Source organism: Oryzias latipes, chromosome 24 (assembly GCF_002234675.1).
Source record: "Oryzias latipes chromosome 24, ASM223467v1".
Lineage (NCBI taxonomy): Eukaryota > Metazoa > Chordata > Actinopteri > Beloniformes > Adrianichthyidae > Oryzias > Oryzias latipes.
Genome location: NC_019882.2, coordinates 1,049,987 through 1,188,573, shown reverse-complemented (window position 1 = coordinate 1,188,573; position 138,587 = coordinate 1,049,987). Strand labels below are relative to the sequence as shown.

General features: G+C 46.3%; 9 protein-coding genes and 1 long non-coding RNA gene across 15 annotated transcripts; 9 read left to right on the top strand and 1 right to left on the bottom strand.

Annotated features, from left to right (window-relative positions):
- The first annotated feature begins 6,446 nt into the window (after positions 1-6,446).
- On the top strand, positions 6,447-17,977 carry znf512 (zinc finger protein 512). 2 transcript variants are annotated; one of them, XM_023953181.1, is made up of 15 exons: positions 6,447-7,115; positions 8,282-8,416; positions 12,146-12,201; positions 12,286-12,344; positions 12,514-13,028; positions 13,983-14,081; positions 14,157-14,281; positions 14,494-14,580; positions 15,119-15,217; positions 15,286-15,453; positions 15,541-15,738; positions 15,818-15,919; positions 16,197-16,259; positions 16,399-16,497; positions 16,665-17,977. In XM_023953181.1, exons 2-15 carry the CDS (start codon positions 8,290-8,292, stop codon positions 17,214-17,216), a joined length of 2,349 nt encoding a protein of 782 aa, XP_023808949.1. In that variant the 5' UTR covers positions 6,447-7,115; positions 8,282-8,289; the 3' UTR covers positions 17,217-17,977. The 2 variants fall into 2 exon arrangements, with proteins under 2 accessions (XP_023808949.1, XP_023808950.1); XM_023953182.1 differs by lacking the exons at positions 6,447-7,115; positions 8,282-8,416 and adding an exon at positions 11,779-11,920.
- Positions 17,978-35,287: 17,310 nt separating this feature from the next.
- LOC111947080 (syncytin-B-like) lies at positions 35,288-41,058 on the top strand. Its single transcript, XM_023953067.1, has 2 exons — positions 35,288-39,922; positions 39,962-41,058. Exons 1-2 carry the CDS (start codon positions 39,179-39,181, stop codon positions 40,538-40,540), a joined length of 1,323 nt encoding a protein of 440 aa, XP_023808835.1. The 5' UTR covers positions 35,288-39,178; the 3' UTR covers positions 40,541-41,058.
- A 7,717-nt stretch (positions 41,059-48,775) lies between these two features.
- gtf3c2 (general transcription factor IIIC subunit 2) lies at positions 48,776-64,921 on the top strand. Its single transcript, XM_023953056.1, has 20 exons — positions 48,776-49,016; positions 49,484-49,568; positions 50,105-50,657; positions 51,907-52,040; positions 52,325-52,506; positions 52,704-52,789; positions 53,766-53,843; positions 54,258-54,359; positions 54,509-54,736; positions 54,901-55,012; positions 55,089-55,206; positions 58,706-58,731; positions 58,810-58,936; positions 59,014-59,158; positions 59,659-59,820; positions 59,906-59,984; positions 60,456-60,584; positions 60,715-60,918; positions 61,354-61,461; positions 63,540-64,921. Exons 2-20 carry the CDS (start codon positions 49,541-49,543, stop codon positions 63,759-63,761), a joined length of 2,823 nt encoding a protein of 940 aa, XP_023808824.1. The 5' UTR covers positions 48,776-49,016; positions 49,484-49,540; the 3' UTR covers positions 63,762-64,921.
- An 896-nt stretch (positions 64,922-65,817) lies between these two features.
- On the top strand, positions 65,818-66,750 carry LOC110017695. The gene is made up of 2 exons (XR_002293182.2): positions 65,818-65,991; positions 66,408-66,750. It is a non-coding gene; the product is annotated as an uncharacterized LOC110017695 (long non-coding RNA).
- A 128-nt stretch (positions 66,751-66,878) lies between these two features.
- slc30a3 (solute carrier family 30 member 3) lies at positions 66,879-77,686 on the bottom strand. The gene is made up of 8 exons (XM_004083361.4): positions 77,392-77,686; positions 72,682-72,893; positions 72,066-72,212; positions 70,932-71,085; positions 70,571-70,790; positions 70,244-70,349; positions 68,708-68,842; positions 66,879-68,622 (listed from the first exon to the last, which is right to left on the bottom strand). The coding sequence occupies exons 1-8, from the start codon at positions 77,472-77,474 to the stop codon at positions 68,477-68,479; spliced, it is 1,203 nt and encodes a 400-aa protein (XP_004083409.2). The 5' UTR covers positions 77,475-77,686; the 3' UTR covers positions 66,879-68,476.
- Positions 77,687-78,702: 1,016 nt separating this feature from the next.
- Positions 78,703-88,115, top strand: LOC101167009 (uridine-cytidine kinase-like 1). Of its 4 annotated transcripts, none has more exons than XM_020714583.2 (15): positions 78,703-78,832; positions 80,432-80,634; positions 81,902-82,008; positions 82,404-82,574; positions 83,600-83,671; positions 83,803-83,992; positions 84,067-84,128; positions 86,017-86,036; positions 86,588-86,686; positions 86,754-86,847; positions 86,925-86,987; positions 87,097-87,219; positions 87,293-87,400; positions 87,465-87,621; positions 88,003-88,115. In XM_020714583.2, exons 1-15 carry the CDS (start codon positions 78,750-78,752, stop codon positions 88,077-88,079), a joined length of 1,629 nt encoding a protein of 542 aa, XP_020570242.1. In that variant the 5' UTR covers positions 78,703-78,749; the 3' UTR covers positions 88,080-88,115. The 4 variants fall into 4 exon arrangements, with proteins under 4 accessions (XP_020570242.1, XP_020570243.1, XP_020570241.1 ...); XM_020714582.2 differs by having other exon boundaries at positions 78,705-78,853; XM_004083360.4 differs by lacking the exon at positions 86,017-86,036 and adding an exon at positions 84,927-84,943 and having other exon boundaries at positions 78,705-78,853.
- Positions 88,116-89,345: 1,230 nt separating this feature from the next.
- On the top strand, positions 89,346-96,660 carry mpv17 (MPV17, mitochondrial inner membrane protein). Of its 2 annotated transcripts, XM_011491369.3 has the most exons (8): positions 89,346-89,534; positions 89,800-89,880; positions 91,531-91,646; positions 91,910-92,002; positions 94,227-94,322; positions 95,376-95,408; positions 95,482-95,534; positions 96,046-96,660. In XM_011491369.3, the coding sequence occupies exons 2-8, from the start codon at positions 89,808-89,810 to the stop codon at positions 96,113-96,115; spliced, it is 534 nt and encodes a 177-aa protein (XP_011489671.1). In that variant the 5' UTR covers positions 89,346-89,534; positions 89,800-89,807; the 3' UTR covers positions 96,116-96,660. The 2 variants fall into 2 exon arrangements, with proteins under 2 accessions (XP_011489671.1, XP_023808823.1); XM_023953055.1 differs by having other exon boundaries at positions 89,500-89,880; positions 96,046-96,531.
- Positions 96,661-98,942: 2,282 nt separating this feature from the next.
- ucn (urocortin) lies at positions 98,943-100,408 on the top strand. Its single transcript, NM_001308982.1, is given in 2 exon segments — positions 98,943-98,984; positions 99,110-100,408. A coding segment is annotated over 1 exon segment (399 nt). The 5' UTR covers positions 98,943-98,984; positions 99,110-99,112; the 3' UTR covers positions 99,512-100,408.
- Positions 100,409-104,439: 4,031 nt separating this feature from the next.
- Positions 104,440-119,182, top strand: cad (carbamoyl-phosphate synthetase 2, aspartate transcarbamylase, and dihydroorotase). Its single transcript, XM_011491368.3, has 44 exons — positions 104,440-104,820; positions 105,204-105,343; positions 105,443-105,572; positions 105,655-105,797; positions 106,048-106,189; positions 106,379-106,550; positions 107,699-107,884; positions 107,966-108,075; positions 108,367-108,509; positions 108,593-108,724; positions 108,811-109,044; positions 109,111-109,332; positions 109,404-109,592; positions 110,041-110,165; positions 110,244-110,377; positions 110,457-110,569; positions 110,774-110,938; positions 111,399-111,484; positions 111,570-111,816; positions 112,100-112,198; positions 112,335-112,559; positions 112,659-112,841; positions 112,922-113,140; positions 113,250-113,417; positions 113,483-113,665; positions 113,788-113,892; positions 114,001-114,249; positions 114,327-114,408; positions 114,757-114,923; positions 115,017-115,181; positions 115,635-115,766; positions 115,857-116,058; positions 116,138-116,328; positions 116,400-116,540; positions 116,633-116,731; positions 116,814-116,955; positions 117,049-117,236; positions 117,305-117,379; positions 117,452-117,664; positions 117,793-117,918; positions 117,992-118,147; positions 118,232-118,333; positions 118,418-118,512; positions 118,592-119,182. The coding sequence occupies exons 1-44, from the start codon at positions 104,730-104,732 to the stop codon at positions 118,689-118,691; spliced, it is 6,711 nt and encodes a 2,236-aa protein (XP_011489670.1). The 5' UTR covers positions 104,440-104,729; the 3' UTR covers positions 118,692-119,182.
- Positions 119,183-120,457: 1,275 nt separating this feature from the next.
- On the top strand, positions 120,458-136,839 carry dnajc5g (DnaJ heat shock protein family (Hsp40) member C5 gamma). The gene is made up of 7 exons (XM_023952998.1): positions 120,458-120,648; positions 131,631-131,758; positions 132,232-132,445; positions 132,979-133,135; positions 134,836-134,990; positions 135,285-135,331; positions 135,437-136,839. The coding sequence occupies exons 2-5, from the start codon at positions 131,640-131,642 to the stop codon at positions 134,985-134,987; spliced, it is 642 nt and encodes a 213-aa protein (XP_023808766.1). The 5' UTR covers positions 120,458-120,648; positions 131,631-131,639; the 3' UTR covers positions 134,988-134,990; positions 135,285-135,331; positions 135,437-136,839.
- Positions 136,840-138,587: the final 1,748 nt, after the last annotated feature.

Genomic DNA, 138,587 nt, shown 5'->3' with positions numbered 1-138,587 from the left:
CTTAGAATTATAATAACACCATTATTTACTATTGAAATTCAATTGTTGAAGATGGATAAAGTGATCTCTAATTATATCACTTAATTATATCACAAAAAACACCACATTTATAAAAAAGAAATGGGAAAGGATATCAAAATATCAGACAAAGACTGGCTCCAAATTTGGCAAACACAGAAAACGTCCACATCATCACATGCAGACTGCATTGTTGGAGAAACACAATTAGATACTTTACAACACCAAAAATCACAGACGTCACACTTCAGTGCCACAGCCACTGTGGAGACACAGACGTAGATCAGTCCCACAACAACATACCAGAGATCTGGGCAATAGATCTGAAAATGTCCTCAAAAATGACAGATATTTATTAAAAAAACAATCACAACACAACGGTACAAGACAGACTGGCAAACACAGCAGAATGGAAAAACGGTGGAGGAAATACATGTGATAGAAATGTTGATAAGAACTCAAGAAGATGTTTGTCAAGAAAGATGGGAGAAATGGACATTATAAGGACTTATACAAGGATGAAAAACCGAGCAGAGTTTTTCTTTGTAAACCTATTTTTACTCTTCCTTCTGCTTTTCTCTGTGTTTCTACTGTGTGTTGAAAAGGCAAGCAAAAGAATCAAGAAAAAGGAAGAAAGTCTTATGGGGCTCAAAACAATTGCTTCCATATCCACTAAGAAACCAAAACGTACCCGTCAGGGATATCCAAAAGAAGCTTTGAAAATATTATGGGATGTCACAGGAGCCACAGCTTGATGGCCATTTTTTGTCAAAGTGTGAAATTTGGTGATTTTAACGTTTTTTCACAACATGAGAGAAGAAACCTTGGGTTCGAGAGACGTTCATGAAATTCTAACACAGACGCCAGCTGAAGTCTGCAACCACAAGCAGTTTTGTCGACCTTTGACCTCAGGAAGAGGCCGCCATCTTGAATTGAAAAATTGAACAGCGTTAGCTTTGCGAGCTCACAAAAGTGGCGTTCCTTTGTTGCTCGCATATTTTTAAAACATCATACACTCAAGCTGAACAAAATAATTTAACATATATTATGGATATGTCAGGAATGTGGGCGTGGCTAACAAAAGGCAGATGTTGCCAAGGAAATCCAAAAATTCACTTATGTCATTTTTTCAAAAAACTTAGAAACGTCCGTCACCCCCAGGCGACCAAAGCCAAAAATGGTTGCTATGGAGATGAAAGCAACAGAGAAGCTGTCATACGTGCAGCTTGACCAGAGTGGGAGGGGCAGATGGGGAGAGTGAGGGGGCGGGTATCAGCAGCCCAGTCAGTGAGGGCAGGTCAGGGGGGCGGTGGCGAGGGCGGGAACCATGCACCACCGCTGGCGTTCTGCATTTTTTGCCTTAAAGTTTGTTTCAACAGTTTTTTAAGGCCGCATTGCTTTTCCCTGTTGGGACTCTAGGTGGCGCTGTTTCCACGGATGCTGCTGCTCATAGAGGGAGTTTTTCACCTCCAGCTCATCTCCCTGCGCCTCTGCGGCATAATTCTTCCTGATTAGAATCAATAGTGGGGAGGTGTTAAAGTGAGTGATGGCGGGCGCCGGTGGTCTAAAGCGGCCTCGTTAAACTGCCAGCGCCGTGTGTCTGACATCACAGGCTTTGTGCTGATCTGCAGGGGCGTGAAGCTTTCATGTCACTCAGGAGAAATCACTTCCACTCTGACCCAAACTCTGCCCCCCCCTTTGGGCTCCCTTCCTCCTCTGCTTTAACGGATGTTTCATTGAACTATTCCTGTTTTCCAAGAAACGTTCCATGTCTGTAGAAGTTTGTTGAATCTTTCTCGGTTCTGGTCGGCTCCAAAGCAGATGAGATGCTGGTGCCACCGTGTGGCTGAAAGATCTTTTCGCTTCACCGAGGAGGTTGAGGAGCCTCCTGGTGCAGAAAATGGTTCAAGGATTTGTTGTGGGATATTAAATAAATGAACTGAAAGATCCCTTCTTTGGTTTCAGTTCCACAAATGAAGACAAACTTTAGAAATTCCAGATTAAGTTCAAACGTCTACATTTAATGAGAACATTTTGTAGGATAATATGGGACATTTTCTGGAGTTTTTCTCCGAACCTCTTGTACGAAAACGGTGCTTTCACAATAAAACACAAAGACCTTCAATTCGTTGAAGTCGTTTCTGCAACAACCTTTTGTGATAGATTATTTTTATTCTCATAAATGTCTTTGTCGGTGTAAAAAACATTGAAGGTCTGTCTGCGTTTTTTTCACAGATTGCAACAGAACCGCCAGAACCTTTGAGTTTTGTCCAAAAAGGGTTGAGTTCTCACACAGAGACAAGTTTTCTTTGGTTTATTTTCAGTCTGTTCCGCTCAGACCCCAGTGGCGCCCGACTCCTGGATGCAGAGTCCCATCCTGGATGAAGGTCGGCAGCTTCTGAGGTCACGTGGGAAGAAGCAGCTTCCAGTTGGTTGGAGTCCAGGAGTCTTTGTTTTTTTATCATTCGTCTTTTCCAACGTGCAAAGGTCCAGGAAAACAAATCTCCACAGATGCAGAAACCCTAAGTTCTTCCACAGGTGAGGACCACGGTTCTGAAAGGAGGTCTCGCTGTGAGTCCTGGTTCTCATGGTGGGCACAGAGAAGAGAGCAGAACCGGAGGACCGGAGAGTCCTGCAGGGTTTTTGGAAAAGTCCTGATCCATGAAGACATTTCAAAACTAGAAGGAGAATCTTCCGATTCATCCTGAAGCTGCCAGGCAGCCATGCAGTGCAGAGACTTTAGGACAGGGGTGATGTGGGATTCTATTCCCTTTGCTGGATTCTGGATCAGCTGGAATCTGCTGATGGACTGCCATGGAGGACCAGATAAAAGAGCGTTCAAGAGTCGAGTCTCGGCGTGATACAAAGCTCAGATTAAAGTCTAATTCTGGAAAGAAAAGGTCTGACTCTGGCGAGACATTTTAAACTAAAACAATCAGTTTTAGTCGTATTTGAGACGCGTTTTTTGATGACCTGCACCGTAGAAATCAGAGATGTTTTACATTGTTCTAACGTTTTGTTTCCCCAGCTCTTGTTCTGATCGCGGCCATTCAGGCGTTTCCTGGGTGGTCTTCATCCAGATAGATCCCATCAAAGTGTTTAGAGGTCAAAGGGGCGGAGCTACATCTGAGGTTGAAATGTCTTCTAAAAGACTCCAGTTATTGATATTGCTTCTCATCAACTTCAGTCATTTGGGTTTCAGCTTCTGCTTCACATCTTTTTCATTTAACATAAAGGTTTTTGTCAGAGCTGATTTTCTTCACAGTTTTTGACTTTTTACCCAAGGAGGAGGTGGTTTGGGGCTCCTGCATGTCTGGAGGAGCAGCTCTGTCCTCCACCCTCTGTCATTGTGGGAAATCTAAGTCAGCTTCCTGACCTCGTCTCTCAGACATCAGGTCAGCTGTTCTTCTTCTCTCAGCTCTCCTGAATGTTCATCTCCTCTGTGAGCTTTGGTTATTTACCAAAGAGGATTTTTTTCTTACGTTCCACCTAAAACTCCATGCAGACTGATGCTCTGCTGGCTCTCCTCCACTCCGTCTCCAACCTCAGCCTTTCTGGGATCTGTCCTCAGATCAGACTTATATGTTCAGCCAGATGAAAAGCTTACAGCCCATGAAGTGCAAAGGCTGCATAAACCGGCCCAACTTCATCCAAATTTTAGCTGCAGAAATATGAATGAAAGTGACTGAGGAGGGGTTTTCAGCTCCTCTTCTGATGATGTAAATGACTGCAAGGGAAATGACATGAATGCGTTTGGAGAAAGCCGTGGTTAAGGAGGCGCCGTTAATCAATTTTTGGCCCAATTTCACTGCAATTGAAATAATGATTCTTTTCTGCTTGTGCATTAAAGCAGATGAAAGGCTGGTCTGTCACCAACGCATAAAGGCAGTGAGTGGATGTTCTCAGATACTGAAGTGTGCAGCTCAGAAGTGCTGAAGTCACAGTTTTTCTTCCAAACCTCCACTTAACAATCCGCCGGAATAATCTGTGGGTCTGACTTGTGGATTAGGATTTTCTTCCTTATGAAACACAGCAAATTATAATCTGTTTCTTCACCACAATGAAACTCTACACGACACTAACCTCATTTTTCTTATTTCCTTTTCTAATATTTGGCTTATTCTTAGACCAGAAATACAAATGTATTTCTAAACCTGAATATCTCTGTTCAGGACATTTTAGCTACAGATTCTTTAATGTTTCGTTGCCATGTGTGCAACAACATTTAAAGTGCTTTTAGGTCAGTGCATCACTTATTTAAATCTGAAATGAATGTGCCGCTCTTTAATTTGCAACAAAAAACAAATTTACTAAAAAAAAAGATCTGGTAGTCAAGAGGTTGAGCTGTTTTTTTATTTCTTCGTATTTTTGTTTTTTTTTCTTTTCTTTTCTCCATTCATCACTTTCTTTCACTCATCTTTCCATCTTTTTCTTTTCTCTTCATTTATCTGCCATTTTTCTTCCTAATTCGGCTCCTCGCCAGTCTTGTCTCAGGACATGCGTCCGTTCCTCCGCAGCACTTTCCACTAATGAGGAGGTGTCGTCTCCACGGGAACGTTGATGGATGGAAGGAACAGAACCTCCAGAAGGAATTCTGGCCCGGCTGTGTTGATAGGAGGAGGAGGGGGGGGGCTGACTGAGGAGCGTCTCTGCCAGAAAAAGGTCCAGAGGGACGGGATTGATGCCACAGAACTTCCAGGCAAAGCTCGGTCCGGACAATCAGACACCGTCAACAACAAGCGGATTAGATCCGGGTCAGAGGTCATGAGTGACCCCCCCATGAAAAGTTACAGATAATAAGTGTGAGTGGATGTTTGCTTAATTAAATGTGATCGTTTTTGGTGCCAATTTGACTCACTAATGAAATGAAACATGCAGATAAAAACCTAAAATGATCAGAAGTTATGGTCATAGAACAGAAACTAAACCAGCTTTATTGACGGAAACGAACACAAGACAAAGCAAAAAGAAAAGGGGAAGTTAAACAGGTTCCCGGGTTCACTGCCACATTCATCGTCCCGTGTAACGAGGAGACAAGCCTATTGACCGGCCGTCCAAAAGGACATGCAGGGGCACAAATCAAAGCCCCCCAGTTCCCATCAACCAGACTGTCTGCTGGAAGCGGGATTTAGGAGGCAGGTGACAGATGTGGGCGGAGCCCAGATTCAACCAGATACACCTGAATGACTTCCTCCAGGATCGTTCATTACAGTTCAATATCTTCATTTATAGAACTCAGGTCTCACCCCCTCACATGTGTCTCATCCGTTCCCATGACAACAAGAACCAGCTCCTGGGTTCTGGGGGTGGTTTTTGTGATTTCCTTCTGAAATGAATGATGGGACGCCCGCAGCTTCCTCTGCAGTAAAACACGAAGGAAGATGCTGTTCACGGTTCCCACGGCGACTGCAGCTGTGATGAACGTCTGCTCTGCAGCTCGGCGAGGAACCTTCAGCAGAAATCGATCCGTTGGAATCAGAAGCAGGTGCTGCCACGGGTCCACCTTTTCTGGGCCGAGCTTGTTCTTCTAGCGGACCCGTCACAGCAGAAGGTCGGAGGAAGTTTAGATCTGAGTATTGACTAAACTTGAATACATCAATAGAACCACAGTTATGGACATTCAAATGAGATAAACAAATCATTAGTCACCCTTCCTATTAGTTTCCCTGGGTTGACATTAATCTGCTTTTCCTTATTTGACTCCTGAGGTCTTTAGAATTAATGACGTGGATTTTTTTTTTCTGACTTTTCCCGCTGAGTTTGAAGGAAAAACAGTTTGAAGGATGGATTGATTGGACTTTTCGCCCAGTTTCCAAAGTCATAAAGTGAGCTGACGCTGCCCCCTAGTGGCCAAAGGTGTTCAACTGAAGGATGCTGACGGGGGCTTTGTGTGGGGGCTCGATGCCATATTTTGAGGGGCTCCTGGTTTATCAAACTGGAGGGGGGGGGTCCTTTTTATAAATGACAAAGATGAAACACTTCACCAGGAAAAAACAGCCAGATAACAGATTAGGTTTGTTAAACCGTTTCATTGTTAAGAAAAACACTTTATTCCTGTTTTAGTGCCTATTTGCTTATATAATGTAGCTTTTGAATATTTACAATGACTGACTTACAATGTTGTGATGTTTTTAAACATACAACAATTTTAACTTTTTATTTTTGACCGCAGCATATTTTAGTTCTTTTCAAAATAAAATACATCCTCCTGCTGCAGCAGATTTGAAGGTTTCAAGATTATTTTTATTGTCAAATGTGCAATAGATACAAAAAATAGGAATAAGAAAATGTGAAATATAGTAAATAGAATTACATTGTACACTATAAGAACAATATAAAGCTATAAAGTCAAAAATGTAATTTTGAAGACTTTTAAAGATGACGACTTTGATGTAGACTCCATTTTTTTAAAGGAATCTATATGAAGGTAAATCTAATAATTCCATGTTTGAAGAAGTTTGAGTCTGAACAGAAGTTTGTGCAGAATTCAACTCTTACCATGTTTTTGTTTTTCTTTTAGCTCATTTATCTTAAATGTTAGAAAACGAAGTGACTAAACTTGATGAACTAAAACTACAAATCCGTCATTCCTTCAGCGTTTCAACAGCCGCAATAGGGGAATGAAGGAGCCTCTTGGTTTAGTGGTCTGCCCTCTTTCCTATAGCCTGGTTCGAATCCCTGCCGTGTGGACCTTCACGTTCTCGTCGTGGGTCCTCTCCAAAGAAATATTTTTTTCTCAAATATGCGTGACGAGACAGGACAGTAGAATTTCCGACCGCCCTTGAAGGCAGCAGCAGCTGCGGTCTCCGGAAGGAGGGCGTTCCGCTGGAGAGCCGCACTCTGCGGGTCTGTCCGCCGTCATGCGTGTCCGCTGATATCCGCGTGGACGCGGCTCGCCTGCTTTCCCAGAACTCCTCCAGTCACCGAGCCTTCTCCTCACGGCTGCCCGGCCCGGAGGCCCCGCTGCCGGCCGAGAGGAGGCCGGGCTACCGACATGGAGGCTGGCCGTCCTCACGGAGGGAGTGAGCGGGACGACGGGAGGCGATCCCGCACCTCCTCCTCCTGAACGCAACACGGACTCCTGTTTACGTCTGCAGGTAAACAACAACATCTCCAGCATCCATCAAAGGCGCCGCGGCGGAAGTCTGTCTTTGATCTTTGTGTCATTGTCTATGGTTTCTGTCATTCATGAAAACAACGGAGATGCCTTCAGGTCCCACTTTGTTCGTCGGAAACGGGAGATTTAACAACAGAAAACAGATAATCAATGGAAATAATTGAAACAAAACACTGTAAAAATGTTCAAAGATAATTTTCAAAATCTCTCATTATTCATTATGTTATTTTACTGCCTCCTATTCCCTCTCAAGCTGTTATATTATTAGATACAATGCTGTGTGTAATATCTAATATCTGATTAGTAGCAGGTATGTCCAAATATTTTCTCTTTATTTTATACTTCAATCATGAAATAATCGTCTAAATACTTTCAATATTTCTATGCATTTGTCTTTTTTTCTTCGTTTGTTTTGCTGACGTGAGCTTGAAATAAACTAAGATTCAGGAGGAAGATTTTGGTGCATTTTAATGCAATAAATGATTTTTTTTTAATTCAGTGTTTGTGGAAAAGTCTGGATCCAGAATAAAACATGTGAGTTTTATCATCACACATGTAAAACTGATGTTCTCAGACAGTAAATGTGGTTCCATTCAACAGGCTGGGGGGCAGAAAACATCATTAATGGGGTCAAATAGGATTTCTAGATTGCTGCCATTAAATCTAGATCTAGCCAATTTAGATTTTAGACTTTTCTTTTCCTTTATGAAACTTTTAACAAGTTAAAATCCACATCCTACATGTGAAGTTCATGATCCAGAAAAAAACCCAAAACGATCCAGGAAGTCATATTCAATTACAATTTAGATTCTCATTTTGTACAATCATTTTTAATGTTGCATTTCTGTTCATTTCAACATTTAATAAATCTTTTGCTTTTCCTAACACTAAATAATTTTGATCAGAAGATTTAATTAAGTGAAAGTCTTCCGTTTAAAACAGTAAATGTAAAAAAGTTGAGGCTCCTTAATGATCGTTTTGTTTCTTTTTCTGTTGACATTTTTAAACCAAAGACATGTTTTATTTAGAACATGCTTAAACATTTTCTTACAATAATATTTAGATTAAATAACTTTTCTCAAGGATTCAATCATCACTTGATTTGGGAGAATTCTGAGTTTGAAGCTCATGTTTTTTTAACCACAGGGGCAGAAATGCATTGTGGTCCGGCGGCTGCAGCTGCAGGACCGATGGGCCCTCCTATGGACTTCAGTGGGGGGGGCATGTCACCTCTGGACGCGCCGCGAAAGAGGAAGTCTCAACGGAAAGATGCAGCGCCGGGTAATGTGGTGAAATGTGCTCCTGATCTGGCTCAGACCGGGATTTGATCCTGAAAAAGGACTAAAATCCGCTTAAATCAGCAGAGCGGGACGGATGGGATCGTGGTCCGTCCCCCACTGATGAGGGAGCAGCTTCCCTCCCAGAATCAGACGTCCCGTCGTCGTGGTAACATTGTCGGCATCAAACCGCCAAAACCACCTGTCAGAAGAAAAGGGGTAAAAACGTGAGGGGGGGGGGGGGGGTCTCGTCACCTGTCCAAAGGGCTGCTGGTCTTTTTTCTGGATCATCCTGCTCTACCTGCTGCTGTGGATCACTCAGATCAGGGCTGGCAAACAAACAGAGGGTTAACTCAGGCTCACTCATGAGTAAAAATAAGAATGTTTAGAGAGAAAAAAACATTTCTAGTCCATACCTGTGGAGAGTTATGATTTCTTAAAGAAATAACCAAAATGCGCAACTCAGCCACTAGGGGGAGCAAAGGAAAAGCAAAACAGGTGTATGGAATTACAAATCTGCCAATAAGTGAAAGGGCGTAAAGACAACTAAGCGGGCGTATTTAGAAACTGAGTGAGTGAACCTTAAAACTGTGATGGCGCAATTCTAACCAAGCGACCCCGTATTTTACAACTGAACGGCTGAAATCCTAACTGAGCAGGGATCCTGCTCGGTCAGTTCTCTTTTGGGCCCTCACCTGGATTTACGCTCAGTGTTAAGGGGGCGTTTTTGTCACTTGGGGGCAGGAACATTTCTGGTTGATCTGATTGGCTGAAATGTACATCTCAAGCAGCGGGGCGGGACTTTCATTTTGGGGCTTTAATAAAAAAAAGGAACGGCGGCTGTAACGTGGATTAAAAGCATTAAAACGGTAACAAATGCAGTGATTTTCACATGAGAAAAACATAGAGCACAGAAAAACCCGCTGCACTTTCTTACCTTAGTTTTGGGTCGTTGGTTAATGTTTTAATCCACTTTACATCCGCGTTTGCACATGTGGGGGCAAACAAGTTTGACACAAAGAGCCGACATGTCTAACTGTGAAAGTCAAAGAGCCACACCACACACTGACCTTCCACACAGACACACAATTAAAGCCATATTATTTCTCATAACCCCCTCCTCTCCTTACAACAGCACTGGATTAAACGGCGCCGTTTCAGTTCTGAGTGTTTTTTCTGTATTTAACGTAAACACACATACCGGTGAAACGTGCACGCTGGTGTGTGCTTAAAAAAGGCAGCGAGCGCAAAACTGAGTTGGTTGTGATTTATTTTTTCAGTCATCAATCAGCATTTATAATCCATCAAAGTCCTCATCTTCTGCATCTGGAAACAGCTGGGCTACATCTCTATCAGACATGCCAGCTTCCCTTTCCTCATCAGACTCCGTCTCTTTGCTATGCGGCTCCTAAGAACAGTGAAAGCAGACACCTCAGGCCAAGTTTAAGTCCTGCAGTCCCAGAGTGTGGCGTAACTCGCCGGTTCTGAGTCCTGGTAAGGGGGGAGGATGATCAGCTGTTCACTGTCATCTGCTGGAAGTTGCAGCGCTCAGCCTCGAGTCGATCTTCCAACACAGGCCTTTCCTTTTCCGCGGAAACTCAGCTGCTGCTGCGTCTTCTTGTCTTGTCGGAGTTGGTTTTCCAGCGTCCTCACTTGCGAACCATGGATTCATTATTTTAAATTCTCTGGCAGCTGTTCGATAAGATCTCCACAGATTCAGACTTCCTGCTTCAAAAACTTCTGATCAACGTTCAAATGTGTCAGCAAGTATCTCAATACTTTTCTATTAACACAGAGAGTGAACCACAAATACATTTCTGAAGAAAAAAGATCGTTTTATCAGAATTGTTCGCTTCAACCGGTGAATGCAGACATGCAGTAGCCGGCTGTCAAGGGAGCGTCAACAAAGTGCAACCTCTGCGAACTGTGAAACACCACTGTGTAAAAATCAATAACCTCACAAAAAATGCATAAAATTATTATAAAGCATATTCTTGTTACAATACATATTTTTTAGGAAAGTCCATCTTTATTTTATCTTGTTGCATATACTTTTTCAAATTTTAATAGATATGAATCATGACTAAAGTTATCAGTAACTTGACATGACCTTATTGTCATACTAAAATAAAGAATGTCAATAGTTGTTTGTACATTGTTTATTTTTAGGAATTTTTCATATTTACAAATGGATCAGATTTGGTCAAAAATCCTCAATAGCTCTGAAAATGCTAGAATTTATTTTACATAATCTTTATTGTAGTAGGAAATAAGGTCATGATTAGTCAGTACAGGAAGTTTTGTGTCAGTAACTACAGCATCTTCAAAGCTATTGAGCATTTATGTTATGTTTCATATCTCTATTAAATTTTAAAACTATAAGCAAGAAAATAGAGGTTGACTTTCTAAACAAAATTTAGTATAATAATAATGTAGCATGACTATGCTGACGAGTCTTCATTACCAGTTCATATAAATATAGACATATATTCACTTTTTAAAAGTTCACTGATTTTTACAGAATGCTGTTTCACAGAGGTTGCACTTTTCTGACGGTCCCTTGACAGCCGGCTCGCTGCTCTGTTTGCATTTACAGCTTAAAACAAACAATTCTGATTAAAAGACAATAAAATGAACTTTTTTCTTTTGAAATGCGTTTGTAGTTCACTCTCTGTGTTAATACAAAATGAGTGAGATACTTGCTGACACATTTGAAAGTTTATCAGAAGAGTTATTGAAGCAGGAAGTCCAAAGCTGTGAAGATCTAATTTAACCGAACCACAGCTGCTCTATTCCCGTGTTCCTCCGCGTAGCTGATAGCTGCAGTTTAAACTATGCCTCATAATCGTGTCTCTTTGCATTTCCAGGGTTTCCAAACGACGTTGTTCTGCATTATTCATATATCTGCACCTTTGTACTATGGAGGGGGGGGGGGGGTCCTCTCCCCTCTCCATATCGTCATCATGCTGTTCTCTCCTAGATCCTCTTTACTGAAGTCACGCAATAACACATTAGGGCCTCTCTGTACATTTTGGAGAAAATGTAAGACTTTCACCTTACGGTTGTGAAAGTACTGACTATAGAAAATATGATAAAAGCCAGAGAGCGACATGCAGCTCAAGAGCCGCCTGCCCCCCCCCCCCGCCCCCACTGAATAATGAAAGTCCCGCCCCTCTGCCTCGTTGATAACAGATGCAAATTTCAGCCAATCAGATCAACCAGAAAGGTTCCTGCCCCAAAAGTGACAAAAACGCCCCCTTAACACTGAGCGTAAATCCACATGAGCGCGCAAAAAGGAATTGACCGCGCAAGATCACTTCTCAGTTAGGATTGCGCTTGCGCGGTTTTAAGGTTCACTCACTCAGTTCCTAAATACGCCCGCTTAGTTGTCTTTACGCCCTTTCAGTTTATGGCAGAAACGTAATTCCATACAGGTGAAGCATCTCTGCACGTGCCAAAAAACAAAGCTTACAGCTCTGCATCTGGGTAAGATGCAGTTTGGTTCCCGGTGAGCATCATCACTGTTGTGTTGCTATAAGAATCTGTGGTCACCCCCTGACCTGGTTTGGACGCGGGGCATCAGCGTCCAGCCTGAACTCCATCCAGCAGCTAACCATTTCTCATGATTTTAGGACTTTATCACCAAAAGTCTTTGACTTTTATGGATTTATTCTCATAAAATGTTGAGTTTTATTGTCATGGGATGAGCAAAACCTCGTTTTTCCTCCTTTAGCTGTTCAGAAAATACCTGAGAGTTCCAGCGAGCTAAACCCAGGGGAGTGTCCAGAGGTGAGAATGAACGTGTTCTTCACAAAGAACCACAAAAACACCCGTTTGTCATCAGCATAGATCTCCCACTCCTGCCTGTTTCAGCATGAAGACTCAGAGGATCAAGACGCTGTAAAGATGAAACAAGGGTGTGGGGGGAAGAGGTGAGGGGCCACTTGTTTTAAATATAAAGTCAGACCCCCCCCCCTCCCTTAAAGAGCATTGATCTAGGACCATGTGGTGACCCCCCCCCCCCCCCCATCCAAACCTCAACAGTCTGATTTAGTATCAGTGATGTTTTAAAAGCTGAATTCTGTTTTTCTTTGTCATCAGGTATGAGGATCTCCAGAATGTTTCCATAGCAACCGTGGATTATCCATCTACCAGCTGCTCATTAGCATCCTCCGAAGGTTTGGCCAACAGGTCCCTCACTCAACCAAGCTCTGGGGGCAAAGGTCTTTGGCATCAAGGTGGAGGAGGCAGGGAGCATCCTGACCTCCAGGACCAGAGCTGGAGCTCCAGCAGACATTCAGAACCAGAACCTTGGAGCCCGATTACAGACCAGCCGCAGGACCACGTCTGGAGCTCTGGCACAGACGGGGCCCGACATCTCAGTCAAGAGCGGCCATGGCTGTCAGGAGGAGACGGCAGCCATCTCGGACCGGGACAGGCCTGGATGACGGGCCGGGACCAGGCGCCTGAGCAAGGCTGGGCAGGAGAGCCGGAGCAGAGTCCGGTCTGGAACGGAGGACGAGATCCAGAGGGAGAGGGGGGACCGGTGCAGATGTGGGGTGAGGAGCAGGGCTGGGGCGAGGCGAGCAGAGGACGCGGAAACATCCGGAAGCCTGGTAAGAAGCAACGATCATGCATGTATTCAGAACGTGCACGTCAATATGGGTTTTATTTCATTACGAGCAAAAATGGAACAAAACCCTCCTGCCAATAACTTCATGCTGCCACCAGGGGGCAGAAACATCTGGATGTGACCATTCTGTCTTAGATTCGTAACATCATAAAATCAACAATTTGATAGATTAAAGTCGTAAATCTGTGCTTCAAAAAGTCTATTTTACAAGTTAAAAGTTGTGTTTTTCAAAATAAAATGTCTCATCTAACTTTTAAAAGGTTTTAACAAAGAAACACGGCATGTTTGATTTATGTGTCAGACAATTCAAATCCATCTGCTGAACAATGGCACCGAATCTGTACTTTTATTCTTCATTAAAAATGTATTTATTTTAGGGAAAAATGTTTTTCCCTTAAATAAAAGGGGGGGGGGGGGAATCACAGACTACCATATTATTTTCCTCAATTTTTAAACTTTATTCAAATATTTTAACCATTTTATCTCAAAGGTTTTTCAATTATTTTATCTTAAACTCTTACACTTGACTCTCTTGAACACAACTTGTTAAAAATTATTAAATGCATTTTAAATTTTTACTTCAGGAAAGCTAAGCCTTTTTTTATACTCATTTTACGACTATTCCCATATAAATTTGACTTTAAAATAATTGTAAGACTATTCTCCAAAGATTTTATTCAAGTAAAACTGACTTTAAAAACAATTGTTCATTATCATAAATCTTTGTCTTTTGTCATAGTTTTCCAACTTATTCTCTGAACGTTACTTTTAAAACATTAGCAACATTAGATTTCTCTCATCTTTGAGACTTTACTCATTTGGTTTGTTTTTTTCTTGTGGCCCAAATCCTCCATCATATGACGACACCTGCATAAAAGTCACGGTTTATATTCCTCTCAAAGCTAGTTTTACTCCTCAAATCAGAATAATCTTCCAGGTTCTGATGCGACCCGGGCTGGAAAAACCTCGGTTCAGTGTGAAGATCAGAAACCTCCGGTTCTCCCGCTGAAGAAGGAGCCTCCTCTGTATCCTCCAGGTGAGCTCAGGCAGAGATCAGGCGAGCAAAAACCTCAAATATCCCCAACAATTCCTTTCTATCGGCATCAAACAGGAAGTCAAGAGGAGCGCTGGCAGATCCAGATCGTGGCCAAGGGGAGAGTGACCTGCCCAAAATGCAGAAGTGTGAGCAGGAAGACTGTGGAGGGGCTAAAGAAACACATGGAGAACTGCAGACTGGTGAGCACTCAACAGAAATGTCTCATCACTTTAAGGTACAAAAATACTCTAAATTAGACAGGATGGCCTGAAAGTTCTGGCTTTTCAAAATAAAAGCAAGTAAAACCTCTTTCATAAGTATTTATTTGATTGAGCCTTTAGCCATGCACAGAAGGGCTTCCAGTCTGCAGTTTGGTGGGAGAACGGGTCAGACGTGGGGTCATGTGTTGCAGGAACCCTTCACCTGCCAGCACTGTGGGAAGCAGCTCAAGTCTTCCACAGGCATGAAGTACCACATCATGGCCGACCACAGCCACCTGGTGAGACCTTCGGCTCTGCCGTCGGGTTTTTAGATGGATCAGACCTCCTGATCAACATTTGGTGACCTTTCTCTGAAATTGTCTTATAATTAAAACCCTTTTTATTGACATCAAATCAGGGGCTCTTATTTTGAAAAGAGTAAATATTTGATGCTAAATGTGACATTTGACGTAAGGATTGGAAAACGTTCAGGTTATCGTCACTTGTCACCAAGTCTGCTCCGATCATCTTTGGATCCATTTTTAAGGAGTTTCCAGACGTCTGTCATTTTTAGCCAAAACAAATGAGAAAAAGAAAACTATTTCTAGGACATGACAAAAGTCAGAAATACTCCAAATCTTCCAACAGCACATGAATGCAGAGTAACTTTCTGCACCTAAACAAAGGTCATTTTATCTGCAGTGCATGTCTATGGGGACCAACCAGAAAAGAAAATGTTAACGAGTATTATCAAAGGATTCCAGATTAAAAAGTTACAAACTGAGATGAAAGGACGTTTGGAGGATTTCTTTTAGCCACTTTTCCTTTCATCTTCAGCCAACGGTGAATGACACTGAGGAGCTGGATGATCATGCCGTGAAGGACAAACTCCGGAAAATTCTGAAGCGACTGGGAAAACTAAAATGCTCCAAAGAGGTGAGTCTGCTTGAAGCTGCTCCAGTCCTCTGGCAGAGATGATTCAGTGACACGCCTTCCTTCCCCAGGGCTGCACCGCTGCCTTCACCAGCATCATGGGTTACGTGTACCACATGAAGAAGTGCGGGAAGGAGCCGTCGGAGCTGGAGAAGATGCTGCTGAACTGCTCGCACTGCGGGAAAGCCTACAAGTCCAAGGCTGGTCTGGAGTATCACCTGAGATCTGAGCACGCTCCTGTGAGGCCTCCGTCCGTCACGTCTTTAAACGCACTCATCCCCCTCGGATGGAACGTTTTAAGTCCTGTCCTGCATCTTCATACTCAGACCCCCCAGGAAACTGAGGAAGACGAGGGGCAGAAGGCCCAGAAGGACGCCAACCCCGAGAGGACGGCCAGCGGCAGAGTGCAGCGGGCCTCGGCTCAGGTGGCCAACTTCCACCTGGCTGAGATCGCCAACAACGAGCTTCCCAAAGACTGGCCCAAGAGGAAGTTCCAGTCAGACCTGGTTCCAGACGACCAAAAGGCAGGAGGAGATCCACTTTTCCACACGCTCAGATTCTTTAGAAACCATGGAAAGTTAGGGATTAACGTGTCCTCCTCAGCTGAAGTACGCTCGGCCCGGTCTGCCCGCCTTCAGCCAGGACGTCCTGAGGAAGTGGAAGAACGAGGTGAAGCTGCAGAGAAAAGTCCAGTGTCCCAACCAGGTAGAAGCAGCTCCTGATGGGAGTTTGAGTTTCTCTGAACAGTTGCTGCATCCTGATGAGCCAAACCATCAAATCCCTAAATGTGGAGTTCCAACCAGCATGAATGGAAGCAGATTTCCTCTTATGTAATGAGAAAAAGCAAAACGTCAGTCAGGAAGGGAACCTGCAGGTCATCATCCACGTCTCCCCTGCAGACGGATGTTGAGATTTGGAGGATTGACTCATCAGGAACCTCCTTCAGATGCAGACACTTGTGATGTCATCCTCTCTGTTTCAGGGCTGCAGCTGCGTCTACAGCAGCGTTTCAGGGCTGAAGGCTCACCTGGGCCTGTGCACAAAGGTGAGTCATCTTCTGTCCGGTTGATAACTGGATACTGTACTTTTGAATACTTGAGTAGTTTTTAAGCTAATTTGAATAATAACAAACCCGAGAACAGTGAGGTTTTAATGGCTGAACTTTGTTTACGCCCCGTTTTTAGGGCGAATTTGAGGCGGGAAAATACCGATGCCTCATCTGCAACAAGGAGTTCAACTCTGAGAGTGGAGTCAAGTATCACATCAACTCTGTGCATTCACAGGTATCACTCTCTGGGTTGTTTGGGGCTCCTGAACAAGCCGAGGGGTCAAATTTACCCCCCTGGTATTTTGTTTCTCTTCAGTCCAAAATGAATAAACAATGAAATTTCAAATGAGCTTTAATTCCCAGAAGAAAAGTCTTCAGTGTTAAACGTCTGTGTCTGAACAGGACTGGTTTGTGACAAACAAAAAAGCCTTCAAGAAGTTTGAGAGCTTCCTGAAGAACCGGCCGAAGGAGATGCGTCCGTCTGCGCAGAAGCTGGTTCAGTACCCCCAACACCCCCCTCAGCACCTCCTGCAGCAGCAGCAGCCGCCGCCGCATCACCTCCAGCACTTCCACTACGCAGAGAACCAGACCCTCCAACCGCTGGCCGACCCCCTCCTGCAGCAGCTCCACTACACCCCCCTGGAGCCGGCCTCCGGGCTGACCTGGGTGGACATGGACCGGGGGGAGACGGTGCCGTCACCCGGGCACATCAGCATGTCCGTGGCTGCAGTGAGTAAGGTGGAGGAGGACAGCGGCGGCCAGATGATGGATTTTACAATGAGGGTGAAGGAGGAGGCAGACGGGGAGTCGGGGGATGGGACGGCTTTTGCTTTCAGCGGAGGAGCCGCTGAAGGAAACGCCAGCAACACCAGCAGCTCCTCCACGGAGCCGAAGGACGGGCAGAGGCTGAGCCAGCTGTGGAATCTGAAACCAGCGGCCATGATGGAGCCCTGACAGCCAGGGGGAGGAGCCTGAACGGCACCTGGGGCAGCATTCCAGACGACTCGCGTGGAGAAGGACTAACGAACGGAAACGTTCACGTCATCCAGAGGGCGGAGCAGCTGAGGACAGAGCAGTTTGGAAGATGGACTCTGAAGGACCCTCAGGCTGTGGACCTGACATCACTGCCCTCAAACATCCCTGTGTGGACTTTCTGTTAAAACCTTTATCAAGTCAAGAATCTGTTGAGCCTGTGGATGTAAATATGCATCAAACATCTTCTGCTCCAAATCTACCTTCATTTATCACCTGAAAGCAGAAACAAATGAAATTCAGGCATCATGGGGTTAAATAACCCAACATGAAGATTGTTTTACTCATTAGCTTAGCTGCTAGATTCATTTTGTCAGACATGTCTACCTCTGAGCTACTTTTAATTATTTAAGGAAATGGGATTTTTTTTTCTGTTTCCACGCCGTCACATGACATCATCCATGATTAAATAGGGTTTTTATTCTGTGTGAGAAGACTGTTGTATTCATAGTACGGACTCCAATGTGTGTGTGACATGATTGCATCTATGTTGTCCAGTTACACAATACATTTTGTAGACAAACAAAGAAAGTCTAACATTAAAACCTGTAAAAAGGCCTTTTAGGGCCGTTTTTCCTCTTCCTGTGAACAGACACTCATGAGGAGCTAGAACTGTTCTGTAACCTCAGTTTCATCTACAAAAAGCCTGATTGTTTATTAAAATGTCATTTTTCCAAACCAAATTGAGTTATTTGTGTTTGTTCTGCCAGTTCAGCAGAATGTCACCAAATTAAAATATGCCATTGCTTAAAGAAAAGCAGTTCAACAAAAATAAAACCCTCAGGTCCAGCTGTGGCTTTCATTACCATCAAAATGATTTGATGCTAAAAACTAAAGTATTAAAAAGCAGACTGAATATTCAAACAGATATAAAAACAAAGAGGGTGAATGTAGAACTCTTTCAGATGATTTAATTATTTTAGAGTTGATGGCCTCGTGTTCCAGTAGAAGGTTAGGACTCAGCGGCGGTTCTGCAGGAACGCCACAGTGGTTTACCGTTTCTGATGGTACCTTTGGTTCGGTTCTGGTTTTACGTCAGATATTCACCCGACAACCCTCTGCATTTACCCGGACTTGGGACCGGCACATGAAAGCACTGGTGCTCCGTGTGGTTGCATTACCCTAACCAAACCTTAATTTTAGGAATACTGGCACACTTGAATATGTTTACGTCGCCCAGTAAAATTAAATATTTCTCCCATGTATTTTAAAACGTATCACACTTCAGTTTTTAATACATTTGCGCTGAAAACACTGTTTAGTGAAAGATAAATCAGGATTTTTTTCTTTTTTTATATTAGTCATCAAGTTTAAATAAACTTGAATTTTTTTTTCTTTTTGAGAAATAAACTCCCAAATTTATTCTGCAATACAACTCGTCTTTAAAAACATTTTGCTTTGACAGTCAGAAATTAACTAGAATTGTAAATAATTTGGGGAAAAAAAAATATTTATATGGAATTTAAACAGTATAGCACCTTTTGAAACAACTCAGATTAAAGTTGTTTTACAAATAATTGTAAAGTTAAAAAAATGCTAAACTGAAAATGTTAAAAATAATCAGGATTATCCACAAGTTTTATCGTTTTCAAAAACAAAGATTATGAAAATGAGAAACTATCTAGAAAAGAAATTAGGGAAGAGGACCAGAGAAAAAATGATTTAAATTATACCTGAGATGCATAGAATAAGCAGAAAAGGAAACAACACAACAACTACACAACTGTCAAACTGAAAGTGCTGTGGGATTCTTCAGGGTAGTTGACTGAAATGCCCCCAATAATAAAAAATAAAATACAAATAAAAGCCCCAAGGCAATGAGAATGCCCCACATAGGAATATGCCCCAACGAGATGAAATGCCCCAAACCAATGCAATCAAAATGCCCCAAAATAAGGGGAAATGCCCCAAACAAAATTATCGTGAAATTAAAATCTTTAAGGCATCATTTAATGATTTCATTTAATGAAATGCCCCAATGCAATGAAAATGCCCCACACAAGGAAAATGCCCCTACATAAGGAAAATGCCCCAACGAGGTGAAATGCCGACCCAATGAAATGTTCCACACAAGTAAATGTTCAGGGCATCGTAATGCCCCAAATAGTCTAAGTGTGGCATATAAGTTTTCAAGCAAGGAAAATGCCCCGACCCAATGCAATCAAAATACACCAAAGCAATGAAAATGCCCCAACACAAGGGAATTGCCCCAACATGAGGGAAATGCCCCAACGCAATGCAATCAAAATGCCCCAACGCAATTAAAATGCCCCAACCCAATGCAATCAAAATGCCCCAACATAAGGGAATTGCCCCAACATGAGGAAAATGCCCCGACCCAATGCAATCAAAATACACCAAAGCAATGAAAATGCCCCAACATAAGGGAATTGCCCCAACATGAGGGAATTGCCCCAACCCAATGCAATCAAAATGCCCCAACGCAATGAAAATGCCCCAACATAAGGGAATTGCCCCAACATGAGGGAAATGCCCCAACCCAATGCAATCAAAATGCCCCAGCGCAATTAAAATGCCCCAACCCAATGCAATCAAAATGCCCCAACGCAATTAAAATGCCTCAACGAGATGAAATGCCCCAAACAAAATCGTGGCAATACAATTTTCAAGGCAATGAGTATGCCCCACACAAGGAAAAGTTCCAGGCAACAAAATGCCCCACACAAAATTATCGTGGCAATGAAAATGCTCCAACACAATCAAAATACCCCAACGCATGGGAAATGCCCTACACAAGGAAATGTTTAAGGCATTAAAATGCCCCAAACAATAAAGTTATCGTGGCAATAAAATCTTTAAGGCACTGAATGTGCCCCAAATGCAAGGAAATGTTTCTAGACAATGAAATGCCCCAATGCAATGAAAATGCCCCACACAGGGAAATGTTGAAGGCAATGAAATGCCCCCTAATAGTGAAATTATTGTGGCAAATAAGTTTTCAAGCAAGGAAAATGCCCCAACCCAATGCAATCAAAATACAAAGCAATGAAAATGCCCCAACACAAGGGAAATGCCCCAACGCAATTAAAATGCCTCAACGAGATGAAATGCCCGAAACAATAAAATCGTGGCAATACAATTTTCAAGGCAATTAGAATGCCCCACAAAAGTAGTGTTCCAGGCAATAAAATGCCCCTCACAAAATTATCGTTTCAATGAAATGCCCCAACGCAATGAAAATGGCCTACATAAGGAAATGTTCCAGGCATTATAATGCCAATGCAATGAAATGTTCCAGGCAATAAAATTATTGTGGCAATAAAAGGCAAGACGCCCCAACCCAATCCAAATGCCCCAACGCAAGAGAAATGCCTCAGTGAGATGAAATGCCCCTAACAATAAAATTATCGTGACAATACAATTTTCAAAGCAATGAGAATGCCCCACACAAGTGTTCTAGGCAATAAAATGCCACCAACGAAAAGAAACTGCCCACACAATGAAATGTTCAAGGAATTAAAATTCCCCAAATAGTGAAATTATTGTGGCAATAAAGTTTTCAAGCAAGGAAAATGCCCGATGCAATGACAATGTTCCAGGCAATGAAATGCCCCCATGCAATAGAAAAATGCCCCAACACAATCAAAATGCCCCTACATAAAGAAAATGCCCCAACGAGATTAAATGCCCCAAACAATAAAATTATCGTGGCAATATAATTTAAGGCAATGAGAATGCCCCACACAAAATTATCGTGGCAATGAAAATGCCCCAACGCAATGGAGTGTTCCAGACAAAATTATTGTAGCAAAAATTTTTTAAAGGCAATAAAAATGCCCCAACACAAAGAAACAGCCCACACAAGGAAATGTTTAAGGCATTAAAATGCCCCAAACAATAAAATTATCGTGGCAATAAAATCTTTAAGGCAATGAATATTGCCCAATGCACAGAAACGTTTCTAGGCAATGAAATGCCCCAACGTAATAAAAATGCCCCTACATAAGGGAAATGCCCCAACGAGATGAAATGCCCCGACAATCAAATTTTAAAAGGCAATTAAAATGCCCCAATGCAATAAATATGCCCCCACATAGGAAAATGTCTCAGGCAATGAAATGCCCCAACGCGACGAAATGTTCGATACAATAAAATGCCCCAGAAAATCAAAATTTCAATAAAAGAAAAATGCCAACGCTATTAAACGTGGGGGCATTTACAATGTTAGTTATTCCCACAACATTGTGTTTTGAATGAAATGTTCAAGATGGCAGAAAACCTCAAATGAGCAAAGGCATCAATCAACGTCTGAAGACTAAAATCTAAAGATTGTTGGCATGAATCCTGAAGTGAGACACTTTCTATTCCTGAACTGATTCTACTTAATTCAACAGTCGAGCTGTTTTTATTGAAGAACTCCATGAAAGGAGGTCAGAGAGGAAGACCACCTGCTGCATCCATCCTCCCTGTGACCAACACACTAGGCAGAGCGTTCCACTAAACACTAGATCAATCAAGACGCCTTCAAGGAAGCTCAGAAAAAAGAACGTTCGGCACGGCGGCCAGAGAAATGAGGGACTCACCGGTTGGAGATCTTCCTGAGAAGAAAAAGAAATTAAAGTTCTTTAGCTGTTGATTCTAAAGAGGGTTGTTGGAAGAACAGCCTCACTTGAGGCCTTTGGGGGCAAAAACTTGTCCTAAAAACCCCAAAACTCATTTGTCAGTGACAGAGATGAACCTCCAAAGCCTCCATCTTAACCGAACAGTGTTTTCATAGTTACCCCTTTGTTTCTTTGCTTTGTGGGCTTCAGGACCACTTCTCCTTTTCCTGGACAGCCACCATGTTTCCAGCAAGGAATTCTGGGAAAAAGCAAGAAGGAACCTCTAAAGTTCTCCCAACAGGAGAAAACTCCATAAAATGTCACATTTGGTTGAAAAGCAGAATCTTCAAACAAACCTGTAGAATGAGCAACAACTGACCTGAAGCTCCGCCTCCGCCACATCCTGAAGACCTCAACCAATCAAGAACACCTGGCTCCGATTGCCCTTTAACGCCCTCAGCCGCAGGTGTGGAGAGCATGTGACCAGCACGTCCAATCCCTGTGAAGAGCAGATGGTGACGCTTTAATGCAGCAGATTTGATCCAATAAAAAGGAAGGTCCTATATTTTTGAATTGGATTCTGCAAATGTTCAGTAAAAAACAGAAAAGAATGGAAGGTCAGGTTTTGTGAACTGTTTACTGTTTCAACAGTAATAATAATAATAATAATAATAATAACATGTGCATCAAGTCTGAGCTGCTCTGATGTTGAGCTGGAAAGAAATTAGATTTTATACCGAAAATATGGATGTTTGGAGTTTTAATTAATTATTCATTATTCATATTAATATTTTTCAGGTAATCCATGTGGCTGAAATGGAAGGAAAAGTCTTTGAAATTTCTGTTTAAAAAAATCATGAATTTAAATTTTTTAGGCAACAAAATCCCAGAAGTCATTTTCAAGTAAAACAAGAAAGTGTTTTTCAACCAGTGTGCCGTGGGAAATTGCCTTCATTAACTGATCTAAAATCATTTTCCATCTCCAGGATATCAGCTCTGTGTTCATCCAAACAGGCCCTGATAAAACACTGAGTAGTTAGGAATATAAAAGATCATAAAAGACTTTTTTCTTTGTGTTTATTTGATTCTATTAAAGATATTTTGATCAGAATGACGGTACCGCGATTTAGCCACAGCTTCAGCTCCGTTTTTGGAAAAGTCCCGCCCCTTTAACTGTCTCCACCAATCATTCTCGGAGCTTAATCACACGTCATCAGTCTGACCAATCAGAAGTGGTTAAAGTCTTCACTTCCTTGTTCTGATTCTGCTCATAAAGTCGCTCAGTTCCAACAGAAATACCAGCTAAAGCTCGTCTTTAGCTGGTATTAGCTGTAGCTTTCCACAGAATCTGGTGTCAGACCGTGGAACAAGTGAACAAAACAATGAGTCTGTCTGCCATCACTACATCTCCCATGATGCATTGGGTTAAAGTGACAGCGTCTCAGCGCACAATGAGTCTTCCTTGTTAAACGTCTTGAAACCACAGCTAACACACATCAAACAGTTTTGAAATCTTCTAACTTAACTTTTATTACATCTTTTAGAAAAAACAGCTGCAGCTTCCAGCTTTTTCTGCCACAATTATCCCAAAAATGCATGTGAGATTGTGGATCAATACAGACTATGAGTTTCTCCTTTTTTTTTGTTGAATTTTTGGATGCTGGTGTGCTGCGGGATTTCTGTCAGGGTTAAAGTGTGCCGTGGCTCAATAAAGGTTTAAAAGCTGATTTAGAGTCTCCAAACTTCCACAACTACTATCTTGCTTATGGACTACATTATATATTAAATTGGTATAGTAATTACTAAGCAGCCCACACATGGATGGTTGTAGAGCACTGATTATGTGAAGAGATTAAACTATCAGATATTCCATCTATTAGCAGCTCCATTAAATGGTATTTTTTCTTAAAATGTCTTTATAATTAAAGCTACATTAACAACCTGGTGGAGACTCCTCAAAACGAGTAATTCTTCCTTTACACCAAGTAAACTGACTCCCATTTGGAACAATCCTGACATCCTGATAAATAAGAAAATAGTTAACTTCTCAACCTGGCAGGCAGTGTTGGGTAAATTACTTCTAAAAAGTAAATACTTTACTTAGTTACTGGATCAAAGTTGTTAGTAAATTACCTTACTCATTAACTATTTGAAAAAGTAGTTAATGAGTAACCCAGTAACCCAGCCCGCCACCCAGGCCAAGGCCAGCAGGACTGCTGCGAGGCCCCCAGAGCCAGAGAGCAGGGAGGCGCGGAGGGAAAGGGAGCGCCGCCCCAACCCAACCAGGAGAGCAGCCCCCCCCCGCCGCGCCGGGAGAGCCCAACGCAGGGCCCCACCCGAGAAGGGCGCCCACAGCCCCAGACGAGCAGCCCATCACCCCCCAGGAGTTCCGGGCATCCCCCCGCCCCAACCCCAGGTACGAGCCAGGACCCCCCAAGGGAGACCCGCTCCGCACTCCAGGCAGCCACCCACCCGGCCCACGGTTGGTCCAGGGAGGAGCAAGGCAGGGGCCAGCCGCCCCCGCCCAGGAGGGGAATGCCCCGGGGAGAAAGGGGGCCCACCAGGGGTGTTGTAAACTTGGCCCGACCAGGCTCGGCCACAGTTGGAGATTTGGCGGGGCCCAGCACCCAGGGGCAAGGACCAGAACCCACCCCCCAGGGACACGGACACCCCCGGCTCAGGTGTTATGTGAACCCCCCCCGTGCGGAGAGAGCACCGCCGCGCCCAGGAAACCGGCACCCAGGGGACACGGCCGCCGTTGCCAAGGGCCCCGTACCCCCCACCAGGGAAGGGGTAGGGGACAGATGGTCCTAGGTCCCACCTTCCTTGCAAAACGTGTGTGCATGTATGTGTGTTTGAGAGGGTCTGTGTGTGCATGTGTGTGTATGTTGGAATGTATATTTTGAGGGAGGAGGGGTGTGTGTACTAAGGGGGTGCAGTTAAAATTGGCGGGTAGGGCACTGAGGGGACATTTCCTGATTACTCACAGTGATGTCCCCTCACCCTCCCCACCAAGGGGCCCTAAATGTCTAAGGTGCGGATCAGTGAGAATTTTGATACGCTGACGGTTTCCTAAGAAATATATTTTTTATTTTTTTAGTTCTTTATCTTTGCTAGCCCACCCTCATGTCCTTGAAGATCGACCGGTCGATCGCGATCGACGTAATGAGCTGTACTAACTGACTCTGCCTAGTGGTCGGTGTCAAGGAAGCACTTTACATAACTGCGCCATCTTTTCTCCCATGCTACGGAAGTTTTTGCTATTAGCAGTCGAAAGGAAACAAAACACAACGTTAGCAGAAACAAAACACAACGTTGACCAAGACAGCCTGGGATCGACAAAAGGAAACCAAGATATAGAAAGTGAGTGACGCCATGAAAAGTATGTAAACCACAGTATTGAATCGGCGGGAAAACACATTCTCTAGTTCCGGCAAACTCAGAACGGAGAAAGTAGCACAGTTCTGTTAAAAACAAATTTATCTGCATGCGACCAACAGCCAGATAATCATTTCTTCCTTGCTATCGCTATAACTTTAGTTCCTCCGTCACCCCCAACCTCCTTGGTTTTTATTTTTTTTATTGAATGGATGGTCTGACCGTCTGTTCACACAAATTCACGATTGTTTGTTCAGTTTCACCGGACTGTGGGCAGCAGCATTCATAGTTAAAGGAGATCCTTTGTGCATAATTTTATACTGTTGTTGTTAATAAATAATAAAAGCAACAAAATAACCCCAAGCTTTTTTAGTGAGTAGTTTCCCCTATTGTCACATTTTCTTTTACAGCCCAGTTTATTTATTTGTAAAACAAAAGACACACACACAACGGCTTTAATTTGTTTATTGATTTGCAAACTTTCCTTACCTGTCCTGGTGGCCAATGACCTTCTGGAAAACTGCCTTCTATGTAAAATAGGCAGCTCTGGTCACGCAAGATTGTGACAGCGAGCTAAGATAACAGAGCCCATTCTCTAAGAAAAGCCAGAATTCCCATCATTAGGATTTACTTCACAGAATTAATAATTACACACTGATCACATTTTGTAGAAATGTCTCATGTACACATTTTGTCACATTGGTAATGTATAAATTATATAGGAAAAAGCCTTCCTGAACGGTAGAATATCTGCAATTGTCTACAGATTTTGTATTTAAAAAGATTATCTGTCACACACCTAGGTGAGTGAAATTTGTTCTCTGCATTTGACCCCTCCCCTGGGGGAGTGGTGAGCTGCAGACACAGCCGCGCTCAGGAACCATTTGGTGGTTTAACCCCCCCAATCCAACCCCTTAATGCTGAGTGTCAAGCAGGGAGGCGTTGGGTTTTGGAGTTTTTGGGATGACACTCTCCCACAAGGCCACTGACTTATTTAAAAAGATTGAAATAACATTTATGATGTCTAAAAATGAACTTTTTAAATCAGAATGTAAGATGGTGTAGTATCATGTTAACAAGCAAATACCTTTATTTTAGTTATCATTGTAGTTTTTATGTAAGACTTTTTACAAACCAGTAAGTACCAGTAAATGATGTCAGTCAACCTAAATTTTCCTCTTTCATCAGCCCTGACCCAGTTAACAGAATGATGGAACTCCTCGTCATTGAGTTTTTCTGAAACTGTTTAAAGTTCTTCTCTTTTAACTGTAGTTTCCAATGTTGTAAAATCATCATTTAATTAATTGGAGTTTCATCCTCACTGTATTTTTATTTTTACAGATGTCTGACTTCAAACCCCAACTTGTTGGCTGTCAGTCCTTGGGGACAGGATCCAGCAGAGGCCAGAAGGTGAACATGACCACAGCTGTCTGTAAAAGATCAGATTATTTAGACAACATCCACAGAAGGTTCTGATGTTCTGGACACGTCTGTTGCATTGATGAAAGATTCATATTGATGAGAGAGTCTCTTTCAGAGTCTGATTTGCAAACATGCAAACCAAATGAATTAACCAAATCCTGGTTGTGTTTTGTCTCTCCAATATGAACTTCTTTTCATAAAAATGGTTCAGATTGAGCGGTGGAAGAATGTAAAATGTATAGCGATTCAAAAAAAACAAAAAGGTAGATGCTACAGTCAGACTCAAACATAGTTCAACCCAGATCTGACTCAACCCAGTTTGCTTGATTGCACCGTTGTGAGGCAGAGCTCAGTGCTGTTTCACCTCGGAGCCTGCACTGTAATAGAACAGGAAAAATGTAAAAAACAGAGATTTTGACTAAAAAATAATGATTGCAGTGATTAGAATTATACATCTGAAATGCATTTACAGAACAGATTGTTGGACACATATTTATATTATATTTTACTATATTATATTAATAGTACAGTATAGTACATACTATGATATAATATATTACCAATATACATCTTAATGTACATCTTTTGATGACACACAGTGTAAGGAATGAAGCTAAATGCTTCTCTGTCTCAATTTCTCTGTCTGTCAAAGGTTCCTCCTCCCGGTGTCTTCTTCTTTTTCTTCTTCATGGAGAACACAAAGACCATGAAGATTGAGGACCCTATAGAGAACGAAGTGCCAATGGAGCTCGACTGATGTGGGGGCCAGCACAAGATCACGTGTTCAATAAAACACCAATTACTGAAGCTCCAGTACAAGTCTTCTATAAGAAGAAAAAAAACAACTGTATGAGAGCTGAGGCTAAAGTTTTCACTTTCTTCACCTCAAATAAAAATCCTGGAGCACTTTCCTTTCACTGTGGTCTCAGTGTTTGTTTGGTGATGCTCCTTTGGTCCACTGCTTGTCTCTGTTCTCACTCTTGAAAAAAGATTTTTGTCTCATGTGTGTGTTACCTGGCACGATACTGCAGCTCCAGTCTGATCTGTCTTTGGTCTGCTCTGACTGCCTTTATCCAGAGTCCAACATCAGTTTCAGTCTTTGGAGAAGCTCTTCATCCATCCCACCTATGACCAGTCTATCATCTATCTTTTTCTTCTTCTTTTTCTCATCTGAGATGCACCACCTGCCAACACCAAGTCAAATTCCTCGTTCTGTAAAGTGCACTCCACTGAACCTGGCAATAAAGCTTTTTTTGATTCTGATCACAACAGTTTCCTTCTTTACCAGTGCCAAAGTCCCAATCATCTGCCCAAAATGCAGATTTCCGATGTACTCTTACCTTGTCTCAGCTTTGTGGGCGCCTAACTTGGAAGTTACTTTACCTGACAAATTTATCTGTAATTTACCTACAACAATTTGCCTTGGAAAGGTGTGCCTTTTCCTTACGTTAATGAGAGAGAGACACAGCCAAATGATCATTTCGTCCTTGTTAGCCCTATAACTTTCGTCACCCCCAACCTCCTCGGTTTTTTTTATTTTTTATTGAATGCATGGTCTGGCCGTCTGTTTACACAAATTCACGATTGTTTGTACAGTTTCACCGGACTGTGGGGAGCAGCATTCATAGAAAAAGGAGTTCCTTTGTGCATAATTTGATATTGTTGTTGTTAATAAATAATAAAAGCAACAAAATAACCCCAAGCTTTTTTAGTGAGTGTTACAAAGTAGTTTCCCCTATTGTCACCCTTTCTTTTACAGCTCAGGTTAGTTGTAAAACAAAAGACACACAACAGCTTTAATTTGTTTATTGATTTGCAAACTTTCCTTACCTCTCCAGGAAAACTGCCTTCTATGTGAAACAGGCAGCACTGGTATTTTAACATTGTGACTGTGAGCTAAGATAACAGCCCATTCTCTAAGACAAGCCAGAATTCCCATCATTAAGATTTACTTCACAAAATTAATTATTACACACTAATCACAGATTTTTTATAAATAGATTTCAATTTCATGTATGATGTCTAAATCAGAATGATCATGTAAGATGGTGTAGTACCAAGTTTACAAAAACTTAACTTAGTGGTTTGTTTCATTCTCTGATGAACTCCTTTTCCAAAAGCAAACACCTTGATTTTAGTTAGCATTGTTTTTTATGTAATGACTTTTTACAAACCAGTAAGTACCAGTAAATGATGTCAGTCAACCTGAATTTTCCGCCCTCATAAGCCCTGACCCAGTTAACAGAATGATGGAACTCCTCGTCATTGAGTTTTTCTGAAACTGTTGTTTAGGTTTAAAGTTCTTCTCTTTTATCCTAATCCTAAAATCCTAATTTACTGCGACAGACTGGCGACCTGCCCAGGGTGTCCCCCTGCCTTCGCCCATAAGTGGCCGGGATAGGTTCCGGCAGCCCCGTGACCCCGAAAGGGACAAACGGAATAGAATTTGAATGAATGAAAATCATAATTTACTGAATTAATTGGAGTTTCATCCTCAATGTATTTTCATTGTTACAGAGGTCTGACTTCAAACCCCAACTTGTTGGCTGTCAGTCCTTGGGCGCCAATGGAGCTCGACCGATGTGGGGGCCAGCACAAGATCATGTGTTCAATAAAACACCAATTACCGAAGCTTCAGTACAAGTCTTCTATAACCGAATGAGAGCTGAGGCTAAAGTTCTCACTTTCTTCACCTCAAATAAAAATCCTGGAGCACTTTCCTTTCACTGTGGTCTCAGTGTTTGTGTGGTGATGCTCCTTTGGTCCACTGCTCGTCTCTGTTCTCACTCTTGAAAAAATCTTTTTAACTCATGGAAAAAAGCTCTTCATCCGTCCCACCAATGACCAGTCTATCAGAAAAGTTTCCTTCTATACCAGTGCTAAAGTCCCAATCTTCTTTCTCTTTCGGCTTTTCCCATCAGGGGTCGCCACAGCGAATCATCCTTTTCCACCTCACTCTATCATGGACATCTTCTACCCTAACATTAGCCAACTTCATGTCCTCTCTTAAGACATCCATGTATCTCCTCTTTGGCCGTCCTCTTGCCCTCCGGCCAGGCAGCTCCATCTCCAACATCCTTCTACCAATATATCCACTATCCCTCCTCTGAACATGTCCAAACCATCTCAGTCTGGCTTCTCTGACTTTGTCGCTAACACAGGCAACATGAGCCGTCCCTCTGATGTACTCGTTCCTTATCCTGTCTAACCTGGTCACTCCTAAGGAGAACCTCAACATCTTCATCTCCGCTACCTCCATCTCAGCCTCTTGTCTCTGTCTCACTGCTACCGTCTCTAACCCATAGAGCAGAGCTGGTCTCACCACTGTCTTGTACACCTTTCCTTTGAGTCTTGCTGGCACTCTTCTGTCACACAACACTCCTGACACTTTCCTCCAACCGCTCCAACCTGCCTGCACTCGCCTCTTCACCTCTTTTCCACAATCCCCATCACACTGAACTGTTGACCCCAAGTACTTAAACTCCTGCACCTTCTTCACCTCAGTCCCCTGTAACCTAACGCTTCTACCTTGATCCCTCTCGTTCAGACACATGTATTCTGTCTTACTACGACTGACCTTCATACCTCTTCTTTCCAGAGCAAACCTCCACCTCTCTAGCTGTTCCTCCACCTGCTCTCTACTCTCACTGCAAATTACAATGTCATCCGCAAACATCATTGTCCAGGGAGATTCCTGTCTTACCTCGTCTGTCAGCCTGTCCATCAGCATAGCAAACAAAAAAGGACTCAAAGCTGATCCTTGGTGTAGTCCCACCTCCACCTTGAACTCCTCTGTCTGACCTACAGCACATCTCACCACCGTCATACTTCTCTCATACATGTCCTGAACTACTCTGACATACTTCTCTGCCACTCCAGACGACCTCATACAGTACCACAGCTCCTCCCTCGGCACCCTGTCATACGCCTTCTCTAAATCTACGAACACACAATGCAGCTCCTTCTGACCATCTCTGTACTTTTCCATCAACATTCTCAAAGCAAAAATGGCATCAGTGGTGCTCTTACGGGGCATGAAACCATACTGCTGCTCACAGATCCCCACCTTCTTCCTAAGCCTGGCTTCCACTACTCTTTCCCACAGCTTCATTGTGTGGCTCATCAACTTTATTCCTCTATAGTTGCTGCAGTTCTGCGTGTCACCTTTGTTCTTAAAGATCGGAACCAGAACGCTTCTCCTCCATTCCTCAGGCATCTTCTCACTCTCTAGAATCCTATTGAACAAACTCGTTAGAAATTCCACTGCTGTCTCTCCTAGGCACTTCCATACCTCCACAGGTACGTCATCAGGACCAACGGCCTTTCCGCTCTTCATCCTTTTCAGAGCCTTCCTAACCTCATCCTTTCCAATCTCTGCTACTTCCTGCTCCACAACAACCACATCTTCCTCCCTTCTTTCCCTGTCATTTTCCTCGTTCATCAGCTCCTCAAAATACTCCTTCCATCTTTTCTGTACACTCTCTTGGGTTGTTAGCACCTTTCCATCTCTGTCCTTAATCACCCTTATCTGTTGCACGTCCTTCCCATCTCTGTCTCTCTGTCTGGCTAGCCTGTACAAGTCCTTCTCTCCTTCCTTTGTGTCTAACCTGTCATATAGCTCATCGTAAGCTTTCTGTTTGGCCTTTGCCACCTCTCTCTTCACTCTACGCTGCGCTTCCTTGTACTCCTGTCTACCTTCCTCAGTCCTTTCTACATCCCACTTCCTTTTAGCCAACCTCTTCCTCTGGACGCATTCCTGTACTTCCTCATTCCACCACCAAGTCTCTTTACCGTCTTTCCTCTTTCCAGATGACACACCTAGCACCTTCCTACCTGTTTCCCTGATAATCTCTGCTGTAGTTTCCCAGTCCTCTGGAAGCTCATCCTGACCACCCAGGACCTGTCTCAACTTCTGCCTAAATTCCTCACAAGTTTCTTCATTCTGTAGCTTCCACCACTTGGTCTTCTTTTCTGTTTTCCCTCTCTTCTTCTTCCTGACCTCCAGAGTCATTTTACACACCACCATGCGGTGCTGTCTGGCTACACTCTCTCCTACCACCACTTTGCAGTCATTAACCTCTCTCAAATGACCTCGTCTACATAGGATGTAGTCCACCTGAGTACTCCTACCTCCACTTCTGTATGTCACTCTATGTTCCTCTCTCTTCTGGAAGTAAGTGTTGACTACAGCCATTTCCATCCTCTTCGCAAAGTCCACCACCATCTGTCCCTCCAGATTCCTTTCCTTCACACCAAACCTGCCCATCACCTCCTCATCACCTCTGTTGCCCTCACCAACATGCCCATTAAAGTCTGCTCCAATAACAACTCTCTCTCCTCTGGGGAAACTCTCTATGACCTCATCCAACTCACTCCAGAATCTCTCCTTCACTTCTAACTCACAGCCAACCTGTGGCGCATACCCACTGACTACATTCACCATCACCCCTTCAATTTCTAACTTTAGGCTCATCATCCTGTCTGAGACTCTTTTCACCTCTAGAACACTGTTTACAAACTCCCCCTTCAGAATCACTCCTACCCCATTTCTCTTCCTATCAACACCATGATAGAACAGTTTGTATCCTCCTCCAATACTACGTGCCTTGCTGCCCTTCCACCTTGTCTCCTGCACACACAGTACATCTACCTTCCTTCTCTCCATCATGTCTGCCAGCTCTCTGCCTTTCCCTGTCATTGTGCCAACGTTAAGAGTCCCTATTCTCAAACCTATGTTCCTGCCTTTTCCCTTCTCTCTCTGGCCACGGACCCCTCTGCCTCCCCTCTTTCTTCCACCAACAGTAGTCAAATTTCCACCGACACCCTGTAGGTTAACAGCATCGGTGGCGGTCGTTGTTAACCCGGGCCTCGACCGATCCGGTATGTCTAAAGTGTTGTGGATGATTCGCATGGTTACTTTGGCAATTTTTACGCCGGATGCCCTTCCTGACGCAACCCTCTCTATTTATCCGGGCTTGGGACCGGCACAGAAATTACTGGCTTGCAACCCCTGTGGCTAGATTCCCAATCATCTGCCCAAAATGCAGGTTTCAGATGTCCTCTTACCTTGTCTCTACATACTGTAGAAAATGTATGTTTTAATATCTTATTCTTCATTATGTTATAGCTTTATCTTTAGTGTGAAGTGAACTCATTTTGAACTCAACAGGACTTATTCTCCAGTGACCTTCACTTGTGCTTTGTAGTTGCAGCAGCAACTAGGACTTCTTTGTGCAAATCTAGGAGTTTCCAGAGACGCAATAAATATGTCATGGACTGCATTTCTACTATCTGGGTTGAACACCTTATCCTTGGGAAAGTGTTCAGGTTCGTGTTCTCATGTGGAGGATGAAGCTGACCTCTGATCTCGTGCCGGCGATGGAGTATTCGTTTGGCTGGTATGATTTACTTTGGACCAGAGGAGGACTCCTTTTGATCATGGATTGTGTGCGCCGGTGAATGGCCCCCACCCCTGGAAAGGCGGAGCGGATCTGGACTTTGCAACCTTCAGCTATTGGCCGGTGGAAGCAGGCGGGCTATCAGCTGACGAATCAGAGTGTTCCGGGGCGGAGGATCAGCGACCATGATCTTTCCGGAAGGCGGAGATTCAAACACATCTTAAAAAGACTGGTTTTAAAGTTTTCCATTGTTCTTAGGAAAATCTACGAGTAATTCGCATGTAACTTGTGCGTCAGTAGATCTTTACTTGAGAATCCAGATATATCTGCATTAATGTTTTAAACTGTGCTTTAGAACTATAGTCAGGGAAATAAACTCTGTGTATTTTTAAACCGGTTGAATCCTTGTTTGTTTTACCACTCTCGACTATCGAACACGCATGGATGGAAAGAACCCAAAAACGGACGATTCTCTTTCCTTCAATTTGGTGACCTCGAGACGTGAAGTCGGGGGTGAATAGGAAACGCGGACCAGACCGGTTGGACCACATCATAGTGGCTTATTACGAGATTTCTGAGACTTTCGACGTAAGGTCTGGGGATGCTTCCTGCCATGCGGTCGACTTCTTCAGAGGCCTCATTCATAATCATGGTGAGCAGAGCCTTTTGTAAAGTCTGCGTATTGATGATCTCAAATTAAAGGAGAAGTCGATTGTATGAGTGGCACAGTGTACCCTATACGAACGAACGGGCGAGCGCACCCCAGTAAATAAGTGTTGGGTTCACCCTCCCTAGAACAGCGAATTGAACGGTGGCAAAATATACACTTTGGGCGGCAGTAAAAGATTTTGAAAAATTGGACAATTATAATTATGCAGGTTTTTCGTCTGTTCGGCCTGTACAAAATTGAACGTTGGCAAATTGGGAGCTTGTGATATTTGGAAAGCAGCAAATTGACTAGGTTTGTGTCTGTTCAACCTGTTAAGAAATCCCTTACGAAAAACAGAGTTATTATAGGAACTAATTTTGCGCGTCTAGGATTTTCGGAAACACCAAGGAGGCTTCGGCCTCTACAAATTATTTTTTTATACGCGGAGAGAAACCAAAGAAGGATTCAAAATAAACATGAGCGCTGAATTTGACAGAAGATGAGGAAAATTGTGCATTTTGTCAGGACAAAAACGACAACATGACTTGACGACTGACTGATGACAATACAGACGTGATCGCTGATGAACGGACTGAATGTATGAGATTTTGGAGACGTGACTGCTTATGAATGAAATGTATGCATGAGATTTTGGAAAGTATGGGATGAAAAACTGTTTGAAAGTAGCGAATTTTGGCTTTATTTTCCATGTTTCTGTGTGAAATGTTTTCTCTATGGACGTGGCCATCTTGTTTCGAATTAGCCAATAACGGGACGTTTTAGTTTCTTTCGAATGCGTCGACAGCTCTGATTGGCTTTGTTTGTACCATGTGGTCGGCGTGACGGCGTCCATGGAGACCGAAATGTTCAACCTGCGCTAAACTTTCACGTAACAAAGCTTAAGAGTTTGCGAACTAATTTGTGGTAAAATAACAACTGACATTGTAGTTATTGAGCGTGGTCATGACCTCGGTTGTAAGACGTCGATAAAAACAAATTTCAGTGGTCTTAGTTCGACGAAAAAGATTTTTAAGTAGAAAGGAGTCTATGAGCAGCGCTTCCGATGGAAGTTTAAGCCACAACAGCAGCTTGACTGCAGCTGCAGCCTGCAGCAACGGTCTCTGTTCTGCCTCTGTCGAACGTAGCCTAACTTTCTCTGGAATTTGCCTAAAGTTGGGCAAATCTTTCTAAAACACAGTAAGGTAATATCGGTCCAATATATTTTGTGTAAAATGATTTTGCAATTATTTCGGTTTTCTTATTTTGAATAAATGTCTCTACTTTATTTTGTAATTCCTAATTACCATGATTTAGTTAAGTTTTGCTAAAAAGTAATGCTATTGACACTAATTGTAAGTATTTGTTGGTTTAGATCCGGACTCCCTTAAAAAGAATGTTTGCAATGTTTAATTTAGTTTATATGTTTATATGTTTTGATATTTCTCAGATTACTTAGTGTTGGTGTTAAAGGATTTATTGGTGTTTAAAGATAGTTTGCAGCAGATCCCATGTTTTGATGTAATTATAGTTTGAAGACAGTGTAAGTGGATGTTGTACAGAATGGGGAAAGGACAAAGCAGTGAATTAAAGTAGAAATGAACGGCATTGGAAGTGATAGAGGGTCTGTGGACACAGAAAGGTATGGTAAGGTAAGGAAAGGTGCTGGTTCTAGTAGAACAGAAGAAGGGAGAACATGAATGTTAATGCTAGTGATAAACGATTCATTTCAGTGAAATGGTTTATCTTGTTTATCTGTAAGGTGCCTAATTTGTTGTGTTATGTCTTTTGGTGTGGTTTTGAGAAAACGGTTAAAAGTTATTGTCTGCGTATTGATTGTCTGTGTTTTAACGAACCTGTTGTGGTTTAGAGTGTGAATTGTGTTTTTAGTTAAATAAGGAAAAGCTTAAATTGTGGAATTTTGTTGCTTTTAGCACTTCTCAGAATTCTTTTTGTAGGACAGCAAGTCCTTAATGGTAAGTCAAAACAAATTGTCTTTGTTTCTGGATTAAAAGTGAATGATTAGCTGCCAGTATGCATCTAAAACAATGTATTTTTCAAAGATTTTGCTCCACATCCGTCATATAGTTCAGAGAAAAGTTTAAGGTTTTTTTCCTTTGCTGATTTTCATCATTGATTAACCAACTTTAGCATCCATAGAGTTGGTGATGGTGAAAAGAAAGCATGACAGTAACAAATCTGCTTTAACAACATCTGCAGTAACAACATGTTTTTTCCAAGCAGCACATAGCTTTAATGTTGCAGGAAAGGCGCAGAGCCGTCCTGAGACCTCATAAATCTTTACACAGAAAACCCCCTCTGCTTCATTGGGTGAGTGACAAAAAGAGCATTTCTCAGTTCTTTGGCTTCACAGGAAGGAGCCGTGTTAGGGGGGTCTGACCCTCAGGTCAGCTCCGCTAATCAAATGAAGCCATGACTGCATGCATGGAGAATGCATCGGAGCGTCTGCGAGGTGATAAGAGTCGATTTAAAATACATCTGATTCATCACTGCAGAGCACATTTGAAGAAAAAGGACAAAGGGAGGAGTTGAACAACTGAAAAACAGTCATTTACACTGCAGGAACAATCCACTCTGGATAATGAAGGTGTTTAAAAAAAAAAAAGCACATAACATGATGAGTTTAAATACCCTCAGGACCTGTAGCAATGTTCAGGTATCGGAGGCCGGGACGGGAGGACGGGTATCCCCTCCTGGAAGGCGTGGGCCACCCAGGGACCCCCCAGCAGCAGCTGGAAATGGCATCTGTGGCGCTCAGGACATATGGCAACGACTGCCCACAACAAGGTACCCAACAGCAGAATGCACAGACCAGGAGCAGAGGACACGAACAGCACCCACGACCGCTCCAAGCTCCTCCACTGTGGCGAAGACCACAGGTGACAAGTCGGACAATACCACTTGGTGATGTAGGAGCCATGGTCCCTTTCAAGCTCAGAGGTAACTCCATGAATGGACACTGGTGCAATGTGTTCCTCTATAAACTGCCGGTTGCCTCCATCAGCTCTGACAAATGAACATATGACTCCTCAAACCCGGCAAAAGACCATCCAACTGACTTTTGACCAGATGGTGGAACATTCATTTGTGCATTCACCACACACGCCTGTGAATCTGTTGGGACGGAACGTTTTTGTCAAAACAGGAGCCAGCATTCTTTCAGACTGGATGCCATGCCACACCCCACAGCCAACCCCTGCTGCTGACACCTGCTGGATCCAGAGGGCCCTGAAACGCCAGGTGTGTCCATGTATTTCGGGTTTGGATGCCATGAGTCCTGTCCTAGAAGCAATATTTTTCCGCCTCCGATGACCTGAACTGCACATTCTATTATGACAGAGAGGATGATCAACTGTACCAAGAAGCATTTCATCAGGTAGACAGCCATACGTGGTATTTAAACTACACTGACATATATATTGGTCAAGAGGGTGTATAGTTTATTTTTTATTCACACACTCACATTTGCCATGATACCGGAAGTTAGTCACACCTGTATTGCACATAGAATTAGCACTCCCCTGGTCATGAAGTTCGGCAACTCAGACCCATGACTGAGAGGGATGTAAACAAACATCTGTCTAAACTGGGATTTTCAGGTGTTCACTTCTCTCCCTCAATAAATATGTACAGGATAACTTTGTCTTCAAGTACTACCTCCTCAGTTCTGGAGCATTTCTACATCGTCAGTCATCGCAGCAGATAGAAGACAGATCATGAAGATGCAGAGGTGATGTTAAAAACGCTCTCTGATGCTTCATGGTCAAGAGGTTCATTTGATGTTTGTTCATGCTCCACCGCTTCCCCGGTGGAGATTCAGGTAACTGTAGGAACAAATGTTTTTAGATCTCAGTGCAGCTGAGTGAAGGATGCAGATGAAGGAAACTCAGTTTGGTTTGTGGAACTCTGGTGTAATTGAGCATTCATATTTTTCACGGTTTACTCCTTTGAGACCGGTTTTACAAGCAGATAATAAAACTTATCGCATGGCACATGATTTAAGGGCTGTTAGTGAAGTCATCATTACTCCAGTCCTCCCTGTGCCTGATCCACATAGCATGCTGTCAACTTTAACCCCACAATGTGTGTGGTTTGTGCGTGGTTCACTGCTTATTGATTTAGCAAACGCCTTCTTTTGCATTCCATTACATGAGAACAGCAGACACCTCTTCGCATTACAGTATAAAGGTGTCCGCTTGCAGTACACACGCTTGCCACAAGGATTTAAAAATTCTCCTGGCATTTTCAATCACTTTTTGAAGTGTCTAACAGGAATTTGCAACGTTGCAGAAGGGAAGTCACATTTTTAGGTACAACTGTTTCCAGCGCAGGATCTTCGATGCCTATGGAGCATAGAAAGTCTGTTTTGCAGCATAAATGTCCAGAGACAGTAAGAGAAATTATGGTTTTCTTGAGTCTTTGTGGTTATGGAAGACATTTTCTTCTTTGTTTTGTGGAACCTACTGCTCCTTGAGGTCAATGCTAAACGACAAGGGTGACAGACCTCACGGCTGCAAGGCAACGACAATAAGTGGTTTCATTTCTTCACCTTGTGATCTTGCTTTTCACAGGACCATGGACAAGGATGCCTGTTAATCTGAACGGTGCACTGATCTGTCTGTTGTTCTCCTATTTTATGTTCAATTTCTATTTTTAATCAATTTATATTTTTCCTTTCAATTAATCTGGTTTTGTGTTTGTGCCTTATCTCTGTTTGACTCTGCAATGTTTCCACTCCAAGAGAGGGAGATGGACATTAGGGAGTCTTAAGGAAATTGTTTTATTATCATCGTCAAATTGTTTTATTATTATCATTTAAATGTATTTGTTTAGAAGGGATGTTTAAATGGTAACTCAGATTGACCTTTTTCACTTTTTCTACAGCTTTGTGTGTGTGTTCCTCTCGTTCACTCATCCTGGGCACGGATGAGGAAGTTTTACGACACTGTCCTGGGTTGATAAGGCAGTCATACGACTGTCTCTAATGAACTTTTCTTTTTGTCTTGAATTTGTTTCTTCCCCACTTGTGTTCATAATGACAGCACGAGGAGGAGCAGACCTTTCAGAAGAGAAACATTGATGGACTTTTTCAATCACATTTGCTGCTCTCCCCTGCGCAGGCGTAACATGATTCGTAGCTCATTGTGTCTTGTGTTTTGTTTTTCTGATATGGTTTTTGGTTATTGCTTTTTATTTTAGAGTTCCTGACCCTAACGCTAATCAATATTTAGATCCACAGCAGAATCATCTTGGAGGAAAGGTTCCTATGGGTGGACACCCCGAGCTCGTGAGTGGTCCAGAATAATTTCTAATTTTACTGTTTCAGATTCGTTTTTCACTTTCCGTGTTAACACCACTGGTCAGCCTTTCCCTGTTTCTACACAGGGTTACATCACTTTTTGCTCACGATTGCTCATTTGTGCATGGGCAAATGGAAAAGATCCGTGTTGGCAGATTATGTTTTGTCCAGACTTTAATGCTACCACCACCACTCTCTTACGGACAGGATTAGGCTTCAGTCCAGTCAAACAGGTAAAAATCATAGAAGGAACTCCTTCCACAGATAATTGGTTCCAGATTGTGACAGGTATCAGCGGGGAAGCCAACAACTGGTTGCTGATGGTCGAACAAGCAGCAAATGTAATAAAGGAAGACTGTGTTGTGTGTATGGGACCCCGTCCTTTGTTACGTGTGGTTCCCGCAGCAGTTCCAGCAGAATGTGTCGCTGACTTAATGACTAGCACAATTCCTTTTAGCCCGGACTGTCGGAAACTGGATCGCTTTTATCCTCTGGCCCCCAGTGATAAAAGTAAGCCTGTTTTTGACCGACGTGTGGCCCCTCAAAATTTCTCATGTTTCGTGTTACGTAATGGAAATGGTAGTCGATTTATAGGTAATGTTACTGACAATTGGTGTAATGACACACAAGTTCTGACTCATTTCCAGCCACTCTCACGAGCGGATATTTGGATATGGTGTGGCACAAATCAAATATTTGACAGATTACCCCTGAATGCCGCCGGACGGTGTGCATTGGTCACTTTGATCTTACCCGTTTTTATTCAACCCACAGCTTTGACAGGTGTCGCACCCCCGCTGACCCACCAGCCTACCTGGAGACGGTCCAAGCGTGACACGGGCTGGATGGGCCAGAATGATCCGACATACATTGACTCTCTTGGTGTCCCTAGAGGCGTTCCAGATGAGTATAAATTAGTGAATCAGGTGGCTTCTGGGTTTGAGAGTATTCTCTTATGGATTACCCCTAATAAAAACGTTGACAGAATTAACTACATCCATTATAATGTTCAGAAGTTAGGCAATTACACTGTTGCAGGTTTTGAAGCTGTGCATGAACAATTGAAGGCCACCTCCCTCATGGCATTCCAAAACAGAATTGCATTAGATATGTTATTGGCGGAGAAATCTGGTGTTTGTGGTATTTTTGGTGATCAGTGTTGTACTTTTATTCCCAATAATACGCAAGCTGGTGGTAAGTTGACAGTGGCTATTGACGGTATGCGCACATTAAATAAGAAAATGAAGGACCATTCAGGTGTTGACACATCCATGTGGGATGACTGGATGAAAGTGTTTGGTCCCTGGAAAAATTTGATCTCCTCTATTCTTGTTGCAGTTGCCGTCTTTACAGCTATTCTCACTCTGTGTGGTTGTTGCTGCATTCCCTGCATTAGGTCACTTCTGACACGCCTCATAGAGAAGGCGGTGGGCGACAAGGATCGTGAGCATGGGCAATATGCCATGTTGCCTGTCAGTGATCCTTTTCCCCCACCCCAGCTGTCAACTCAGTTTGTGTGATTTTGTTCTGCCTTAACATGTCTCGCTTTCCTCCCCCTTAATTCCAGGTGTTCTTTTGCTTCACAGGAACTGTTATCTTTTTTACTATTTGAATTTGAATTAGACTGAATTAGACTTTGAATTTGTTTTATTTACCTTATTTACTACTTTAGTTTTTGTACTGTGTAACTTTTATTAATGACATTGTGCCAAGGGGTTAGGTCGATCTTGTGAGCATGGGCATCCTTCGGGGTGGTTGTCGCAGGAGCACGGAACCGTCGCGAGACTTTTCCTGTCAGACTACACACTGAATGTTTAACTGATGCTCCAGACAGGTTTCGCTCGCACGTTCATGCATGGACGCCTAACTCCTTTGATATATTTTGTCACAGATTGTGCGGGCTTCAGACCACAGCTGTCAGGTTAGGTTAGGTTTGTAATGTTTTGTTGTTTTGAGTGTTGTAGTGTTAAATCTTTTAGGTGATCACACTTTGTGTGATCAAGAGAGGGAAATGTAGAAAATGTATGTTTTAATATCTTATTCTTCATTATGTTATAGCTTTATCTTTAGTGTGAAGTGAACTCATTTTGAACTCAACAGGACTTATTCTCCAGTGACCTTCACTTGTGCTTTGTAGTTGCAGCAGCAACTAGGACTTCTTTGTGCAAATCTAGGAGTTTCCAGAGACGCAATAAATATGTCATGGACTGCATTTCTACTATCTGGGTTGAACACCTTATCCTTGGGAAAGTGTTCAGGTTCGTGTTCTCATGTGGAGGATGAAGCTGACCTCTGATCTCGTGCCGGCGATGGAGTATTCGTTTGGCTGGTATGATTTACTTTGGACCAGAGGAGGACTCCTTTTGATCATGGATTGTGTGCGCCGGTGAATGGCCCCCACCCCTGGAAAGGCGGAGCGGATCTGGACTTTGCAACCTTCAGCTATTGGCCGGTGGAAGCAGGCGGGCTATCAGCTGACGAATCAGAGTGTTCCGGGGCGGAGGATCAGCGACCATGATCTTTCCGGAAGGCGGAGATTCAAACACATCTTAAAAAGACTGGTTTTAAAGTTTTCCATTGTTCTTAGGAAAATCTACGAGTAATTCGCATGTAACTTGTGCGTCAGTAGATCTTTACTTGAGAATCCAGATATATCTGCATTAATGTTTTAAACTGTGCTTTAGAACTATAGTCAGGGAAATAAACTCTGTGTATTTTTAAACCGGTTGAATCCTTGTTTGTTTTACCACTCTCGACTATCGAACACGCATGGATGGAAAGAACCCAAAAACGGACGATTCTCTTTCCTTCAATACGCTGATGAAACTTTGCTCTGTCATGGACCAAATTATCTTTCGTGATGATGAATTTATCTCGTCGGTTAAGCAGCAAATGACTCATGGTTTCCTGGTCCTCAGTGGGACAGAAATGCATTTTACTGATTCAGCTCAAACTAAATCCAGAAGTGAGATTTTCTGCTCTCTATTCTCCTTTTTATTTAGCTTTGTGGGCGCGTGTTGGGTACGAAAAGTTAATTTACCTGCATTACTCAGCATGCAAGGCTGGTGGTCACGTGTTAGGGGACTGCACGGAGCTAGCGAAGTTGATGGGTTTGCTTTTTTTTTGGGCCTCGACACTTCTTTATTTTTTCCCTTTTTCAGTCTTTTTTATTGGAAATCTCATTAAAAACAGATTTTTTTTTTAAATCTATGCAAACTGATTTTCTGCTGGTATATTGTTAAGCATATAAGGAGACAAACTGCAGTGAAAATATTGTAAAATCGGAGGAAAGTTAGCCATGCACCGTTATTACTATGAAAAAGACTGTTCACCAAAAAGTCTGATAGCACAGCTGTTGTGCCTCTTTTTGCATACTTGAAGATAAGCAATTTATACATATTCACTAAATAATATACAATAAAATAATATAGATTATAATATATATAATATCATATAATATAATATACACTAAAAGTCAAAGAAGATACATATTCATATATTTAGCTACGTACATACTGCATGTAAATGATGCCATTATAAGTACACTTAATCATAAACATATTTATACTATACAGTACAGTACTTACAGGGTATTTAAGTGGTATTTACATGTTACCTCTTAGGTACGTACTTACTTGGTACTTATATGGTATTTGTGTATTTATGTGGTACATTTTGGTTCATACCTATGTGATACCTACTAGATATTTATGCTGTGTACACTGGGCTTTTACCTGGTACCTACTGTGTATTTACGTGTTGTGTTAATTTGTCTTTTGTGGTACCACATGTATGAACAGGGTCAGTACATAAAAAGTACCTTGAATCTACAAGTTAACTCATTATATTTGGGATGGTATTATTTACCATGTGTAACAAGTTGGTAGTGTCAGGTAAGAGGGCTGGTGAGCATGAAGGACCCAAAATGCAGAGACGGGAGGCACACGCTTCCAGGGCAAGGGGTTTATTGACTAACACAAAGCGCTGCAGTGCAGGAAAACAAAACTCAACTTGAAACATGGCAGAAGACAGTCAGGGAAGAGACGGTGTGGACCAGCACAAGCGGAAGGCAGAGACAAGACTTATATAAAGACAGGACAGACAAGACACAGGTGAACATGATCAGGAGAGAATGGGACCAGGAAGTGAAAGTCAAAAGCACGACAAAATAGGAAACAGAACCCAAACATGACAGAAACACAAGGAAGCCGTGGTGCAGCGGAAGGGCGGTAGACCCATGATCGTAAGACTGTAGGTTCGATTCCCGCCCTTGCACGCCCATGAGTCGAAGTGTCCTTGGGCAAGACACTGGACCCCACCTTGCCTCTGGTGGTAGGCAGGCGCCTGTGTTTGGCAGTGGAGTGGCCACCACCAGTGTGTGAATGGGTGAATGGGTCGGTGACTGTAACAGCGCTTTGTCCTTGTAAGTAGAAAGGCGCATTTACCAAAACTGAGGCAAAGAAAGTGGCCGTTCTACACTAACTTACTCCCTGGGCGAGTAACCCCCCCCATACAAAATTTGATCACATCCTTCTGTGTTCCCTACCTTCTATTTAGCCATTTTACAAAAAAATGCAAGAATTTTATAAACTCGCATTGCAAGGGGGTCCAACTCAGTCACACAGGGGGCCGAGGTTTTGGGTTTTGGGCCGAAGAAGATAAACATTTACTGAACACACTAAAGCTAGACTTTAAAACCTTTAATACTGAACTTTTTGAACATAAATATGAATGAAAACCTTAAATAACGTAGAATATTTTGCTCCCCATAAAAATATATATTCTGTCAAAATTATACAAATATGAAGATGCTGCAGAACAAAACAAAGCCTGAAAATATTAATAATAAGAAATTACAAATCATGTCTTTCAGTTTTCTTTGCTCTTTTATCATTTTTTAGAGCTGGACTCCTGGATCTTTTTTAGCAATAATTTCTTGGTGTGTGACGTCCTGTGTGTGTCTTTGTGAAACATATCAGAGGGTTTGGATGGGGAGCCAGTTTAGCTTTAGTTTGGATCTGAAAAAAAACAAACAACTTAATGTGAATATCATTTTTAGGTCTCATAAAACATTGCAAACTAAATCATATAACTCATCAGTGGGATTTTTCCAAAAATATTTGACATTTCCCTAATTTTGGGCAACAGTAGAAATCCTCCAAAAAGCTTCAATCCATTCATAAAAAATGATCTATAGTTTATTTATGATGTCATAAAGTGCAGCTGTTTTCCTGCATTACCTGCTGTCTTTATGTCAAATACTGACACCAACTAAACCACAGAAAAGACACATAATAAAAATATCTACAATAGTTGGTAAATAATGACATCATTAACATGAACTGCTGAGTGATCCAACTGCATCTGATGATCCAGGTGTTGCCCCCCTCCCCCTCCCGTTCCTTCAGACTCGGCGCCGTCTCTATGGCGGGAGGCGCAGCTGCGGCCTAGAGTTTATTGTTAGAGTGAAAAAGATTCCCAATCACCTGTTAGTGTGATTCACCCAGCCACCGGTGAGTTGCGCCCCCCTGTCAATATTTTTAACTTGTTATGTTCCAAAGACTACCTCGAAGAGGTGTGGGCGCAAGTGTCTTGCAGCAGTGGGCGATGGTCACGTGCACGTTGTCTGCTGTGTCGGAGCGGGGAATTGTGGGAAATAATCCCCACTGCCCGCTCTGGTTGATTTTGGGTTGACTCGAACAATTAAGAAAATGAACAAAATGCTTCCGGTCCAGAGGGCTATAACTTACACATAAAAACAGTAGGAACTCTTTTTGGAGTTATCAAAAAAAAAGCTCAAACTACAAAACAACACATGTACTATAAAGTGTTTATCATACTTGAGAGAAGTTGATAACTTAACGGGGAAGTTGTTGTGGGCAAAGCGTTCCCCCTAAACAGCTGAAGTAAAATTAAATGACATAGCATTAACACTTCATGGATCACATGTCTGAACCACAGTGCACTGGAACCTAAGGAACTGCTGACATTTGGGGCCATAAATTTCCATCCAGCTATAAAGCCACTCATATATGTTAGCAATAAGAAAATGAATGACCTCAGACACTCACATTAGACTGTAACAGGCCAAAACAAACGTAGCATTATAACTTAAAATATTTCCTTCATGACGTTCTATAACTGTGAAATTTACTTTCTGTATCATTTACTGATCTAGGTCTGTGCCCACTTCTCCCACAGTCTGCCTGGTACTGGATTTTAAAGTTATGGCTCTCTTGGATTGTTGTTTTTGTTCTCATTACAGACTGCACACTGCAATACTGTCTCTTCATTGTATCGACATGTTTGGCCAATATAAAATGTTTTGACTCTTTCTTTGCTCTTGAGCATTGCCAAATATGATTCCTGAAATTTCCAAACATTTATTGTCTCAACTGTCATGGTACGATGAGCTTTGATCCCTCAAACATCATTCCAGATGTGTATCATCTCCTCCTTGTCTTTGTTAACTGAACTCTCTTTTGGATGTTGCAGCTCAAATGGTAAATGGCGTATACTTATATAGCGCTTTTCTACCTTCAAGGCTACAGTCACACACCCAGTCACACACACATTCACACACTGATGGCGGCTCCGCTGCCAAACACTGGCGCCAACCTCCCACCAGAGGCAAGGTGGGGTTCAGTGTCTTTCCTAAGGACACATCAACTCATGGGCGTGCAAGGCGGGAATCAAACCTGCAATATTACGATCATGGGTCGACCACCCTACCGCTGCACCACGGTCGCCCGAATTGAATCGGAACTCTGGGCCAAGTTGGTACTGGTAGTATATAAAAACACAGATTTCTGAGCTTGGTGGCCTGCGTGTATAAGAACGAATGAGCTAGTGCAGATGCTTTCTTATAGTTTTTCGTTTTTTTATTTTTTCCCAAGAAAACCTTACAACCTGCCTCTTAGATCCAATTCCCACTTCACTTTTTAAAGTATTTTATGGATACTTTGAGTCAGAGCTTTTAAATTTGTTAAACGTCTCTCTTCAGTTGGGTGTCTTCCCCTCTGTGTGTAAGACGGCGGTGGTGAGGCCCCATTATATGGACAATTACAGACCTGTATCCAATTTTTAGGAAAAGTTATTGAAAAACCTGCTTTTACACAATTACATGATTTCCTAAATGAACAAAATAATTTAGAAAAATATCAATCTGGTTTTAGGACGAATCACAGTACTGAGACGGCCCTTTTAAAATTTTTAAGTAATATCAGAGATAATTATGACTTTCTGTTCTGGTGCTGCTGAATTTTAGTGGATCTTTGATGCCGCAGATCACGAGATTTTCTTAGACAGGCTTAGGAGTCGGGTTGGCCTCTCAGGAACGGTTCTTAACTGGTTTCCCTCCTATCTCACAGACCAACACTTTTATGTAAGTATGGATACTCTGTCCTCAAGACTCCTCGAAATAAGTTGTGGGGTTCCCCAAGGGTCAATTCTGGGTCCAATACTTTTTAATTTGTATATGTTTCCTCTTGGGGATGTCATCAGGAGACACGGCGTTGACTTTCACGGCTACACTGATGAGACACAGCTTTCTTCGCCGTGTCTCCTATTGACCTTGAACCTATTAACACTCTTTCAACCAGGATAAAACTGAAGTTTCCATCATTGGTCCTGAAGACAAGAGAGAGATTTTACCCAAACTCTGGAATTTTAAACCTTCTCAGTGTGTGAGAACTTCCACTCTGACCAGAGTTTTATTCCTTACAGGATTTTACCATCTTAGAAACATTGCCAGAGTCTGCCTGTTCCTCTCTCTTGCCAGCATAGAGGTGCTGATGCATGCTTTTACTTTTAGTCTTTAGATTAATGTAATGCCCTGCTCCCTGGTTTACCCGAAAAGTCTCTTTCAAACTTCCCACTATTACAGAACTCAGCGGCACGAGTTCTGACGGCAACCAAAGGGCGCGAACACAGTAGACAGGTTTTAAAACTGCTGCATTGGTTCCCTGTGCGTTTCAGACTTTCTTTAAGCTGAAGTTTTTATGTTTTTTTTTCATTGTTATATTGGGGGAACTGGATGGGTGGAGGGAGGAATCTGGTGAGGGAGGGATGCCAGCTGTATGTGATTGTCCTGTGTTTTCTGTTTTAATTAATTTTCATATTTTATGACTATTTTATTTGTTTTTATGTTAAGCGCCTTGTGTTTTCAACTGGAATGAAAGGTGCTATAAAAAATAAATAAGTCTGAGTTTGAGTTAAGAATCACCCCAGACCAGCAGGTCATCTATAATTTTTAGATCATTTAGATCCTTAGTCATTTGTGCAACCGCTCTCTGGAACTCGTCAGTACCGATGGATGCTGTGAGGTTGCAGTAGAAACCTGTAACGTCCAATGGATGAAATGGTCAGAGCCTCAGGCTTTCCTCATCCAACTTGATCTACCAAAATTGCTGATTAGTATCTGACAGAGAGAAGTATTTGGCATTTGGCTCATGATACACAACCTCTTCAGATGAGAGCGATGGATGATGCCCTCGTTTTATTGCTGTGATCCAGTTGAATGGGTTTTTCTTGGGGGAAAATGTTCCTCCTCACAGCTCCAAACATTTCTGTCATGGAAGCTAAACTGTTGGAAAAAAACATTTTTTGTCTGACCCTAGATGACATCACACAGCCACCAGCTCTGTGACCCGTCTGTCTGAACACTGAGCATGAAGGGGGAGAGATCTGAATGTCTTCTGTCTGGAAATGGTTGCTTGTTGAGCTTCAGTTTCCTAAAAGCTTAGACCTAAAGGGTAAAAATGGACATGAACTTAATCAGTGTTCTTCTGCAGGAAAGCTTTTTATGCTTCAAGAAGTCATGTCTTGCAGAGCAGGAACCACCTTGTTGGAAGCTTCAGCTCCGATTTAGTGAGAACACGTCCAAACACTAGAGGAAAAGCCTCCATGGACATTTGTCTTCGAATATTTCAGAGCTTGGTTTTCCCGTCACTCTTTGAAGCTCCAGCCGCTCCATCGCCAGCCGCCATGTTGGAGGAGGAGTCTGCATCTTTGCGCTGGAAGTCCAGGAAAGTTGATGCTGTACCGTTTCCCTGTAGGCCGGGGGCCGTCGTCAAACAGGTGTCCGAGGTGCGCTCCACACTGAAACATACCAACAAGCACAGCAAAATTTTCATAAATGTCCTCCATCATAAGAAAATGCCACAAGAACATGTTGAAAACACCATCAGAGTCGGTCTTTAACGAAATAAAGGATCGCCCCGCCTCCCCCCTGGAAATGCTGACTGGAAATTAATTATGCAACACTTTTCGCACAGTGGATGTGAAAACTAAAATACAATCCCCTCTTTGCGTTTTCGCTTTAATTATGTCACAGAATGAATTGAAGTAGAAAATGAAAACGCATTGCGGAGGATTGAATTTTAATTTTATTTTTGAGTCAGTTGATGCAGTTACATTGTAAAAAATGAAAAAGCATTTCTGTTCATCCACTTTATTTGCCAAATTAGTTATTTCTAATTGAATTTTGCTACACATTTATTAATAAAGAACTTTTTGAAAATGAAATGTCAAAGATTTCCTTTAACATTTTAAATGAGCTGTGAAGAAGAAGAAGAAGAAGAAAAAGCTGTTTGGCGGATTGATTTTTCATTTTAATTTTGAGTCAACAATTGTAGTATAATTTTGAAAATGAAAAAGCATTTCTAGTATTGACTTTTATTTTTAATTAAGCAACAGAAATGCTTCCACAAGTTTGAGCCGTTTTAAAAATGCCTCTGCCTGCCGCTAGGGGGCAGTAAAAACATCCATTTCCTCACAGCTAACATGGCGGCTGGTAATAATGATTGTGTTGGTTCCGTGTTCCAGAATAATTATTAGAAATATACACTTATATTTGTAGTAGTCTTATAGCTCAGAACGAATAATATAAGAAGATTGTAATTTGTCGGGCCGGTCCATCAGTTCCCTGCCGTTCCCGGCGGTCCGCTGTGTTTGGGTCTCGATCCTGGTCGCCGCCTGGGTTCGGGTTCGTCTCCGGTAAGTGGGCGGTCGGTGTCCGCCACCGGGCAGGAAGTCAAACACAGCGGCTGTGAGGGCTTTTATTGCCGCCGGTAGCCGGTCAGAGCCTCGCTGGTTTGGAGAAAATGTTTTGCTGCACTTTCCTGTCTCTGGAGCTGCTTAGCTTAGCTTTGGCTGCTAGCTTAACAGCTAATAGGAGCAGATAATACTTCAAAGTTTATCTTCTTTTTAAACGATGTTCATAGTTCTTTCACTTTTTAGAAAATATGCCGAAATGATCAGCGACAATAAAAACTGAGAAGTGTTTGTTGTTTGTTTGCTTAGTTATTATTCATATGTGTAAACTGTAAACAGCTAGTAAACTGTCTTATTAATGAACAGAGTTCAGTCCAGAATGAAGCTGCAGGTTCATTCATGCTTTTATTGACAATATAAACACACCCAGCTGACAATTATATCTACATTTGACTCATTTTTATTCCTAGGTTTCATTTCTCCTGCTGTCTTGGGTGAAGATCACCTCATGAGAAAACTGTGACACCATGGAGGCAGCAGAGCCTGGAGATGATGGTTTGTTCAAACCTTCATTCATCTTCTAAACTCATTTGGGGTCACAGGGCTGCTGGAGCCTATCCTATAGGCAAAGGCAGGGGACAGAATTTAGAGTAACCAAAGCATGTTTTTGGACTGAAGCTGGAGAAAATCCGCACTACACGGTTAGAACACGCAAACTCCACACAGAAAGCTCCCCCAGCTGGGACTTGAACTGGGGGCCTTCTTGCTGTGAGGCGCGAGCGCTAACCACTGCACCACTGTGCATCCACTATAATTTATTTGTCAATTATATGATAATCATCAAGACTCATCATGTGGTCAATTTGAATTAACAATTTTCATGTCATGCAAAAAGTGAGGAATGACAAGAAAAATAGAATTTAAGATTCAAATCTTTAACAAAATCTATATTTCTTAAACTGGGATATGAAATCTTTTTTTTAATGTTGTATACTTTCTTCAAACAAAACACGGACGGTGGACGCTTTGGCTCTCAGTTGTTGTTGTTCGTGTCAAATCCGCACCAAATGACCAAAGTCCTGTGTCTGCAGGGCGGTCGGCGCCATCGGAGCTCTGCCTCGACTTACCTCCCAGCTCTAAGGGGCGGCGACGAACCAAGACCCCCAAATACCTGAGCGACTATGAAAGTGGTGACAAGAGCATTTGTAAAATGATCAGACAGGAAGCACAGAGAAAAAGCTGCAAGCTCAGCCAGTCCAACAGTCAGACAAATGATGATGATGATGATGATGATGATGATGATGATGATGATGATGATGATGATGAAGAGGAGGAGGAGGAGAGGAAAACAAACAAACCAACTCGGAAGTCTGGAGCAGAAAAGCCTAAACAAAGAGGAAGACCCAGGAAAACCCCTTTGAAAGAGGAAAACACTGCCGCCAACGGCATAGCGGCAGGAGGGGCGGGCGCAGCCGATGCCCCCGTGCAGCCAGAGAACGGGACGCCAAAGCCCAAGAGGAAGTACGTGAGGAAGCAGCAGAGAACCGCCGATCCGCCTCCTGATGAAGCTGCAGTGGAGCCTCCATCAGAAGCTGGGGAGGAGCCTGAACCAGGAGGCCGCCGCAGGAGGGGAGCGGCCAAAGCGTGAGTTTGAACCCGCCACCTTCTGCTAACATGTTAGAAGATAAAAACACTTTCAGGTTAGCTATGGGTCTTTGTTTGCATCTCAAGAATGTTTATTAACCATTAAAAGAGTTGATTGAAAAGTAAAAAAATTAGGAAGTAAAAACAAAATCTGCATATAAATAATACTGTTATAAATGCTCTGCATAGACAGATCTGCACCTGTTCTGTACGTGACACACTAAAATGATGATCTTCAAGTAGATTCATTGCTTGAAAAGCAGTGGGGGGAAACAATCCTATAGACCCCCCCACTGTGATTGACTTTTTTCCTCCTCCATATAGTTTCATCATCCGGTTTCAAACTTCTGGACTTTGCTGTTGAAGGTTAAACCTTAAGAATGTTCCCCTGAGGGGGGGGGGTCAAATGTGGAGAACGGTCACGCCTAGGTGTGTGTTACCTGTTAGATCGCCGGACGCCACGGTTACGGTTTTCCGTCAGTCAGATGATGTTTTCACGGACCGGTCTGTGCGAGGCTGATTTTTTATTTTAGCCTCCATTCTCCCTTAACTTTTGAGGGTGAACCTTCATCCACTACATTTTATGTAGGAATCATTAAAATGTGATCGACCTGTCAAAGTGGAAACTAAAGGTCCATGTGAGGAGGCGCGGCCCCCCCATTAGTGTTCTGGTTCAGGTCCCCCAGCCGGGACTTGAACCAGGGGTATTCCTGCAGTGAGGCAAGAGCGCTAACCGCTGCACCACCGTCAGAATCGGGTCAGAAAATGCAAAGAAATGTAGGTGGTGTTGTTTTTTCTGCAGCCGGTACCGGCCAACGGCCCGGCCCGGCCCGAGGGTTGGGACGGCTGTGTTAGCAGCAGACGGGACACTGGTCCACAGGAGCTGAAAGGTTAAAGTTTGAAACCATTTCTGTTGGAAATGATGAAGAGGAGCTGTTGTGAACCGTGGAGAGGGTTTTACAGGAGGGAAAAGTCGCTCCTCAGCAGACGTGCAGGTTCGGTTCTTGCTCTTTCTGCTCATGTGGTGGGACACTGCACCACAGTAGCACCTTACATCACTGCCATCGGTGCACACGTGTATGTGAAGTGATGCTGAGCTGTTTAGGTGCTAAAATAAGACGTAGGAACGCTCATCTACCATTAAACGATGACATATTCTGATGTTGAAGATGAAACATTTCTGTACCTTCCTGATGTTGCTGACTGACCGCTTTGGAGGCAAATTCTGACCAACATGGACATCTTGCAGGGCGTTGAAGTATCTGACTCTCCTGGCGAAAGAGGTGCTCTCCCACCCCAGCGACGATTCAGAATCCAAGTCCCATCCTGGGAAGGAAGACTCCAAATCAGAACGGCAAACTCCTAAAGCAGGAAAACGCAGAGGTACAGAGAAAAAACGTCTCCTTATTTCCTTTAGCTTCCTTTAAGTTACAAGCCCCGCCCCTTTATGCATGCTTGATCTCTGCACCAACCTGAGCATGAAAAGCACCTGCCTTTATGTGCTGCCACCTGCTGGCACATCTGAAAACTGCAGGGGCTCGCAGTTAAAAAGGCAAAACAAAACCCAGGAAGAAATGCTGGATATTTGTCCTCACATGACCCTTTATCATGCAGGTTAAGTGTTTTCTTTTTACTTTGTTTTGTCCTCTATTATTTACCATGTGAAGGTCGGAAGAAGAAGCGTGCAGACAGTGATTCTTCAGAAGATGAAGATTTTGTTCCAGATGTTGAAGAGGAGGTGGATCCGATGGAGGAGGAGGAGGAAGAAGAAGAAGACGATGAAGACTTTGAAACAGACTCTGACATGGGGGTTCATGAGAGGAGTCCAGCCGTTCAGCAGAGGAGCAGCGTTAGTCCCTCCCCTTTCCTCTCCCTCTGGGTTTATATTTAGCTGCAGAAGGATTTAGATCCAGTTTGTTTGGGGTTTTTTTGCATGAAGACGTCTGTCCCCACCCCACTGAAAGCATCATCATCATCATCATCATCATCATCCTCACTTAAAGACCAGAAAGCTTTCACCTCAAACGAGGATCTTCTGTCTTGCAGACGAGTGTGAGCGGGAAACAACACAACGGGCTGCCCTTCAGTATGATCAGAGGTATCTGGGACTCTGCTGGGGCCTACAGGAAGTTGTAAGTAGATTCACTTGTTGTTGTTCCAGGGAAGGCTGCAGTTAGAAGGTGCTGGTTCAAATCTGTGTGTAGTTCACATGTTCTGAATCAGTTTTCTGTAGATTCGGGGTCACGCTCGGGTGCAGACACACACACAGCTAACATTACACAGCCTGTTTCTGGACTGTGGAGGAGAAAATCCCCACAGGCAGAAATGAACCAGGACTTTCTCACTGTGAGGCAAGACGGCCGACCGCTACACCACCATGCAGCCCTCACCGGGGCTCCTGGAGTCAGGAAAAGTCCTGGAAAAGTGTTCTCAGAACTCTGTTCATTACTGAGTGTGTAGCTCCTGTAGTGTGTGTGTGTGCGTGTGTTGGTGTGTGTGTGTGTGTGTGTGTGCGTGTGTGTGTGTGTGTGTGCGTGTGTGCGTGTGTGTGTGCGTGTGTGTGTGCGTGTGTGTGTGCGTGCGTGTGTGTGTGCGTGTGTGTGTGCGTGTGTGTGTGTGTGCGTGTGTGTGCGTGTGTTGGTGTGTGTGTGTGTGTGTGTGTGTGTGCGTGTGTGCGTGTGTGCGTGTGTGCGTGTGTGTGCGTGTGTGTGTGTGTGTGTGTGTGCGTGTGTGTGTATGTGTGCGTGTGTGTGCGTGTGTGTGTGTGTGTGCGTGTGTGCGTGTGTGTGTGTGTGTGTGCGTGTGTGCGTGTGTGTGTGCGTGTGTGTGTGTGTGTGTTTGTGTGTGTGTGTGTGTGCGTGTGTGTGTGCGTGTGTGTGTGTGTGTGTGTGTGTGCGTGTGTGTGTGTGTGCGTGTGTTGGTGTGTGTGTGTGTGTGTGTGCGTGTGTGCGTGTGTGTGTGTGTGTGTGCGTGTGTGTGTGTGTGTTTGTGTGGCCCCTGCGAGTCCCAGATAGATAAAACCGTTTCTTTAGCTTTCGACCAAACGTCACATTTGACACTTCAGAGTTGGTTCCTTCTCTGACAGAACGCCGCTCCGTGTGCTTTCAGTCGGGAAGAGAACCACAGCAGCTGGGTGTTCCCTGAGTGGCTCCCCTCCACCCGGGACTGGAACGCCGTTCCACACAGGTAAGCCGTCAAAAGAGTTTGTGACGTCCTGCTGCTGCTGGAAGGAGGAACGAACGAAGCCTTTCTGCTCCAAAGACTCCACTTCTGTGGAAAATAGTTTCTTCATTTATTTAGCCAGAAAAGGTTTGATGTTTTCATTTCAGCTGGTCAGTTTGTCCAACAGATCTTTTTTTATTATTAATTTATTTTGTAAATAATTTATTTTGGTTTTTTTTATTTTTCATTTATTTTTTATTATTTAATTATTTTTATTTTTTATTTATTTTATTATCTGACCAAATTAAACCAGGAATAGTTTGGAGTTTGTCTCATTTACTGGATCTCCTGACCTTCAGGGTCCATTCAGAAACACAAAAGTTGTTTCCGTCTGCGATCTCTCTCTGGTCTCACGTTGCTCCTGCTGTTTTGGTGCAGCGATTCGGGTCGGTATGTTCCTCAGGAGCTGCAGTCAGCGGCCTTCAGCGTGTCCAGAGAAGGTCTCTCCAAGCAAGACTCCCCTCAGCTGAGGCTGGACAGGTGAGACGGGGAACGTCCTCTCCTCTGTCCGTCCCTCCAGGTTTAGGGGAAACGCTCCTCCTGGAATCAGAATTGTTGTAGAATCTCATTTCCTGAAGGTGTCCCTCTTCAGCTGCCATCCTGACCGTTTCCTGTTCTCGCTCCGTCAGGTTCTGCTCGCTGCCAGCTCACACGGAGTGCTGGGACATGGTTCTGTTCACTGGGGGCCCCGTCTGGGCCCTGGAGTGGTGCCCCACGCCCGACGGCGCCCCCTGCAGGCAGTACGTAGCTGTGGCGTCCCACGCGGGGATGGACGACCTGCACCCCGTGACCCGCACCTCCTCTGGACCTGGACTGGTTCAGCTGTGGGACTGTGGAGAGCTGGAGTACAACTGCAGGTGAGGAGGAGGAGGAGCAGGAGGAAGGATGGGGGGGGCTGGCGTCCTCCTTCTGTAGCTCAGGAACGATGGAAGTCTGGAAATAAAATCAGCATTTTTACAGACAAAGATCTCATTTCAGGATTATCCCAACGTTTTGTTTTAACGAATCGTTCCTTTTCCAGGCCGGACTCCCCTCCAGCTCTGGTTTATGGTCTGGCTCAGGATAAAGGCTTCATCTGGGGGTTAAAGTGGTGCCCTTCGGGGGCCTGGGAGCCCCCCTCCTCCAACAGAAAGGTATTGATCTCTCAGCGCCGGCGTCCAAACCTGACCTGCAAAAAACCCAAAGCGTTTGACGAGTCTCCCGCTTCAGGCTTCTGTTCTGCCCCGGCTGGGTCTGCTGGCGGTGGCGTCTTCCAGTGGAGTGGTCAGCATCTACAGCCTCCCCCACCCTGACGCTTTGCTCGCCAGCAACCGTCTGACCTCCAGCGGTGAGACGTTGCACTAACTCTGAGGTTCAAACCCCATCAGGAATGCTTGCAGGCTTATATTGAAGGCTTTTATTCTGGAAAACAACGACCACTGCGTCTGTCAGGAAGGAAATGAGGCGTGATGGTGAAGCGGCGCTGCAGAACCGCTTGTGTCCTACATGCAGTCTGCCACCAGGGGGCAGTGCTGGTTCTGACCTGCAGCAGGTCCAGGTTCTGGCTGCATTTGATTTGATTTTTTTATTGACAAAATTCAAAATTACACCACATTTATTCCATTTGGAACATTCAAATTAAAAAATATAAGGCAGTGTAGGATTTTACAAATAAAAACTAGAACAAAGTGTAAACAGCAGATGAAAACAAGATTATAAAATAGAGTAATAAGTAATCAATTAAACATACATATATAAAACCAAACTATAAGTAGCAATAAAAAACAATTATTAAAATGAAATAAAATAAAAAGAAATAAAGCCATTAATCCAGATAAACTGATAAACAGTTCAAGAGTTTTATAGTTCTCTTATTCAGTATTTTTTAAGGGATTTATAAAAAAAAACCACGACATTCATGAAAAAAATTAACCTAAAATAACAAAATTATTAAAGATAAACTAAATATTCGTTTCTTTGTGAGTACAGCCAAATTAAATGTTGAAGTAAAGAAATGTAGGAATTGACTCATTGCCCCCTCCAGTGGTCGAATGAGGAACTGCAGCATCTGGACCGGACGGTTGGAGTTTGAACACCAAAAAACAGAAAAATGAACTTTCATTCAGTGTAAAACATTAGATATGGGAACATTTTATTGCTTCCTTTCATATATAATATTTAAAAAAATCACATTTTTTAATTGAATTGTTCTGAATCATGGACTTGTGAATGTAAATCTCATAGATTTAAAGATTTTACTTTTAGTTTCTACTCTGAATGTGGGAAATATAATTTAACTTTAAGATTGACAAGCCTGCCAATAAAGGATCACAATCAATTTTTTTAAATGTATCAAAGAATTTTACAAATTATAGGCTTCTAACTCCTTAAATTACAGCCTGATTTTCAAATTTCAGTTTTTATTGCAAAAAACTTCTAAAATAAATGATATTTTATTTATATTTTTGTCTAAATGGTGTTAAATGCATAGTTCTAGTATCAAACCCTTGGAATAAATCATTCGTTTTATTCTTTTGCTTCAAGCTTAACCCGATAACTTGAAAACTGCGTTTAAAGTCAGTCGCATAAGAAGTAATTCCTCATTTTCAGGCATGGATTTCATGTCTGGAGCAGATTTAATGCCTGATCGGCTCAGGAGCTCCAGTCTGCAGATGAATGAATGGGTCCAGGAGCCTGAAGGTTCATGAAGGCATGAAGGCTCCATGTTCATGTGATGGATGATGGAGCCTGTGGTCCAACGTTTCCCATCAGCAGTCGGAGTTTCAGGGGAAACTAGGTTTTTCTTTTCTTTTAATTTTCTGGAGTGAGACCGTGTTCTGTTGCATGGAGGTTCTCCAGACAGGTTTAACCTTCGCATAATGAAGCTGAGCTCCTCCGGTGCTCAGAAGAGTCCTGCATCCCAACCCCGCCTGCACAAACACAGGCGGGGGCAGGCGGAGTCGGGATCTTCTCCTCTGCGGTTCTTTGGACGGTGGAAAACGGGACGTCAAAGGAAAATCTCTTCTCACTTTTTCCCACAAACATGATAAACGTGGCTCCTGGGCGTGTGTGGTTATTTCAGTGTCAGCTGGGGGGGGTTAAAGGTTAAATCGGTGAAATCAGATCCCGCGTCCGCCCTCGGCTGTTTGCCGCAGATAAATCTAAATGTCTTTTGTCCATCCAGTCATCAGAGGGGGCTGGGGGTGGGTGGGGGGATATGTAGAGAAAAAGAGACAATGGTAAGAATGCGAGGCCTGAGCTGTGAATTCCCATAATTCACAGCGGCGCTCTCCATCAGACGCCGAGCTGTAATTGAAATGACAAAGAAGATGAATCACCTGATGGGTGGGAAACGCGCTGGAAGCCATGAATTCCGCCCTCGCCGCCGACGCATCCGTCGCCCCCCCCCACCCCACCCCCACCCCCGGGCCGTGCCAGTCATGTCGGGGCGGGGGCAGCATGCGGAGATGAATGGGCTCCAAACACAAGCAGAGCTCATGGTTTCTCAGTCCTGACTCATCATTTCAGCGGCTGCAGCTGCAAAAGCAGATTTCTCCTTTGAGAAATTTACGAAGACTTGAGCCTAAAAACGGAAAGAAGCTGAAACAAAAACCATTTGTGGAGGGGACGGTGGGCTGCACCGCGGTGCAGCGGTCAGCACTGTCACCTCTCCGTGAGGAGGTTCCTGGTTCAAATCCGTGTGACGTTTGCGTGTTCTCCCGGCTTCCTCTCTACAGTCCAGAAACGTGCGTCATGGGTCGATGGATGACCCTGCGTGAGGAGGGGGGGCAGAAACATTCAGAGTTAAACACTGAAGCATCCATGTCTAGGAGTCCAACGCTGAAGACTCAAACCTTTATGAACGATAGAGGGAAAAACTCCACAGCTGCTGGCAGAGCGGGGCGCTGAGTGCAGCTGAACACGCATGAACACTGACGGAGGATGTTTGTTTCTGCATGTCCACCAAAGGAGCTACCGTACGGCGGGTTTGACGCCGCTCCAGCTGCGTTTTCATGATATTCGTTTGTTTGATGGCGTGCCATCGACCCACACCTCCCTCCTCCAGCAGGATCCACATATTGGGCCCCGCTGCCCCCCGCATCCTCCTTCTGGTACACAATTGTGTGACTGTGTGGCCCTGTGATGGAAGGTGAATCCCATCTTCACCCAACATTAGCGGGGATAGGCTCCAGCAACCCCGTAACCCAAAAAGCTGGATTCCAACTCCTTCATGGCGTCTGTCCCTTATTCACCAGATAGAATTTACCCAAAGACTGCTGAGGATTAGAAGACGGATGTCTTGACCTTTTCCTCCGTTCCCGCTCTTTATCGAAAGCCTTTGGGATTGATCCGTGTTTTTAACGTCTTATTGGGACATTTTTCTGACAATGTAAATTTAAGTTTTTTTCTTTATTCAAATGAGTCGAGAGCAGACGAACAAAAGACGTTCAAAAAGATCGTATTTGTGACGCCCAAACTAAAGTGGGCGGGGCCACAGGCTGGCTGCTCCGCCCCCTTCTGATGCAGACGTCTTTGGGAGGTTTTCAGGGAGGCGCTCCTCTGATCTGGACTTTTTCATGGATCTGTCCATTTCAGAAGGTTTTCTAATCGGGAACAAACGTTTCCTCCTCGTCTTCACCGCTTAGAGACTTGAAATGATTTCTTGATTTGCTCTCATGTGGAGGTGTTTGTCCCTGATGATGAACCTGAGCAGGTGTGGAGTCACTCCTGGAGGAAATGTTCTGACCTGCTGAACCACTTCTAGAAACATGTCAGGCTTTTTACATACGTGTTTGTGCGTTTGATCCCTGATGATTGACGCGTCTTCTGGTTGACTCTGTCCACAGAAAACAACAGGCCTCCAATATTCAAGGTGAGTCATGTCTCTGCTGCAATGACAGTCTTGATTGGCTCAGTACCTGCATGGTGACCCCTCCCTCCTTCGTCGCAGGCGGATGCAGTGGTCACCCTGAAGCTGGGCGCCATCAAAGCTCCTCGCCACGAGAGTGGATTGGTCCTGTCTTTGGATTGGCTGCCTCAGAAGCCGCATGACGTGATGGCTGTTGGCTTTTATGACGGTACATCAGCTGGAGGACGCAGACACAGAGTCATGGTTCCGTCTTTCTGGGTCTCCTAAACCGGTTCTGCCGTCCAGGTGTGGTGGGTCTGTGGGATCTGACCACGAAGGCCGCCTTGCTGCGGGTGCGGGAGGCGGACAGGTCTCTGAGTCTGCTGCCGCATCGCTGCTTCCTGGCTCACGATCACGCCGTCCGGGCTTTGGCCTTCTGCCCCGCCTCCAGGTGAGCCCACCTGCTGTAGGCGAGGACGGCGCCTTTTGGGGACAGACGTTCCTGCCCTCACTCATCGCTGCGCAGGTCTTCCTGCTCCGTTGATCACCTGATGCATGTGCCGCTGTAGAGCAGTGACGGGCCCCCCACCCCCACCACAAAAACGGAGATTTATCCAACCGGGCAAAATAAGAACCTCAGAAACTGCTGCTACACAGTCATAAGTCCCGTTTTCCTCAGATGAGATCCGTCTTTGAGGTCTCATGGAGCTGGCGGTGCGTTCAGGTGTTTCCTCCTGGCTCCTGCAGATCATCACTTGCTCTAGAGGAGCTTTTTCCCTCCTCCCTAACGTGCCTCAGCGTTTTTTAAACCGTTTGTGATCGTCCCTCGTCCTCCAGCCCTCATTTGACCCCCGGAGACGTGGATTGATGTCTCCAGAGTGAACAGGCGTAATGGGGGGGGGGGCTGCACTGATGTGTCCGCCTGTCCGGTAACCGCTCCGTCCTCTGCAGACACCTGCTGGCCACGGCGGGGGAGGATCGCCACCTGAAGATGTGGGACCTGAGGAGGCTCTGCGACCCCCTCATGGTGCAGAAACGCTTCCTGACCAATGAAATGTGTTGGCCGCTGACGTCTCCAGGCCTGCTGATCGCTCAAGATTGTGCTTTTGTGGCGTAAGGACCCCCTCCCACCCCCACCGTTTAATCATCCCCTCCCCTTTCCTCCTGTCGCCTCAGCGTTCCCGTATTTTCCTTTCAGGAAAGGCAACCAAGGACTTCATTTCCTCGGCCTGAGCACGCCGTCCTATTACGCTATTCCGAGGAATACGTCTGTGTGGGTGAGAGACATTCTGATGGGAGGGGCAGCTTCTCCGGGTGGGGAGAGTCTTTGGTAGAGCGTGGATCAGCATCTCCATCTCAGAACGCGACACAATTGGCATTAGCAATGTTTTTTAGATGATAAAAACAAGAACGAACAAGTGACCCGACTTGAGAGTCAAGGGATAAAACCGGGTCTGGAGTGACCCCGAGGTTCCTGACAGACGGCTTGATAGAGGAAGCAAGTGGACCGAACCACTTGACTATCTGGGGGAGGCAACTGTCAGGAGCACAGACTAGAACCTCAGTTTTAGCTTCATTTAGTTGGAGAAATTTAGTTTTTCAGCCTGTCCAAGAGGACGTACTGGTCATCAGGGTCAAAGGTCAGGTCCAGTAACCGTAGCACAGAGGTTTCTGGATTTCAAAGCTCAGACTGTATTAGAAACTTTCTTTTCTGTGAGATCATCTTCTCGTTCTTGGTGTCCCTGCAGTCCATGTCCTACTCCGAGTGGTTAAACTGCGTGGTGTCGGCAGACGTCGTGGGCGAGCTGATCCTCTCCATCCTCCCTCAGCTGGACCACTCTGGCCCCCTCGTCAAACGGAACATCTTAAGACGCTTCGTACGTTTCTGCCCATCTGTCCTCCTCCGGCGGGGGCTACAGCATCGTCTCTAGAGAATCTTTCATTTAGAAATGTTTACCAGTTTCCACCACAGACGCTTTACCTTCTCCCCGTCTTTGCTCCTCTCAGCCCATCTGCTTCACCTCCATGGTTCCTCGGGAAGAGAAGGAGGTGAAGGAGGAAGGAGGAGCAGGTGTTGAGCAGGAGAAGGAGCAGTCGAGGAAGCCGGATGAGGACGAGGAGGTTCAGAGGAAGAAAGGTCTTCATCTGCGGCTGGACACGTACAAGGAGGGAGTGCAGAGATCCAGCCTGCACTACGCAGACAGCAACGTGGTGGGTGGACGAGCTGCAGCCCAACGGTTCTGCCACAGCGCCACAAACAGACAAAACGTCCCCCGCCATGGCGGCATTGGACGTCCTTTAAAAACACTTCAGTTTCTGTCCCTTGGCTGAGGATTTAGTAAATGACTGCTGCAGTGATTTAAGCCTCAGACGCTGAAGAATCCCAGCGTTAGACCTGAAGAAAACTAACAGACTTCATGATGCAGTGAAAGTGAACATTTTCTGCTGTTGATGCTCACACATCAGTTCATATTCAGCGGTGAAACTCCTGCTTCTGGTTAAATCTCTGACCGTCTGGGAGGTTTTTCTGTCTCTTCTGTGGGAATCTGCTCTACGGTTGTTTATTTTGGACAGGAAGCTGCAGCTTTCTCTGTTTTATTATTTATCAGAGGTTAAACTCGCCGAAAAACGTGTCTGTGATTCCAGAAAAACCTGGGGAATTTAGAGAAACGATCGCCATGGAAACGCATGAAAAACACGGAGAGCACAGCCAAGGTCAACATGGACGAGAACACACTGGCCGCGCTGCACAAGGTACACACAGACACACATTTACACACACACCAAAACACACATTTAAACACACGCATTTATACACGCACACCAAAACACACATTTACACACAGACACACATTTACACACACACACACACACATTTACACACAAACAAAAACACCCATTTACACACATGCACATATTTATACACACACAAAAACACACATTCACACACGCACAAACACACGCCCACAGACACACATTTACACACACACAAACACATTTATACACACAGACACACATTTATTTACACACACACCTATTAAGGATACAAACATGCACACAGACGCACACAGGTGGATGCGCTCCTCCTCTTCCTCCCCTGCTTTGTGATGCGCAGCTGTAAAGTCAGGGTGGACTCAATGATGTGTAAAATGTTGGCCTCAGTGTGTGTGTGTGGGTGGGGGGGGGGGGGGGGGTATTGGATGAGTCTGATTTCCAGAGCTGAAGGAGTCTCTGTGGCCTCTGGGCTGAAATGATCTACGGGACAAAACGCCTCCAAAATTGTGCTGCAGCTTCTTGTCCAGGTGGAGTTATGGGATGAAGATGGAGGGGAAAGGAAACAAACATCCCTGAGATTTATAGTGATGACGAGCAGAATGGATCTTCCTCTCACCAAAAAAGATGGAGCCGTACCGATTTTTAGAGCGGAGCAGCTGAGACGTTCAAAGAGGACGACGCTGCTCGTCAATTCTCTGCTTCATACGGAGCAATAAAAGAAATCCTCCAGAGGACTTGAAACCGCAGAGGCCGACTGATTCATGTGGACTCCCTCGGGGATCAATACCAGAGTCACCAACAGTCTGACCAGACCCTGAACGCACCACCACGATGACACTGCACTTTACAAACTTCTAAAAGGAAAGATGATGACATTAGGCTGCTGGTAATGCTGATGTTTGAAGTTACCGTCACGACTCCCGCGGCCTGCGGGAGGAGTTTATGTAAGTAAAATCCTAAAATCAAAGACTGAGAAGCAAAGGATTTTCAGTTTTTGGGCTCAAATTCACAACAATCAAACCAAGAAAAGCTGAGATTATTGGACACGTTCTGATTGACTGAACCACTGGAGCCTCAGCTACACAACCATGAGAACAAGCGGTTTCACACATCTGAGGCAAGCAGATCAGAGCTGAAGGCCTCGTGTGTCTGACAGATTTTACTGTTTGCACTAGAGGTTTATGGACCTTCAGACAAACGGAGTATATTTGTATAAACCCCCTTTGTATTTGAAGCTAAACTTTATTTATGATGATTATATTTGTATGCACTCCTTGTTGGACCGGATAGAAGAAAAGGAGAGAGAGAGGGAGAGGGATGTTAGAGAGAGGGGATAAGAGGTTAGAAGGGGGGGGGGGGTAGTCGATTGTCCTCAGTAAATCACATGACTTAGTTTCCACATCAACAAATAGTCACAACTGCTGAAGTATATTCATACATTCATGATGGAAGTTTATCTCACAGACTTCTGCACACAGACAGATGCACACTAGGTTCATATAACCAATATTTTTGGAGAGGGGGGAACACCCGTCTAACCTGCCCGCCAGCCCTACCGAGGACCAAATGAGGGAGGCGGCAGAAACCGACTGCCCGTCTGGGAAGGCGGACAGCAGCGACCAGCAGAGGCCCCAGACAGGGCCAGGGGACGGCGAGCCTGAGGGCCGGGCTCTAGCTGCTGCGAGCAACGATGGAAACACCGGGGGCCCCACCCGCTTCCCGGGGGATACAATCCCCCCCCGCTCAGATGTTGTAGACTCCCGCTCTGCGGGGAAAAGAGACGCAAGGTCAGAGAAGCAGGAACCCCCACGAAGCCACCAACACCCCGGCAGCAGACGCCGGCCCATCCCATCCAGTCTGGGGAGACACCGTGACCCTCCGCCTCTGTGTGTGTGTGTGTGTTGAAAGAGCTGCTTTCTGGCTACACATGTTGTGTTTAAGGCGGCTGGACGTTCTGGTGGTTCGGATGAGTGGCACAGATTCAGCTGCTTGTTCCTCAAACAGCAGGACAGTGATGCTCAGGCAGAGCTTTGAAGCTGTTCCTCCGTCTCCCCCAGGTCCGCTTCAGCCCCAACATGAGCAGCCATGTGTGGCTGGTGTCCGGAGGACAGGCGGGTCTGCTGAGGCTGCACTGTTTGAGGTCCCTGATCAGCCCCAACGCCAGGAAGATGATTCAAGAAAGCCGCTCGCACTTCTCTGCTCTGCACTCAACGCAGCATCACACAGAGAGGCCGACACAGGAGCAGCAGCAGCAGGAGCGTCAGCAGAATCCCCGTTGAGACGAGGAAATGCTTTTCCCTCCACCAACATCCTCCTCACTACTTCCAGTTTGTTCATCTGAACAAACATGCAGACTCTTAAAGCGTTGAGCAAACAGGTGTTGCGTTTACTGTCCCCTTGTACCTCACAGTTTCTTCTAATCAGCTCCCAGACCAGACGAGCCGGCTCTGTGGAGCAGCAGATGAAGGAAACCAAAGTTTACCGTGTTTCTGCAGGAAAACCTTCACTTAGTTAAAGGTTAGTTAAGTTTAACCTGTGGGTCAGTTAACCAGCAGGAATGTTTACATGTTAACGCTGTCGCCCGCTGTCTTCCATGTTTTTTGGTTCGATTTTTAGTATTTAGATTAGTAGAAATTTTACTTTTGCCTCAAATGATTTTAACTAAAATCTTTTTGCAGAGAAACCCGTTTTTCTTGAATCTTTGGAGCCGCAAAACGAGTTTCAGTTTTCAAAAAGGGTCCTTTAAATTCCTGTTTTTAAAACCGTTCAGGCACCAACGGGTTGGCCTGAAGCTCAAATCTGCAGAAAAAAACCTGCATTTCCGTGGAAAAGTCCACTGAAACAAAGGGGGAGGAGTCAAGTGTGTGGGGTAGAATCCGTGAAATGCAGCAGAAAGGACGTTTCCTCTGTGAGGAACAGAGTTCTGTTTATCCTGCTGGCCTGTCAGGCAAACATCTTATTAAATTCTACAACTAGGAATTATTTTTAGGATTTAAAATGTAGAAAAAAATAGGACGATACTTTTTAAAAACCTTTTAAGAACATAAAGGTCTTTGCCTACATTTTAATTTGCTCCTTAATCTGATTTGATGCACCTGAACGCATCATAGAAGCTCTTAAACTGATCATAAATCCGAAGAAATCTTTGTTTTTCCATTCAGTCAACGTTTCTGTTCTGAACTCAGGCCAAACTTTGGGGAAAAACTTGAATTTTCTAATTATTTGCTTAAAATCTCAGCTTGTTTTTTTTATTTCTGACATAAAAACACAAATGTAAAAGGACTTTTTCTTGTTTTTATTTTTCTAAATGGAGTTTTTATTGTGTGCAGAAGCCTCAGAATGTCATTTAAATTAATATATTTTTAGATGGAAGCATTCAGACACAAAGAACATTATTTTTGAATATTTGCTTGTAATAAAGGTTTTTGTAACAAAAGCATTTTGGGTTTTTTTTGTAAAAAGCGCTCGGGAACCCGGCTCCAAACGTCTTTTATTTCACCGTACAAAAGCTTCGGCCACATAAAAATGAATTATATCAAACTTTGCACAAGTGGTTTTACGTCTTTCACCAACACTTTGACACGTTCATGAAGAACACTTTTACAAGGAAAATCAAAGTCTTTACACAGAAAAACATCAAGTTATTGACTGGAAAAGCCTTTTTTCTGGCGTATTTGCATCAGGCACACAGTGTAGAATTGTCACAAACAGGAACGGCACAGGAGAAGCATTCTCAGACGTGAAGAGACAAACACCAAACACATTCACTGGATTGAACTGTTCCTTTGGGGTTCTTTTTTAAAAAAAGCAAATGTATATAAATTAACACCATATGGTTTAAAAAATTGGTTCAAATATAGTATTTTAGGGAAGATTTTGAATCATCCTCTGCATGTTTTGACTCGTTCTGATTGGCAGTTGAACATGAAATTACAAGATTTTCTGACGGATGAACGACGAACAACCATGCAAGCGGCTGCATCTGCGAGGATGTGGCCACGCCCACGATGCGCAGCTGTCCTCCTGCGACACCGGCTCCTCAGCATCTCACTGTCGGCTTCTTAAGATGGCTTTCATTAGCTGGTCATCACCTGTGGTCCCGCTAAAATGTGCCTCGATACCTTTAAAAAGTCGGTGCAGTTTTCACTCTTGGTTTTAACTCTACTACCTAACTTCATCTACAAGAAAAAGGCCAACCTCCTCTTGATTCTTGGACTGTTTTTTATCCATTTGTGCTTGTTTCAGAGCAGATGTTGGGTTTCTGTTTGGGTTCAGACGTCCGGACTGCAGCTTCGTGACGGCTGGAGGGAGGTGGAGGGGTGGGAGGAGCTGGGAGGAGCGTCCTGAACGGCTGCAGACTTTCTGCAGAGAAAGTTGGAGCAAAATCTTCCTCTTTTGGGCATTTATGGAAGCTGCGTCTGATTTACCATAAGACGGAGCCGCTTCCGTCTTATGGGATCAAACATGACTCTGCAGAGCGGCAGAAGTGAAGGAGCAGTAAAAAGAAAGGTTTTTTATTTCAAAGAGTTACTTCAGTGTTTTTTTTTCTTGTTTTTGTCCGAATCTTTGATGTTCTGCTGGTTTATCAGGAATTTCTGCTGCAGATTTCCAGAATCAGGTGTTTCCAGCAGGACAGCTGCTAAATGCACCATATCTAAATGTTTTGATTATTTCTATGCTTTTTTTTTAACAATTTTAGACTCTTTGTTTATTGTAAATGCTTTCAAATGAATCAGTTATAATTGATTGTTTTAAATGACCAAATGATGGACTTTTTATTTAAGTATTGTACTTCAAAGTTAGCAGTGAGAAAGTATTTTTGACCCAAATCCACATTTCAAAGGTTTAAATTTGCTTTATTTTCAATGGAATTGGATCCTTTTAGTCCGGATTCTCTGATCCGGTGTCTGATTGGTTCATTGCAGTGTCTGAGAAAAGCTGAGGTGTTTTGGTGGAAGATTTAAAAAGCTGTGGGATGACGATGAGAAACGGAGGAGGCGAGTGAAACTGACTGTCCGGCTGCAGACGTCCATCCGTTCTGGCCCTGAGCGGCGGACGCCCTCCATCCTGTTTCTGTCCTCGCTGCTGCAAACTCACAGCCTGTCGTTCCACAACCATGTTCTCTCATTTTGCTGCTCTGTTCCCACAGTTTTGCATTTTCAGTTTCAGAAACATTTAGAAGCTGCTGTGGTTCCGTCCAAAATCCAGCATTTACTGTTTAGAAAGATTTATCTTTTATTTTCAATAAAACTACCATCAAAGATCCTATTTGTTGTTGTTTTTAATTTATGGTATTCATGGTGCCGCAGAAAAGGATGACTTTTAGGGCCAATTTACAAACCTTTTTTTTTTTAAATTACAAATTTTAAATCGTAAATTTACGAGAAAAAAGTCATAACTGTTAAATTACAAGAGTTTAAGACGTACATTTCTGAGAAACCATCTTGTAAATTTATGTGGGTTTTTTGTCGTACATTTACGTCTATAAATCTTGTAATTTTACTTTTTTGTGTGTTTTGGTGGCCCTAAAACTCAGTCATAGGAAAGTTTTTGCCCACATCCTGATTTTGTTGTCACGTCTGGAGAAGTTTTGTTTCTCTTCTTTGTTTTTAGGTTTCGTGTCGGTTTATGTCAGAAAACTGCATCTTAGTCAAGTTTAACTAAACACTTTTCAGTTTTTCTACGTTTTCTTTTTCATCCAGAACCAAAGTGCTCTTGAGGCTGAGCTTATAAACGGATGGAAGATCCATCAGGAGTTTCTGATAAGATTCAACAGAAGTTTTGTATTCAGGACGTACAGCAAGTCAACGAGTTCATCGGCCCCCATCATGACACTGCCGCCACCATGCGTCTCTTTTAGTGGATCATCCAGATGTTTCTCTGTGTTCCCAGCAGCAGCTTGAACTTTCCGATGAATGCAAACTTTTTACCCAGAATTCTGTTTTTGGCCGCTGGATCCTGACCTCTGACCTCTGACCTGCTTTCCAGCGTCTTCTGCCTGGTTGTGACCTCCTCAGCAGCTTTTTCTCTCATTCTGTGATCCAAAAAGGATTGACTCTGATTATCTTTGCAAACAAAAGTACATTCTCACACCGCTGCACGGCCCTCAGTCTAAATCTTCAGTGAGTTTTCATGGTTGTGGTTTTCTTTTATGAGAAACGTTTGAACTGGAGTGGAGAAGGTCAGCGAGGGTTCCTGCTCGCTCAGGATTTCTGACCTTCGGTGCAACTGAAGGTTTTCTGAAGATCAGGAATCCCGCGGGGAAGCTGAGATGAGCTAGAGAACACCAACATTACGCTTTACACTTTGCCATGGAAAACAGAGGAATTCCTTCATGTGGAAACGGACGGAGTCGGGTTTAGGCTAATGCACCTCCCTCAGGTAATGGAGGAGCTCGGAGTGTGTTCCTCTCCTGCAAACAGCCAAAGCATCAAATGAGGATGAACGCAGGATGAACGCAGCTCACCGCTGGTTCCGTTCTTTTGCTGGTCCTCTGCCAGCAGCTGCAGCTTTTCCGTTATTATCTGAAGGGCAGCATTTTTCTAAAATCTCCCCTTTGAGTCACAGTTTTCCGGTTTCTACACCTCCAATCCCCCCTTTGGTCCCGCTGCTCCTCTCTCCTGAAAGCTGAGCGCAGAAACTGAGTTGTGCTTCAGAGGAAGCCGGTCTTCCTGAAGACGAGTCTAAACCAGAGTAATCTACAGAGATGATTGTAATCTGGTTACTTGATTACATCTAAATGCACGTACTTCTGTCTAAGTAAACACAAAAACTGTTTGTGTGGGAAGAGAAAATGCTGCACCAACAGGTTCTGGAAAAGCTTCAGCCATTCCTCCAAACAGCACCATGAGCACATGGATGATTGGGATGACAGCTTCTCGCCACGGCGTGCAAACACAAGAACACGTGAAAAACCCTTTTCGGCTCCTTCAGAAAGCTGCAGTGAGGAAGGCCGTCAACGCTGGCGCCGAGAGGCCGGTCTGGTCAGGTGGTGTCAGTCGCTGGGGTCCTGGCAGTGGGAGCAGTGGCTCATGTCTTCGCTGTAGAGCTCCACCTGGATGGTGATGCTGTGGAAACCGAACTTGGCGATCAGCAGATCCGTGGCCTCCTGCAGGATGGCCTGAGGGTCCGCCTCTTCCTCTGAGACCAAACAAAGGAGAACATCTTAGCGCTTGAAGTTCAACTGAACGAATGATCCAGAAAACAGTGGGAGTGCAGGTGTTACCTATGGCCAGGTGTACGGAGACGAGCGATTGGCCCAGAGTCAGAGCCCAGAGGTGCAGACAGTGCATAGACTTCACAGCCTTCACAGACAGCAGCACCTCCTTCACCGAACTGAACTCGATGCCCTTTGGAGACCCTGAAGCGGGACAGCAACGGCACGAGGGTCAACGTGTTTGAATATTCCCTATTGCCACAACATAAACAGACAGCACTGCAGTTGGGAACGGTGCCCCCCCCCCCCCCCCTTTGGGGCATTGGCTGGATCACTAGAACCTGAACTACAGGACTCCAGTTGGAGAGCTGCTGGATCCGGGTCACAAATGTCATTTTGCATCTCTGTCTGTTGTAGAAGTTATGTCTGAACATTTATTTGAGTATGTGTTTGTGGATCAGTTTGGTACATTTTTGCCTCTTGCTTTTGGCAGGTGTCGTGTTTTTTGGGGAAGGTCTTGTTGTTCTTTTCACTCCTTGTCTTTGTCTTTTCTACCATATGTTCACTTAAACTATAAAATAAAATATTAAAAAACAAAACCCTGTTAGGATCGGCCCTTCTCTGCTGAAGACAAACATTTTCTCCCTGAACGGGTTTCAGACTAACGTGACCATCTGTGCTTCTGGCGCCACAGAAGTTCAACCAGACGCAGCAGAGGAGCCGTCCTTCAATCGTCCGTCGGCGCCCTCAGGATCTCTGAGAACAGCCCATAGTTTTAGAAAGGCGACTCTTTTCCCTGATGGGAATTATTTGTGAAACGTCTCGTTTTCTTCATAGCTTTCAGTTGAAACTTGACGAACATTTATTTTTGTGGCGCTTTTCCTGCTACAGAGGATCTCAAAGTGCTTCCATAATAAAACAGATATTAGCTAAATAAAAAAATAGTAGTTAAAATTATTTTTTAACTTAATCGCCCATTGAAACCTGCTGTTGTGTTTTTGGGGCTTTATAAATGAAATTGAATAAAATTTTAAACATAGTAAAAATAATAGTGATATTAATAATAATAAATAACTAAAACACATAAAAAACAACACACACACATCCCACAAGTACAATCAAAATAAATTGAATTGTTAATCAAATTTATCAAATCAAAGAAAGCATGTCGACAAGTAACAACTATGTAAAAGCTTCACTAAAAAGATGTTTTTCTTGAAAACCTCCACAGTGGATGAAGGCCTCACATCCTCAGATGAGGCCTCGCTGTGGGTTTTAGTTCTGACCTTCTGACCACCAGCAGACCTGGGGGCTCTGGGAGGGTCACACACTTAAAGTACATCTGATAACAATGAGGGGCCAGTTCCATTTGAACGTTTCTAAACTAATAAAAGAACCTTAAAATGGATCCTAAAGCTGACTGGGAGCCAGTGCAAAGATTTCTAAATCAGAGTCGTGTGCTCCGTCTTTCTGGTTCTGGTTTAAAGGCGTTCAGCCGAGTTTTGAACAAGCTGCATCCTTATGTGGAGCTCAAACGGCGCCTAACCTGCTCACCTAAGGGGAAACATCTCAGCACTCTCACAGGATGATGCAAAGGTTGGGTACCTTCCATGAGGATCCGGAAGACGTCCCTGAGGATGGTGACGGTGGTGCAGAGCACAAAGAGGGAGAACAGGAAGGTGCAGATGGGATCTGCCACTTTGTATTCTGGCTGAGGAGGAGAAAAGACGGGATTGGGTGAGAGTGAAGCAGCGTCAGATGCTGTTTTCTGCAGTCTGGAGATAAGAAACCGCTGACGGCTGTAAAACTGAAGCTGCCTCCCCCCACGCTGACAGGAGGAACAAACTCCAACCACCTTTGAAAGACTCACTGACTGATCTTGTTATCAGATTATGACTTTATTTCAGTTTGGATGCATGGACAGAGTCTGACCCGAACGTAGATGATGATGGCGGCCACCATGACGCCAATGCTCTGCAGAAGATCCCCGATCACGTGGATGAAAGCCGCCCGGACGCTGGTGTTGCTATGGCCACCAAGCAGCATGTGGGCGTGGCCGTGATTGACGGGGCTCCGGCCGTCTTCGTCGATCTGGTGGTAGCCGCTCCCGTGGGGGTGGAGTGTGGTGGAGTGATGGAGGATGTAGGCCATGCTGTGGGAGGGGGGGGGGCAGAGGGAGTTAGGTTCTGCCCACCTTTGACCACCAGAGGAGCTACTCACCCAACCAGACCACTACAATGCCAAAACCACGTCAGTCTTGTGGTTCTGATTCCAGAACATCAGCAGAACTCACATGATGTTCACGATGACGGCACAGCCGGAGGTGGCCAGCATCACGTGACCCTCGATCTCGTAGTCGTTCTGGACGATCCTCTCGATGGCTAAATACACCAGAGCCCCGGTGACCACCCAGATGGACATGACGGAGACGAAGGCTCCCAGGATCTCTGCAGAGACGGGCGAGGAGCAGGGTTCTCCTGAGTGCAGCCAACATGGACCCTAACCCGTCGTGGACCTTCATGGTTCCTAAAATAACTCTGCATTTTATGGGAAAAGCACCAAACCTGGCATGGATGTACTTTAGGATCTCCTCTTTCAGAAAAAGATCTTCGCCATGAGAAAATCAAAGATTTTGAAATATATATACATAATATGATATTATTCTGTAGGTACCCCTCAAGTTAACATAATGCCCTAATAGCCCCAATTGTTGCAAAACAGAAATCAAATGTTTAGGTAAAAACAGCAGATTATGTCGTCACCATTTAGGATTTCCTCGTGTCAAATGTGCTTTTCTGAACAAAGAGATGCTAAGGTACATATCTGTGACATATTTGGTGCTTTTACCATAAAATGCATGTTTTGTCTGAAATATCAGCCTAACCGGCTCCACAATCAGGCTTAGATTTCCTCAGATTAAACTGGGATTCATTTATGGAGCCACAGATGATCCGTTTTATAAAGAGATTCAACAAAAGGCAGATGTTTTATGATTTATCATTAGCAGGAAAAATGCTAAAGATGAAATAAATGCAATTTTATTTTAATTTTAGGCATTTAAGGAAAGTGATTTATTAAAGGAAAAAGGAAAGGAAAGTTAGGCTTAAAGCAAAGTGAGGTTGAGGGGGCCCCGTGTTTGTTTTTTGCCCCTGGGCCCCAAGAATCTGTAAATTCACTTCTGCATGAAGAAGAAAAGTCATGTTAGCATTTAGTTTTTTCTGGATTTGAATTTTTAAACCGATTCCAGCTGCAAATAAATGAGGAAATGTTTGGCATCTGTTTAGCAGAAGAAGCTGGACGGCAGCTGGGTCACATGATCCTCACGCTGTAAAACACACTTGGGTTCATGGACCCACCAACGCTACAGGTTGTCCCTACTGGACATCCTGCTGACGCATCCATGCACAGCGGAAGCTCGTGTCCTGACCTGATCTGTGCCAACCAAAGTTCATGGTTTTGGTGGGCGGTCTGGACGAGATCCACAGGGAGAAGAGGCTCACCATCATGCTGCCAAAGTCTGTCAGGAGGTGAGCGGCGTCGGTCATGATAGCCAAACTGTGAGCCAGGTATCCTCCTGCAGACAGCAGACAAAACTCTTCAAAAAGCATCATGGACCCATTCTGCTCACCTGTCAGGTTCCTCTGAGAACATCAGGGAAACGTTTCATTATTCAACAAAATCAACAACTAAAGCAAGAAACACCAACAAACTTTGACTAAGATAAGGTGAATAACTACAACTTTACAGTTTCATTTAAAAAAAACTGTAAACCACCTTTAAAAGGTTCATTGTTTTTATTTTTCAGATTTGATTCCAACCAATTTTAAACATTTTCTTTGTATTTTGATTTCTAAAGAACCAAATTTAGAACCAAAGGGCATCAAAGAAAATGAGTCTATTAGAGACAAAAATAGATCAGCAGTTCTGGATGAAAAAAACTGGAAAAGAAATGTATTTTTGAAGACAAATTAAGAAATCCTATTTATCTTCTCTCTGCAAACTCTCATATTTATAACTGTTCATCGTTATTCTTGAACTTTCACCTATGACCTCTCCGATCATAAAGATGAGGCAGACTCCTGAGGCGATGAAGAGCTTCCTCTTGGCCAGCACCTTGTCCCCGCTCTGCTCGCCGTGCGGGGGTTTGGATCTGTGGCAGTGGGCGCTGACGCGCTGCTTCAGCTCCATGGCGCCGGACATGCTCCCGTTTGGGAGCGGCAGGTCCGCGTACTGCTCTTTGGTTTCGGGGAATGAGCTGCAGAGAGAGAAAGGAGCTCCATCAAGGACACAGATGTTCACTGTTTAGTCAGGTTGATTTGGAAAATCTTTGGCTGTAGAACCTGAGATGTTCTGCAAATGTAGGACTTGAATAGATCCAGACCCCTCTGGGGTTCTGGTGTTAACTGGAATTTTCCAGATCCCGATTTCCCTTTAAGGATTCTAATTTTACAGCAGGGATTTTTTTAATGGACCAGTTGTAACATTGAAATGGAACAAATCAGTGATTTTATGAGTTGAATCTAGTCTGTGAGCTCTACGTGAGAGCACTGCATCCCATGTGAAGAAGCAGCTGATCTGCAGCATCTTTCAGTTTGCTGCACAGTGAACGGAGACACTTTCCTCTGCAAAGTCCAACCCAGTGTCCTAAAATCAATGTTCACCGAGTTGAAAACCTGATGGAATCGACGGATGCTGGCAGTGAGGAAGAGGAAACTGTTGCTTCCTCCAAACGAACCATCCCTTCCAAATGTTTATCCCTGTGATCAGGTCCACTGAGGCAGGGATTTAAAGGTTGGAACATTTAATTCTATAAAATGAATAATGCATCTGCAGAAGCAGTGAATGCTCATCGTTTGTGTACTTTAGGGTCAGAAATGACCCTGCCTTTTGCAGGCAAACGCCGCCGTTTCAGTTCTGGAGTCGCCCTGACCGATGCATGAACAAACGGAAAGCAGGTTAGTGACGCACATGCGAACGTTTACACGTCTGTCGCCACAGCAGCCGTGAGCCTCTTCAGCATCACAGAAAAACTGAACTGAATCCAACAGTTTCTGGGAGAGAAATATAACTATTTAAAAATGTAGAAAAACATTTTTAAAAACGTAACACTTTTTCCTAAATTGTCATTTCAATTAGTCATATTTTTCCCAAATATGTAGACGAGTCGTCAGCCGCTGCTCTTGCTTGTTTCGATGCTGGAAGAACAACCTGTGACCTCTGACCTCTGCATGATGTGACTAATGAGGCGGGAAAAACTCATTTGGTCTCAGTGGGAGCGACTGCACGCACACACCTTTGATCACACGGGAGATGCTTGCATTGCACGATTAGCTGTTATCTCACAGACACATGCACGCACGCACACACGTGCACGTGCGCACACAACCTGGTCTCAGGGGACTTCCTGTCTCCGGCCGAGCAGAAAATGACTTCTGTTCAATTAAAACCCAGAAAGAGAGCTGAGGCCGATCAGCTGAGAGATCAGCTGCTTCATCACCACCAACAAATGTTCACCTTCAGCGTCAACCATCGCTTTCTGACAGATCTAAAATGTTTTCTTTCCCTGCAGCTCCGTTTTTAAAGATCATGTGGGGCGGAGAGAGGAGAAGATGTGGAAACATGGGAGCATCATCAGCAGCAGCTTTACTGCACAATGGAAGAGACACACGTGATAAATGAGTGACAGCTGCCTGTTAAAGATGACGTCAGACCAAAAGGAGAACCCGGTGAAAGAAAAGCCTCATCCTGGGATCAGCTGAGTGACAGCTCCTCACTGATGAGAGGTGAGGGTTCAGCAGTGCAGCTCCTCCGTTTCTGCCTCACAAACTCACGAGGCAGGAGTTTATCAGCATCAGAGTTGTGGGGCTCCTGCCTGCTGCTCTGCAGAAATCACATCCTAGAAAACGACACCAAGTGTTTCGATTTCTGCGAAAAACGACATCATCCTAATGAAAGGACCACTGGAAACGCTTTGGAAGTAGATCAGAGGATGCTCAGAGGGGGACTTTCTGGAGAATTTGATGAAGATGAGGGGTCTGACGGTTCTGTCAGAACGTTTCTGTGTTTTTGTCTGCTGGTCCTGCATGGAGTCCGGTTAAAGAGGTTCCTCTGGGAGTTTGAGATCATGATTTTGTCCTGTGGAGGTTTTTCAGGTTTGGCTTTAATTCTTTGGTTTTCTGGTCACATGAAGGAAGTTTCTGTCCTCTGGTCTCCAGTCCTTCACCAACAGCATCTCATCCCCGGGGGGTCTGAGGATCGCTAGAACACATGGAGGTTTTCTGGTGTGCTTAAAGCTGTCGTTAGGACAGGCAGGTCTTCATTCAAATTAAACAGAACTTCAGAGATCATCATCATCGCTCTTCATCCTCAGCTCCAGCAGAAAGTCTAAGAATTCTGAGCAAAAACAGCAGCAAATGAGTTATGACCGTGAGCCCAACGTAAACTACCTGAGCTCAGGTGTGCAAGCAAAGAAGAGAACAAAGGGGCTCCAACAGATGTGACTGCATTTTATTTACAGCCTAAAAAACAACATAAAGCGCAGAAAAGGGTTTCAGAGGAGGGGATTTGGTAAAAGAGGAGCGTCTTCTGTGCAGCCATCGGGGTTTATGCGGAGTCTGTGAGGGTTTTCTCTCTGATGTTTCAGTGTTTGGATCACCTCTAAAGGGTTTGTGTTTTTGCAGGCGTCACCTTTTCAAATAATACTGCATTCAGGAAGTTCTTCTATCGAGTTTTCTGATTGGACAGAGCTGTAAGGGAAACATATTCTGGTTCTGTTCAGCTGTTTCCTGTTAGAGCAGAATATGATGTTCTGTAGCTCCCTGCCTGCATGGTTTCATTTTTTTATTTATTAATTTGCCTTTTTTTCTCCAGGTGACTTTAAAAAGAATGTGTTATTTGGAGCTGGTGAAGGTCCGCCTGCCTCTGTGCTCAGAGAAGTCTCCGTCACTCGAGCAAACCTCTGGAATGAATGCAAACATTTTGTTGTTGCTCCCAGTTTAAACTGTATTTCCTTGTACTGTTTGTCTCCAATAAATGGATTCTTCAAAGTAAATATTTTCCCGCTCTCGCATCATCTGTGATGATAAATCTTTGGATTTTGAACTGCAGGAAGCTGCAGCCGATCCGTTTTTCAGCACTTTCACAAACATGCGGCTTTTATAGATGACAAAAAGAAAATGATAAACGAACACGGATGTTCTGCATTCACAGACTTGAATTTACAAAGTTATTGATCTTTTTGGATAAATCCTGTTTAAGTGCTTCAGGGATGACAGGAATGTTTGGAGGTTTTGGTTTAAAAGGTTCTGGCTCCTCAACACCATCCAGAACAGAATTACTCGTCCATCAGGACATTTTGATAGATTATGGGTGAAATTTAGATTTTAAATGATATAAATGTAAAGCAGATCAGTTCACAGCCAAGCATCTGTCCTGAATTCCTGAATATAAAAAAATCACGTTTTACAGGCAAAGAATCAAAATAAAAATTATGTTTCATTCATAATTTTATTGATCATGTTTTAACGGTGATGTTTTTCTTCACAGTGTGAGGGGGGGGGAAGCAGTGTTTTTTTCTCCAAACAGGGACTCACGCACGCGCATGACATCGGCGCAAATGGTGCGTGAAATGGTGCAAATACGAGGCCATGCGCACACTGCGTGTCCGTGCGCGCATGCACTGAGCTCTGCTGAAGCAGTTTGGATCTCATGTTTGTGTCGACTGCGGGAAGATTTCGTTTTTGTAGATTTACTGCTTTAATTTTTCACCTTCGTTGATTTCATTTCTGCAATTAAAGTGTTTAAATCTGAAAAATTGACTGGATGTGAGAAATGATTCATTTTGAAGCGTAAAATTGACGTTTATTAAGAGAAATTGAAACACATTGATTAAAATGAATAAAATTTAAAGTGGTTAAGGCCATGAAAAATTTAAGATTGGATTTATTTGACAGATTTATCTGGATATAAATTATTCACTAAATGTTTGATACATTTTATTAATAATTTTGGTCAAAGATCAGGCCTAAAAAAGAAAACAAATAAGAAAATGTTGGAAAAGGTGCCCCCCCCCCTTTATGTCATCTGTTGGTGACATTTTTTTCATTCTGCGTTTATTTTACTTTCCAAAAAATGCAGGACATTTTAAAGAAATTTATATTTACAAGTCTATAAAATGGTGGCCTGTTTAAGCCGTTAAAATAGCATTTATAAATATATTTGGTATCAAGATAAAACCTTTTATGGAAAACACTTGGATTAAAAAAGTGAGAAAAGTCATTTTTACAGCAAATTTGTAATTAAATTACTCCATCCGTTCCCGCCCTGACGCGCGTGTTCCGGTGTCACCTGCACCTGTCCCGTGTTTGTCCCGGTTCATCCAAATGTCGGTCATGTCAGCCCCGCGTCTGTGCGTCGGAGCGCGCACGGGTGAGCCCTTTAATGACAGATGATGACTTTTTAGCGCTGCGCCGCGCGCGCGCGCCCCGGGGCCATTTGTCACAGGCTGTCCAGAAACAAGCCACGCGTGGAAATGAATTTGTTCATTCACATAAAACAGCCCGCGAGAGGCTGCTTAACGCGCGCCGCAGTGACAACTGCTCCCACTGCGCCGCGGCGGCGCGCGCAGCCCTGCTGCAACGGTCGGATCAACTTTTTCCCGCAAAGATCTCCAACATCCACACAAAGCCTTCCCACGCGCCACGCTTGTCATTCATTTGCACATGTTCGAAATCAAACTTGGCAGAATTTCCTACCTTTTCAGTTTCAAAGAATACATCTTTGAATTCTTCTCATGGATCAGATGAGATTTCTCCGAATTTCCTTCATTCTTTTCCATTTTTACGCGCAGCTGCTCCGAGTCTGGATAGAAAAAAATGCTGAAGTAATCCCCTTCTGAGAAGGATGCAGGTGAGAGGACAAGTCCGGGTTCTCTGAGAATGCGGGTCAAAGTGGGCCGACCCTCAGAACCAGCAGGTCCCGGGATGGAGGAGGACCTCTGTTTGTCTGCGGAGCTTTAGCGGCTGAATGGGCTCTGCGCGCTCCCACACACTGCAGCTGCTGCTGCCTCACTGTGCAGAAGCTGAGTGGTCATGCAGGACCCCCCCCCCCCCCCCCCCCCCGGACTTCATCAGGAGGACACCTCCAGGAAAATCAATCTTTACAACGAAACCAGCACGACGCCAAATGTTACTCAGTTTAACTTCAATTGTTTCAATTCTGACTGAAATAAAAGATGACTCAAGAAACGAGAGGGGGAAAAAACACATTGTATTCATGAGTTTGGTGTTTTAAATATAAATGTGGGTTTTATTTGTCTTAATTTGGTTTAATAAAGGAATTGATTTGCTGTTATGTTTTTATTTTATTAAATGACCACTAAATGTTTAAATAAGACCTAAAATAATCCATTTTTATTTGATTTGATCTATATTGCGTGTTTTGACAGCCAATGTAACCGATTAGTATCATTCAAAAATAATATTTTTCTGTAGTTTTCATCAATTATAAATGCATTATTTTACATATAAATATTTGTCAAAATGTAAACACTTCAGTTTTATATTGAAAAATTACAGAAATATATAAATAAATAAGCTGAATTATGAGTTTCGTCTGCAAGAACGGAGGATCACGCATGAAAGGAAAGCGCATAAAAGGCCAGACACGCTGCAGTTTAGCGTCATCAGCGCTGCATTCAATGAAAGTGGGAAAAAGCAAAGCTCTCCGATCTTTCAAGCTTCTGTCAAACGTTTGTCAGCAAAACAATCGCTGTTGGAATTTCACTTTTACTGGGCTGATACAAACAGACTGTCCGGTTAATTCACCAAATGATTGAGGGGTGACTGCAGCTCAACGCTCCTCAGTGGGGTTACCACGCAAGAAACCCAAGGAAAAAACAAGCTAAGTGACCCTCAACCCTCAGAAAAAATATTACCATAATGAAAAGTGTGTGTATAACTATATTCTCTCTTCTTTTTTTTTACTTGTTGGGTATGAATCTAGCTCGCTTTACAATAATTTCAGAAATCAGATTTTCTATGGGGACCTTGAACGCATCAAGCACACGTCCTGACGTCACGACGCTCTCGATGTTTGGTTTGAGCGCGGTGCCATGTCATGTCATGCCATGTTAGCGGAAAGCGGCGACGGAAAGCCGGAGGACGTGCCGGAGGACGGGCGGACGCACGCGGACAGGTCTGTGTCCAGCCCCAGCAGGTAAAACCCTGGAGGGAGGGGGGTATGAGGCGGGAAGGAAGAAAGGGGGCCGCCGCGAGGCTTCCAGCGAGCGTGCTAGCGCGGCTAGCGTTGCTAATGCGGGAACAAAAGCCGCGGAAACAAAGAAAAAAGTGAACGCTGGCGTTTTTGGAGGGATCACGTGACAATGCGACAAGACATGTTTGTTTATGATCACGCAGATTGATTGACGGAATCGCGTAGGGGGAGGGCTGATGTTCATTCACGCAGATGCTGCGGGGTCACCGCACACTTTCTCCTCATCATCATCATGGGATTAATAAATCCAGATGGCCTTAAATCACCAACAATCTGGTTTCTTCAAGCATCAGATTATTCCAGTGATCATCATCATATGATAATCTGTGTCAGACTAGGAGGCATCGTCGGATTATCGCATAGATTTCTGTCCATAATCTAATTATTCCTGCAGATATTCAGGTTCACTTCCTCCTCAGAACCTGTTAAAAATGTAGAAAATCATCACATAGATATAACAGTCATGGTGGAAAACAGAAGATCAGAGTCAGACATGTGAAGTCTCCCCATCATGAAGGTTACCTGAAGACGAGCAGATCAATCTGAGCAGATTACACCTAGATTAGCCTAAAGTCTGATTAGGATTTAGATCGTAAAGAATTCATTAAACACAGTTTCTGATTAGTGAAAATGTGAAAAAGGAGGATTTTATCGCTTTTTATGCTCTGAGTCCACGTTAGATCAGGTCCTGTTGAAAAACTGCTCACACCTGGATTCCTAATCTAATCCAGGTGGGAACAGCCCAGGTCCTGGTTTTCAACAGGACCCGGTCCTGCAGTGGACTGGTCCTTTAGTGCCCTCCCCAATCGGAAGCCGTGAACAGGAAACCGACTTCAGCGCCGTTTTTCTCGACCATCTTTACGGCGTGATCTGGGACTTCGTGGCTGCTCCAGCACGTCTCTAGCTAACCCGCCGTCACGGAACCTGGAAAACCGCAAGTCCGGTGTCTGTCAGCAGACGCGATGTCAGACTGGTGTGAAGCCGTAAACCGGCTTCTTTAGCTCCTCCTGCTCGTTTAAGGAGATGGACTGTCAGCGTGGCGATCAGGAACCGCCGCCGCGTGATGAAGGCCTTACTCATGTGAAGGGCTCCCCTGCTGCGCCCTGGACGACGGTGTGATTTCCTGGGGTGGTCGGCGAGTTCCCCTTCCTCCCCCTCAGCCACACCCACATCAGAGAGCTGCAGAGAAGGTGGTCCAGCGGAGGACCTCTGGAGTTAGATGTTCCTCTCTTCCTTCTCTGCAGAACAGCACCTGCAGTCAGAGGCCTCAGGGTTCTGAGAGCACGGCGTCGGTTCTGTCTGGGCTCCGTTTCTGGCCAAAAGCAGCGGAACCGTCGTCTGTTTTTGGTCAGGAAAGGTGGTCCGGGTGGAGCCTCTGCTGCAGGTGGAGATAAAAGGTCCAGGGGCGGCGGGGCGGCGTCTGTGAGCTAACGGGCATGTCTGACGGCGTTGGGTTCAGACGCGTCTCCAGCCTTCCTCTCCAGACGATCAGAGTGACGGAGCTGCTTCCTCTGTCTCCAGCCGGGACGACGCCCTGGACGCCCTTCTGAGCCACGTCCCCCGCTGCCCTCTGACGCCTTCGCTGTCTCCTCGAAAGCGAACCACGAGCCAGTCCAAGACGGAGCCCCCCCTGCTGAGGACCAACAAGAGGACCATCTACACGGCGGGCCGGCCCCCCTGGTACAACGTCACTGGGACCACCTTCAAAGAGGCCTTTGTGATCGGTGAGGGCAGACGCCGTCTTCCTCTGATGAAGGTGGAAACCCTCACCGTGTGTCTGCAGGCTGTGTGCATGTGGGCGGGGCCTCTTTGCAGGAGAGCGTCTGACTCCTAGCTCATCTGCAAACGGTTCGATTTTTCAGAAAATGTCAGACTTCTAAAGAAACGCTGTGAAGACCATGAAACCAGAACCGGTTCTGATGTTTAATGTCATTTATTGGAGAGATAAAAACGCAGCGGTGAACAGGTGATGCAGATTAAGACACATTATTGTCCTGCTAGCAAAGCCTTGTGGGTAATGAAGTTTTTAAACATTTGAGCAACTCCTACATCCCTTCCCTGTAACAGCTATGATTATTTTTACATTTCAAATAAAAAAAAACACAAATGATGTCAGAAAATGACAGAAACAAATGAATTTGATCAAAGTTCTGTTTCTAACAAAGGGAGCTGGATCGCCGCCATAGTGCTCGCCAACGTTAGCTTGGAAGTGTGAGGGACCGTAAGCTAGCAGGAGAGAGTGTAAACAGAGAGCTCTCAGTGGAGGTGGAGGGTTATTTCTGATGAACTCCTGCTGCTCTGCAGAAATATGTCAGAATTTTTAGATTTTGGCTAAAAAGGTCTAATCATAATTTTAAAAACCCACTGAGAACTCTTTGAAACCAGATCAGAGGATTATGGGAGTGGGCTTTAATGAAGCAGAATCAGCGGGTCAGGTTTGTGTCTTCGGGTCAGTCGTCTGCTTTGGCTGAAGGCGTCTCCGCAGACCAGAGCGCTCCTCCTCAGCAGCAGGCCGCAGTGAAGCGGAGCAAACGGAGTCTCCTTCCCAGGAACGGCTCCTCCGCCTGTGTGCAGGCAGACGGGGACGCTGTCTTTGCTCTGCAGTCTGCTGCTGCCCGCAGGAACCGCCAGCATTTCACACTCGGCCGCCTTTAAAAGACCCAGAGGGTGTGTTTGTGTGTGGAGGCAAAGCTGGGAAAACGGAAAGCTGAGATTTTCAGGGAAAGGTCAGCGATGAAGACCTGAACCAGCACAGAGTCCGGTCTGCTGGTTCAGGTCTTTGCTGTTGAAGTTACAGGTCCGAACAGGAGGTTCTGGACATGAGCAGTGAGTGATGTTCTTCCCCCGTCATCAGATTGGACTCGTTCTAATCAGAGAACGCTCAATGCTGTTCTGGCCCGGTTCCTCTGGTCTGTGGTACCAGGCGGGATCAAACCTCTCTGAAGTGCTGAAGCTGCAGTCTGAGCTTCTGACCGGAAACTTCTCTTCCAGGTTTGTGTGGCGGAAGCGCGTCTGGGAAAACCACCGTGGCCAATAAGATCATCGAGGCTTTGGACGTTCCCTGGGTGGTTCTGCTGTCCATGGACTCCTTCTACAGGGTGAGGAAAACGCAAAGCGGAGCTGTGGTTTGGAGGAACGTTGGACGTTGACGGGATAACGGATCCATCAGAGCTTCAGCTGCAGATGGAGCTCCTCATGGCCTCATCCAGCAGATTCCTGTGAGCTGAAACGTTCCAGCTTCTCTTCTGTCCTGGAGCTTCTGCTGATGCGAAGCTTCAAGGAAAGGAGGCCAAACTTCCTTCTGCTTCTGTGTCTTTGGTGGACCTGTGTTTGTAGTTCAAGCACAGAGTAGGTCTCCATGGTAACCAGATACATTTAGCCTGGAAAATCCTGGAAAATTGCATTGATTTTGTGCAGCAGCTTGATTTGGAGAAAAAAAGTCATCTTTCCTTAAGCTGAGGTCCTCCTGCCCCTCCTCCTCCTCCTCCTCCAGGTGCTGAACAAGGAGGAGCAGGAGCTGGCTGCCAAGAACGAGTACAACTTCGATCATCCCGACGCCTTCGACTTCGAGCTTCTCATCTCCGTTCTGCGGAAGCTGAAGAAAGGGAAGAGCGTCAAAGTGCCGGTGTACGACTTCACTTCCCACTGCAGACGCAAAGAATGGGTAAGAGCTCAGAAGCCCCGCCCCCTGCTTTGATGTTTGGATCCCAGCTGTGATCCAGAAGGAACCGTGTTCTGCATATCATCAAGTTGTCTTCCAACTGTTGAACTGGAAGAATGTTTCTGGGTTTTCAAAAACGGGTCTTTCTCTAGAGTTTCTGGTGCAGCAGAAACTGCAATGTTTTTATTTTCTGCCACAGAAATGTCACTGTTTTTGTGCTTTTAGTGTTGCAGAAACTGCCCTTTTTGATTCAGAGTATTTTGTGTACCAGAGATGATTTCTGTGCCTTCTCACATTTCAAACATCCTAACAGAGTAAAAGCTGCTCAGCACATCCTTCATCTCCAGCTGTGTGTGGGAACAACCAGTCTTTTAGTTGAGATCTCCTGACGGCTCCTCGCTGTTCTTTCACAATGTCATTTCACGGCTGAGAGGATCAGCAGCTCCTGGGAATCCAGGCTGTAAAATCATTTCATGGACCTTCATCCACTTTCATGAAGCCCCCAGTGTGGGACGTTTGCTCCTCCAGGAGGGGCTGTGCCGTTCTGGTCCCGTCTTTCACAATAAACCTTAATCGTATTCCTAAAAAGCTTCAGCCTGTGCCGGCAGTTTGATCCTCAGGAGATGCAGCTCCACATCTGACACAGCTGGACTGTCGCTGTCTGTGTCTCCATGGCAACAGATGATGGTTTATGGAGCTGCAAAGGTGACTTTTCAGGAGTAAAAATTGCTGCTTTGGCCTTTAGTTGTGAGTAGAAACTCCACATTTCTGAATCTACTCAAACTCTCAGTCAGGAATTGATTTATTTGTCCTTTTCTTTCAAATTTGCAGTCCAAGGTTGAAAAAGTTTCCAGGTATTTGAACCGAACAAAGCTGGAATTTCTGTTTAAAAAATACTCATGGAAACAGTTTGAGGGATGCAGAAAATCCCTGAAAGAATAGAAACCTCCTGATGTGAGCGGATGCTGTTTCTCTGGAGGACGTGCGTCTGCTGCTGGTGGAGTAACGTCTGCTGGATGTTTCCACAGAAAACCGTCTACGGCGCCAACGTGGTCATCTTTGAGGGCATCCTGGCCTTTGCCAACAAGGAGCTGTTGAAGGTACGACCACAGCAGGAGGCCGACGGAAAGCCGCCATTCGGACGTTTGCCTTTAGATTGAAGAGCAGCGTGATCCTGTCGTGTCATAAAAGTAAATGCTCAGATGATGAACGCCGTGACTCTGTCTTTCAGCTTCTGGACATGAAGGTGTTTGTGGACACGGACTCGGACATCCGCCTCATACGGAGGCTGAAGAGGGACATTTCCCAGCGTGGACGGGACGTCAGCGGCATCATCAAACAGTACAATAAATTCGTAAAGCCGGCGTTTGAGCAGTACATCGAGCCCACGGTGCAGGTGGCGGACATCGTGGTTCCCAGAGGTCAGTAGAGGTGGAAGCAGGAAGTGACCTGGACCGGACGTCGGTGACGCCTGTGCCGCTTTGTGGTTGTGCAGGTGGAGAGAACTTTGTGGCTCTGGACCTGATCGTCCAGCACGTCCACAGCCAGCTGGAGAAGGTGAGGGGTCGCTGCGTTTCTGCCGACGGAGACGGGGCTAACTTCCTGTCACGTGCAGCGAACGGCGGGCGGATGGCTTCCTGCAGACGGTTTCTGCACAGAGCGCTAGACGTTAGCGGAGCCGGGCTGCAGATCTGCCTGCAGGGGCTTCATGTTCTGCTTTCTACGTTTACCCAACATCCCACGTTTGAGCTTCACGTGGAGGAAAGGCTGATCTGGGGTTAAGCTTCCTGCATGAAGGTCTCTGTGTCCTCCATGTTTTACCGCCCCCCCCCATGACCCAAAAGCCACGTGGCTCGCCCACGCCTGCCGGTCTGCAGCAGAACGCCGTTTGTCCTGGAACTTCAGGTTTTTATCTGCGTTTGTAAATGAAACGGATTCGACCCAAACGGTCCGTCTGAAAGACGCAGAAGGTCCAGACGGGATCCTTGTCTGCTTCTGTTGACCTTTGGTCCTGACGGAGGAGGGGGGGTCACAAAACCGCATCCTGGTCTAACCGATCAGATCAATGCAGATGATTGGAAAGTAAGAGAGACGTTGAAATCCTGTGTGTTCAGTAAAAAACCTTTAGAACTTTTCACCTCTGGAGAACTTCCGTGTGGGGGGGGGGGGGGGGGGCAGACGGCGTTTATGGCGTTGACTGAAACAAATTCAGGAAACGAGGAACTCGTTCAGACTCAAACATTTGATTTTTGATCTTTTGTTTTTCTTGTGTGTGTGTGCGTCCGTGCACGTGTGCTCATCTCCTCGTGTGCACGACTCCTGCTTGCCGGGCTGAATGCTGTGTTCCCATTCCAGCGTGAGATCACAGTGAGGTACGACTGCCGGCCCTTTTTAACCTTCATTTGCTGCTTTTTCATTCTCTCCTAAACAAAGAAAATAACACGGATGTTTATTTATGTCATGCTTTTTCATTCCCACAACTTATTTCTTTCAAATAAATGTTTCCGTGAGTCAATGACGCTGAACCAAAGACAAATGTTCGGTTAGAAATGATTATCTTTCCCCTTCGGTGGGTTTATTCGTTTATTTATGAACGTCGGGGTTTAGATCATAATAAATCTGTGAAATGAATCAGTTTTCTTCATTTCTGGAATAAGAACATTTATTTTAAAGGTTTTCACACATGAAATGTAATTTTAGGTTCATAAAATCCAGAGATTGATCCACTTTTCACGTAAACTGTTGGCATTAACAGCTTCACTAAGGCTAATGTCAAAATACTAATTATGTGAATGAAATGTAATTAACTATAAAAAAAATAAGATATTTGATTAAATTAGACTGGAAGTTTTAAACCTGTTTTATTGAGAACAAATTTGTGTTGACGTCCTAGTGGTGACTTCTGGAACTGCATGCTTTTTTTCCTCCATGATATTCAGTCCGGAAGTTCACCCGTCTCCTTTTGTCGCCTCGCAGGAAATTTGATCCACGAATAATTCCTAAAACCGCGAGAAAAGGCAAGATTTCTCATGGTTTTGTCTTCATTTTAAGTGACCTTTAGTGTCTTGAGAGTAAAACTCTGAGCGGGCTCTGGGCTGGCGGTTAAAGGGTTAAAAGCTGAAGGTTAGCGTCTGAGGAGGACGTCCGGGTTTCTCTGGAACCAGAAACGTTCCTTTTCTGAATCCAATATTTAAATATTTGGATTTTTCTTTCTTTCTTTGAATCCAAAATAAAAAAATAAAGCTAAATGAAAGATGTTGACAAAAATGTTGGATTTTATCTGAAAACACAAAAACCAATGGATAGAACGGGAAGCTGTCCTCAGAGCGGCGTCTCCTCCAGCGTGTGGGCCTCCTCCTTCAGGAAGGAGGTGCTGATGTGGTCTTGTTCTGTGTGTGATTCTCCTTCTCCTGTTTCAAACTGCTCCCATGAACGTCTCCTTCAGAGGAAGCTGCGCTGGGACATGTGAGCCTCCGTTCATCTCTGTTCTAGTGCAGTCCGTTCTGGCATGGCATGTTCATTGAGGCAACACAACCCCCACCCACCCCGCTTTGCTCATGAGCACTCATTCAGTGACTCCTCCAGCTGTGCTCCTCCTCTGAGACGGAGACATTTCCTCTGCCTGCTTGCATTTCTTTGGAGGCTGCACAGCCGTAAAGCCCCAATGACTGCTCTCCCGCCTCCGTCCCGGACAGTTTCTGCTGATGCGGCGCTGTCTGAACGTGTTGTGGTGCAGTTTGGTGAACGACGACACGTTTAGTTTTGTAAATCTTGAGCTAAATGTGTCCCGGCGGTCTGTTGAGCAGACAATAAGTATTGAGTCACTGAACTGTGTTCAGTTTTTGCCTAAACACCCCCAGACCTTCTGAAACATCTGAATGGTGTCGTAACAATGTGGCCTCACTTTGAGTTAGTCTAACATCTGAATGCTTTTATTTTGAAAGTTCTAAATAAGGTGAGCTTCCCTACTAAGCGACATCGTCTGAACGTGTTTTTATTTATTTTTTTAACCGCAGATCAGCTCTGGCTTCAGCTCACCAGGGCCAGCCGTTACCCAGAACCCTCAGCGTGTTGGAGGCCAGCCCCCAGGTCCGCGGCATGCACACCATCATCAGGTCAGGACCATCATCATCAGACAGCTTTGTGAGGATGCTGGAGACGATGGGATCTTCTGCTCCGTAGGAACAAAGAGACCAACCGGGACGAGTTCATCTTCTACTCCAAGAGGTTAATGCGGCTCCTGATCGAACACGCACTCTCCTTCCTGCCTCTGGAGGTGAGCTTCTGCTCCAAACCGCTCACACTTCATGGAAAACAGGGAAGCTTCACCCATTCCTCTCCATCCTCCTCCAGCCCGTATCCGTGGAGACGCCTCAGGGCGGAGTCTATGAGGGGAAGAGGCTGAGCGGGAAGAGGGTACGTTTCAGCTTTTTCTGACCTTCGGCCGCTGCAGAGGTCAGAGCGACGCGGTCCAAAGGCCGATCTAGATTGTAGAAGTGTGACTCCAGAACGTTCTCCGGTTTAGATAACGGGCGTTTCCATCCTGAGGGCAGGGGAGACCATGGAGCAGGCCCTCATGGCCGTCTGCAAGGACATCCGCCTGGGGAAGATCCTCATCCAGACCAACCACGACACGGGAGAGCCGGAGGTGTGTGCGCTTCAAAGACCGTCCGTCCTCCAAGCGCTCCTCAGCTCAACGTCTCTTCCTCCTCTTCCTCCAGCTGCACTACCTGCGTCTGCCCAAAGACATCAGCGAGGACTACGTCATCCTTGTGGACAGCACCGTCTCCACCGGAGCGGCCGCTCTCATGGCCGTGAGAGTCCTGCTGGTGGGTTCACGGTCCGCGCGTTCCACTCGTGCCCGCTCGTCTGCAGCCATGCCTCTCCTTTCAGGACCACGACGTGCCGGAGGACAAAATCTTCCTGCTGTCGCTGCTGATGGCGGAGATGGGCGTTCACTCGGTGGCCTACGCCTTCCCGAAGGTCCGCATCATCACCACCGCCGTGGACAAGGAGGTCAACGACCAGTTTCACATCATCCCCGGCATCGGTGAGCAGCTCGGGGTCCGCCCAGAACCTCCTCACTCAAACAAAAGCCGGAGCTCTGAATTCCTACGGTCATGAACATCTCACTGGGACAGAAATCCCGAATTTAAGTCCAGAAGAGTTTCCGATGGATGTCAGGAAGGTCACGGTGTTGTGGTTTGGACCGAAAACGGGTCTTGGTGGTTAAAAAAGTCTGAGGCTGGACTGCAGGTAAGCTGATCACCTGGGGGGCTCCTCCCTCCTGTGGGTGAAGGTGTGTCAGGCGGGTTGGGGGGTCTGGGCAGCTTCAGCTTTCAGTAGGTCTTCCATGAAGACGGACGTCAACTCAGAGGATTGAACTTTGACCTTAAACGCCTTTGTTGTTTCTTGTTTTTTTCTCCTTTAGGGAATTTTGGGGATCGTTTCTTCGGCACCGATGCGCCGTCAGACTGGTGTGAAAGCGATGACGGCTTGAGCTTCTGAGGAGGAGGAGGAGGAGGAGGAGGAGGAGGAGGAGGTGTTACCAAAACCTTAAAGAATATCACGAATGCTTCCTGCACAGCTTTGCTCTGCTCCTGACCTCTGACCCTCAGAGACCTGGAAGGGCGGGGCTGTCCGCTGACCTGCTCTGCTGGAGGCCCCGCCTCCTCACATCTTCATCCCAGAAGATGAAAAGTTCCACTCTCAAATGTTCTTTTGGCTGCAAGAAGAGGCGTATTGTCAGGTTTGGGCAGAAATGTGGTAGAAAATTGAATACATTTCAAAATAAATGATTGATCCCTAAAGAGGAACAAAAGGGGATTTGATTTTTGCACAGAAATGTTGCACAAACAGAAAACGTATCGTTTGAGGCGAGTTACAACTGTTTTTGGTCAAACCCAGAAATCCATTAATATAGTTGTTTTTTTGGGGGTGTTTAAAAAAAAAGGTGCAGTTTTTTGTTCTGTAAACTCATTTTCTCAGGACACTTCCACTAAAAGGGACACAAAACTTGAAAGAAAGAAGAAACCAACTGAAAACTCAACATTTCCTACACATTTTTATTGTTTTCTTTCTGCAAACGGTTCCCTGTGCCGTTACCTGTTGTTGTTTTCAGGTGGTGTTAAACTCTGTGAGGCTTCGTAGCATGAGTTTTTACGCCAAGCCTTCCGATCGAGGACACCTTTAAGTGACGCCCCATTTACTATTTCATGTCTGAACCATTTGAAAACTGAAACATATGGCTGCTGTTGAACTGTATTTAATTGTTCTAATTTATTGTTGTTGAAACGTCTTCCTGTTGAACAGACTCCTCAAAAAATGACTTGAATATTAAAACATTCATTCTTGTTTCCATAATCTGTATTTGATGTTTTTGTTTCTACATGATTAAATCAATTTATAATTTGCTTCAAGCAAAAGTTACGAAAACGGTCTCCACCTGTGTTTTTTTTACTGTGAAAACTTGTTGCAGTTACTAAACTTTTTTTTAGTCCTTGTATTTTAATAAATAACTCAGAATAGGCTCCGATTAAATAGTCATCTGTAATTTCTGTTTGTATATCTGCTCATTTAGATGTAAATGTTATTAATTTCAACAACCAAAAGCTGGATGTTTTATGTTGGTTGCATACCGGCTTCATCCGCTAGAGGGCGACAGAGATCTCAGTTCATATAATTTTCTGGCGGAACTGACGTAAGAGCACAGTTGGTGATATCTTCGTGGACACTACGAAATGTCTAACTCAAAATAAAAACCGAGCTGTTTTTGCAATTTAAAGATACTTTAGTCCTGTTCAATCCTGTATCTCAAACAATAATATTTAAATTACTCGATCGTCGCATTGCACAGATAGACCGCGTTTAAAATATTAGATTTTGATAAGAGTAGTTGGAATTAACGTGACGCTGTGAACGCATCTCCAGCTCCTTTCTAGTTGGAGCCGGACTTCAAATCAGGTTCGCTGGTTTCTCCTTTATAAATCTATTTTTTCTGCCTTTGACGCGGTTCCGAGTAAAACTATGAGTTTAAAGCCGTCCGTCCCCCCCTGGTTCGAGGATTTCTTTAGTCTGAAACAAACGACGACAAACACGAGTCTCTGTAAATTAGATTATAACTCACGAGTGTAACTTGTTGGGGGGGAAACGTTACCGTTTGGCTGAAACTGATAAAAGGAACGGAGTAACCGGCGCGTGCGCGTGAACCGTGTGTGTGCTCCTGCAGGGGGCGCGATGGCCGGCCTGTGGAAATCCTACCAGACTATGATGTCAAAGTATCCCTGGACGGTGCAGATCATGACCGCAGGTAGGAACGAATCTTTGCTGTATGACGTCACTGCGGCCTTCAATGTATGGAACAGTGTATGTGTCACGTGTCATGTTACGCGGCTTTTTTGTTTGTTTTTAAATGAAACGTTAACTACCCAGCCTCAGGCTTTACACCATAGCTGTAACCCAGAGTGAAGCGTCACTGGTTCTGGACAGCAAGACATGAGATCAAAGGAATATAAGACGGATCAAAGTACTGTCACGTGACCCCTGGACTCGCTGAGTGAAACATTTTTCAAAATAAAAGCTGTTTTAACGTTTCTGGAGCTTTTACTCTGAAAATTTCGACCTAAAAAAAGTTAAAAATGCAAACGTGGATGAACAGTATCGAGAACAATATTACTAAAATGATTAGTTATGCTTTATAATGGAGCAAAAAGTAATCTATTACTGCAATACTGAAACACTGGAAACAGTTTGATTGACATTTGCTGAAAGAAGCTCCTCTCCATCATGGCATGACACAGACACGGTTTTTAATTATCTTGATTGACAAAAATATTAAAGATTCTTCTTATGTTAGAACACAAATAAAATATAAATATGGGCAGAACAGGGATTAGGACATTATTTTAAAACCTTCAATAAATTATTTAGACAAAGGTTTGAGTTTAACATAAAGACCAAGACTCAGTAAGATTTATTCTTAAGCTTCCTAAATCTTTTTTAAGAATAAAAGTGACTTATTGTGCAAACATCAAAGGTGTTCTCCTGCCCCCTCCTCTTTGCTCTCTGATCGTTTGACGACCTTTGAACTTTGAGCGGACATCTCCACCAGCAAACAAACGCCTGAAAGTTCAAATGGTGTCCGAAAGAGACGACGTCCCGGTTCTGATCGGTGCAGTAATGGAAATGGTCGGTCAGGAGGTGGAGGAGTCATGGTTTGGGCTTGCTTGGATCTGAGAGCTTGGATCATCATCATAGTCAGATGTCTAACAGGAACCAGCTGATAAATATAAAAATAAAAGCCCAAGTTTCTGTGCTGGAAGTGCAGTTCTGCCAAATCGCGAGTTTTAGAGTAAAACTTTATTAAGCCCATGACTCAAACGTAACGTTTTTTTGAAGCCTTGTTCCGTTTGAACAGAGCCGCCCTGCGGTTCTGGACCTGCACCCATCCTGCAGAGGAATATCCACTGGGATCCAGGATCTTCTCCTTCCTTCATGATCCAGAGGTCAAAGGTGACGGTGGGAGATCCAGATCTGTGTCTTTCCGCTCGACTTCTCGTCTACATCAGACCGATGCGGCTGCTACATTTCTCCTTCATCCTCTGTCGTCCCTGACCTGTGCAGAGCAACATAAGCTTCTCCCCCCACCTTACCAGGACCATGACCTCTGACCTGGAGGAGCTGGTTCTCATTCCAGCCGCTTCAGTGGAGCAGCTTCCTGACGTCCTTATTTGGGGATTTTGTTCATTTTTGTCCCGTTAAAATCAAAATCTGCTCAAACATAAGAGGAAAAACTAAAAGCACTGTTATCATTTATGCTGCACCAGTTTCTTCCTCTGCATTCAGAGTTTCAGGGACGTTTGGTTCAACCTTCTGTCCTGCAGAAGCTCCTGCAGGCTGGCGGAGCGGGTTCTCCTGCTGCTCCTTTTCTGCGTCACAGTGAGCGCTCTTTCGCCCGCAGGATCTCTGGTGGGCGTCGGGGACGTCATCTCGCAGCAGCTGATCGAGAGGAGAGGATTACGCCGCCACAGCGTGCGGCGGACGGCTCGGATGATGAGCATCGGATTCTTCTTTGTGGTAACTCTTCCGTCATGGCCCTCCTCCTCCTCCTCCTCTGAACTCCTGAGGATGAATGATGTGGTCTCCGGCCTGGAGGCCAACCGGATCTCAGATGATCGGGAACCGAGTCTGTTCTGTGGTTCTGGTGCAGAAGATGCTCCAGGATGTCTTTGTGCTCACAGCTTCATGCAGATGTTCACCTCTGTCAGGCGTCCTCCTCTAGAGGTTCGTTTCAGGTGTTGGAGGTTAGAAACCTGACCCCGCCCCCTCTGCTCCATCAGGGCCCGGTGATCGGCAGCTGGTATAAAGTTCTGGACCGGATTGTGGTTGGAGGAGGAAAAAGTGCCGCCATGAAGAAAATGCTGGTGGATCAGGTGAGAAGCTCCTGGGAGACGCTGTTTTTGGGGGCGTGTCTTCTCTCCTCTGGGAAGCTGGGTTTTCTCCTCCTCTCAGCTGTTTTCTCCTCCTTCCAGCTGTTTTCTCCGCTCAGCTGTTTTCTCGTCTTCACAGCTGTTTTCTCCTCCTTCCAGCTGTGTTTTCTCCTCCTCTCAGCTGTTTTCTCCTCCTCTCAGATGTTTTCTCCTCCTCTCAGCTGTTTTCTCCTCCTCTCAGCTGTTTTCTCCTCACAGCTGTTTTCTCCTCCTTCCAGCTGTTTTCTCCTCCTTCCAGCTGTTTTCTCCTCCTTCCAGCTGTTTTCTCCTCCTCACAGCTGTTTTCTCCTCCTCACAGCTGTTTTCTCCTCCTTCCAGCTGTTTTCTCCTCTCAGCTGTTTTCTCCTCCTCACAGCTGTTTTCTCCTCCTCTCAGCTGTTTTCTCCTCCTTCCAGCTGTTTTCTCCTCCTCACAGCTGTTTTCTCCTCCTCTCAGCTGTTTTCTCCTCCTCACAGCTGTTTTCTCCTCCTTCCAGCTGTTTTCTCCTCCTCTCAGCTGTTTTCTCCTCACAGCTGTTTTCTCCTCCTCACAGCTGTTTTCTCCTCCTTCCAGCTGTTTTCTCCTCCTTCCAGCTGTTTTCTCCTCCTCTCAGCTGTGTTTTCTCCTCCTCTCAGCTGTTTTCTCCTCCTCTCAGCTGTTTTCTCCTCCTTCCAGCTGTTTTCTCCGCTCAGCTGTTTTCTCGTCTTCACAGCTGTTTTCTCCTCCTTCCAGCTGTTTTCTCCTCCTCTCAGCTGTTTTCTCCTCACAGCTGTTTTCTCCTCCTCTCAGCTGTGTTTTCTCCTCCTCTCAGCTGTTTTCTCCTCCTCTCAGCTGTTTTCTCCTCCTTCCAGCTGTTTTCTCCGCTCAGCTGTTTTCTCGTCTTCACAGCTGTTTTCTCCTCCTTCCAGCTGTTTTCTCCTCCTCTCAGCTGTTTTCTCCTCACAGCTGTTTTCTCCTCCTCTCAGCTGTTTTCTCCTCCTTCCAGCTGTTTTCTCCGCTCAGCTGTTTTCTCGTCTTCACAGCTGTTTTCTCCTCCTCTCAGATGTTTTCTCCTCCTTCCAGATGTTTTCTCCTCCTCTCAGCTGTTTTCTCCTCACAGCTGTTTTCTCCTCCTCACAGCTGTTTTCTCCTCCTCACAGCTGTTTTCTCCTCCTCTCAGCTGTTTTCTCCTCCTCTCAGCTGTTTTCTCCTCACAGCTGTTTTCTCCTCCTCACAGCTGTTTTCTCCTCCTCACAGCTGTTTTCTCCTCCTTCCAGCTGTTTTCTCCTCCTTCCAGCTGTTTTCTCCTCCTTCCAGCTGTTTTCTCCTCCTCCCAGCTGTTTTCTCCTCCTCTCAGCTGTTTTCTCCTCCTCTCAGCTGTTTTCTCCTCACAGCTGTTTTCTCCTCCTCACAGCTGTTTTCTCCTCCTCACAGCTGTTTTCTCCTCCTTCCAGCTGTTTTCTCCTCCTTCCAGCTGTTTTCTCCTCCTCCCAGCTGTTTTCTCCTCCTCTCAGCTGTTTTCTCCTCCTCTCAGCTGTTTTCTCCTCACAGCTGTTTTCTCCTCCTCACAGCTGTTTTCTCCTCCTCACAGCTGTTTTCTCCTCCTTCCAGCTGTTTTCTCCTCCTCACAGCTGTTTTCTCCTCCTCTCAGCTGTTTTCTCCTCCTTCCAGCTGTTTTCTCCTCCTTCCAGCTGTTTTCTCCTCCTCCCAGCTGTTTTCTCCTCCTCTCAGCTGTTTTCTCCTCCTCTCAGCTGTTTTCTCCTCACAGCTGTTTTCTCCTCCTCACAGCTGTTTTCTCCTCCTCACAGCTGTTTTCTCCTCCTTCCAGCTGTTTTCTCCTCCTTCCAGCTGTTTTCTCCTCCTCCCAGCTGTTTTCTCCTCCTCTCAGCTGTTTTCTCCTCCTCTCAGCTGTTTTCTCCTCACAGCTGTTTTCTCCTCCTCACAGCTGTTTTCTCCTCCTCACAGCTGTTTTCTCCTCCTTCCAGCTGTTTTCTCCTCCTCACAGCTGTTTTCTCCTCCTCTCAGCTGTTTTCTCCTCCTCACAGCTGTTTTCTCCTCCTCTCAGCTGTTTTCTCCTCCTTCCAGCTGTTTTCTCCTCCTTCCAGCTGTTTTCTCCTCCTTCCAGCTGTTTTCTCCTCCTCACAGCTGTTTTCTCCTCCTCTCAGCTGTGTTTTCTCGTCCTCTCAGCTGTGTTTTCTCCTCCTTCCAGCTGTGCTTCGCTCCGTGCTTCCTGGGAGCGTTCCTTTCCATCTGCGGAGCTCTGAACGGCCTGTCGGTGGAGGAGAACGTCGCCAAACTGAAGGGGGTGAGTCCTCCTCCTTTTCCTACTGCGTTTCTTTTTTTTTCTTTCTAAAAATGAAGCTGAGCCTCCTGAAGCTCCGGAGAAGCATCTTTCAGGTGAAACGTTGAAGTGAAGAAAACCTAGCCTTCTTGTTGTTTTTCTGTGTGAGACCAAAAACCCAAACAAACACCTCCAGAACCTTCAGGAGGTTCTGAGGCTCAACCTCCTCAGAGTGGAGGAGGAACACTTGAGCTCTGGATCTTCATCACCTCCCTTCTCCTCCCCATCATCAGGAGGAGAAGGTCAGGAAGTCTGACCTGAAACGCTCGCCCGCCGTTATTCTTAGAAACTATTTCCTGTGCTGGGGGGGGGGGGGGGGCAGAGTGTGAGTCATGCTCCTCGTCTGCGTTTGTTTACCCGCTTAGGACGGGTTATGCGCCGCTAAATGTCACAGAGTAAACAACAAACAGCGTCTGACTGAACCCCCCCCCACACACACACACACACACACACACACATCGTCCTGTCTGCTTTTTTGGGGGGGGGGGGGGGGGGTCTTTAGTTTGACTTGAACCGATTTCCTGCAACAAAAGTTGAGTTTTTGTTTTTCTTGCATACAGAAATGATCAGGAAACACTCAGATAGGCTCCAATGAAGGGAGGAGGTGACGCTCCTGTCAGACCTGCGTTCAAAAGCTACAGATTCAGGGAACGTTCTGGAGATTTTCCTGCTCCTCCTGTTGGTTTCACCTCGGGGGGGGGGGGACGTCAGAGTGTTTCTCAACACGCAGACGTCCTCAGGTGACCTTCAGGACGCTGACGAGGACTTTACTTTGATGGAGGGGTGGCTCCTCCCCTTTTTCAAATTAAAAGCAGGTGAAAAAGGTGCTTGAGGGGCTGAACTCTCTGAGAGAACCCAGTCTGGTTCTGATCCGGTGTTTGATGGACGAAGGCGTTTCTGCTGCGGTTGCTGGTCTGCAGCGGTCAGATGTTCATCCACCGACGTGAAGAGAGCAGGAGGTGGTTCCATCCTCAGAAGCTCTCTCTGTTCTGACGCCTCCTCTTCTCTCCTTGACAGGATTACACGGATGCTCTCATCTGCAATTACTATGTGAGTTCTTCGCTCCTCAGCTTCTATGTCCTGTATGTTGAGGGACTCATGACCTCCTTCCGTGTCTTTTTAGCTTTGGCCTCCGGTCCAAATCGCCAACTTCTACTTCGTTCCTCTGAACCACAGGTGAGCCGTCTGAAGTTCTGGGTTTTCCCTCAAACAGATGAGGTCACAGCCACAGAGACGGGATCGAACCAAAATGTTTTCACAGACAGAGGAAACATCCAATCCTGTCAAAATAAAAGCCTGTTTCCAGCTTACCGGTAGCTAATCAAAAGAGAATGTGGTCAGAGAAAGCTCTGCCGGGCCTGTGGCAGAGCGGTCCACACTCTGAGAGCAGCAGAAGCTCAGAGACCCGGCATGAAGCCTACAGAGTGAAAAGGATTTCTAAAAGGAGCAGAGAAACTGCAGCTGCTTCTTCAAGCTCCTTTAGAGAAGCGTTTCAATCATCCAGATCAGGAATTGAGTCGTGACCAGAGAGCTGCTCTTGGAGACGTTCCTCGGCTGGAATCGGCTTCTGTTAGCTGGGTGACATTTCAGAGGGAACCCGCGGGACGGGACGTCTGATCAGTCTGCTGCTTTGTGCTGACGCCCTAACCACTTCTATGATGTCATTCCCTCTTCCCTCCCGCTGCAGGCTGGCCGTGGTGCAGCTGGTCGCCGTCGTCTGGAACTCCTACCTGACCTGGAAGGCCAACAAAATGTGAAGAAGATCCCGAGTTTGTCCTGCGGCTGCTGCTGGCGAGGAGTCACACTCATTTGTTCTGTCGCTGCGTTTGTGAGAAAGCTCCGCCTCCAGCCGCCACTGAATCACCCGTAAAGGTCAGCGGGGAGCCGGTCCAATCCCAGTGACAAATTCACACTGGAAAGTCAGAGCAGCAGAAAGCTCTGTGAAGAAGCAGCTCAATAATGAAGCACACCTCCTCCTCCTCCTCACCTCCTCCTGGACGTTCTCTGAACATTTCATCCCTCAGGAGAGACGTCTGGGATTGAATGATTTTCATATTTACCCTCACTTCCTGATCTGAGTTTGATGTTGGATTGTCTTCTGCTCTTCACCTACTTTGTCTAAAACCATCATGTTGTTCATCTATGGAAGTAAGAAAATGTTCTGTCATGTGGATTTTGGAAGAATTGTTTTCAAATTTTTCTCAGCAGAAACACAAACTTTCATATTTTTGCTGCTAAATCTTAAGAAATGATCACAAAAAGACTTGTTTTTTCAAAATAAAAGCCTCCTTTTCTCCTTAAACTCCTGAAGTTTCACTGAGTTGACCTTCGTCTGACCTCAGATCAGGACGCTGGACAGCTCCTCCTTCAATATTAGAATTTGCTTTTTTTTCTTGAAAAATAATTGAATTTACCGTCAAAATTCACGTCATGACGTCATTGAAACCACTCGGCCGGGTGGGGCCCCTCTCTTGGGCTACCGGGACACCCCAATCTTCTCCATCGTTGCTCACAGCAGCTAGAGCCCGGTCCTCGGGCTCACCGTCCCCTGGTCCTGTCTGGGGCCTCCGCTGGTCGCCTGCGTCCGCCTTCCCACTCGGGCGGTCGGGTTCTGCCGCTTCCCCCCTCCTCGGTGGGGATGGCAAGCACGTTGCACGGGTGTGCAGTGAGGGCTGACCATGGCCTGTGCCGGCCTGCCTCTGGGGTTGGGGGCGGGTGGGGGGCCTCTTGTCTGCGTAGGGGGCATTGGGTTCAGGCCCGGTGCGCCTTGGGGTGGGGCGGGTCCCTGCCGGGGCTCCGGCTCTGCGTGTTCTCTGTTCCTCCTACTCCTCGGCGGGGGGCTGCTGGGTCCTGACCTCCGTCTCCGTTTCTGTGGTGGGGGTCCGGTACACGGGAGGGTGTTGCTCCTGGGTCTTTGTCTGACGGGGGGCCTCTTGGAGGCCTGGATCGGCCGGGTTGCTGCGCTGTCTGCCCCCAGCTCTGGGGTGTGGGGGGCCGGGCCCCCTGCCTCTGTTGGAGCGTTCAGTGTGATCAATGTTCACTCTAAGAGGCACACATTCACTGAACCCACCTGCTTATTCACCTTTGCACAAATACGGGCACGGGTATTGTCCCCCCCCCCTTCATGAATATCGGTAATAGGAATATTGTGTTTATAGAAATCCTGGGAGGTAAATCTTTAATCATTGATGTATGATTATACTTCTAACCTGTAGTTGTGTGCAGACTATTTTGTTTATTTTTGTTTGTTTTGTTGCTGTGTGAACTAAATTATTTAATTTAATTAACTTACGACACTTTTATGTTTTTACTTTGTGATACCCCCCCCCCACTCTAACCCCCATCTCTGACATCCCACTCTGTTTCTTTCTCTCCTCTTTTGTTTCTTTTTTCCCTCCATTCTAACAAGGAATGCACACAAATATCATTTTCATAAATAAAGCTTAGCCTCAAATACAAAAGGGGTTTATACAAATATACTCTCAGTCTGTCTGAAGATCCATAAACCCGACTTGTATCAATAAAATCTGTCAAATACAAGAGGCACTCAGCTCTGATCTGCTTCCTCAGCTGTTGGACAAGTTAATACAAAAACAATGAAGAAGCACTGCGGTGAAGTTAGTTTTACGTTGGATATTCGACAGACATTCAGCGCGGATCTCCACTGAGGACTCTTAGGGACCGTCAACAAATTCACCAGTGCATGAGCTGGAGAAGATTGTAACTTGCAAAAATGAATAAATTATCATTAAAAAATGTTCATTTTCTATCTTCTGTCTTTATAAATTTTTTTCTTATTTTTGCAGTTTGTGTCTTAATAATTTAGTTCCTTTGCAAATATTACATTACTTTTTGTATTAAAATTACAGCTGTTCACATAAAATGTAATTGTTTCTTCAATAGCTCCCAAAACGCCTCACCCTCTACAAAACAAAGAGGTGTGTCTGATGTTGGGATGTCAGTACAAACATACGGCATAGGTTATATATCTTTGGGTGAGGCGTTTTGGGAGCTATTGAAGAAACAATTACATTTTATGTGAACAGCTGTAATTTTAATACAAAAAGTAATGTAATATTTGCAAAGGAACTAAATTATTAAGACACAAACTGCAAAAATAAGAAAAAAATTTATAAAGACAGAAGATAGAAAATGAACATTTTTTAATGATAATTTATTCATTTTTGCAAGTTACAATCTTCTCCAGCTCATGCACTGGTGAATTTGTTGACGGTCCCTAAGAGTCCTCAGTGGAGATCCGCGCTGAATGTCTGTCGAATATCCAACGTAAAACTAACTTCACCGCAGTTGAAGAAGCAGCTTTCAACATCCGTTTCATTTCTGGATCTTCAAACTCCAAACGTCTCCAGGTTTCTGATCTTCTTCTGGACTCGAACCCCCGGACCGTCTGACATTCACCTCCTCCCGGCTGCACCTCCCTGGACGCCCCGCCCCGTGTCTCCGCAGTTGTCCCGGTTCCAAACCGGACTTCGGTAGTCGCTCTGACGTCACAGACGTCGGTATAAAACCCGCTCTCACCCGCCGCTGTCACAACTTTTCAGGTTCGGAGCCCGCGCGTGCTGCCCCGCCCCCTCCCTCAGCGACGCGCAGCTGCAGTCTGTCCAGGTGAGGTTCCTCCTTCAGACTCACCTGCCTGTACTTCAATGTAACGGAGTCTGAAGGAGAAAATGAAGGAGAGGCGGGAAACCGGTGGAGCTGTTGTCTGTGGCTAACGAAATCTTTCCTTTCAGAACATGAAGCCGCTCCTGCTCCTCCTGCTCCTCTCCTCCGTCCTCCTCTCCTCTCATCCCCGCCCCGCCGCGGGCAGACCGCTCCGCTTCCCCGCCTGGCTGGAGGAGGCGCTTCTGGGAGCAGCTCCGAACGGCAGCGCGTTGGATGAAGCGGAGGACGCGGTGCAGAAGTTCCTCCTGCAGAGGAACCCGTACCTCCTCCACCTGCTCCCTCCAGCGGAGGACAGTGGGGAGGACGCACGGAGGACTGCTACGCGTCTCCTGAAACGCAGCGAAGAGCCGCCGCTGTCCATAGACCTGACCTTCCACCTGCTGAGGAATATGATCCAGGTGGCCAAGATGGAGAGGCTGCGTGCGCGCGCGCAGCTCAACCGCAAACTGCTGGACGAGGTAGGGAGGTGAACCTCCGTCCAGAAGATCCTCCTTAAAGGAGCTCGGCCGCAGCAGCAGAAGGTCCTCCAGACCCTTGGTACTGTTTCTGTTCGTGCGCCAACGTCTCCAAATCATTTTACGCACATGGTGCCATTTTACGCATCACAACAACCCCCAGAAAAATGTCAGTTTTGTGTTAAATAAGCACTAAAACGAGGGAAATTGTGAATTCGGAGACGATGGACACCCCCTCCTTACCCCACCACCACACACACACACACACACACACACACACACAAACACACACACACTCTGGACCTCACCACTGAAAGACTTGTGTATACATGTAACTGTGGTGGACCTGGATTTGTGTAATGTGTAAATGTTGCTGGAGAAGTTCTGATGAAGTTTAGCTCATAAACCACAGTGGAATCCGAACCCTCAGACTTCTTCTGTCCAACTCTCAGATTCACAGATGCATTGTGGGAGAAAGTTAGAAAATCCATCTGCAGGGGAACAAACGTTTCAGTTTCTGACCAAACAATGGAGGCATCAGGCAAATCCTACAGTTTTAACTCTACATCTGATGAATTCAAACAGAAAAACTGTCTTTGATTTTTCATAAATTTGAACTGAAGTTCTGTATTTTTAGAAGAATAAAGGATTTTCTGTTCTGGGCAGGTGCACGTTCACCTGTGCTGCACTGATTGTAGCGTGTCGACGCACAAAAACCCACTCTGACTGTAAACCTTCATGTCTCACACAGTGGAAGCAAAAGATCAAAGAAAGCTTTTGTCATTTTTACTGTGTAATAAAATGTACACTGCTGTGCTGATCTCTATCATTGTGCTGAATGTGTTTCTCTGGATTATTTAACTTCAAACCTGATTTTTATTCTCAGCAAAGAAAATAAACTTCCAGAAAGTTCCTGCATTTGTTCTTCCTGCTACAGAGAACATTTGGACTCCGATCCCCATTTTAAGACCCAATTCTTCTCATCCATGATCAGGTCAGAAAATCTGTTCTGACGGAAGAAGTTGAGAAAAAGGTTTTAAAACCTAAACTGTGAAGATGCTGATACTTCCAGGACGGTTTTAAAAAGTTCGTGTGGACAGTCAAAGACGTAGTTTTCCTTTGTTGTTCCTGTTAAACTTCTTTTTTCCTGCAGGTAAGACACAGCAGACCAAAGGTGTTCATGTTGAAGCAGCACAGAAAGACTTATGGTGCTAAAATGAAACAGTCATGAAGCTTCGACATTCCCAGAGTTTGTTGACTGGATAGAAGTCGGAACAGAGCCACAGCGTTCACCATGAGCCTGATTTGGGTCTGGAAGCTGCTCAGAGGCGCTGAAGTGACGCGAGCGGCAGCTGCTGATGAGGAAAAGAAACGGAGAAGAAGCTGAAGAGCCCTCAGGCTCCTGAGATGCTGTGAGTCAGTCCTGTGGGCGTGATGCTGAGTCTTCTCAGCGCCGTCTGTTCCTGTTTGTTCCTCGCTGTGCTTCGGTCTCTGTCCATCCAAACAGAAACAGCGTCGATGACTTTAGTCTGACGGTTTGTCGGATTTACAGCGACAAACGTCACAAACAAGAATGGAAGAACTTATGGTTACAAAGAGAAAAAACCCACAATATTCAGCAAAAAACCAACATGACGGCAGAATAAACTAAATTCCATGATTTCTGTTGAACTTCATCGGCTCTGGTTAAGATCAGAGATGCTTCAGAACAAATAAAAAGAGGACATTTCCGGATGGATCTGCGTTCTGCCGTCAGAAACATGTTCATAAATGTTCCAGAGATGCTCGGTTTCCTCCTGACTAAGACATTTATGAAAGTCTCTAAATGTTTCCAGACTTAAGTCATTTGAACCTCTTTAAGCTGCTATTGTATGCTGCCCCCCACCCCCTCCCCACAAGAATAGGTGGGGGGGGGGGCATCTGGAAGAAACATCAAAACTCAGAAATCTGCAATCAAACAGAATAAAAAACATGATTTTTCAGAAGTGATTCAAACAAAAATCCCTGCAGGTTTTTAATTTGCACAACATCTCAAATGAGGAGCAGATCTCCTCCTTCCTCCCACTGAGCGGCTAAATCCACTCATTTCCTCTCCGGTGTTTTGATCAGGACGAAGCAGACGGATTTATTTCAAAGATTGGGCTTTGTCTTTGTTTCTGATCCTCTTTCTGAATTCTTCTGAATGAGGCTGCAGGGCTTTACAACTCTCACTTTTCCTCCTGCACCCAATGGCAGCACGATTTAGATCAGGACTAAGAACAGGTCCTTTTCCTCCTGTAGCTCTTTCTCTGTGGTTCTCCCTCCCCTCCTTTGATCAGGAACTTTGTGCACGCTCACCACACATCCCATAATTCTGTCAAAGGCAGCAGTTTTTCCTGAAACTTCATTCCCCAGGAAGATTCTTGGTTCAGGTTCTTCATGAAGACTTGTACCTTCACAGCTTCTGTGCTTCACTCTGTCCATCAGCAGAGAGATGATGGACAGCAGAGGCTCCGCCCCTTTACGGCATTTAAAACCACCGGAAAAAAACACCTCAACAAAAACTCACTAAATGTTTCCTGCAGGTTTGAACCTGAGGAATACCGACTTCTGCTGCTGCTGTGCCGGTTTTCAGGGATTCAAACCTTTTCTCTCACCCGTTTAAGAGTCTCTCAGTGGGGAACGTTTGGAAAGAGTTTTCCAACATTCTGCATGTTTGCTGTGGAAAGGATGTGAATCCTGGTTTGGCAGCTCGTCACGCCGCCGTTCTGGTTTCCGTCCAAAGCGGCTGAACTTTCGCTGTGGGCTGCAGGATCACAGCTCCACTCATCTCCATTTCAGATGAGAGTGAATCACACGCAGACCAACCGGGGGACGGAGAAACCGCCACCAGAAGGCCAACCACGCCAACCGCACAGCCAAACGCAGCCCGCCGTGTGACCTTTGGAGGGAGCGGCGGGCGCCCACTCCTGGCTTCCACTGAAAGGATTTCTCTGTGTTTGGTCTGAAGATCTTCTCTTCTGTTCTGCAAAAACACCAGAAGGTGAGAACGGAGGAGCAGATAAACATCACTCCAGAATCCAGAGACTGAAGCTCCGCCTCTGCTTGACCTATGACCTCTAACCCTAACAGGGAAGAAGAAACTCTGGTTCATCATCAGGATGAAGGTGACTAAAGGAAATGAGATCAGTTTCAGTGAAAACAAACAAAAGTTGGTGCTGCTTTCACTGTCACTCAGAAATTAAAAAGACTCAATGTGTGGTCAGGTGGTTTTTTGTGTTGCTGCCTTCAGGAATCATATGTTTGGTGGGAAATCCCAGTTCCTTCTGTTTTCTGCACAGAAATGTGATGAAGGTGAAGAAACGATGGAATTGAAATGGAAAGACAACTTAATTTAGTTATTTTAATTCAGTAATAAAAGCTTCATCTCATGCATTTCTCTACTCCACCAGAAGCAGATTTTTGCACAAAGGTGTCTTTGATTTTTACAAGTTTGATACTGAATGGATCGTGTGAGAAATGAAGTTATCTGAGAGAGAACTGGTGTGATGCCAGAGTTGGCCTATAGAGCAGAGCAAAAGGCACTGGGATGGTTTGGACATGTTGAAAGAATGGATGGGGAGCGATTGTTGAAAAGGGTATATGAATCTGATGTGAGTGGAGTGAGAATGAGAGGAAGACCACGAATGGGATGGACAGAAGGTGTAAAAAGAACACTGAATGCAAGAGGGATGACTGTGGTGCAGGGGAGAGAGGCTGCTCAGGACAGGGAGGGGTGGAGAGAGTTTGTGTATGGATGAATGGATGGGTGTGGTAGAGGTCTGGTCTTGGGATGAAGCGGCAAGGGGAAACCAGCTTTGGCTGAGGCCCTGCTGTGGAGGTGCCCACACTGGAATGTGCAGCTGACCCTGGTGCAGTGTGGTGTGGCTTAGACCAGGCCTTAGACCAGTCACACACACACACACGCACGCACGCACACACACACCCACACACACACACACACTGAATGAGGAGGGTTTGGGGAAGAGAAGGAGGGAGGGAAGAATGAGTGCCCTGTCAAGGCTACCACACTTTGGTGGGACACAGGCTGAATACATAGATAGATAGATATAGAAGATGGATGGATGGAAAACAGCGAATATGTTGAAACGCAAAAAAATATAACAAACTCATTGTGCAGCTTCCACTGCGTGTGTTTATATTAAATATTGAAACATCAAAGTTTTTACGTCTGCGCTGTTCAGTTTTTTAGTTATTCACTAAATACCGACGACAGCCACTAGAGGGCAGCAGTGAAAATGTCTTGTTTTTTTAATAGGAACTGACGTCACTGCTCATGATGCCTTTATGGAAAGTAGAACATATTTAATTTTTTGCCCTGACCAATAACAAACGTACGACGAAGTACTAAAGCCAGTTTACAAACAAAACAAAAAATGTAATTACGACTGTAAAGCATTAAATTAACGAGAAAAAGTCATAACTGTTAAATAGAGCATAAAGTCGTATGTTTATGACTTTAAAGAGTCATAGAATTACAGTCCGACTAGAATTTATATATCTACATGTTTAAATGTACGACTAATAGTTGTACATTTGTGAGATTTAAAGTAGTAAATTTATGACTTTAAATCTAATAATATTACTGCTTTGGTGGCCCCAATAGTCCGTTGTAACTGTATAATTTTTACTTTAAAATATTTAGATTTCCAGCTGCTAATGTGAATTATAACCATCTACTCTACACTTTATAATTTTTATTTATTTATTTGCTTTTACTTTCATTCAGAACGTTTCTTGGTCAATACTTAAGCTAAATACAATATCGGGTCCGTTTATCCAGTTTATACGCAGTAGTCTATAAAACAAATGTTAAAAATTTAATTTTACTAAGTGACCATTTTTACTGAGCTCCCTTTAATTTGAAAATCGTTCCCGGAAGTGCAACGCGTGAATGCGTCATCTGTTCGGGTTTGAACCGCGAGCCGACTTCCACGCTGCTCGCGGCGCGTGGAACACTGCTTACGCCCCCCGACCGACACGTTGAACAAAGAAATCAATTTAAACTCCTTTTTTCCACCCTTTTGACTTCCGGTGACATCCCAGAACCCCTTGATCCGCCTCCGGGAGCCGTTTTAGGGGCGACTTTTCCCACATTTTAGGCTTTTGCGTCTCACGTGGAGCCCGAGCTGCAACGCCACCACCGCCACCTTCCTTCCCGGGACTCCTGCTAGCATCATTAGCCGAAGAAAAGATGGCAAAGACGGCGACCTTGATTTTGGAGGACGGGACGGCGTTTAGTGGTCGCCTTTTTGGCGCGAACGTGTCGGTGTCTGGAGAAGTTGGTGAGTTTTGGTGAACTTTCAGACTTCAGAGGTCCATGATGATGTCGCAGCCCGCACGCGCGTTTTCTTCTGTCTTCAGTCCTCGCAGTCGGGCGCGAGGCTGGCTGACATCATGAATGCATTTTCGTGTTGACTAAAGAAAGATGAACGTCATGAATGAGACAGGAACGTTTTTTTCTGACGGTACCAGCACCAGTGTGTCATCAACACAGACCTTAATGATGATCATGATGATGATGATGATGATGGACTCCTTCTGCAGACGGAGGTCTCTTCAGCTCCTTCCTCTGTCTGTCGTGTTACATTCACGTGATGTCAGGAAATGTCGTGTGGATGTTTGGTGCCTGCATGTGTCTGTAACGTCTCCGTGTTCTGGTGTGCAGTCTTCCAGACCGGCATGGTGGGCTATCCAGAAGCCCTCACCGACCCGTCCTACCGCTGCCAGCTGCTCACGCTGACCTACCCCCTGGTTGGCAACTACGGCGTTCCCAAGGACGAAGCAGGAGAGTTCGGACTCAGCCGGGTGAGCGTTCGCTCCAGTTCATGAGGGGGGTCTAGTTTTGAGGCGGGGCGTGACGTCATGCGTCCACATGTGGCGTTTCTTCCTTCCTGTCCCGCTCAGTGGTTCGAGTCGAGGAAGATCCAGGCAGCCGCTCTGGTCATTGGCGAACTGTCGGAGAACCCCAGTCACTGGAGCTCCGTCAAGTCTCTGGACGAGTGGCTCAAAGAGCACGGCGTTCCTGGACTCCAAGGTCAGGTGACCGTCTTCTGATTGGAGCGGAGCGGCTGCAGGGCTTGACGTTTGGGTCTTCAGGGGTTTCCTTGGCTCTGCAGGGGTGGACACTCGCCGGCTGACCAAGAAGATCAGAGAGAAGGGCACCATGCTGGGGAAGCTGGTTGTGGACGGCACACCTGAAGACGGCGTTCCTCTTGACAACCCGGACCAGAGGAACCTGGTCCAGGAGGTGTCTATGAAGGTGGGCCAATAGACATGAAATACAGTTTGACTCAGCTTTTGCTTTCTAGTGTGCAAAGTTCTGCACAAATGTCTCTTTTAAACTAATCAACTGTTTAAACGTCAACAATAAAGCCGTGATACGATGACCGGTCTGGAAACCAGAACCCCGGGTTCAAACAGATGACATGACAGCTCTTTAAAGCCTGTCTGGTTCTTCTTCAGACGGGCTTTTCTCCAGTTTTCTGTTTCCTTCCCGGTTTTTCCTCCAGGAGCCAAAGGTTTTCAACCCTGACGGGAGTTTACGGATCACCGCGGTGGACTGCGGCATCAAGTACAACCAGATCCGCTGTTTGGCTCGCAGAGGAGCCCGCGTCACCGTCGTTCCCTGGGACCACCCGCTGGACGTGGACGGTCAGTGACTCCGCCCCTTTAACCAGACTCCGCCTTAGGAAGACGGCGGGCGTTTCTACCTCAGAGTGGTGGTTGCAGCTGCAACACTACAACCAAAATGTTCCTGGTTTCTGTCTCCTAAACAAACACGGTTTAGTCTGGGTGTTCCTGAGGAGCGTCACACCATCTCTCCTCGGTTCTGCTCCTCAGATTTTGACGGCTTGTTCATCAGTAACGGACCCGGAGACCCGCGGTTCTGCCAGGCCACCATCAGCAACATCAGGAAGGTGGTCTGTGTGGATCGGCCAAAGCCGGTGTTTGGAATCTGCCTCGGCCATCAGCTGCTGTCTCTGGTCATCGGAGCGAGGACCTACAAGATGAAGTGAGTGTGCCTCCTCCTCCTCCTCCTCCTCCTCCTCCTCCTCCTCCTCCTCCTCCTCCTCCTCCTCCTCCTCCTCCTCCTCCTCCTCCTCTTCCTCCTCCTAAACTGTGAGCTGAGGAACTGAAAAACCGGATCCTCAGAGATCCGCTTCAGGAGAAACCTCTAAAACTCTCAGGTTAAAGTTGATTTGTGACATTTGTTCTCCGCATCTGACCCCTCCCCTGGGGGAGCGGTGGGCCACACTCGGGATCCATTTAGTGGTTCAACCCCCCCAATCACACCCCCTTAATGCTGAGTGTCAAGCAGGGAGTCATTGGGTCCCATTTTTAGTGTCTGTTATGCCCCGTCCCGGATTCGAACTCACGACCTTCCAGTCACAGGGCGGACACTCTACCACCAAGGTGGGGGGTGGACCAGGTTGACCCCCTTTAGGAATGCAGAGAAAATCCTCTTCCTGCTGAGCTCAGCAGTTCTCCGTCTGTGGTTGAGCTGTTATGGGAAGAGCTGAACAAACAGACTGAGGCGGCCTGCTCCTCGCTCCTCCTCCTCGCTCCTCGTCCTCGCCGCTCCTGCTCCTGTGGAAGACGGCAGCTTTATCAGCGACATGGGGGGGCGGGAGGGCAGAATGTGATCTGCCCCCCCTGAAAAACCTTCAGGTGGTTTACCATCTGGAGTCAGGCTGACACTTCAAATGTGCATTTCTGACTGTTTCTCTATTCAAATGAATCTGGAGCAGACGGAGAAAATGGCGTTGGACAAAGATCGTAGTTGTGACTTGGGGAAAATCTGCTGGGCGGGGCCACAAGCTCCCTGCTCCGCCCCATTCCGACAGCGACAAACGGATCCACCAACGTCTCTGTCTTCCTCGTCTGAGCTGGAATCTGGATCTAAACTCCGATATGGTGTGAGGGCCTCTAAGCTAGCAGGAGAGGGTGTAAACAGAGAACTCTCAGCCCCCGCCCACCTTTTTTTAGAGACGAATATCTAATGAACTCCTGCAGAAACTACGTCTGAGGAAACGACTTTTTTACATACCTGACATGTTTTGACGGGGGTCTTCAAAGACGACTTCTGTCTGGTGACAGAAGAAGCTAAAATATCGTGGAAACCCCTAAAAAATGTTTTTTTCTGCTGAATTTGGTCCGCAGGTACGGGAACCGAGGTCACAACCAGCCCTGCGTCCACACCGGGACGGGACGCTGCTTCATCACCAGTCAGAACCACGGGTTCGCCGTCGACCCCGACACCTTACCGAAGGACTGGGACGTGCTGTTCACCAACGCCAACGACCACACCAACGAGGGCATCGTGCACCGGACCAAACCCATCTTCAGGTGAGATTGTGGGGCTCAGAGACGCCGGACTGTCGCCACGCGTGACCTCTGACCCGCTCCCTCCCTCCCTCCCTCCTCCAGCGTCCAGTTCCACCCCGAGCACTCGGCCGGACCCACAGACCTGGTCAGCTTGTTTGACGTGTTCCTCCAAACTGTGAAAGACCACAAAGACGGGAACACCCAGAAATCCGGTGAGCATTTTGGATCTTTTGGCTCTAAAATCCCAGAACCTTTTTAAACGAGACATGAAAGAGAATCCACCGTCTCTGAACTTGAGGTTGACTTAAATTCAAGCTGAAGAACTTCTAGGAAGTAAACGTTCAAATATTCTTGGTTCTTCTACAAATCACATCAATTATTACAAGGATGGCATAAACAGTCCTGAACGTTTTCAGCACTTGAACGCTCCAGATATAATAAATGTAGTTTAGATGTTTAATATGAATCCATCTTTTAGACCCCCTTGTTGTTTGGGTCCCCAGTGAAGCAGCGTCTGATGGACCACCTCACCTACCCTGGTTCCCTGAAGCCCGAGGATGTGATCAGACCCAAGAAAGTTCTCATCCTGGGTTCTGGAGGTCTGTCCATCGGTCAGGCGGGCGAGTTCGACTACTCTGGATCCCAGGTTTGCGTTTGGAGAAGAAAGTTCTCTGAGAAACTGGGAAGTATTGGGGTTTTTTTTGCTGTTAAACTGCTTTTTCCTTGTAGGCCATTAAAGCCCTGAAGGAGGAGAACATCCAGACGGTGCTGATCAACCCCAACATCGCCACGGTGCAGACCTCCAAGGGTCTGGCCGATAAAGTCTACTTCCTTCCGATCACGGCGGAGTACGTGACTCAGGTCTGCCCGCTGCGCTTTTATTTTGAAGGGTTGGGATCTGCGGGTTCTTGGGGGCGATGCTGAAGCGGCTCCTTCTGTCCCACCAGGTGATCAAGAACGAGCGCCCTGATGGCGTCCTGCTCACCTTCGGGGGTCAGACTGCCTTGAACTGTGGCGTGGATCTGACCAAACTGGGCGTGTTGGAGAAATACAATGTCCGGGTTCTGGGGACCCCTGTGGCCTCCATCGAGATGACGGAGGACCGGAAGGTCTTTGTGGAGAAGATGGAGGAGATCAACGAGCACGTGGCTCCCAGCGAAGCCGCTCTGTCCGTGGAGCAGGTGATGACGGCGAACGGACTTTCCCTTTTTGGGTGTTTCCCGTCTTCATCCTGGTTTCCGTCGTAGGCCGTGGCGGCTGCCGAGCGTTTGGGTTACCCCGTCCTGGTCCGTTCTGCGTTCGCTCTCGGAGGTCTGGGTTCAGGTTTCGCCAACACCCGAGAGGAGCTGACCTCCCTGGTGACGTCGGCCTTCGCCCACACCTCCCAGGTCCTGGTGGACAAGTCCCTGAAAGGCTGGAAGGAGATCGAGTACGAGGTGGTCCGGGACGCCTACGACAACTGTGTGACCGTGAGTGCGAGGGCCGGGCCGCAGAACCGCTCTGCTTCCGGGGTTCCTCTGAGCGCTGTGGTTCTGCGTAGGTGTGCAACATGGAGAACATCGACCCGCTGGGCATCCACACCGGGGAGTCCATCGTGGTCGCTCCCAGCCAGACGCTCAACGACCACGAGTACAACATGCTGAGGAACACGGCCATCAAAGTGATCCGGCACCTCGGCATCGTGGGAGAGTGTAACATCCAGTACGCTCTGAACCCCGAATCGGACCAGGTACTGTGGTTTCACCTCCTTTATGTTCCAGAGATCCGATCTGCGTTAATCGGACCCCCAGAGGGATTATGGAACCTAAAAAGTAGAAACATCCTTGTTTGTGGACGGCCCTCTGGCAGCTGTCTCCCCGTTTCATTCTCACTAAACAGAATAAAAAATACATTTTTTTCCCTTTGAAATGTCTTTGAGGTCGTTTGAATTGAGACAAAACCAAAGGTGACGGCTTAAATGTTTATTTAAAAATGTTATTGAGCCCGGAAGTCTGAGTCGGTGAACGTCTCGCTAACTTTACCCAACTGTGTTTGTGCGTCTCCGGCTCAAATGTCGGGATCCGTTCATGATGTGCGTCCTAATAATGAGAGTAACATAAACACCCGATCGGGCCCCATTTCTGGTCATGTGACCGGACCAGGACAGCCCTGATGTGACCTGTGCTCCTGTCCTGCAGTACTACATCATCGAGGTGAACGCCCGTCTGTCCCGTAGCTCCGCCTTGGCCAGTAAAGCCACCGGTTACCCTCTGGCCTACGTGGCGGCTAAACTGGGTCTGGGGATCCCGCTGCCGCAGCTCAAGTACCGTCACATGTTTCATCCATGAGTAGCTTTTCCCCCAAAGGGCAGGGTTGCTTATTTGGAATTCATCTTGTGCAGGAACTCTGTCACCAACTCAACGACGGCCAACTTTGAGCCCAGTCTGGATTACTGCGTGGTGAAGGTTCCTCGCTGGGATCTCAGCAAGTTCCTCCGGGTTTCCACCAAGATAGGGAGCTCCATGAAGAGCGTCGGTGAGAAGGAGAGCCGAGAGGAAGCGGGTGCTGTGAGGCGTCCGCCGCTCTGAACCGGGGCTCTGCTTGTGTCCACCAGGGGAGGTGATGGCCATCGGCCGCTGCTTTGAGGAGGCCTTCCAGAAAGCTCTGAGGATGGTGGATGAGAACTGCGTGGGCTTTGATCACACCATCAAGCCTGTTTCTGACAACGTCAGTATCTCCTGGCGGACCCTACCTTCTTCTTAAAACGCACCGATGGTTTGGTTCTAACGTTTGTCGTATCTGTTTAGTTTTTTGTTGTTGAATAAAACCTTTAGTTTTTTTCCTGAAACGGTTGTTGGGCTTGGTTCTCCTGGTTTGGTTCTGGTCCGGCCGGGTGGTTTTCAGTTGAGTCTCGTCTGCTCTGTTCTCCAGGAGCTGCAGACGCCCACAGACAAACGCATCTTCGTGCTGGCGGCGGCGCTCAAAGCCGGCTACACGGTGGACCAGCTGTACCAGCTCACCAAGATCGACCGCTGGTTCCTGCATAAGATGAAGAACATCTCCGACCACGAGCGACTTCTGGAGACCTACAACCAGGTAGAGCTCTTGATTTTCTTTTTTGTTTATTGACAGAATTCCAAATAAAACAGCATTTTTTCCATTTGGAACATTCATAAACATAAGGCAGTGTAGGATTTTACAAATAGAAATCTGGAACAAAGTCTAAACGGCAGATAAATAAATAATATAATAAATTAGAGGAATAAAACATAGACATATAAAACCAAACTGAATGAAGCAATAGACAAACATTATTAAAATAAAATAAAGAGGAACAAAGACATTAATCCAGATAAACAGTTTCATAGTTTTCTTATTATGGACTTTTTGAAGGGATTTATAGTAAAGATCGTTTTTGAACTACCAAAATTTGCCAACTCTTTCATCAAACGACATTTATGAATAAAAAATGTGGCTACAGCTCTTGTTGTTGTGGCTCCGCTGCAGAAGGAGCTGATTTTCTCAGCGAGACGTTTTTGTGACCTTATCTGTCCAGGATGAGAGCACCATGCCTCCTGCGGTGATGCTGAAGGCCAAGCAGCTGGGCTTCTCCGACAAGCAGATAGCGCAGGCCGTGCAGAGGTGGGAAAGCCGCTCCATGGGGTTCAAACCGCTCCTGTCTCGTGACGCCCGCCGCTAATCAGAAACGCGTTTGCTCGTCTCGCAGCACCGAGCTGGCGGTCAGAAAGATGCGCCGGGACTGGTCCATACTGCCCGTGGTCAAGCAGATCGACACGGTGGCGGCAGAGTGGCCCGCCTACACCAACTACCTGTACCTGACCTACCACGGTACGGAAAACGACCTGAGCTTTCAGGAGCCGCACGTCATGGTGATCGGCTCGGGCGTTTACCGCATCGGCAGCAGCGTGGAGTTCGACTGGTGTGCGGTCGGATGCATCACAAAGCTCAGGAAGGTGAGGGTGTCCGACGGTTCAAACCCTCCCAAAACACAAAAACATGTCCCAGCTACAGGAAGACGCCAGCGGTTCAAACGACAACTGAGGTCATAAATCCAGACTAAAAGGACTTTTTCAGCTAGATTTTAGGACCAGATCTGGAAAATGTTGCACAAAAAATAGAGGTGGGATGATGTTTTCTTTTATGTTGAGGATTCTTTTTTCTGGTTTTAGCAATAGTAACATTAATTAATGGTGTATCCTGGTTGATTTAATAACCATGAGTCGTGTTTCTGTGCAGATGGGTTTTAAGACCATCATGGTCAACTACAACCCAGAGACGGTCAGCACGGACTACGACATGTGTGACCGCCTCTACTTCGACGAGATCTCTTTTGAGGTGAGCCTTTCAAAAGCGGACGCGCCTTTTCCAAAACAAGAAAAGATCCCGTCTGCCGTCCCGGAGAGCAGCGACCGAACCGTCACAGAGGCGGCGGTTGGAAGTGTTTCTTCTGCTGACCCTGTCCCGGTCTTAGGTGGTGATGGACATCTATGAGAGGGAGAACCCAGAAGGGGTCATCTTGTCCATGGGGGGCCAGCTGCCCAACAACATTGCCATGGCTCTTCATCGGCAGCAGTGTCGGATCTTGGGAACGTCGCCGGAGTGCATCGACGGCGCCGAGAACAGGTTCAAGTTCTCCAGGATGCTGGACACCATCGGCATCAGCCAGCCTCAGTGGAAGGAGCTGTCTGACACAGAGGTACCGTCACATCCTGTTGGTACGATCCGTCCATTAGTTTGTGAAGATGTTTCACTCTGAGCCTTCACTCGGGGAAAATGCTGTTTTCTCGTCCTGGAGTCGGCAGTAAAGTTCTGCGAGATGGTCGGGTACCCCTGCCTGGTTCGGCCCTCCTACGTTCTTAGCGGAGCTGCCATGAACGTGGCGTACAGCGACCGCGACCTGGAGAAATACCTGAGCAGCGCTGTGGCCGTGTCCAAAGAACACCCCGTCGTCATTTCCAAATTCATCCAGGAGGCCAAGGTGAGGAGGCGCTCCTTCCCGTTCCCGCCAGCAAAGCTGAGATCCAGAAGTTCCATGTGGTCCCGCCGTTTGTTTTACAGGAGATTGACGTAGATGCGATAGCCTGTGACGGCGTAGTGATGGCCATAGCCATTTCTGAGCATGTGGAGAACGCCGGCGTGCACTCGGGTGACGCCACCCTGGTGACGCCAGCACAGGACCTCAATCAGAAGACCATCGAGAGGATCATGGTGATCGTGCATGCCATCGGGCTGGAGCTGCAGGTCACCGGACCCTTCAACCTGCAGCTCATCGCCAAGGTACCGCCTGAGGGTGGAACCAGGAACCAGTTTCTGCTGGTTGAATCTCTGTACGCTTGGGTCACGGGGGGCTTCATGTTGTGGTTTCTGAACGTGATTGTCCTCCCAGGATGACCAGCTGAAGGTGATCGAATGTAACGTCAGAGTTTCTCGCTCCTTCCCATTCGTATCCAAGACACTGGGGGTAGACCTGGTTGCCCTGGCAACCCAAACCATCATGGGGGAGGAGGTGGAGCCAGTGGGCCTAATGAAAGGGAAAGGGATCGTGGGAGTAAAGGTAGGAGGTAGAACTGTAACTGTCATTCGTTAAGTCCAGGCTGTGACAGTCCTCCTGTCCTCCAGGTTCCCCAGTTCTCCTTCTCTCGGCTGGCCGGGGCAGACGTTGTGCTCGGCGTGGAGATGACCAGCACCGGAGAGGTGGCGTGTTTTGGGGAGAACAGGTACGAAGCTTACCTCAAGGCCATGCTCTCGACCGGCTTCAAAATCCCCAAGAAGAACATCCTGCTGTCCATCGGCAGCTATAAGGTACAGCCGGACCCCTTACTCCGGGTTTGGTCTTCATCAGTTCATGGATCTAACATAAGAAGATGTTGGAGTTTCGTATTTCCATCTCTGTGAGCGGACTGATCTGAATTTTTGTACTGCAGAACAAGAACGAGCTCCTGTCCACGGTGCAGACTCTGGAGGCGCTGGGATACGACCTGTACGCCAGCCTGGGAACGGCAGACTTCTACACCGAACACGGAGTCAAGGTCGTTCTCACAGGAACTTCTTTAGAGGAGTCCAACCTTCAAACCAGAACCTGGAACTGGCCCGAGGACGGTTATGATACCAGAGATTGATCTGCTTCCACCCCTCAGATAACCGCAGTGGACTGGCCGTTTGAGGAGGACGAGGTTGACGAGTGTCCCACCAAAGAGAAGCAGCGCAGCATCATGAACTACCTGGAGGAGAACCACTTCGACCTGGTCATCAACCTGTCGATGAGGAACAGTGGAGGCCGACGGCTCTCCTCCTTCGTCACCAAAGGCTACAGGACCAGACGCATGGCGGTGGACTTCTCTGTGCCCCTCATCATCGACATCAAATGCACCAAGCTCTTCGTCCAGGTACGCCGCCATGGTTGAAGTCCTGAACGGACGGAGAAACGTCCTGCGGGCTGTAACCGCCATGGGTTTCCCCGCAGGCTCTGCGTCAGATCGGACGCGCTCCTCCGGTGAAAACGCACATCGACAGCATGGCGTCGCAGACGCTGGTCCGTCTGCCGGGTGAGTCCAGTACGACGCGGTTTCAGCGGCGGTTTGGATCTGTACGTCCATCAAGCAAAGGGAAGAATTCAAAACCCACACATCAGTTATTTTCTGATGCAGAGCTCTTCTCTGATGTACCAGAAGGACAAAGATCCAGTTTAGAGTTAGAAAACCTTTTGGGACTATAATTCTGACATATATGACCTAGTTTGTTCACAGAGTGTATTGCCGTAGTAGCTGAGTTCAAATGTAAGATTTATTTAACATTCTTGAAGTTTTCCTCAGACCGATGTGCTGATATTTCTCTTTTAACGCAGATGTTGGGTTTCAAAGAGCTCGTCTGTCACTTTTTTTTTTCTGCCTCAGGTTTGATCGACGTCCACGTTCACCTCCGGGAGCCGGGCGCCACCCACAAGGAGGACTTTTCCTCGGGCACGGCGGCTGCTCTGGCAGGAGGCGTGACTCTCGTGTGCGCCATGCCCAACACCAACCCCGCCATCATCGACGCTGCCACGCTGGCCACGGCGCAGAAGGTGCGTTCAGGTTTCCTCCGTCAGTGCGACAGCAGACAGACAGACAGACCCTAACAGTCAGACTGAGTCAAATGCCGTCTGTTTGGATGTCAGCTGGCCAGAGCGGGCTGCCGCTGTGACTACGCCCTGTATGTGGGCGGCGCTTCAGACAACGCCACCCTCCTGCCGTCCATCGCCAGCCAGACCGCCGGCCTGAAGCTGTACCTGAATGACACCTACTCCACCCTGAAGATGGACAACGTCTCTCTGTGGATGGAGGTTGGTCCAGACTCTGTTTTTATGAAAGAGCCTCAACCTTCTGCTCGGTTTTGTTTTTATTGTGACATTTTATTTCCTGAGGTTTCTGCCCTTTTCTTGTTGGTGAATGAAAGATGTTTCTGTTTGAGGTTTTTATTCAGATTTATACCACATTCAAAGATTCCCATTCACTTAAAATGTTAGAGAAATCCATAAACGGACAAAATAGGTTTGGAAAGGTGGAAAAACTAACGTTTGAGGTTTTTATTCATCTATTTTCCAAAAAAACCAAACGCCCTTTTAGGGTCACTGGTTGCTGGAGCCTATCCCAGCCACATCCGAGGTTTTATTTTCATCAGAACAGCTGCAGGAGCTGAATTTTCCTCGATGTTCTTTCCCTCCTCTGTAAGCGGACCTCGTCTCGGTCCGTTTGAAGAGAACCCGGACGAAAACGTTCTTTTTCTTGTCTTAAAGCACTTTGAGAATTGGCCCAAGCAGATGCCCATCGCGGCTCACGCCGAGAAGCAGACGGTCGCCGCCATCCTGATGGTGGCCCAGCTCTACCAGCGGCCGGTCCACATCTGCCACGTGGCCAGGAAGGAGGAGGTGAGAAGACGGCAGTTTCTGCCTGAAATATCAGGATCACGTCTTTCATCTGCTCTGAATTATTGAACGTTTGATCTCTGTGGGGCTCAGATTCTGCTGATCCGAGCGGCCAAGCAGAGGGGGCTCCAGGTCACGTGTGAGGTGGCGCCGCACCACCTCTTCCTGTGTGAGGAGAACGTGCCTGAGGTGGGAGAGGGGCGAGCACAGGTGCGCCCCATGCTGGGGACGCGTGAGGACATGGAGTCTCTGTGGGAGAACCTTGACATCATCGACTGCTTCGCCACGGACCACGGTCAGTCATCGCACGCTTTCTCGGAAGCCGCAGAGCTTCTGGACCGGGCTCAGCCTCCGTGGTTCTTCTGATCCTTCAGCTCCTCACTCTGTGGAGGAGAAGAGCGGCGACCGCCCCCCACCTGGCTACCCCGGCCTGGAAACCATGCTGCCGCTGCTGCTGACCGCCGTCGGCGACGGGCGGCTGACTCTGGACGACATCGTCCGCCGTCTCTACGACAATCCACGGAAAATCTTCAACCTGCCCGTCCAGGAGAACACCTATGTGGAGGTACGGTGACGCCGGAGGATCTGGGTTTCTCGTCGCCGTCGGTCCAAAACGCTCCGTTCTGTTTGTTCCAGGTGGACCTGGAGCAGGAGTGGGTCATTCCTCAGGCCATGCAGTTCACCAAGTCCAAGTGGACACCTTTCCAGGGGCTGAAGGTGAAGGGGAAGGTCCTGCGCGTGGTCCTGCGGGGGGAGGTGGCTTACATTGACGGACAGGTGAGCACGTGCAGCCGTTGCTGCTGAGCTCGTTGTGTTGATGGATCAGTGCACGTTTGCACGCCGTTGGCTTTGGTGCTTTCCTTCTGCAGGTTTTGGTTCCTCCCGGTTATGGTGAGGATGTGAAGACCTGGCCCTCAGCCGCCGTCCATCCGTCTGAGCCGCTGAAAGAATCGCCGCTGGAGCTGAAGGTGACGCCCGTGACGGTACCGCTGGCCATAACGCTCTGGGACCGCTGGTTTCATGCTCTGTGGGTCTGTCCTCCTCCACCAGACTCCAGAGCGCCCGCGCCACACCCCCCCACGTGAGGCCACGGTCCGAACCCGAGCGCTGAGTCCACGCCGCACTCCGGCAGAACCCCGCTTCCTGCTGCAGCCCCGAATCCACCGCGCCTCTGATCCCGGCCTGGCACCAGGTGCTGCAGCTCCCAGCCTCCTGTGGTGGAGAGGAATCTCCTGATGCTCTTCCCAAAACGAGCTCAACATTCTGACTTTCATGGTTTTTATAGAAATGGTTGCGGCGCCGCCCGCTGGTGCTGCAGACGGTTACGGCCATCCTCCTCCTTTGTCCCGGCTGCTCTCCCCCCAGTCTGTGCCGGGACCCGCAGCTCAGGTGTCCCACCTCCAGATGTCTCCGCTGCTCCACCCTCTGGTGGGCCAGCACATCCTTTCAGTCCGGCAGTTCAGCAAAGAGCAGGTACGCTTACCTGCTGCAGGGACGCCTTTGGATGGGGAGCTGTTCTGATGCGATGCTTCTCCTTTCAGATTTCACATTTGTTTAATGTGGCTCATACTTTGCGTTTGATGGTCCAGAAAGAGAAAAGTCTGGAAATCTTGAAGGTATGGTGACATTTCTGTAGTTATTCCTGGTCTTAAACACGTTCACGGTCAGAGTCCCCGTCTCCTTCCCAGGGAAAGGTCATGGCCTCCATGTTCTATGAGGTCAGCACTCGCACCAGCAGCTCCTTTGCAGCAGCCATGCAGCGGTTGGGCGGCTCCGTCGTCCATTTCAGCGAGTCCACTTCCTCCACCCAGAAGGGAGAGTCCCTGGCCGACTCGGTCCAGACCATGAGCTGCTACGCCGATGTGCTGGTGCTCCGTCACCCAACGCCAGGAGCCGTGGAGGTGTGACTGAGCAGCTACGTTCTCCCTGTAGACCAGAACTTATTTATCAAAGCAGCTTTTATCCCTGTTTTTTTAGTTTGCATAAGAGAGTAGGTGATGTTTAAACTGACCTCTTCTCCTTGGTGCAGAATGCATCACGCCACTGCCGTAAGCCTGTGATTAACGCTGGCGACGGCGTGGGTGAACATCCCACCCAGGCCCTGCTGGACGTCTTCACCATCAGAGAGGAGCTGGGAACAGTCAACGGCATGACGGTGAGGAGACCTGAGGTTACTCCTGCTCGGCCTGACGCCTCCTTGCTGGATTAACGCCTGTATCTCCTGTTAGATCACCATGGTGGGGGATCTGAAACACGGACGCACGGTTCACTCCCTTGCCAAGCTGCTGACCCAGTACCGCATCACTCTGCGCTATGTGGCCCCGAAAAACCTCCACATGCCTGCAGAGATCATCAACTACGTTGCCTCAAAGGGCATCAAGCAGGTAGGCTTTAAAGTTCAAGTTCAGCACTGAAACGTTCAGAGGGAGTCAGCCTGAATACCGCTGCTCCTCCTCCCATTAATGCAGGAGGAGTTCGACAGCATAGAGGAGGCGCTGCCCGAGACGGACGTCCTCTACATGACGAGGATCCAGAAGGAGAGATTTGGTTCTGAGGAGGAGTACAAGGCCGTAAGCTTCCATTCAGCTGCTCTTGATACGGCCAAAGGTGTCGTCACGCAGCAGCAGATTAACCCTGAACGGTTTCTCTGACAGTGTTTTGGTCAGTTCATCCTCACCCCCCACATCATGACGGTCGCCAAGAAGAAGATGGTGGTCATGCATCCTCTGCCCAGAGTCAACGAGATCAGGTAGAACTCAAACTGTCAATGTTAATGATCTGTTTCTGTCACCTGGAAGGGGCTTTAAATCTCTCCTTTACTCCTTCAGTGCGGAGGTGGACACGGACCCGCGGGCGGCATACTTCCGTCAGGCTGAGAACGGCATGTACATCCGGATGGCCCTGCTGGCCACCGTTCTGGGCAGATGAACCTGGAAGTTCTGTCTTTAAACATCTGAATTTTCCATCTTTAGCTTGTGACTCTTTAGGTCCTAAAACTTTTTAAAATGCTGCTGTAACACTATACTGTCCTGTCTTTACTTGCAATAATGTTGTCAGATCATCATCACTCAGCCTTTTGTAGAAAACTAAAGACTAATGCTTTTCAGTCCAAGTATTGAAAGCAGAGCAGAGAGTTGAAGCTGCTACGCCCGATGGATGCTGCATGTGGTGCTCCTCCACAATCATGGGGACCAAAAGGGAGACGCTGTTATTTTTACCTTAAGCATGTTCTTTTACCTCATGTCCTGAGCCATATTTTCTGTTTTTGTCAGTCCTTCTACTCATCATTGACTGAAGCAGTATTTTGGAGGTTTTGCTGTTTTTTCATTTCTTTAGTTTTCTGGATTCATAGTCATAAAAGATGTCAGAACTTTTATTGTTTGATACTATGGAGAAATAAAGACAATCCATATTAGTTTATTGTTGTCTGGTGCTAAAAATTTTATTTTTGTATTTATTTAAATTGAGATTTCAAGGAATAATTTAAAACTGAAAACTACAGAAACCTGTAAAAGAATTTAAAATCCTGTTCTAGATATGTGTGAGCTGTTGAGCTTCCACACAATAAAAATCAGCCATTCTTTATTATTTTTGTTAAGATCCACATTACTATTGCTTTTTTAATTTATGAAAAATGAAATTTAATTTTGTTAAAGGTGGTAAACACAAAGCTTTGAACTGAAAATAATTAAACCCCAACGATGCGGGGCTTTAAACAAGCATGAAATGCGCTTTTACGGTGCATTCAAGTGTGTCCTCAAACCCCAGCTTCATTTGGGTTACAATGCTGCTTTCAAGGATTGGAGGTATTCCAGAAAGCAGGAAGTGGATAACCTCAGCTTTTGGTTCCAGAAATGGAGGTATGTTTCAGGGTATGTCAAGTTGCCATAGCAACTCATGCTCTCTGAACATAACCTGGTTTGGAGCAGGTTCAGTTGAAGGTTAGTTTGTTTTCAGAGAGGTGAAGCAGCATGGCGTTTCCATTTGAAGATGATTTAGTGGATGAAGAAGCTCAGATAATACTTTTTCCACCATGAGAGGGAGATAAGACCACATATAGATGTTGGAAAGATAAACTTTATACTTTGATCTAACTTAATTATTTGCTTCAGTTAAGATAAATCATTTTTTAGATAAGTCAGCTTAAAAATAACAGTTATTAGACAGTTATTTTACTTTTATTCTAATTAATTCAATTAAGTAGGTGTAACTTTGGTGCTGTTGTTAGATCGGCACCGCAAGGAATTGTGGGATACCATTCCCTTTGCCTGTCTGCACGGATTTGGGTTTAAGTGTGGGTTTTTGACCAAATGTGTTTAGCTGTTTTACTGTGTTTTGTCGAGTTATTTTGTCCTACTATGTTTAATTCTTTTTGCACCATGAGTGAGAGGGAGGGAGAGGATGATGAGGATATTGAGCACCATTACTAATCAATAACGGAATGTTAAATTTAGCAAGATAGAAATTTGCGTTGTGTTACGTTTTGTGAAGCCATTTTGTTTCGATGTGTACTCAATTTCAAGCACAGTAGCTTATTTTCGGTACAGAAAAAATAAATTGACATATTCGTTTGACCATTGTGTTAATTTATGGTTGTGATTGTTACCCTATTGGTATTTCATGTCAATGTTTGTTTGGGTTTCTTACCGTTGCATTTATTTTTTCTTACTTTTCTGGAGACCGTGAATGCAGCATTTCTGCTGCTGTGTTTCCTGGAAGGAGGAGCCTCACACCGAGGAGGGAACGCAGAGCGCTGTCACCGCCGCCCGCTACCGGCTAACGGCAAAACCGGGTTTCCGTGCCATTACTGGAGAGCGAACCGGTCGAACTAAATGCCTCTATGATCCACCTGACCTTACAACAACACTCACAGCGTTCAGTTCAGGTAAGGCGACCCGGTTCTTCAGAACTGCGTACATGAGGTTAGCTAAACCGGATGCTAATTTATGACGGCTGAGGAAAGTGTGGAAACACGACGGAGGGTTTGTTTGATGTGACGAAGGAAGGAGCTGGTGTCGTGGAATGTGTCGCACCCCGCCACTCTCCGGCCCTCGTTGCAGTCCGGATCTCCAGAATCCATCGGTACCAATCGCTGAATGTTAAATCCGCGGCCGTTTCCAGCTGTTGCTCAACGGTAACGGCGGTGTTAACGCGTCCCTCCCAGCCCGTTGATCGTCTTAAAGTCGTTAGTTATCAGATTGACGGTGCTCTCCGCGTGCGCGTTACTTCGGGTAATCTCTATAAACCGGAGATACTTTGTAAAAAGATGGGAAATGACAGAGTTGTTGTCCGGTTCCGGTCCATTTATGAATGGGGAGGTGTAAATAGAAAGTTGCTCTCCTTGCCGAGGGGCGGATTAGCACCGGATTACAGCCCCACAAGGACAAACGGAGCATAATCTCACCGTAGTCCCTCCTTGGATCTGATGGAGCTCCATTCAAGCCGGTAGTGGTCCAGGTCTGTGGGTCTGTGCTTGATTGGGTCAGAACATCCGGCTTCATGGTGGAAACCGGATTTGTTTTCAGGTCCTTCAGTTTTCTTCAGGATTTGCTGCAGGTGGGTCCTCAGGTGACGCTGGTCCACAGTCGACTCACGGATTTCATCTGCAATTTCAACCTTTCCATGAATGCTTTACATTTGGGTCAATATGGTGAAACATGTCAATCAGTCAGTTATTTAAAGATGACCAGGAAGTAATAACAGCTGTATAACTTCTGATGGATGACGGCGTGGAATCCCTCACACCCTGAACACATCTTCAGTTGGACCACATGGAGATAAAAACCCTGCTATGGACTAAATGACGTTCAGTTATGAAAATAGCCAAATGTGGGAGACGGCACCCCTTATGATTAGGTTTTTGGGTTGACCGGCAGAGCAAACTGCAGGATGGAGGATGGGGGGTGGTTCATATGGACGTGTGAGTGATCCAGTCCTGAAAGTCCCACTGATCATTTTCAGATCAGAGATCATTGTCAGATCTATCCAGCGTTAAGTTCTGATCCAGATTCCAGCTCAGAGCAGGAAAACAGACGTTCATGGATCTGTTGGTCTACAGGTGGATGATCAGAAAGGGGCGGAGCTTGGAGGCTTTGGCTTGACGTAGTGACTCATACGTCACACTTGCAGGCCTTTTCAAACGCATTTTCTCAGCTGCTCCTGTTTCACAATGTTGTGAATAAAGAAATACTCAGAAATGCTGTTTTAATCTTATTTTAGTAGAAATGCTACCAGAACCTGTTAAAAACACAATTTTCATTGGAGTGAGTCTTACAGGAAACTGGAATTATTTTGTTTAGAAGCTTTCCTGATTTTTTTTTTAGAAGTTTAGCCTTTTTTAAATTTCAACAATTAAATCAAACTTTAATTATAAGAAACATTAACATTTAGAATGAAAAAACGCACATTATTACAATAAACACCAACCCACCCTTCCCATTCCCCTCCATCAAAACATACGACCTTTGACCCCACACACAAGGAATACTGATCAAAGTAACGACTTGAAGAAACTTCAGGCTCGGCTCTGAAACAGTGTTTGGGAATCTCTTCATACCGGGAGCAGCTCAGCCGTAGGAACATCGCCACAGTGCCCCCCCACACCGGGACAGCAGAGGGGTCCACTTCACAGCCGTGAGGCTGCAGACTTCAACTCCAGCTGCCCCAGAGGGGGCAACAACCACCGACCATCCGGCAAGTCCTGGTAGAAAAGATCTCCAACAGAAACATTGGGGCTAAAATCATGATGGGATGCTAAAAGGAAATACACAAGATAGATATAAAAAGATTAAATGCATCAAATGAAATTAAATACATAAAATAATATATAGATAGATGACTTTACAAAATACTAAAACTACTAGATTAAATAAGCAGATAAGATCAACTAACAGCCAAATTAAAAAGGTGGGTCTTGAGCCTCTTCTTAAAAACCTCAACAATAAATAATAAATATAAAATTATAATATTTGGTCGGAAAACCAAACTGTAATGAAGCACTGATGCAGTTTCTCGCTTATTTTCCGTTTTATTTCCATCTAAGCACGTTTGAGCAGAAGCTCAGGACTTTCCTACAACTGCCTGATGTCCAGAGTCAAAGAAGAGTCAGGAATGATGTGACGGGGATGAGACGGGGATGTGATGATGTGACGGGGATGCGATGTGATGGTGATGTCACTGTGATGTGACGGGGATGAGACGGGGATGAGACGGGGATGCGACGGGGATGTGACGGGGATGTGACGGGGATGAGACGGGGATGAGACGGGGATGTGACGGGGATGCGACGGGGATGAGACGGGGATGAGACGGGGATGTGACGGGGATGAGACGGGGATGTGATGATGTGACGGGGATGTGATGATGTGACGGGGATGTCACTGTGATGTGACGGGGATGCGATGTGATGGTGATGTCACTGTGATGTGACGGGGATGAGACGGGGATGAGACGGGGATGCGACGGGGATGAGACGGGGATGCGACAGGGATGCGACGGGGATGCGATGTGATGGTGATGTGACTGTGATGTGACGGGGATGTCACTGTGATGAGACGGGGATGCGACGGGGATGAGACGGGGATGCGACGGGGATGAGACGGGGATGCGATGTGATGGTGATGTGACTGTGATGTGACGGGGATGTCACTGTGATGTGACGGGGATGAGACGGGGATGTGACGGTGATGCGACGGGGATGCGATGTGATGGTGATGTGACTGTGATGTGACGGGAATGTCACTGTGATGTGACGGGGATGAGACGGGGATGCGACGGGGATGAGACGGGGATGAGACGGGGATGCGATGTCATGGTGATGTGACTGTGATGTGACGGGGATGCGACGGGGATGTGACGGGGATGAGACGGGGATGCGACGGGGATGAGACGGGGATGCGACGGGGATGAGACGGGGATGCGATGTGATGGTGATGTCACTGTGATGTGACGGGGATGAGACGGGGATGCGACGGGGATGTGACGGGGATGCGACGGGGATGTGACGGGGATGCGACGGGGATGCGACGGGGATGCGACGGGGATGAGACGGGGATGCGACGGGGATGCGACGGGGATGCGACGGGGATGTGACGGGGATGCGACGGGGATGCGATGTGATGGTGATGTGACTGTGATGTGACGGGGATGAGACGGGGATGCGACGGGGATGAGACGGGGATGCGACGGGGATGAGACGGGGATGCGATGTGATGGTGATGTGACTGTGATGTGACGTGGATGCGACGGGGATGAGACGGGGATGAGAGGGGGATGCGACGGTGATGCGACGGGGATGCGATGTGATGGTGATGTGACTGTGATGTGACGGGGATGTGACTGTGATGTGACGGGGATGTGACGGGGATGTCACTGTGATGTGACGGGGATGTCACGGGGATGTGACGGGGATGTCACGGGGATGTGACGGGGATGAGACGGGGATGCGACGGGGATGAGACGGGGATGCGACGGGGATGAGACGGGGATGCGACGGGGATGCAACGGGGATGTGACGGGGATGCGACGGGGATGAGACGGGAATGAGACGGGGATGCGACGGGGATGCGATGTGATGATGTGACGGGGATGAGACGGTGATGAGACGGGGATGAGACGGGGATGCGATGTGATGGTGATGTCACTGTGATGTGACGGGGATGAGACGGGGATGCGACGGGGATGTGACGGGGATGCGACGGGGATGAGACGGGGATGCGACGGGGATGAGACGGGGATGCGACGGGGATGAGACGGGGATGCGATGTGATGGTGATGTGACGGGGATGCGACGGGGATGAGACGGGGATGCGATGTGATGGTGATGTGACTGTGATGTGACGGGGATGTGACGGGGATGTCACTGTGATGTGACGGGGATGTCACTGTGATGTGACGGGGATGAGACGGGGATGCGACGGGGATGAGACGGGGATGCGACGGGGATGCGACGGGGATGAGACGGGAATGAGACGGGGATGTGACGGGGATGCGATGTGATGATGTGACGGGGATGAGACGGTGATGAGACGGGGATGCGACGGGGATGAGACGGGGATGTGACGGGGATGCGACGCGGATGAGACGGGGATGCGACGCGGATGTGACGGGGATGCGACGGGGATGCGATGTGATGATGTGACGGGGATGCGACGGGGATGAGACGGGGATGCGACGGGGATGCGACGGGGATGCGACGGGGATGCGACGCGGATGAGACGGGGATGCGACGCGGATGTGACGGGGATGCGACGGGGATGCGATGTGATGATGTGACGGGGATGCGACGGGGATGAGACGGGGATGTGACGGGGATGCGATGTGATGATGTGACGGGGATGAGACGGTGATGAGACGGGGATGCGACGGGGATGAGACGGGGATACGACGGGGATGAGACGGGGATGCGACGGGGATGCGACGCGGATGAGACGGGGATGCGACGCGGATGTGACGGGGATGCGACGGGGATGCGATGTGATGATGTGACGGGGATGCGACGGGGATGAGACGGGGATGCGACGGGGATGCGACGGGGATGCGATGTGATGATGTGACGGGGATGAGACGGTGATGAGACGGGGATGCGACGGGGATGTGACTGTGATGTGATGATGGGACGGGGATGTGAGGGACTCGGCCAGGCTTTGCTCGACTCCAGCAGCATCTGGTCCTCATGATTCAGCGGGATGGCCTGATTAACAATTGGTGTGTTAACAGAACACATGCACAGCACAGGAAGGACCGCTGGTTGCTAGGTTACGCTTAAAGACTGCTTTCATTTTTGTGATGGTTTTAGTTTTATTAGTTAGTTTTTGTCTGAAGTGGGGAGCTGCAGGTGACATTTGAAGAGTCTGTAGTGAAAATATCAGAAGCAGGAAGTCCGGTTTGTTTGGAGAAAAGGTCAGGAAGTCTGGTCAGAGGTTCTGAAATGCTCTCAGCTCACAGAACACCTGTTTTTCCTGGTTAAGGTGGCAGATTTAATATAAATGTTTAAAATGAAACTGTATTTTTTTTAAATAAGCACTGACTCCAGAAAAAAACCTGGTGTTTACAGCCGGTCCAAAAAGGAAGCATGCAGTCGTTTTAAAAGCGTCCACAGCAGAGGATTTCACAAGAGGGCCGCGTGTTTACTGAAGTCATGCGGGGTCCAACCAAATGCTGCTTTTTGATCCAGGAGGGGTTTAAAAATATCACCTTGTCTGTTGCTTTTCAGTACTGCAGCGACAGACGATCAACCTTCAGACTGAAGCTTCTTTGGGGGAACTTCCTTGATGCCTTGATTTAACCTCAAGCCTTTGTCCCCGAAGCAGAAACTCTACCATTAGATTGTGTTCTGACAGACGCACGGACCGGCTGCTGGGTTTCATTTCTCATTGATGAGCTCATATGATTGATTAGTCTGCTCTGGTGTGTTTTCAGATCATTCTGTTAAGCAGCTTGTGCGTCGTGGTACTCATCATTTGTATGATGGTAAAGCTATGAACCAGAAAGGCCCAGTAGTTTACTGACCCACTCGAGTGTCTGTTACATAACTGTCAGCAGCAGCACATGAACACACCTCTCATCCCTGAGGGGTTTTCATCATTTGGTTCGCATCTGATTTGGTTTTACAGCTGTTTGTCAATAGAGGTTTTCTGTTGGCGCTTCATTGTAGAGTCATGAAAACGAACAGCATTAGATTTAAACCTCCATTCTGAATTTCATCTGGCAAATCCCACTGGATCCCACTTAGATGTGAGTCTGAGGTTGAAGAAAAACATTTTTGTTGATTAAAGAAAAGCGACGGACACCTGAAGGCCTGCTTCATTTTTCCAGTTTTTTGGCATCAAGCAGAGTCTGATCAAAACCCGTTTTATCTGGAGAACCGGGTTTCTCTGTGTCCTGATGTTTGGTTTGGAGCCCGTAGAGTCAGGCCTGTCAGGCGGTCTATAGGCAACGATCCAGAGGTTGAGTTTGGGAGCATCAGTGTTGCTGCATCTTCATCTTCCTCGCCTCATCCTCCTCAGTCTTGATCTTTAAAAAGCTTTGAGCTGCTGTGAAAATGGCTCCTCACTATTTTTAGCTTCAAGCACTTCTAAAAATGTATCTGAGAATTGAAACCAAGCTTTTCTCTGTCTGCCTCCTAATCCCTGTTGACTCTTTGAAAAGGGGGGAGGAAGTGGATCAACTGTTTGCTTCTGCATTTAGATGATCTCATTTGGAGTAAAAAGTCACTACATTGTTTTTCTTCCTGTGTGCATCAGTGAAAGGCTTACTAGGATTTATTTAAAGCTTTATAGTCTTTGTCTTTTCCTCCTGTATTTCTACTGCTGATGATGTTAGATTGACAGATCTTTATTTGTATTTGTCACACGTACGATGAAATTAAAAGTGCCTCCTGGTCAGTTCATGCCTTAAAAAACAACTTACTACTAAAATAATAACTAAAACATGAAACTACAGAAAAGGTTCTTCAACATGTGTTAAAACCAGAGAAATAATAATAATAGAAGTAATGAGTATGAAGGAAGCTCCCACACTATCATAATTCATAAGAAGGGCTCCAGGTTTAATGTTTCCGCCGTCTTTAACACGTCTATGGCGGTCTAAGCGTCTGCCTGAAGGCAACTGGTCAAACGGAGGGGAGGCGTCGCTGATGATGCTCTCTGCTCTGTTGATGCAGCAGGAGCTGTGATCCGCACAGTCCCTTAGCACTCGTCCCGGGACACCACCGGGTCCGTCTCACCTCATGCTCATCCAGGACCAGGATGGTGGTGCAGTGGGCCGTGTGGTGGAAGTGGGGTGTCTGTGGCGTAGTGACATCAAAGTGGGCAAAGACGAGGTTCAAGCGTGCTTCCTGCCACACCTGTCGGCTGTCACCGCTGTCCAGGTGGTTTCCAATCTTCCTCCTGCTTTGGTTTCTGATGCCTCTCTTCAGGTTGGTTCGGGCTGCGCTGTGGAGGTCTTTTTACAGACTTGTGGGCGGCGTTTCTCCTCCTCAGAAGCTGTTCGCCCTCCTGTCCCGAGTCCTCTGGGGGCTTCTGGTTGGGGTAGATCTGGATCTGTTTGTCCACCGTGACTGTGTCTATGCAGCTCTTAATGTAGCCCAGCACGCTGTGCGTGAACACCTCCAGGTCCTGGTGTTCAAACACCTCCCAGTCTGTCCTCTAAAGCAGTCCTGCAGCCGCTGGGAGGCGTCATGGTGAAACAGTCTTTGTGAGGGTGGGAGCTGTTTTCCTGAGTGTGAGCTGGCCCTGTAGCTCGTTTTGATGTTGGAATAGACCTCATCCAGGGAGTCGTTTCCTTTGTGGCACACTTCACGTCTGCATGGTTAAAACCCCCCAGCAATGATCTGCACGGCATCAGGATATTTGCTCTGCTGGATGCTAATGCTAGCATGAAGACGTCCGTAAATCAACCATGAGCTAGAACCATGAATCCTGATGCAAACGTTGCCCTCAGCGTTTGGCTGCAGGCTGGTTGTGATCCCTCAGACGCCGCTCGCTCTGCTGTGAGCTGCATTCATGCGGTCCGAGCGGCTGGTGAAGGAGCAGAGCTGCAGTATTTGGATGGCGTGCCAGCAGACGTGTTTCCAAAGGTGTTCATGCCATCTGGACCTGCAGCGTGGCATGCTTACAACAGCCGCTATTCTGGACACATAACTCCCATTTATTGCTTTCCTTCTTCATTTATGTAATCACACTAGAATGGATGTAATTAACGATTATAGAGAACAGTAGATTTCTTCTAGTGTAACAGAAAAACATTCTTTTTCTGTTTTTTTGATTAATGGAGCAGAGAATTGTTTAAAGGCCGTTTTTATCACTGATTTCATTTGTATTCAGTGATTTGATTTGTTTAAAATCTCCCCGTGTTTTTTTTGTATTTTTGATTTCCCCCATCAGTTTCCAGAAACTCTTTAACTCGTTTAATTCAGACTGACGCCATTCTGAAAGAAGCAGCAGCTGATAGTCTCTGAGGCCTTTAGCTGCTGGTTTTCACAAAGCTATGCTAAAAAAATCCTCAAATGAAACGACGGTCCCATAAAGAGAGGATAACCTCAGGGGGGTCCCCCGACCAGCAGCACTGGTGTCCGTTTAAAGGTGGCGTTCTCTGTGGCGTTTGCTGAGATGGTGAGTCCCACACTGATCATGGACCACAGAAGTCGCCTCTGGAGATGAGAGTGAAGTTCACACAGCAGCATGTTCAATTTCACAAACGTTTTTAGACAAATCGCACATTCTTTCCAATGTCAGCTCTTTGTTCACTGACACTAATGTGGCCCAGCAAGACTGTACCTGATGTGACGCATGGAGGGGGCTCGGTCATGGTCTGGGCTGCTCTGCAGGTTCACATAAATCTGCAGACTGTCAGTCATTCAGGAGCTAACCGTGCTGCTGGTTTCTGTCGCCAGAACCTCCAACAAGGCAAAAAACACGGATAAAAGCAGCAAGAATGGATGCCAGCAGAACATTCTGGAGTGTTCTTCCATGACCTAACTGCTGTTGGTTCATCTCTGGAAGAAGATGAAACGTCTGGACGCCTTCCAACCTGGAGATGTTTGTCCTGACCGACTCAAAGGTTGTTCAACATAAAGACAGGGCGCCATGGCGCCATGCCTTCAGCTCGTGCCTGCATCTTTAGTCTTTACAAACAGCCTTTCTGCGGCTGCTATCGCTCAGAGCACCATCTGCTGAAGCCGCTCTCGCATGGAAACACTCGCCGCTTTTCACATCAGGAAGCGCTTAACTAATGAGAGGAGAAACGACGAAGGCAAAGCAGTTTGAAATAGAGCAAAGACAGACTCATACGGGGGGGGGGGGGGGGTCCTCATTAATGCAGAGATTACCTCAAAGCACAGAAGGTAAAAAAATTAAAAAAAGCACGGGCCGGACGCTGCTTCCTGATCCACAGCACCCGCCGGGCCCAAGTCTAATTTTAGAGAGCTGTTTGGCTGAAGATAACAAGCGTCTGTGTCTCTGTCTGCTGTCCAACACTAACCGGATCTCAACCTTCAGAACCGCACAGGTCCAAATGAAGAAACCTGATGTTTGGGGTTTGTGGGCTGCAGCCGTTCAAAGCTTGTGTTGAAATCCTCTGACCACCGGAGGTGAACATGACAGTGATCCCAACGGTCAGTGAAAATATTGAATGCTCTCTGCATCGGCTTCAGAAGATTCCTGTACACTGACGGTTCTGAGCTAACCGGATCCTGGTTTATGTAATCCCATATCGACCCCCCAATGGCCTCGTGGCCATGTTTACCGTGGGCACCAACCAGTAAATGAACAGCAGTCTGATATCAGCAGGAAACGGGTCATTCTAACCCCGTTGTTTTCTCCAGGCTTGGTCCTGAGTTCTGCTAAAGCCTGCAGTACCATCCATCGGATGTAGCAGATCATCGACCCGTTTTCAACGCAGAACACAAGTTTGTCTCTCCGTTTGTGACTTTGTGATCAGAAATGCTGCAGGCAGAAAATTCTAAGTTTCTCTGCAGAATTTCTAGACGATCCTGTCTGGATACAAACGTAGAAAAGCTTCTCCCCTCGTTGTTGTTGCTCTGTTGGGTTTTGTGGCTGTTGTTGCAGCAGCAGCTGGATGGTAATGTTTAACCCGACCTCCATGCTGGGAGCTCAGGGTGTTCACACCTGTGTTTGTCCTCTGACCAGAACTCGGATGAGGAGGAATCTGAAAAATCAGCAGAATGTAATCTCCTCTGGCCTGTGACCCAGATGGATTATGGGTCGGGCTGAGTCATGGTTGTGAGTCTTTGTCTTCTTCAAACAATGAGGAGGTTGAAGGTCCTTCATGGAGGTTTTTCTGTTCCCTTTGACCCGTTCGCCACTGACTCACTTCCTGTCTGTAGACCTGAGTTTAGTGAGACTTTGCTGATTTCAGCGGAACTTCTGCACCGTTACAGTCTGTCTGAGGATGGAACATCAGGACACCGATCAGCCTCAAACTTCAAGCTAGTTAGGAGCTTTCACACACATGGGTTCCTTAACTTTATCCATCGTTTGGTTGCCAGGTGCTGCAGTTACGGCAATTTGAAGCTTAATCGCCAGAGAAGCCGCTTAAATCTGCAGCTACTGAAGTTTATGTTGAAGAGAACCTCTGTGGTGTCTGTTTGGATCCAAACGTTCAGGTTCTGCATAAGACACAGCAGTTGATTTGTGACATCTGCAACCCCAGGCTCCAGAGCCACATGTGGCTCTTCTGCCTCTCCGTTGTGGCTCTTTGGTCAAAGAAAAAATCATTTGTTTTAAAAAGTAACTGTAAAGTATAAAGTAGGTGAAAATAAACCTAAAACTTTATTCGACTCCTTCACAAGCAGCTGAAGGACGGTATGTACCACTCAGGTTCCTTAACCTCCAACACTCCTCCATTGTTTACCCAAGTCCTGCTACAACATGTTGACAGGCCTGTGAGCGCCACAGTGACACTCTGGAATAGAATCTCTGGACTAATTCAAGGATTTTAAATGTGGTAGGGGTCACTTCATCAGCTCTGGTTTGAATTTAATATGTTAGATTAATGCCTATCTGGCTGAGATGCAACTCAAATGGTAAAATAAACAGTTTTTTATGACTGCTGACATCACACTACCTACTTCTGCTGATTTTCTGAAGTACAGGAAGTATTTTATTTTGAAAGGAAGTCATGTGAACCACTGTTAAAAGTTATAAACTAGTTCTTATTTCAAAAACAGTCTTTGTCTCAGTTTCATTTCTATTCAGTAACAGTGAGATAAATCAAAAGTAGTGTTTTATTCTCCAAAGGGTGGAGTCAGGCTTCCTGGTTGTAGACGGTTGGAGATCGACCCAAATGGCTGAAGGTTGCAGAGCCCCGACCCAAACTGTCCCAACGGTGTTTGTGTTTTGTCTTCAGAGGTGAGACATGGCTGAACAGAACTCCGCTCGCCCCCAAAGGAAGATGTCCACCTCTGGGGAGAGCATCTACAAGGTTCTGGGGCTGGAGAAGGGAGCTTCAGCAGAGGACATCAAGAAGGCCTACAGGTAACCTGCTGAACGCCAAAGGATGGACGCCACGGAGGCTTTGAGTTCTCTTGTCACGTGTTTCAAAGCTGCACCCTCCTTCTTTTGTGGTGGCTCCAAAACCTTCCCTGGCTTGTTCATGCATGCACCTTTGAGTGATTCACTAACCACTCCTTAAGCCCCTCCTCTTTCTGAACACCTGTCTGTCATCAGTCATTTTACCCCCTCATCTCTTACTTGCTGACTTTCCTCCTGGCTCTTTTATCTGTTATCTGCACTGTGGTTGTAAAGTTGTCCAGAAGTGAGAGTAAAGAGATGTTCTGGCAGAACCCTCTGAAAGATCAGCTCCATTAGAACCGATCTGGAACCCTTGGGTTTCTCTCACCCGACACTGATGATCTAGAACTTGTGGATGAAGTTGGTTTATTCTGATTCTGGGCCATTAAAGTCATGAAGTGATCATAAACTGGTTTTTCGGGTCTCTTCCTTGGCAGAAAACTGGCGCTGAGGTACCACCCAGACAAAAACCCGGACAACCCAGAAGCAGCGGAGAAGTTCAAGGAGATCAACAACGCCAACTCCATTTTAAACGACGAGAACAAGAGAAGAGTCTACGACGAGTACGGCTCCATGGGGCTCTACGTGTCCGAGCAGTTCGGAGAAGAGAGTGTCAAATACTACTTCCTCATGTCCAAATGGTGGTTTAAGGTTTGTTCTTCATCAGATCTGAAGCTGTGTGAGCAGGAACACTGCTGCCTGCTGGGGGGAAAAAGAACCTCATGGCTGTCTGATTCATTTTACGAGACTCTAACTCATAAACCATGACCTTGACATGAATTGGGAGCAATCAGGAAATGTTTGGAGAAGACATTTACAGGATTCAGAGTCCATGAAGGTGGAAAATGGAAAAATAATCCAAATACCTTTGAAGAAAATGAGTCAACACACAAGAGAGACCCATTCTGTTCTTCAGGGGGATCCTTTTCCAAAAACAGATTCCTACAGGCAGACGGGACAGAAGTCCTGTTGATGAACCTGCTGAGGTCCTGCCGTTTAGGCAGATGGCGGATTTGAACCAACAGCACCTGCAGCAGGTTCCTCAGAACGATCATGATGAGAGTCAAACCAGCGTTTTGTTCTCGCTCACTGGCCGTCTTACTTTGGCTGTTCTGACTACGAAGCTTCAGGAATTGAACCCTCCGCCTTTTTTGTCAGTGGCTAACGCGCGTTTCTCCCAACAGAGCCTGGTTCTGTGCTGCACCGTCTTCAGCTGCTGCTGCTGCTGCTGCTGCTGCTGTTTCTGCTGCGGGAAGTGCAAACCCGCCGACGACGAGGAGAACTACCAGTACGTGGATCCCGAAGACCTGGAGGCCCAGATCAAGGCAGAGCAGGACGGAGGTGAGGACCGCCAGACGCCTGGTCCGCACCTGTAGCAGATGTTTGAGAGATGTTGGTCATTCCTTCAAATGATGAGTGCTGTTCCTGCTCTAGAGGGTTTTCATTGACAGACATGTTCCTTCACAGCTTCACTCCAGAACATCCGTCTGTGGTTCTAGCTCAAGGTTCTGTTCTTCAGAACTGCAGCACAGTTTCTCCTTTGATCAGACTGGAGGACCTGACGATGGTTTTAAGGCCCGTTCACACCGGGACGAATTTCCCGCGCGATATTCGCCGACGTTTAACGCCTCGTGACTAAACAAAGGGCATCAATGTGAGCGTGCACACGGACGCGAAAAAATGCCACGCGCCAAAGCGTCACTTTTTAAAAAACGCCTCGGGTTTGTTTTTTTGGTTTGACGCGCCGCGTCAAAAACTATTCGACCAATGAGAACGGCGCTTTTGCACACGTGTCTGGAGCTTCTGAAGTTACAGGAAAACACAACTTGGGGGCGCTCAAACACAAAACTGTCTTTCTGAGCACACATACCAGCGAAGAAGATAGACGCCACGTAGCGTCTACACAGCCACGAAGAAATAATGACGGACATTCTAAAATATCCCCGAAAACGCTGATGATACATTTCAGCTCTTGTACCAGTCAATAAAACTCCCCATGTTCTTCTCTTCTCGTAACCATGGGATGTCCCCAAAATCGGCGTCTTTTCCGGCGTCTTTCATCATCAACAGAACAATAATTTCTTCATCGCTGGAACTGGAGCTACTGGTGCTTGAAATATTCATGTTTTCTTTGTATGATTCTGACAAGCGTGTAAATACTTGCTCTCTTCTTCTGAGTGAAAAGCGACTTTAAGAAGCGTAAAGTTGCGCAGCGCCACCTTGTGTACAGGAGTATTTCTGTTTTTTATTTCTGAAATTGTATGTTCACTCGGCTCATCGTCAGCGAAAATCGCCTGGGTGTGAACACAAAAAAGGTGGCGAAAAACGCTGGATGAATAACGGCTGGCGAATATTCGTCCCGGTGTGGACGGGCCTTTAGATGTTACCGTGACACAGGAGACATTTTATAAACGCTGATCAGGTGATTCCAGGCTGGAACTGCCTGACAACCCCAATCCAGAGCACCAGCCCCCCCTTCAGACTGAACAAACGTGGCAGAACGTATGAGAGCCTACAGAAAAAACATGACAGCTCAGCGTTCCAAACCCTAAAATTTTGCTTTCAGACTTTGAACGGCGTTGGCGTGGCGAGCTTGCAAAATTGGCGTTTCTCTGTTGCTCGCAGAATTTTTACTGAAAAATTGTGAAAATGTATTTCGTGAATTCCTGACTCAAGCTAATGAAACAACATGACAGACATCGATGACAGATATTAGGAATGTGGGCGTGGTTCACCAAAAACCTCTGTTGCCAAGGAAACCTAAAGGTTTACTTTTGCTGATGGCTGTCAGCGGGTCAAAAGGGAGTGGGGGCGGGGGGGGTCAAAAAGTGGCGGTGAGGTTTTTTTTTCTTCCTCTTCAAAAAATGGTTTATGCTGCATTATTTTGTAGTGTTTTAGAAATTCTCCAACACATGTTTGTTTTTAGCCTTAAATGGTAACCCCCCCCCCACATATCAGCTGGAGGAATCCTTTTCTGCCTGATGCACCTGTGGCCCCCACTCACACCTCCGGACCCCTCTGCTCGTGTTGCAATCCAACAGGTACTCCTGTAATCATAATCCAGCCTGCATCCAATCTGGGTCCTGAGACCCCAGAGGACCAGGGTAGGCCCATCCCCCTGCCCATGCCTGCACCTGAGCCCCCGCAGCAGGGGGGGAGGAGTCCGGGGGGGACCACGGCGGAGTTAGACTGAGTCGTAAGAGCCTCCGTGTCTGTCCGTCCTCCATCCGTCCTGTTCGTTGGTCTCCTGTCGGGCTCTGTGGCTTCTGCTCGTGCATCCATGACTTCCTGTGTCTCTAACCCGTCAGTCACATGACCGCTCGTGCTGCCGCCAGCACGCCTGTGGCCAGACGGCATCGCTGCAGGCGCCGCTTCATGACCGTCCGCTCAAATGATATGATTTTGCATGTTGGCTTCACTAACATCCAAACGCTTTCCCTCCGTCTGAACCCTCCTGTCTGGGATTAACCATCTCCCTCGTCTCCCCCAGGAGGAAAATGACGCCACCGATCCGCCTCAACAGACATCTGCAGGCAGGTAAGATCTGAGGTTCCGGTCCACCTGAACCCCAGACCCACAATCCTCTGCTCTTCATATTCTGTCAAATCTAAGTAGAACGTTGTGTTTTCTCTCCTCTGTTAGCCCACCAACCCCCCCACCCTCAGAGAAAAACCAGCCCAAAATCACCAGCTCACATCCCCCCTCCCACCTAAAGAACACCTGCAAAGGTGCGCCAAATGACTCCTCCCCTTTCCAAAGGACGCCCCCCCACGACCACACAGCTTCAGCCCCAACACCCCCGCCCCCCTTCCAGCCTTTCCCCGGGGGCTGGACGAAGCCTGACCAGCTGTGCTGTGGGCGTGGCCTAATCTGCTCTGTCATACCGGTCCGACGGGTCTTCCAGCAGGTAGGAGGGGGCAAAGCCACCAAGGATGACATCATCCAAACAAAGACTGGATCTGCCCCCCCCCCCCCCCCATCAGAGGATCTGCAGCTTTCATGGGTCTGAGGTTCCCCGCCCGACGCCAAAGGTTCTGCTTCTCTGAAAAGGGCGGGAAGCTTCTGGGTTCTGATCCAACTGTTTGCAATCGCATGCCCCCCCCCAACCCCGAGCACTTCCACACCAAACCGCCATTTGTCTTTCTGGGGTTGAAAATGAACTCAGTACCTGTTATAATCTGAGGGATTAAGCGGTAATCTATGCCAGATTATTACTGAGGCTGCAGCCCCCATGCCCTGCCCAAAGGCCGCAGCAGCTTCAGGGGAACCGCCTACTGCCAGCAGCATGAGCTGGGTTCTGGTGGTCCGTCTGGGTCAGAGTTCCACTGGCGCCCAAACGTCTGCCGCTTCTGGCCGCCAGAACATTTGAAGATTGCGCTGCAGAGAAGGCGATGGTTAGAACGCCGCTAGAAGGATCAACTTTAGCTAGCAGAACCAGCCTCCCAACAGAACCAAGAGGAAGAACCGCAGACGTTCTGGTCCGTTTAGGCTGGGTGCTGGAAGAAGACCGGGTTGTGGATCATCTGGACGGTGGCTGATCAGGATCAGAACCGCCGATTAGTCTAGAGTTTAATGTTCGTCTTTAGTTTTAACAAGGGGGGGGGCGCAGACGGTCCATCCTGTCTGCGCAGATCCTGATATTTGCTGCTCAGATGATGAACAACACGGTTCTCCATACGGCGCCGCACGGAGCCGCCAACCGAGCGTTTCCTCGACATGGGGTGTGGGGGGGGCCGTAGATCGGACCGTATTTATTTTTATGAATTGTTGATCAAATGCTTCACGTTTATGTCGTTTGTTCTAATCGGTTTATTTTTTTATTTATGTCAGTTAACCTGGGATGGGGGGGCTCGTTTAAATGCTGACTCAGCTCTGCATGTGCACGGCGCTCAGGTTGGGACTGCAATCAAAGATGGAGGGGCGCATGACTGTTTCAGGACCCCCCCCCCCCCCCCCCCCTTCACAGTCAGTTGATCGGGGGAGGGGGGTCCTGCTGTGGACGACGTGTAAACGAGAACCAAATAAAGAGGTGATTTTCTACTTGACAGTTTCTGGTCTCTTTTTGTCATCAGAACCTGGTGGTTCTCCTCCTACAGGGTTCTGGTTCTCATCCTACAGGGTTCTGGTGGTTCTCCTCCTACAGGGTTCTGGTTCTCCTCCTACAGGGTTCTGGTTCTCCTCCTACAGGGTTCTGGTGGTTCTCCTCCTACAGGGTTCTGGTGGTTCTCCTCCTACAGAGTTCTGGTTCTGCTCCTACAGGGTTCTGGTGGTTCTCCTCCTACAGAGTTCTGGTTCTGCTCCTACAGGGTTCTGGTGGTTCTCCTCCTACAGGGTTCTGGTTCTCATCCTACAGGGTTCTGGTGGTTCTCCTCCTACAGGGTTCTGGTTCTCATCCTACAGGGTTCTGGTGGTTCTCCTCCTACAGGGTTCTGGTTCTCATCCTACAGGGTTCTGGTGGTTCTCCTCCTACAGGGTTCTGGTTCTCATCCTGCAGGGTTCTGGTGGTTCTCCTCCTACAGGGTTCTGGTTCTCCTCCTACAGGGTTCTGGTGGTTCTCCTCCTACAGGGTTCTGGTGGTTCTCTTCCTATAGGGTTCTGGTGGTTCTCTTCTTATAGGGTTCTGGTTCTCCTCCTACAGGGTTCTGGTTCTCCTCCTACAGGGTTCTGGTTCTCTTCCTACAGGGTTCTGGTGGTTCTCTTCCTATAGGGTTCTGGTGGTTCTCCTCCTACAGGGTTCTGGTTCTCTTCCTACAGGGTTCTGGTGGTTCTCTTCTTATAGGGTTCTGGTTCTCTTCCTACAGGGTTCTGGTTCTCTTCCTACAGGGTTCTGGTGGTTCTCTTCCTATAGGGTTCTGGTGGTTCTCATCCTGCAGAGTTCTGGTGGTTCTCCTCCGGCAGGGTTCTGGTGGTTCTCCTCCTACAGGGTTCTGGTTCTCCTCCTACAGGGTTCTGGTGGTTCTCCTCCTACAGGGTTCTGGTGGTTCTCTTCCTACAGGGTTCTGGTGGTTCTCTTCCTATAGGGTTCTGGTGGTTCTCCTCCTACAGGGTTCTGGTTCTCCTCCTACAGGGTTCTGGTTCTCCTCCTACAGGGTTCTGGTTCTCATCCTACAGGGTTCTGGTGGTTCTCCTCCTACAGGGTTCTGGTTCTCTTCCTACAGGGTTCTGGTGGTTCTCCTCCTACAGGGTTCTGGTTCTCCTCCTACAGGGTTCTGGTTCTCCTCCTACAGGGTTCTGGTTCTCTTCCTATAGGGTTCTGGTGGTTCTCTTCTTATAGGGTTCTGGTTCTCTTCCTACAGGGTTCTGGTTCTCTTCCTACAGGGTTCTGGTGGTTCTCTTCCTATAGGGTTCTGGTGGTTCTCATCCTGCAGAGTTCTGGTGGTTCTCCTCCGGCAGGGTTCTGGTGGTTCTCCTCCTACAGGGTTCTGGTTCTCCTCCTACAGGGTTCTGGTGGTTCTCCTCCTACAGGGTTCTGGTGGTTCTCTTCCTACAGGGTTCTGGTGGTTCTCTTCCTATAGGGTTCTGGTGGTTCTCCTCCTACAGGGTTCTGGTTCTCCTCCTACAGGGTTCTGGTTCTCCTCCTACAGGGTTCTGGTTCTCATCCTACAGGGTTCTGGTGGTTCTCCTCCTACAGGGTTCTGGTTCTCTTCCTACAGGGTTCTGGTGGTTCTCTTCCTATAGGGTTCTGGTGGTTCTCCTCCTACAGGGTTCTGGTTCTCCTCCTACAGGGTTCTCCTCCTACAGGGTTCCTGCAGGGTTCTGGTGGTTCTCCTCCTACAGGGTTCTGGTTCTCATC

Excerpts from the sequence above, each read along its gene's own strand:
- znf512 (XM_023953181.1), top strand. The coding sequence starts at position 8,290 with ATGCATTGTGGTCCGGCGGCTGCAGCTGCAGGACCGATGGGCCCTCCT. Across the intron at positions 15,920-16,196 it reads AAGTCCAGTGTCCCAACCAG|GGCTGCAGCTGCGTCTACAG; the intron begins GTAGAAGCAGCT and ends TCTCTGTTTCAG. Across the intron at positions 16,498-16,664 it reads TCAACTCTGTGCATTCACAG|GACTGGTTTGTGACAAACAA; the intron begins GTATCACTCTCT and ends GTGTCTGAACAG.
- LOC111947080 (XM_023953067.1), top strand. The coding sequence starts at position 39,179 with ATGTTTTGTCCAGACTTTAATGCTACCACCACCACTCTCTTACGGACA. Across the intron at positions 39,923-39,961 it reads GTGTCCCTAGAGGCGTTCCA|GAGAGTATTCTCTTATGGAT; the intron begins GATGAGTATAAA and ends GCTTCTGGGTTT.
- gtf3c2 (XM_023953056.1), top strand. The coding sequence starts at position 49,541 with ATGGAGGCAGCAGAGCCTGGAGATGATG. Across the intron at positions 52,507-52,703 it reads CCGTTCAGCAGAGGAGCAGC|ACGAGTGTGAGCGGGAAACA; the intron begins GTTAGTCCCTCC and ends TCTGTCTTGCAG. Across the intron at positions 55,207-58,705 it reads CAACCGTCTGACCTCCAGCG|AAAACAACAGGCCTCCAATA; the intron begins GTGAGACGTTGC and ends CTCTGTCCACAG.
- slc30a3 (XM_004083361.4), bottom strand. The coding sequence starts at position 77,474 with ATGGAAAAGAATGAAGGAAATTCGGAGAAATCTCATCTGATCCATGAG. Across the intron at positions 70,350-70,570 it reads CCATCATCATCTACGTTCGG|CCAGAATACAAAGTGGCAGA; the intron begins GTCAGACTCTGT and ends TCTCCTCCTCAG. Across the intron at positions 68,843-70,243 it reads CTTCCGGATCCTCATGGAAG|GGTCTCCAAAGGGCATCGAG; the intron begins GTACCCAACCTT and ends GTCCCGCTTCAG.
- LOC101167009 (XM_020714582.2), top strand. The coding sequence starts at position 78,750 with ATGTCATGTCATGCCATGTTAGCGGAAAGCGGCGACGGAAAGCCGGAG. Across the intron at positions 83,993-84,066 it reads GGACATCGTGGTTCCCAGAG|GTGGAGAGAACTTTGTGGCT; the intron begins GTCAGTAGAGGT and ends GTGGTTGTGCAG. Across the intron at positions 87,622-88,002 it reads TCACATCATCCCCGGCATCG|GGAATTTTGGGGATCGTTTC; the intron begins GTGAGCAGCTCG and ends TTTCTCCTTTAG.
- mpv17 (XM_011491369.3), top strand. The coding sequence starts at position 89,808 with ATGGCCGGCCTGTGGAAATCCTACCAGACTATGATGTCAAAGTATCCC. Across the intron at positions 89,881-91,530 it reads GGTGCAGATCATGACCGCAG|GATCTCTGGTGGGCGTCGGG; the intron begins GTAGGAACGAAT and ends TTTCGCCCGCAG. Across the intron at positions 91,647-91,909 it reads GCATCGGATTCTTCTTTGTG|GGCCCGGTGATCGGCAGCTG; the intron begins GTAACTCTTCCG and ends CTGCTCCATCAG.
- cad (XM_011491368.3), top strand. The coding sequence starts at position 104,730 with ATGGCAAAGACGGCGACCTTGATTTTGGAGGACGGGACGGCGTTTAGT. Across the intron at positions 110,378-110,456 it reads GAGCTCCATGAAGAGCGTCG|GGGAGGTGATGGCCATCGGC; the intron begins GTGAGAAGGAGA and ends TGTGTCCACCAG. Across the intron at positions 118,148-118,231 it reads CCTCAAAGGGCATCAAGCAG|GAGGAGTTCGACAGCATAGA; the intron begins GTAGGCTTTAAA and ends CCATTAATGCAG.
- dnajc5g (XM_023952998.1), top strand. The coding sequence starts at position 131,640 with ATGGCTGAACAGAACTCCGCTCGCCCCCAAAGGAAGATGTCCACCTCT. Across the intron at positions 131,759-132,231 it reads GACATCAAGAAGGCCTACAG|AAAACTGGCGCTGAGGTACC; the intron begins GTAACCTGCTGA and ends CTTCCTTGGCAG. Across the intron at positions 132,446-132,978 it reads TGTCCAAATGGTGGTTTAAG|AGCCTGGTTCTGTGCTGCAC; the intron begins GTTTGTTCTTCA and ends TTCTCCCAACAG.